Raw genomic sequence first — 144,179 nt, 5'->3', positions numbered from 1 at the left:
CTTAAACTCTATTTTACTCCGTGTATATATTAACTAAGCAACTACGTTTACAATATATACCCTTTCTTCCCGTTTTCCTACCTTCTTTCCTTACGTAATATCTTAATCTTATTAACGTACCCTGCGGGCCAGTGGGCCCAGCAGGCCAGTGGGCCCAGCAGGCCAGCGGGCCACTTCAAAAACTCACCAAAAAATTAGGAAATTGACACCTTAATATCTTAACAACCACTTAATAATAAATTCTAATAATTTAGATTTAGACTTTTATATATACTCTATAGCTTCTATTAAACTTACATAGTAAATGGTTTAGTATTTTTTAAGATATAGTAGTTTAGACTTATTTTAGCCCCTAAAATTTAATATCTTAAAAACTACTAAACCATTTACTATATAACTTTAATAGAAGCTATAGAGTATATATAAAAGTCTAAATCTAAATTATTGGAATTTATTATTAAGTGGTTGTTGAGATATTAAGGTGTCAATTTCCTAATTTTTTGGTGAGTTTTTAAAGTGGCCCACTGGCCCGCAGGGCCCACTGGCCCGCAAGGTACGTTACACAGTTTATATACATAGCTTAATAATATCTACTTTACTATATATTATTGTCGCTTATACGTACTCCGTAACAATAATAGTAAATAAATTTATACTAAAGAGTGGCGTGTATTTAAGGCTTGACAAGTTACTTATACTTAGTTATCCCACCTTAAAAAGGGTTATAAGAAGGTCCGTTTAAAGAAGTAGAAGCTTACTAAGTAAGGTTTAGCTAAGCTTAAGGCTAAGAAGGCTAAAAAGGGTTCCAATTAAGAAAAGGCGGAAATAACTTATATATTAGTAGTAGATCCCTTAGATAACCTAACTTATCTATTACCTTTAACTAATCCCTTTATCTTTAGCTCTTTCTTAATATTACCTAACCCGTTTTCTTTTAATACTCCTATACCTTTCCTATAGCGTTCTTTAAGTTTTATAGTTTCTAGGTAGTCTTATTATAGCCTATCTACTTAACTTTATACTATACTATATTATTAATATCCTTATAACTAATAATCTTTAAAACTTACTATTTATCTTTTTTTATCCTTTATATATATCTGCCTTATAGACTAGTAGCTTTATATCTCTATACGCTGGCTCTAGTATCGCGATATACTATATAGGGTAAATTTTTATTTTAGCTAGTAGGTTTAACTTAAATATAACTAGTATTATATTATGCTCCTATCTAGTAATAGAATCCTTTAACTTTGGTAACTTAATAATAAAGTCCTATAATATTGTTTCCTATAAACGTCCTAGCGTCTTAACTGGTTATAGTCCTCTATATAGCTTATATCTTACTAATTTATTTTTATTAGGTAAAACCTAAGTAAATAGTTATATAGCCGTAAGGTATGGGCGACCCTGGGGCAACCTAGGGGTGACTCGCCCGTAAGGCACGTGCTCTACACATGCCTAGGGAAAACCCTTCCTACCTTACACATAGACTCCTCCTTTTCCCTTAAGGATTCGTCTCTGTCTATACAATATACCCTATTATTCTATTATTAAACTCCTTATCTACATCCTTACCTTATATTTAAATCCTTACTAACTCCCTTAAGAGGATAGCTGGTTTAATTTTTCTATAATCCCTCCGAAAAGAAAACTAACGCCTATACCTAACGGTAATACGCTAGCAATGCGACTGTAAAACGCCTTAGGATCTAGTTTAGACAAAATCGCTAGAAGTATACTAGTAGCATCTAAGCTACCTTCTAAACCTTAAAATGATTAGATATTTACGAACGCTAAAAACTAGTTTAACTTATATACCTAGGCTTAATAGGAGCTTAATAAGGTTACTAGCGTCCTACCTAATACCGCTAATATAAAGGAGCTAGACGAGCTAGGTAAGAAAATAGCTAACTTATAGAGCATTATTAATTTAATAAAGCCCTCCTGTTGCCTCTTTAGTAAAGAGTATAAGTTATATAGCGAACGCATACGCTAATTAAATCTCGACGCCCTAGTTAAGAAGTTACTACCCAATATTAGCGGTACTACTTAACAGCATTTTAACCGGTAGATTACCACAGTTAAGAACCGATTTAAGGTTAATAATGCTAACTACAACTATAAGTAACGTACGCGCTAGGCTATTAAAGGTCTTATAAAAGAAAAGATAATCGCCTAATTAGTTTATTGCCGGTTAGGTACTAAGGATAAGGGTCCTTTACTATAGGCCGAGTTTAAGACTATAGTCTAAGACCAGATTAGGAACCCTATAGTAAGACGCTTTAATAATGCTATAATATACTATATGGCTGTTATAAAGGAGAACTAGAGGTTTAACGTTTTCCTAGCCCGTATATATAGCTTAGAGGACCTCTTCTCTTATACCCCTTTTATTAATCCTAAATAATAGGTAGACTTTTAGTTCTTATATCTTCTAGCCTACCTATAAGCAGAGCTCTTCCGCCAGAACTTCGCCTAATAGGTAAAAACCGCTAAAGACCTCTTTAATAAAATCCGCTGTATAGAGTAATTGCTTAATATTACAAAGCTCGCGGAAGATTGCGTAAGTAGCAGTAGTAAATTATTATATATAAAGCGCGGTCGCAGTATAGGCTCTATAAAGTTAGGCTTAGGGAACAGAACCTAAAAAGGGTAACGCTTTAAGCAAACTCCTAGGGAGATTACCTAAAAGCTAGATAGCTTAGGGGACCCCCTAGACGCTAGTGCTACGCAGGTAAGTTAAAGGACCGTAGGCAGCCACTATAAGGAACACTAGAAGCAGGCTAATAAAGAGAAGTTAGCTTAGGCTTTAGAAAACCTAAAGCCCTAGTAGCGCATCTCTTTTAACTGTAACTAGGGCCTAATATAAAGGGAGAGAAGAAACGCATTATGGTATATATTATAATAAATACACCCTAGGGCGAAGTCCGCCTATATACTTTATACAATAATAGGTGCCAAATTAACCTTGTTAATTGAGATATTGTCCATAGGTTTAACCTACCTATATACTATACGCTATATTTACATAAACCTATTATACATTTCCTTAATAGCAACCAGATAATAATCTAGGATGCTTATAATCTAACAGTTACTACTAGCAACTCCTAGGGTACCCCTTATACTATTAGCCCGCAGACCTTTTAGGGCGGCTTATTTAACAGTTATAATATAGTTCTTAAATAGAATTAGCTCGCGGAAGTAGATCTATTAATTAGCTTCCGTTCTAAATAGTTTATTTAGGGTACTTCGGACCCTAAACGCCTCTAAATAGTTACCCTTAACGCTCTCCTAGCAGATATTAAGGCTATCAAAATAGTCTATTTGCTATAGCTAGAAGACTCCTTCTTTACGCCGGTTATAAACATAATAGAGAACCTGTTGTTACTAGTAGTAAGTACCCGTATAGACCCTTTAGATATAGAGATACTAGTTATAAATATAGTAGAGGACCTGCCGTTACTAGCAGTAAGTACTTATAGAGACCCTCTGGTACCGGCGCAGATCACCTATATATAAGGGGGAGGTGATTAAAACCCTAAAACTATTAAGTATACTGTAGTAGAGCTATATATACTCTTAATGCAAGTATACCTATAAAATGTATATCGGCTATACCCTTTTCTTTACTAGCTCCTAGAAGCATATTACTATATAATAATTGCTTTAACCTCTATGGCCCCTAGCCTACTAGATATATATAAGGAGGAAATTAATATCTTCTTTAATAAGCTAATAAGTATACTATTACAGAACTCTAAGTATAACTATATAATTAACTTAGAAGAAGGCAAAACACTACCGTAAATACCCCTCTATAACCTCTTATAAAAAGAGTTATAGATCTTATAAAAGTACCTAGACAGTGCTTTTAAAAAGGGCTAGATTAGGCCCAATAAGTCGCCTACTAGAGCGCCCATCCTCTTTATACTAAAAGTAGACGGTATAATACGGCTATGCGTTAACTATAGACGCCTAAATAAGATCACGATTAAGAATCGGTACCCCCTACTACTAGTTAGCGAACTCTTTAATAGGCTTAACTATGCAAAGATATTTATAAAGCTAGATCTTTATAATGCGTACTATAAAATTTATATTAAAAAGGGAGACAAATAGAAAACTGTATTTAAGATACGCTATAGTTACTTTAAGTACCTAGTAATGCCCTTTAGTCTTACTAACGCCCCTATAACTTTCTAAAGCTATATTTATAAAGCTCTAGAAACCCTAGTAGATACTATTTATATAGTTTACCTAGATAATATTCTTATCTACTTAAATAACGAGGATAAGTACGTTAAGTATATTAAGTAGGTACTATAATAGCTCCGCGCTTAGGAGCTATACGCTAAACTATTAAAATATATCTTTTATACTGAGAACGTTAAGTTCCTAGGCTTTATTATTACCCCTAGGGGTATTATAATGGACCCTAACCGCGTAAAAGCTATTAAGGAATAGCCTAAGCCTAAGTCCTATAGGGACGTCTAGGTCTTCCTTAGCTTTACTAACTTTTATAGGCGATTTATCTAGAACTACTTAGATACCGTATACCCCTATATATATATCTTATATAGGTATATTGCAATCCAACGTTAAATAGGGAGAAGAAGTAAAAGCGTAAGTTAAAAGGGCCTAGTAAATTGTATTAACCTTAGTCCTAGCCTAATAACGCGTAGTAGGCGCTCTATAAGCTACGTGCTATATTTATATAGGCTCCTCTACTTCGCTACTTTAACCCTAATTTACCCTTAATAATAATTACTAACGCTTTTAACTATACCTATAGCGGTATACTTCTACAGCCTTTAGGGTAGAAAGATTAACTTTACTAGTACCTAATTGCTTATTATAGTTAGAAGCTTACTAGCCTAAAAGTATAGTATAATACTTTAAGACGTGGCGCTATTACCTTAAATACGCCACGTATGTAACGCGCGTGCTCTATAATTATAACAATTTTAGGTACTTTATAACCACTAAAAGCTTATTTACTTACTAGGCCTAGTATGCTAAGGAACTAGCTAAGTTTAATTTTAAGATTAAATATAAGCTAGATAAAGTAAATCCCGCTAATATACTATTTTAGCGCCCGGATTATACTAAAGGCTTTAAAGATAGTAGTAAGAGGATAATCCTTAATACTATACTACTTATATTATAGTAAAAGTTGCGGGTTATAGGCCTTATGGGTAGCCCTAGTGCTACTATACTAAACTAGTAAGTAGTATGCATATAGTATATAAGCAACCCTTATAAACTTAGCGCCGGCGGATTAAAGCGTCCTACTATTTTCTTTAAAACCACTTTAATTAACCTAATAGCGCTTAACCCTAGGGAAGACCCCTTAGCCTAGGCTATAGTCCCCTATAATAACCTAGTGAGTTATCTATATATTATATGTTACTTTACTAGCACTAACTTTACGCAGAGTCTTATACTACGGTAAGAGGTTATTAAATAACTTATATAAAGCTATTCATTAATAAAATGGGTTAATTAATTAATGATCTTAATTGTGCGTGACCTAGGGCCCCTAGGCTTAAACGAAGATATTTATAATACACGTGACCAATACACGTAACTAGTGCATGTCCTACGCTACTAAGAATACAGATTATCTAACATACCCCCTTAGCTTTAACCTAGTCGAGGACGAAGCTAGCTACCTTTTTGTGTCTATCTATGCGTTAATTAAACCGTAATCTTATCTAAATCCTTCCTTCTCGCCCTAACCTTTCTCTACGTAGCCGAAATAAGTGTCGGTTTGGGGCATGTGCGCGCCCCACCCAAACAAAGCCCCCTAAGTATGCCTTACAATTATAACAAACCTCACAACACCACCATTTCGCACCCAAATTCGTTTGCTGTAATTACTAATTATAACCCAAGTTACTAAGGAGCCTGTATCCCGAAAGATGCGGGCAAAATACTTTACCCTACCCCCAGAATTATACTATAACGCTAGGGAAAATAAGCATCTAAAGACTCCTTTATGCACAGGAGTTCTCTACGCCAAAATCTTTGGCTAATTACTGGGTAAGGCTATTCCTCTAGCTATTATATAGTAGGCTACTAGAATTACAGAGCGCTCTTAGTAACGTATTATGGCCTTAAAGTAATATAGAACTATATACAATTCTAGGCTAGAAATAAGAGGGAGAAATTAAGCTCTTATAAAGGAAGACACCTACGCTATTACTGTGTATTTGGACGACCCCAATCTTAATTAAGACTTAAAATTAGCCCTATAGCAGACTATTATTTAAGAGGCCCTAAATTGTAAAGATCTTTTAATGGTTCTAACTTGAAGAATAGGTTGCTAACCTCTTAGAAATAAGCTAATTTAAAGAGCCATAAAAAAGGATAAAGGGTATATTAATGTAAAGATGGAAGAAGAGAAGTGGCTTAACCTAGAGTAGGCAGATAGAAGAAAGAATTAGTGCTATTTATAGCTAGAAGAAAGATCTTATCCCAAGGACTAGAATAATATTGCTTTTTATAATAAATATTACTTTAATTTAGGTGCTAAAGAAACCTATAGAATTAAGAGAAGGAGTAGTAATCTTTACTGCTATTTACTATAGAATGTTTATAGGAAGAAGGGGGTTACTAAAAAGGATAAAAAGGGGAAAGCCTAAGAGAAGAAGCATCTTAAACTGTTTAATATCTTCGTTATTATTGGTAGGACCTAAAAGAAGTTCTTCTTATATAAGGTGGATAACTAGGTAAGTAAGATAAACTTAAAAGCTGATACTAAGTAGGTGTTGCCATGGCTTCTTTTAAAGTTTAATATTAAGGGAATTACTTTATACTAGGATATAGATTTAGCGCATAAATTAAGGGAGTCTTTAGCCTAGGTAAAGGAATAGGACTTAAAGCTTCTAATATTGCCTGGTTTATTACCAGATCTATTAATTATAGAGTCCTTAGCCTATCCTATTAAGAAGAAATTTTATTTAAAGCGCGTGGAAGAGGATATAGCATTAGAGCGTTTTATAGATGTTTGGGAGAACTAAGTAGATTAGAAGAAGATTGCAGAGATATACAGCTAGTACATAAAGCGCCTATATAAGTGCATTAGGGCTGACGGGCAGATGACTCGATATTAAATTGATTTGGCTGTATTGTGGTATTGTGATCGTGAAGTATGATTTTGGTGGGTGCGCACGTGCCCCAAACTGACACTTATTTCGGCTACGTAGAGCCTTCTCCCTTAGGTCCTCTATTTGCTTTTCCTTATTTAGCTGCTCCTTAATATCTACTATTCCAATTATATTAACGAAGCTTTTAAACCTCTACTTGGGCAGGGCCTTTATAAGTCCATCGGCGATTATCTCTTTTATTACTTTCTATTGTAATAGCACTTATCTTATTACGTATTCTTAACGCAACTAGTGTTAATAGATGTTAATATATTGGAGCTTTATAATTAGCTTTACTATATCTTCTATAATTAGTTAAAGTGTCTAAATATTATCGCAGTTAATAATTAAGGGCTCGTTTAGTTGTAATGTTATTACTTTAAATAGCCTACTAATAAAAATAGCTTCCTTTACTGTCTATAATAGGGCTAACAACTTAGCTTCTATACTTAACGTCGTAACAGTACCCTACTTATTTACTCTCTAGGCGATCAGTCCCCTAAATAGCTTTATAATATATCCTTATAAGCTCTTTCTATTAACGGAGTTGTCTGTAAATAATGCGTCGCTAATATAAATAAATAATTGCGCTTTACTTCTACTGTCTCCGTCGTCTCGTCCTTAGTCGCGTATTCCTTTATCTCTCCCTTTACCGTTTATTCCTTCCTTATCTCCTCTATAGTAGATTGCTCTGCTCCTTATACTATATAGGTACTAGATAACTCTATCTACTACTTAATAGTGCTTTTAACTTAGGTCCTAATTAAACCTTACTAGCCGTAATATTGCAAAGGCAATATCCGGACGCGTTATAGTGGCTGTATAGAGTACTAAACCTAGTTTTCTCTAATATAGTATTGTAGAAGCTAGTAGGGATATAGGACGGACTAATAGGTCTATATTAGGGGATAGACGCGTCGGACGGATTATACAGTAATTGGTAGGGAGGAGTTCCGATTCTGCTATAGGAGTATTTAAAAGACGCCCTCTAAGATCTATCTTATACTAGTTAGCTATCTTCTTAATATAGGCTTCCTGGGATAGCCACAGGAGCCTTTAGCTACAATTGTGTAATATATAGATTTTTAGGAACTATTTTAGCTCGCTAAGGGTACTTATCTAGTATTCCTTGCTTAGCTCCTTAATTACTTCTTAAGCTTTCTTCTTATCTATCTTTTGGTAGTAGAAGACAATATTATTAACATAGAAGAAGATAACTATTTTACCTTTTAGCATAATATACGGCTCCTAGGGTACTTCTTTAAAACCTAATTCGTTTAATAAGCTCGTAAGATTCATTTGCTATAATAGTGGTGATTATTATAGTCTATATAGAGCTTTTCTTAAGCGCAGTACTTTGTCTGTCTTTCCTTTATTAAACCCTAGTGGTAGCTTTATATAGATAACCTTGTTAAGATCGCAATGGATAAACGCATTAACTATATCTATCTATGTCGTCTCTAGGTTGAATTTTGTAGTAATCGCTATAAGGGTTTAGAAGGTCGTACTAGCTAATATAGTAGCTCTTATAGGTAGGTCTTCTGGGGCCTATTAATTTCCATAGACTACTAAGCGTGCCTTACATTTCTGGAGAAATCCGTACTTGTCCGTCTTATAGACGAATACCTATATTAAGCTAAGGACCTGCTGTCCCTTTACATACTTCTTATCTATTTCTTAAAACGACCTTATTTAATAATAAGATTAGAGATGGGCTTGTTAAGCCTCTTAGAACTAATCTTGAAAAGGATATATATTAAGGTCCCTAATTAACTAGGGTGGCGGAAGTAGGTTCTTCCTATATAATCTAACATCGCGTATTCTGCCTAATTTTAGCTTGCTATTATTAAGTCGACTATTAAAGTTAAACTTCCTTCCTATTAAGAAGGCGCCGTAATAGGCTAATGTAATCCTTTTAGTAATAAAGTCTTTAAACCTATTATTGCTGGCTTCCTTAAACAAGTCTTTAATTAAGTCGTTGGGCACCCCCTAAGTGTTAAACGCATCTCCTACTTAATAAGCGACGTCTTAATTAGTACCTTATATATCTAACTTTATAGGATACTTAACGTAAAAGGCATATAGAGATTCTTTATCTTCTTTTATTAGAGGTGGTGTATAGTATATATTTTTAAGAGCTCTTACAAGCTTAAGATCTGCTAACTTATTAAAGGTTTAAACTGGCTTATTAACGTCGTTGTTATCTTCCTCTTAAATTAACGGTTTAAATATTTCTTTATTATCTTTCAGAAGGACCTTATTCTTAGTTAAGGTATTAAGGAGTTAAATATTCTTAATTAGCGTGTCTAACTCAGCGTATAGGTCCTTTAAGATATCCGTTTACTTGCCGTTAAAGAACGTCTTCTTATTAAAGATAACGTCCCTAGTAGAGATAATGATACCTTTATATAGGATCTAGATCCTATAGATATTGGTAGAGTTATAGCTAATAAGGTAGCCGATATAGGCTCGCGGATCTAGCTTGCTTAGCCTTTTCTTCTTTAGCTATGCGTCCGACGTTATTATATACGCCCTACAGCCGTAGGCTTTTAGGTACGCTAGTTACGGCTTTCTTAACCTATTAGCTAGAAAGGTATAAAACTTCTTATATAATAATTTCCAACTATTGCTTTTTAGTAGCGTTTAATCTTAAAGGTATACTATGTAGTTAACTATCTCGTTCTATAGGTTGTGTAGTAAATTAGCAGCAATTCTTATTGCTCGTAATCTCTTAATAATTACACCCCCTAAGCGTTTAGCGGTACTATTTTAAGCTTAGGTATATAGCGCCAAAGGCTTAAATATAATTCCTTAAGTCCGTAGCTATTTAAGGGTTCTCCTTTTCCCTAGCTCGTTATTTAATCTAATAGTGTTAACCTTAAAGTTATACCTTAGACAAATCCATTAGGTGAAATCTTTAAGCACTTATAGTGTCTCCTTCTTTTCGCTATACGTCGTTATAAAATACTAGAAGGTTCTTCCTAAGAAGGTATTATAGATAAATATAACTCGTATAAATCCAGCATATACTTCCTTAAGGTTAGTTTAGTTAATATAGAGGTTAAAACAAGGTTTATTAATATTTTGTTTTAAAACCCTTCTTAAGACCTAACGCTTAATTTTAGCGAGACTGTAATATTAATATTCTGTTATCTTTAGGCCTTAAAGATTAACTCCTAAGGCGTTAAGACCTAAATAATAAAGGCTTATAGGTCCTAGATAACCTAGACACAGATACTATAAATATATATCTCCTTTTAAATCTAGATAAGCGTCTCTTAATAATACTCTACGCTTCCGTTAGCGTAGCAGTTAGCTTATATTAAATGCTAATAGACTTCCTAGTTAGACGTATTTAATAGTCTATTATCTATAACGTTCTTCTATTTAATATAGGACTAAGTTATTCTTTTAAACTAGAAGATTATTCTTTTCTTTATTATCCTAGTAGTACTTTCGTTTTTAAAGTAAACGGAACAACACTAGATTTGTATTAAAGTCCGTATAAAAGGCAACGTCCTTAAGACGTAGAATTCCCTTACTCTTGTCTAGTTTTATAACTTAGATAGTAACGTTACTATAGCCTAGTATAGGCACTTCTAAGCTACTGGCGATAATGTATTTAAGTCTTAAAGCTTTCCTAAAGTTATAGAAACGAGAAAGGTTATTAAAGATATAGAGAGTGGTTCCTAAGTTAAGAATAGTCGATAGCTTTAGTAGATGGATTTAACCTATGTAATATAATTCTAGGAATATCGCATTAGCTTCTCCCTTAATCTTAACTTCCTAACTCTTATCCTGTTATTGTTAAGCCTTATCTTCCTATTCTTTAAGTCTAATCTTTATAACTTAGTTAGCGAGATTCTTATTCTTTTCTACGTTCTTTAGTGCCCTATTAATGCGCGTATCTTCTATTATAACTTCTATAGGTCTTTTATCTTTAAATAAATACTAATAGTCCTATAGGGAGTGTCCTCGTATTCCGTATACTAAGTACTTAGGCATTAGCTTCTTATAGGACGTCTCTTTATCTACTAGTGTCCCGGCTCTCTTTAAGCGTCTATTATATACTAAGGCTCTTCCTCTTTATAAACCTTTAGTAGTATTAAAGTAATCCTTAATAGCTTGCTCTGCGAAGTCTACATTAAAGGTACTCCCCCTTATAGTAGTATTAGCTTTCTTTAAGGGTGTTCTAAGTCCTTCTTACAGCTCCTTTACTACTCTACAGTATTTAGAAGATCTTAACTTCTGCGGGTTATTTAACTTAGTAGTATACTTTATATAGTAGGCGTTGCTAAAAGGTTAAATAACTTCTGCTAAATCTTAAAGCTAGATTTTATCGGATATTTAAGGGATCTTATACTTCTCTCTTAGTACTATTACGTATTCCCATTAATTTAACTACTAATTTAATTTTAATAAGTGTTTAAACCCCTTAAGGGCTTCTATATACTAGTGTTATACCTTCTTCCTAATAAATAATAAGGTAAGTTCTGTGTTTTCCTTTAATTGGGATAGCCATTCTTTAACTGTTAAGGAAGGGTTAAGTAGTAGCTTCTTCTAAATTGATACTATGGTCGTAATCTAGGTGCGTATCTGTTATAGATGCTCTTCCTATTTTAGGAAGTACTTTATATCCTAGTTATAGTATTATCTACTATTCTTATACGCTTTCTGTTAATTTGACGAGAGCTATATATATAAGGTTGCATTCTTATTAAAATCTATAACCTTTGGATAAGGTGGTTTTTTAAATAGACCTTCTTAAGGTGCTTTAGTAGCTGGGTTAACGTGGGCCTAAATTTGCTAATTTATAAGGGCTCGGAGTTGCCATAGCCATTGTTCCCAGTCTTCTAGCTTATTAAGGATAATCGTATTCGATAAGGTAGTTAGTAAAGTCATTTAACTAATAGGCAAAGGAGGAATTGAGATGGTATTTTATTGTTAGGATCGTCCTTATTATCAGGATCGTCCTTATTATTAGGATTGTCCTTATCGTCAGGATCGTCCTCTAACGATTAAGGTGGAATCTCATGGAATCTCGTCCTGTGACAATTGAGGTAGGATTTCGATTAGGGTCGTCTTGTGACGATGAGGTGTCAGAGTCTGACGATAAGGTAGAATTTCTTTAAATAATTAAGTGATAGCTGAATATCTTCTTAAGTCGGCGGACTGGGCTCATAACTGTTAGATAACTCATATAGAGCTATTCATTGATGAAATGGGTTGATTGATTGATGATCTTAATCGTGCGTGACCTAGGGCCCCTAGGCTTAGACAAAGATATTTACAATACACGTGACCAATGCACGTGACCAATGCACGTGACCAGTGCACGTCCTACGCCACCGAGAATACAGATTATCTGACAGAGGTAGTAGTAGCTACTTTAGCTAAAACGGCGTTTATGGAATAACCCCTTAAGTTACTAGTTAATTTTATTTATAGAGTATAAAAAAGGGACGCCTTTATATGCTTTATATATAATTAGTTAACCTAAGAACGAGTTCCTACTAGTAATAAGGACTACACCCTTAATAATTAAGGACTTTTAAGGCAAAATAATAAGGCCTAGGTGCTAAATTATATACTATTATAATAGGAGATCCTTAAGCGGAATTATAACGATCCTATAGGCGGCTACTATAGTTTTAACTATACCTTTAAGGTAATTGTATAAAAGTATACTTAGAACAGCCTTTCCTAGGACCTCTATAAATACCTAAATAATTATAATGCCTACCAACGCTCCAAATTACGCCGCTATAAATCCTATAGTAAGCTATAGCCTCTCTAGGTCCCCACCCAAGCCTAGCAGTATTATTTACTTAACTTTATTATAGATCTCCTAGAGTCCAAAACTCTTAAAGGCGTAGAGTATAACTCTATCCTTATCCTTATAGACCGTTTTATAAAACTAGTGCGCTACTATCTAGTATATAAGATAATTAATGCTACGCAACCCGCAAAACTCTTATTTAGAGTCTTTACGTAAATAGGGCCTTTAGATAATATCGTCTCTAATAAGGGTAGTATATTTATAAGTAAGTACTAGAGCACTATATGCTACTATCTCCGCGTTTAACGTAAACTTAGCACTATATTCCACCTATAGATAGATAGTTAGATAGAGCGTTAGAACTAGGAACAATCTAATTAGGCCTCCCTACTTAAAGAAGCAACCTTTACCTATAACTTTAAGGTCCATACTACAATAAAGCGTTCCCCTATTAAGCTCACTTATAGCTAGCTACTAAACGTCCTAAATAGAGTCCTAAATAGCGTCTAAGACGCCTAGTAAGGTAGGGAGGAATCTAAGTTAATAAATATCTAACTTATAAAGACGTATTTATAACGCCTGCACCTTATATATAAGGCAGCGGCGGCGTCAATAATATACGCCTAAAAGCTTTAGGCAAAATACTATAATTGTCACCACCTAGCTAAGCACTTCGCCGTTAGTAAATAAGTCCTACTCTTCTCTAAGAATATCTATATAAAACGTCCCTATAAAAAGCTTAACTATTAGTTTATGGGACCGTTTTAGATCCTAGAGCGTATAGGGCAGTAAGTATATAAGCTAGAGCTTCTATATTTCCCTACTAGAGCCTTATAGGTTACGCCCTAGGTTTTAACCCCTAGTAGTAAAAGAGCTTAAGGAAGGCAGCTAGGAAGTAAAAGTAATTATTGCCTACTAGGATTGTGCTAGATAACTATAGTACCTTATTAAATAGCTAAAATATCTAAATAAGTATAATAAATGGAAATACGAGACAGAACTTAAGAATTGTTAATAACTACTAGATAAGTACCGTAAGCGGGATACCTTAGCCTTATAGCTAAAGCGCAGGCGAAAAGTAAGCGCTGTTATTAAAATATAACCTATATTAAAGCGGAGTAGAGGACGTCCTAAAGGATTAAAAAATAAGTAATAATTGCTATAAGAACTACGGCGTATATATAAGGTGAAGTTTTAATTTATTAATATCCTATATAAGCCACACTCTAACGCAACCCGGCGATGCTAGTGACTTATAAGTAAGGTTATAGCGTATACTAGCAATAAAGCTTAATTTAAAAATCACCTTTCCTAGACTTAGTCTGTTACTCTATACTAGTTAAGCAGAATTATTTATATATTAGAGAATAGGCCCGTTTATAACTAGGGTCTATTTAACTGGGGTTTATAACCTACTAGTAACCCACTAGTGGTAACCTATACTAATAACTTATACTATTCTATGTATATACTATATAAATAACGCATAAGGCTAAAGCATAGGTTAGCGGTGGATTTAATAGGCATATAGCCTTACTGTCCTAAACCTAGCTATATGTAAGTAACCTATAACCTACCTATAAAGTATATACGGTGCGACGCTAGTATAGCATAAGGCTAAAGTAGGGTTAGCGGCGGATTTAATAGGTATATAGCCTTACCGTCTATAAATCTAGCTGTATATAAATAACCTATAACTAACCCGTAAGGTACTAGTAACTTACCTATATAGTAAGCTTTTAGAATATTTCTAGTCTATTAAATTTAGGCAACGGTATTAAGTTTTATTAGCTCTACCTATTAAATAAACTAATTAGGATTTTCTATACTGGGTATATAAAATTACTATTACCTTAGTTAAATGCGGGGGAGTCTTAGCAAGCCAAATCTAACTAATTAGACAACTTTAACCGCTAGTCGAAGTTCCTTAATATCCTTACGCCGCGTATATATACTACCCGTCTCTCTATACATAAAATTAAAACGCTTTTTCCCCTCTAAATTTTTTCCTTACTAAGGTTTTTTATAGGGTTTTTGTAAGGTAGTATTGCTAAGGTATATAGTAGGGAGTAGGCAAGCCGAGTATAAGTCACATAGGGAGTCGATAGAAGAGGACGATATAGTAAAGAGTAGGTAATAGCCTTGTACGGAGACAAACTAATAGGGAAGAAAGAAGGCTATAAGCCCGAGAAGCTTATAAGGGGTAGCTAAGGCCTAGCTAAAGGCTGGCCTTAGCAGCCCCTAAGAGCTTTTAGGATATAGCCGAGTAAGGGACTAAAAGTACCCTTATAGTTTTATTAAGGCTTAAGTATATAAAGGATTAGGAATAACCCTTTTTAAAGGGGGGGGGCATTATTAGGTAAAACTTAAGTAGATAGTTATATAGCTGTAAGGTATAGGCGACCCTAGGGCAACCTAGGGGTGACTTGCCCATAAGGTACGTGCTCTATATATACCTAGGAAAAACCCTTCCTACCTTATACACAAACTCCTCCTTTTCCCTTAAGGATTCGTCTCTATCTATACAATATACCCTATTGTTCTATTATTGAACTCCCTATCCACATCTTCACCTTACAATTTTTTAGTAGTCTAGATATTCCTTTATAGTTTCTCTTACTAAACTTTAAATTCCTTAAATAATGTACTCCTTTTAGAGTCTTAATACTAAGCTTATAGCTCCATTATATCCTTATATTACTCCCTTTTAGAATTTCTTAATAAATTCTTTTATAATACTCCTTAGAATATACGTTACTTCTCTATTTTTATATTACTCTAAATCTAAATCCTTAAGCTGTGCTTTCTAAATATTTTTTATCTACTTACTTTCTAGCAACTTATACTCTTATATTGCTATAATTTTTGGATAATTATATCTAATTAACCTGTTTTTATCTTTTATAATATAGCCCCTAATGGCTTCTTATTGTTTTATAGTTTAGCTTTTCTACTTAGCGCGTTTACTTTTATATTATCAATTCCTTTAGTATACTAAATCTTAAAATAGTATTCTCTAAGTATTTCTGCCTATTTAACTTATCTCTAATTAAGTTCTTTTATTATTAAGAACCCTATTAGGTTCTTATAATCTATTTTAACTATAAATAATTTCTTTATACCTTATAAGAATGCTCTTTATAGAGGTTGCTAATATCTAATTTTGCACCTTCCTAATTAGGAAAATTGATTTACCGCCCTCTGGTAGAATTTATCTGCAGCGTTAACTCCTTACCAGCGCCACCAAAATCGTATAATTATATAAAAGATAGTTTATATAACCCCTTTAAAGCTTCAATATTGTTAAACTAACTATAGTTTGCTATTAGATCGCGACTAGGGCCCAGACCCTAGCTATAAAGGCTATAAAAGCTATCTTAAATCAAATTAAAAAATATTACTAAAATTAAACGCTAATTCCTTTAGTATTTGTTCTTAAAAGCCATTAATCGCGGCTAGAATCCTACTATAAATCCTCTTATAATTGACGGTTACGTTATTAACGCTTCTTATCCTAGCAGAAAAACTAAATATATATGCAAATTTAAGCAGTAAATCCTTAAAGTCACCTCCTAAGGCTCTACTACCCGTTAATCCTCCTCCTACTCCTTAATTAATCTAAAATTGTCCAAATATAAAGGAAAGGAGCTCGACAAAGCTAACGTTTAAAGTCAGCTTTGTGGAGCCGCAAACTAGGCAGTAGCTAGAGCAGCAGCAGTAGTAGTAGTAGCGGCAGCGTAAGTAGCAGGCTTTAAATGGGTATAATAATCAACACTATAGGGCAACGGATATTTAATAGGTTATAATTAACTAATCTATAAAGTAGGCAAAGAAGGATTAAGGCGAGAGCCCTATAAAAGGCTCTATTAAAAGCTCTAAAGGCTCTACAGAAGGCTCTACAGAAGGCTCTACTAGTAGCTCTACTAGAAATCTGCGCTAAGTAGAGCCTCCTTTAGAATACATTTAACACTAAGACTTTATACAAAAGCTTGCCATAAAGGCAGAATTAAGGCCTTAAATCGAGGTCGCAGAGGACTTCGCTTAAGCAGTAAAGGCCTTAGCGGAGTCGCCGCAGGGCAGGAAGCTATGCTTGCTTAGTTGTCGTCGCCTTCTAAATAGCTAGTTCATTAATTAATTAATTAATTACCTATATTGCCTTTTATTTAAAGCTTTAAGAACGAATTTAACGCGTCTAGCGTTAAAAACCATGTTCTGCCGGTAGGCGGTAAGTCAATTTTCCTAATTAGGAAGGTGTAAATTTAGATATTAGCGACCCCCGTATTTCTTAAGTGCTATAACTATATCTAATAACTCCTTATTATAGATGTTATAGTTTAACTCTAATAGTATTATTATTTTTAACTATAATATATTACTAGATGCTATATATTCCTATACTTCTATAGTAAGTATACTCCTAGTATAAAGTCTAATATGTTTATTTCTACAACTATCTCTGGCTTTAGTTAGTAGATTTTAAGGATTAGTTCTTAGGTAAATAACTCCTTAAGTTCCTTAAATAGTTTTTTTTACTTATCTCCCTATACCTATAGTTCCTCTTTCTTTATAAGCCTTATAAATAGTTTAATACTCCTTAACTATTATACTATAAACCTCCTATAGTAGTTATAAACCCCTAAAAATAACCTTAACTATATTATGTTCTTTAGTTCTTGCTAACTTACTATAGCTTCTATTTTATTTAGGTCTATACTAATATAACCTAGTTTAATAATAAATTTAATAAATTTAGTTTTTTTATATAAAGAACTTGTATTTCTTAATTACTACTAGCATTTATTCTTCTTATAGTCTCTTTAAGACCTATTTAACGTATTCTTTATACTCTTCCTTAAACATTAAATAGATAATAATATAATTAAGGTATACTATAATAAACTTATCTAAGTATTCTCCTAATATATTATTTATTTATTTCTAAAACGTTACTAGTATATTTATAAGTCCGAATTATATAACTAATAGTTTATATAATTCTTCCTTTAACCTAAAGGCTGCCTTTTATTTATTGCCTGTTGGTTATATAGGGTGACTCACTAATAACGACTACTCGAGTAGGGTTACAGTGATGTTGGTTAATAAAGCTTATTAATTAGAATGAGGAAGGGCGAGGAGCTTAAGGCTCCTCGCCACGCTAGTGCCGCGGCGACACGTGATGGCAACTTGCCATCACGTGACGGCAGTTTGCCGTACGTGACGGCAAATTGCCTTATTCCCGACACTGGTAACTCTTCTTTTATGGTTGCCCTCTATATATAAATACTGCTTAACTATTGTAATAAATATGGATCCTCCTTACTTACTATTGCCATTATAATATAAGTCTCGCTGTCCTAAAATTTGCCTCTTAGCACGTAGTGCTTTCTTGCTAAGGAGTTGTGGGTAGATATTATGTTAGGGCCGTTAGGGCCGCTAAGGCGCTAGCTATAAGCGAGCTAATAGCGATTTTCTATACCGGGTATAGAAAATCCTAATTGGCTGGTTGAAATTAGGGTCTATAGAGTATTATACTCTTACTCCCTTTTAACCTAACCTTTAACTCATATATATAAAGTATTTGTGTTAATAAACGTTTCTAGAGCCTTATTTAGGTTTGCCTTTGTTATTATATCTACTAGGTTATCTTAACCGTTAATCTATTAAATCTTAAAGAGTTTTCGCCGTTTGTAGGATTAATAAAGTGCTATAATATTGATTATAAGGCGCTTCTCCTTTATAGTATTAAGCTTAACTAAGCACTTATAGAGGGAGTATAAGTTGGTATATACGATTATAGGGATAACAGGAAGTTCGAGTCGATTTATAATTATCTTTAGGGTAGTTCTAATTGTAATTGCTATGTTAACTCCGCTAACTATTTTATATATCTCTAACGCTAGAACGCTTTAAGTAATGCGCTTACTCTTGGTTAAGCTCTAATAGATAAGATTACTATAGATTGTAAAGTTATTCTCTCCGGTAGATTCGTTTATAATAATAATCTTATATTCTAGCTAGGAGCTAAAATCTTTATTATTTATAAATGATCTATTAATAAATATAAAGAGCTTAGTGGTAAGAAGATTAATAGGTACATAGAGTAGTCCCTAGTTAAGATAGTTTATTTGCTAGGAGAGACGCTTATTTAGGGTAAGGATGTTATCCTTAGTTGGTTTCTAGTGTTAAGCGGCAATAGAGAGATTAAATAAAGCCTTAAGTTAATAAATAGAAGCGATATAAGCTCTATAAGCGCGTTGCTCTACATATCCTTATTTTAGAGAATTAATGTTAATAACGTCAATCTTCTTACCTTAACCCTTCTAGTATAAAGCAATGGAATCCTTATTTAGGGAGAGGACATATCTATTAAAGAGTAATGGTGTTATTAAATTAAGCTTTTCCTTTAGCTTTATTATAAGATTTGCCTTTACTAGCTTATCTTCTTTAAGAGCTAAGAATTGGTTATCTTTTAAGATAATTATATTATTGGTTTATATACCGACGATTCTAAATAGAGTTCCCGTAGTTGTAATAAGGAAGCATAGATTAAATATAGAAGTAGTTATTAAAAGCTTCTCTTTATGGTGCTTGCTGTAGGTAGCCCACTAGTGAGTTCCTGCCTCTACAATTCTATATAATGGCTTAAGCACAACTATAATTATATCTTCGGAGTATTGGTAGCAAATTTACTCTGGAAGGTATGCTAATATTAAGCGCTAAAGGTGTATCTCTAATTGGGTGTAGGCCTAAGTAATATCTTATAGATAGACTGCCATTCTATTCTTTATTAGGGAGGGAGCTAGTACAATAATAACTCGCTAACTAGCTCGTTAAATCATAGGAGATTGTGTAAGAATTACCTCCTTATTATTATCGTTGTAGCCTTAGATAATAAGCCTTAATTTCTTAAATGGGGCGTTAGTAGCTTTACCTTTAATCTTATTAACCATTCTTAACTTAAAGATGCGAACTTTATTAAACTTAGTAGGGTCATACTTCTTAAATTTAAAGACCCCTTTTATAATAAAACTATCAATCTCCTGCTTATTGGATGCTTAAAAAGGAGCTCCTAGAGTTATAATACGACCTTCCTTTTAGAGCTATTTTGCGAGTTTAAAGTTAGCCTTCTCCTTAGCTGTTATAAAGGCTATTAATAGCTTAACTCTATTCTCAATGGCGGCAACAAATTACTCTTTAAAATTAATAAGATGTTAGCGATTTTGTGATTCCTTTAGGCGACCTTTACCACATTATAGTTGCGGCGTATTTACTATAATTATATTAGGATTATAGTCGCCTTCTAGAGCACGTTAATTGTAGCTCTCCTTTAGGGCATCTTCTATAGTATCTTATAAAGGCTTAGAACTATTATCTTTATAGTAAGGCTTAATAATAGTTAAATGGAATTAAGTGGGTCTGTAAGGCATCTAAATAGTATAAGTTTAACTATTAATTGTAATAAGTTGATGTGGGCCTAACTATCCTCCCTTTTTACGCTATACGCGTACCTTAAACTAAAGTGGTAGATTAAGTATAATTAAGGTATTTAGGCCATTTCTTATTCCTAGTGCGTTGTTAACCTAGCGTATAGCGTAGAGATATTATACTTTATTTATTACCTTGCGAATAGCCTTAGCTTATTATATAACGGAGGGAGATAGTAGAGAATTGTTAGTTATTTAAGGGTAGGCGCTAAAGACTAGTAACGTAGGTACGAGTCTATCCGGGCTAGCGGAATTGTTAATAGCTTTAACAGCTATTTATAAGGTAAGTTCTTCGCTAGCGTCCTTTAGTTCTAAAGAGATAATCTTATATACGCGGCGTAATGGCGTGTAATATTGTTCTACTTTTTTAATACTATTATATGCCTTAACAGGGACTTCCTTAACCTTAATTGCTATTACCTTTATCTATTATTAAAACTCTACGGATAAGAAGTTCTTTCCTACATTATAGATAATTTAATTAGGGGGTCCTAGGTAGATATTAATCTAATATAATTAAAGGGTATCCTATATATTCCTAGCTAATATATCCTTTAAGAATTATGCGGCTTAGAAGGAGGTTAAGAAGTTAATAACTTAGAGTACTAGCTTGCCGCTAAGATATATAATATTAACAATAATACAGAAGTTAAAATTGTAGTTATTTTTAAGGGTGAACTTAAATCGGCTAGGGGACTTCTAGTTTATTTAGCATTAATAGCAGTACTTTATAAGATACTTAATTGCCTTAACCTTAACTTTATAGCCTACCCACTAAAGAACCCTAAGTAATTGGTGAATGGATAAGTGGCCAAAACGATGGTGTAGTTAATGTAACTCTAACTTAGTTAAATGGCTCTAAGTAACACTCTTTTCTAGTTAATGAAGGAGTAACTAGGGGTAACCCTACTTGTATATAACGGGCACCTAATTATCTCCCTAAATAAGTACATTCTTAAGGTTATTAAGCTTAACGCCTAATTTATCTATATCTCTAATGCAAAATAGAAACGGGGTATTTGTAGGAACGACGTAAAAGGTGATATACCCTAAGGGGGTTTAGACCCTAATTATGCTAATAGAGATCGCAGTACCCTTACCAAAACGAATCGTGTATTGGCCTGCCGTTAAATGGTTAATCTAAACAGAGCTATTAAGCTACTAAAGGGCTTAAACTTAAGGTTCTCCTACTATAGATACTCCTGCGGCTTTAGTATCTGGTATAATACTATAGAAGACGTTCGCCGAGTATCTATTATTAAAGGAGAACGCGGAACTCTCCCTTAGCTTATTAAAGATATCTAACTTCGTGGTAAAATGGAGCGTAGATTGGTTATTAAGAATAGTAACGGTTTATATACTATCTACCTTACTATACTTAGTAAAGTATTAGTCGGGTGAGTACTCCTCAATTTCTATATCCATAAGGAGCTATTTAGCCTTATTAACCTTACCCTTAAGATCTTTTACGCCTTCATATTAAACTAAAAAGCTTTAGAAGTAGGCCGTAGTAACTTTATAATTTCTAACATTTCTTATACTCTGGCGGAACTTATTATATACCTCCTTTCGTTTATTAAGAGAATGCCTAGTTAACTAGTAATTTGGTTTCTTATAAACGTAATACTTCTTCTAGTAATTACTTTAAAATAAACCTCTATAAGGACCTCCACCTTTACCTTATAGTTATTAATTGTACCCTCTACCGTATTACCTACCCTAGCCACTATATATTCAATTAGTTTAGTTATAATTATATTAGTCGGGCGGGTTAATTAAAGTAGGTTAGAGTTAGGCGTTAAATTACTATACTTCTTAAGAGCGTAGAGCGGTGCTAATAGAAGATCTTAATTAAGTATATACTCCTTTATAAGTATTTACAGGATTAAAGAGAGTAAGGTTATATTCTTTAACACCTTAATATACGCTAATAACTTAATCACGTAGGCTAAAGTCCTCTTAATATAATTTGGATAAACTATACTAAATTGTCTAAAGTTAATTAAAGAGCTTTTGAAGATAATTAAGCTAAGGGACACCTGGGTTTGTAGCAATAATCCTTAGAAAGGTAGTCTCTCTCTATTCTGATATATACTGCTACTTATTCTCTTCTGTTTTAAAGTAGTATCTTAACTTATATATTATGCGGTTAAAATCATATCCTTTTCCTGCTAAATAATTATAATAAAAGGTACTAGCTTGGCCCTTAAGTATAACGGAATAGGCGTTATAGTATTAATTAGACTCTATTCCTACCTTCTAGCAACAGTTATAGAAGATATATAGTTTTGAATTAAGAATATCGTATAATTCCCCGCTAAACTTCTTCTCCTAATCCGAATAGAGCTTTGTAAGCTTTATAAGCAATTTTAAACTACCTCCGATTTGAGATTAAGATAGAGGAGGTAGGAGTTACATTGTAGGCTATAGTGGGGACGTAGGTCTGGTCAGTGGAGTCTAAAGGTTAGTAGATTGCGAAGTAAGGGGATCTTATACTTGCTTATGTTAAGAGGTAGTGGTTAAAGTTATAGGTTAAATTAGTAGATTCTAGGAAACTAAAGATAGAGGTAGAGGTAATAGATATAGAACGGAAGAACTTATGCCTAAAGCAATGGAATTAGAACGCGTCTCTTATAGTATATTACTTAGATTCTATTGTAAGTTAAGCTTCCTTATAGTGCGTAGTTAGTGCTTAATCTCTTATACAGTCCATTTGTGCTCTTCTTTTATATTAAGAACCTGCTCCTAAATGTTATCTCTAATAGTACCCCCGTCCTTAGGGATAAATACTTTATTCTCCTAAAGGAAGTTACAGAAGTCCTGTACGATATCCTTATTTATAGGGGCCTATATTTCCTTTGTTTATCTAATAAAGTCCTCCTTTATATATTCCTATAGCGCGGTATTATTATATTTACTGTCCTTATAATATACCATACGGTATAATAAAAATCCATTTAAGTCTTGTTTATTAGCGTTTGCAAGGTTAATTATGGCTTTATTCTATATCTTTGGGTTAATATCTTCCTTATACTTCTTTAGGTAGGTTAACGCTATAGTAGGTATAGAATTAACAGGGTGTCGTATATCGAAGGTAAGTAGGATTTTTGGTTTTATAGGATCTCGTAGGTTTACTGTCAAGAGGTAGGCAATTTAAGATGTTGTTTAACACGTTTTAGACGTTAACTTAGGACCTTAGGTTTAGTAATACTTCTGACCTAAAGTACTTAACCAAATCTTTGTAAACGCGGTTATTCTGCGTAATAGACGCAACTTGGTATCTCCTAGTACTTAGTGATACTTCTATTACTAGTTTTCCGTAAGTTTAAGGTAGTATAGTATTGCCGGGATCTATTCCATATAAGCGCATATAGCACCCCTATATAAGACTATCTCTTCTATTTAAAAACCTAGCTGCTCTATAGTTGACTGTATATTTAACTACTGATCAGTGTTGGTTATATAGGGTGACTCACTAATAATGACTACTTGAGTAGGGTTATAGTGATGTTGGTTAATAAAGCTTATTGATTGGAATGAGGAAGGGCGAGGAGCTTAAGGCTCCTCGCCACGCTAGTGCTGTGGCGACACGTGATAGCAACTTGCTATTACGTGACGGCAGTTTGCCGTACGTGATGGCAAATTGCCTTATTCCTGACATTGCCCTTCTAATCCTAATCCAATAGTATACCTATCTTAGATCTATCTTTATAAAGATTTATATATTACCTATTTAGTTTTAGATTTTGCTAATTAAGGGTAAAGGATACCTATCCTTTCTAGTAATACTATTTAACTATTTATAGTTAATATATAGCCTAAATTTTCTGTTCTTCTTTAGTATAAATAGTACTAGATATCCTACTAATAATTATAATAGTTTAATATATCCCTTTTATAAGTTTTCCTGGATAAACTCTTTAAGTGCTTTTAATTCTTCTTTAATTAACTTATAGATTAAAAAAAACCTTAGACTTATTTCTAGTTCTAATTCTATTTTATAGTTCTATACTATATATTTTAATAGCTTTTTACTTTTTAGGCTCTATAGCTTTTTGCTATACTTATAGTATTTCTTTAATATATAACCTAACCCTTTCTTAGTTTCTTTATAGGTTACTCCTACTTAGTACTATACTAACTTAGTTACTATACGCCTTTATATTAAGTGTCTTTAATATTAATCTAACCTATAATTTAATTAATCTTTAGATTATATTTTTAGTACTATCTTATCCTATCCTAATAGTAGGATATTAAAAGATATCTTAATTTGTTTTCCTTTAATAGTTATCTAAATAGGTCCTATTTTAAGGTTAACAATGCTTCCTCTATAGGCTATTAGATCTCCTAAAATTGTTATTAATAGGTAAGGATGTTCCTTCTATTTATATGGTAGCCCTATTCTTTTTACTATCTATTAGCGCTTTAAAGTATTAATCTTACTAATTAACTTATAAATTTAAGTATTATCCTTAAATTTCTTTAAGGGTCTAAGGGTTTACTACTAGCTCCCTTTAGTTCTATAGGCCTCTACTTTTCCTAACTATTAGCTACTTAATCCTATTATACTTAGCTTACTCTTTAACTAATATTTAGTTTACTTTTTATCCTTAATATACTATAAATATATTCTTTAGGTATTTCTACTACTATTATTTATCTAAGTATTCTTCTATAAAAAATCTTCTTAGTTAAAGTATTAAGTCCCCTAACTCCTAAACTTCTATTAGATACTAGTTATATATATACTTAGTATTCCTTATAAGGGCGCGGAGAGACTTTAGGGAAGATTTAAAGGAATAATATAAATTTTATCTAAATCTAAGGGTATATAGCTCTTGCTAAGAACAAGACGTTATGTAAAGAAGAGAAAGGAATAATAAGAGAATTATATAATAATAATAATTATTATTCATTGCTTAACGTCCGATTTAGATCCCTATTGGGCCTACGCGGACTACTCCTTATATATATGTGGGGAGAAAACTCTATTTAAGAAAACCCCATAATCTATCTTCCTACCTTTTGGGACTTACCTATAAGGCGCCTATAAGGCGCCTATAAGTCACCTATAGTGCTCTACTACCTTACTTTTTAACCTTTTTAGGAACTACTGCTGCCGTAACAAGCCTACGGACGCACTAGTATTGTAAACTTTACTCTACCACTGTAGAGTTATTAGGGGGCGCCCGTTGCTCGCCCCCCCTACCCTTTATTACTATTTCCTTTACAACCCAGAACTAGTTTAGTATATTTTAGCTAATAAGCTACTAGGTAACCGCCTTAAGGCCTTTTTATATTAAGAGCAGTATATTATAGTTCTCTATACTAGCTACTAAGAGCATTACTTTTTAGTTAGTGCGTAAAGGGCATAACAGTATTATATATTTTAGTGTCTGTCTTAGCCAGCTATATTCGTATTTTAGGCTACCTACTAGGACACCTACCTAGTAGAGCCAGTCTTTTAGTCCTATTATTTCTATTCTTAAAAGTGTTACTATTATATTTTCTACCTTTATTAGGCCTTCTCGGAGCCCTAAAGTATTTACCCCCTATAGCGTTAACTATGCTATAGCTTAGGTTCCTCTTGCCTTAGTTAGCCTCTATACCTTTAACTCCTATATACCTCTTTAACGTTGGTCTAACCAGTATTATATTACGGTAGATGGTTTTTTAGCATTCTTTTATACTCTACTTTAGCTCCTTTCTCTCTCTTACTGTTATCTTTATTAGCCTCTTACACGTCTCCCTTCCTCCTCTATATAGGCCTGGGCCCTAAAGTAATACTATTCTTCTTCTACTTTCTTTACCTATTTCTCTAATATATCTTCCCTACTTTAGGGTTATTAGTTTATTCTCCTATAGGGCGCCCTAAAGTCCCTCTATAGTTTATTTAGGCGTGTCTTAATATACTTTATAACATTAGAGTTACGTTTATTTTACGCCCTTTATATTACAGCGGCTTTAATATATAGTTATAGGGGGGGAATATTGGCTTCCTTTTTAAGCAGTGCTATGGCCGTTCGCTTATATCCGCCTATTATACTCTAAAGGTAGGCTGTTTAGACCTTTTAAAGTAGTTTAAAAAGTAATTTAGGGGGGCCTTTCTTAGATTCTCCAATGGCCTAAATACTGGACCTATACGTTATAGTTAGCCGGATAACTGCTATATATAGTAGGCGTAACCTCTAGAAGTATAAACCCTATATAAAATTAACAATCCTGGATAATATAATGTACTATACTTAGCCCTTATAGGCTGCTTATACCGCATATACGCTCCACCAGAGCCTACTATCTATCCATACTCTTAATACCCTTAGGCCCTAAACTGGTTAACCCCTAAAGCCTTAGATATAAATTATATGCTAGAGATCCATAAATTAGTTGCGTTTTCTTATAAAGTGGATTAGCTAGTATTTCTCTAGTAAAAATTGGACTTTATATCGTCTTGCCTATTCTATATAGGTATTATAAGCTTTCTCTAGTATTCTGCAATTCTTTGCGGCTATTAGCCCGTATATAATTAGGTTTATATTATTAATAAAGCCTATCCCCTAGGTCGCCCCTTTCTTAAAGGAGTTAAGCAGGTTACTTATAAAGAAAAGGAAGAGTATAGGCGAGAGGGGTAATTCTTATAGTATTCCTGTTATAACTATAATAGGGGGGCTCTGGTATCCGCTAAAGACTAATAATATTTCTTTCTAACCTATAAACCCTTAAATAAATTATATAATCCATTCTAGGAAGCTTTTTGCCCTAAGGATATATAGGAGACGCTTATAGGGTATGTTATTATAGACGCCGCTAATATCTAGGCTAAGCATTAATACTATAAAGTCCCTTCGCATCGCCTATACGGATTTAATAGTGGCAGCGAGTAGCGTAAGTGCTAATAGTATTAAGCGGTTCTTTCTTGCCCTTATTTAGCTTTGTAGTAGTAGGTTATATTCCTTAGCTATATCTGCTATACGGTCCGCTATTACCTTTTCTAAGATCTTACTAAGGGTGTTTTCTAAGGCAATAAGGCGGTAGCTTCCTAGGATTAAGTAATCTGCTTTACCTTCTTTCCGTAGAATAACCGTCGTTATAGATCTTCTAAGTCGCGAGTAGTAGCTTACGGTAAAGCATGCCCTAGCTATATCTGTAAGCTAGGGTGCTATAAGTAGTCTATAGGTTTTTAAGGCCTTATTTAGAATCCTATTTGGTCCTAGTACTATATTATTTAAAAGGCGGCTAATAGTTCTAGCCATTTCCTCTATTATTATGTCGCTGTTAACCCTTAGGCAAATTACTAGTGTTTTACCCGTAATGTTACTAAGGTCTGCTGGAGCCGGTTAAGGGAACAACCTTTTTATAAATATCTCTACCTTCTTATTATTGTTATTAGTAGCCTATAATTCCCCTACTCTTTATAGGGGTAGTAGGTAAAGATCTTCTGCTAAACGCCCTACCTTTTTCTTTACCTATTTTGCTATAGCCTAAAGGCCCTTATTATAGGGGAGGCTTAGGTTAAAAATATACTCGTTTATAAACCGTCTCTAGTTATTCCTTACTTCTTTCTTTAGGGTATTCTTTAACTAGTTTCTTATATCTTTATATCATCTCTTGTCTTTAGGGTTATAGATACTTATATATTTCCTTCTTACTTATTATTAGCTGGTAATAAGAACTGTGTATTGTGTAGACTATATGTATTGCGTATAGGGGCCCGGTTTTAAGACCGGGTAATACTCTTTTAGCCTATTTTTAATTGCTGCCTGGATCCTTTCTAGTCTTTAGTTAATTTCCTTAGGGGTAGCTAATAAGCCTCGCTCGTTTGGAATTGGGTGGATTTCTTTTAGGTCTTAGAGTTGTTATTTAACTATATTAAGAAAACTGTTTATTTTAAGCTTCCTTATTGCGTATTTTTTATTACTTAGTTATACCTTAATATCTAAATCTAGCTATATTTAGATGGGAATATAGTTTAAGGTAAGTGCCTATTCTTCTTTAGGGTTATACCTTTTAAGTCTCTAGTATAGGCCTTTGTCTATAAATATAAGGTTAATTATACTTCTAGAGGTTCCTTATTACCATATAGTTGCTCCTAAGGGGGTGGCCAACTTAACGCCCTAGGTGTCTATAGCTCTTAGTAGGCACTCTACCTATTAATTAGTAGCAATATAGATACCCCCTACCGCAGGTAGTAGAGGTTTATATCTCCTAGTAAAATAGACTCTATACCTTTGGTTTTTAGTAAGCTTATTACTAATATAATATTCACCGTTTATAGGACCCCTTTAACCCTAGGGTTATATATATTAATAATTTATACCAGTCCCCTATATATCTGGATTGTTATAACTATAATATCTAGGTTAACTACCTGTTATAATTATAAGGATAGGCTGATAGCCTTACTAATTATAAAGCACACGTGTATAGCTGCTTTTAGTTCGTATAGGAGCTAAAATCCTTAAGGGCAGTATATTGATTATATATAGGTATTATAGTACGGCTCTTATATAGTAAGGATATAGTGTTTCTCTAGGTCTAAACTGTCTAGTAAAGGCCTTATAAGACGGTGGTTTATATTACCGCAGTTATACTATATAATAGATAGGTAGCGGACCCCCAGCGAGGGTCCTTCGCCTTTTTTTATTCCTTACTTCTTCTATTTCTACTTTCTCTAGAATATTTAGAACTTCTGTCTCTTATATCTATACCCTAGTTACTACTTATTTTATATAGAGCTTTTTATTCCTATATCTTATATTCCTACTAGCGTTTCTATATCTAAACCTATTATTATCTCCGGTTTCTCCCCTATTCTTACTAGCTGGCTATATACCCTTAGTAGGTGGGCTATAAATAATATATTTACCGCGTTAAATCTAATTCTTAATTATCCTAGTCTTAAGCTTACTATAGCTATCTATAGGGGTCTTCTTACAGGGCGTCCTCTCCCTTATATCCCCTATAACCCTTATATCCCTATATAGTCTAGTAATATTACACAGCGCCGCTTCTAGCCTGTTAAGGCTTAGGATAATTAGCCTAGCCCGCTAGTACTAAAGGTAGGAAACGCTAGGAAGGCACCTACGTCCCCTTAGCTTATTGCCTGTTGTTTCTATTTATATAACCTAGCGTATAGTTATTCCCGTAGCTATTAAGCCCTTACCTTCCGCCTCATATATTTAATACAGTCTTCTCTCTCCTACGCCTTATATATGCTTCGGTGGTAGTTTACACATTTTATTTAGTCTTAATTTAAGTAGTGTCTTGTATTATAGGGGCCTGTATAGTGGCCGTAGCATACCTATACTACGTATATAGATTAGGTGTGTCCCTATTATATATAGCAATAGTATTATTTTAGGCGTAGTCTGTAGTTATAGAGCCTTATGTTATATATAAGGCNATTTATAATTATTCCTTTTTAGATAAGGAGTTTTTGTATTTCTAGTGTATGTGTGCTAATAATAAGGGAGCTATGCGTTCGACCGGCGTCTTCCTAGCAAGTCTCTAGCGACCCTCGTGTCCTCTTATTATTTTTATTATTTACTTAGTTTACATTTTCCTATTAAAGCTATTAGATTTAGGTAATCTTAAAGCCTAGTATAAGGCGTTCTATATATTTTACTATCTCTTATATAGTTACTATATTATCCGCTTGGCGTTCCTTTTCTACCCTAAGGCTTATAGAAACCGCTAGGACTTTAACTAGGTAGTCTTTACGGAGTACTTTTATGCCAATACATTCTCCTAGCCTATCCCCTACCCTTACGGCTTATTTCTTTGCCTATTAGTCCTTTAAGGTAACTCTAATATCTCCGCTCCTAAGGTATTAGACTATAACTACGTTATAAACCTCTTTATAAATCTTTATAAGGACTTCTGTTTCTAATTATCCTCTAAGCCCCTCTACTTTTTCTATATTTGGTTATATTATAATTATATACCCGGTTATTATCTTAAGGGGGGTAGGTTCCCTATACTATAGAAGCGTAGCTACGGCGGCCTAGGTATAGTTTACCGGTAAGAAGGGTTTTTATTTATTTTTAATTTTGCTTAGCCGTTAGAGGATTTAATTAAGGGTTTACTAGAGGGGCGCCTAAGGTTTACTAGACTAGCGGAGCTATTCTACTAGCTATATTAGTTCGTTATAGCTAATAGTTACTCCCCCGCAATTCTAGATACTAGACGCGTCTAGTAGGCTTTATATTTTATTAGATGCCTTCTTAATAGAGGTGTTTCCGCTTTATAGTGTAGTATTCGCCCGTCTTTATTATAGAGGGCCGTTATTAGGCGTGGATCTAGCGGTTACACGTAAGTGCGAGCCACCGTTAGTTAACGTGTGCCTCCCCTACGATGTATATATCTTAGGGGGATTCTTTAGGTGTTTTTTAGGGTAGGTAGTTATATAGTAGAGTTTAGTATACCTACTTATCCAGGCCTCTACCCCAGTTTTCTAGTAGCTTTCCCTTATCTAGGCCTAAGGGCCTAGGGCTTTCTATAGGTAGTTAGCTGCCACTACTACTTATACAGGGAATTTCACCATTCTCTTAGATATCTTATAGTGGGTTATTAACCTAAGTACTAGTCCACCCCCTAGCGGTCCGTATAAGAGTCTCCTTTTAGAGTTAGTATGCTTTTATACGGCTTAGGAGCCTTCTATAGCCTCTAGTTTTACGCCTCTTTTTATTATTTCCGCCGGTATGGGTATAAGCTACTATTTATAGGGGTCGTAACTCCTATTTTACGCGCCTACTGGCGTAATCCTATAAGGGCGTCGTGGCTGTATCCTGCAGTATAGAAGTCTTAGGTACCTTTTACGGTTAAGGCCTAGATAAAACCTCTCCCGCCTAAGTAACTTCTATTTACTCCTTAAGTATATCTTACTAGTAAGCCGCCCTAGAGGCGAACGGTTCCGTCTATTAATATACTAATACGTATATCCGTTTTCTTAAGCCACGTAATAGTCTCTCTAGCTAGGACGTAATCCTACCTACCTATTAGGTGCACTAAGGGTTAGAGCCTAGCTAAGGGGTAAGGTCCTTAGAGCTAGTAGTAGCTACTATATACTACGCCTTATAGGGGGCTAGTAGTAATATAGGGGCGCAACACCCTATATACTTTTAGTTCCCATTTTACGTTACCTATAAGGGTCTCCCTATAATAGGCCGATTGTGTTTTATAAAACGGGGTTATAGACTAGATCCCGCTAGGCAACCTACTCTACCCTATTCTACTAACTAAGCTTATATCCCCCCTTTTATAAGCTGGCCTATATCTCTAACTATTAAGTCCTTATCTAACTGGCCTATGTTTCCCCTATAGCCTCCCCTATATATATATATTAGGTTGCGTATACTACGCCTATTAAGACTCTTCTGTAAGTTGCCTTATATATATATATATTAGGTTACGTATACTACGCCTATTAAGACCCTCCTATAAGTCGCCTATAGGTTAACTATAGGTTAACTATAAGTCAACTGTAAGTTAAGCGCTATAGGGCTATTAAAGCTAGCCTATATTACCGCTGCCTAGAGCTTTACTTATGTTTTTACCTCGTTAAGCCATCTAGTTGCCGTCGCGTCGCCGTTACGTTGCTATCGCGTCGCTGTCAACCAGGTCGCGTGTACTACGCCTATTGAGACCCTCTTCTAAGTCACCTAAGTGTACTAGATACTAAATAGGCCCTTATAAAGGGGCCTTAATAAGTTCTTTAGGCAGGGCCTTAATAAGTTCTTTATAGTGGCCTTAGGGCCTTAATAAGTTTTATATAAAATATCTATAACGCGTTAACCTTAACAAGTTCTTATAATAGGAGGATCCCTACACCCTTATTGCGCTTACTTTGCGATCTTAGAGCTAGTATAAGCCTAAGGGTATCCTATTATACGCCTAGAACGCGTTTATATTAACTAGCTAGATAAGGCCAGTTTCGGGCCTAGCTATAAGCCAGGTAGTTATATATTAGGCAGTTTTTATATCCCAGTTTCCCTTAATAGGCCTCCCTAGATAGTAGAACAGGAGCTTTAAGCGGAGGTAGTAAGGCTCCTGGTGTTATTAAGGGCGATACTTTATACGCGTCGCGAGCTTATTACCACAGAGTCGAACGACAGCGCTGTACGCGCTGCGACGGCTCTCTACCATCGCCTCTAAACTTAGCTATTAAAAGGAATAGGATTCTAGATAATGTTTCTACCCGCGGTAACGTAGACGCGTGCAGTAGGGCTTCGCGGGTAAGAGAATTATATAATTAAATAGTTAGGGGCTTAGTAGTTAATGCGTGCGTATATACGCACGCGGTCCTTAATAGACTTTAGTAAAATTTAATTAATCTAGTAGAATTTGGTTAAAGCGTTAGAATTTATCTATTAAGTATTTTACTAAGATATTCCTACTATAACTAGGCTAATCCCGTTATAGTACCCCCCCTTTTAGCCGAAGGTCCAAATAATTTAATTTTAGTTAAGACTTATAACTTATCGCGTGTCGTGTTTTCGCGTTAAGTGGCGGTATAAAGTTTTGCCAATTCTATCGTTAAATGGGCTAATTAGGATTTTCTATCCCTAGGATAGAAAATTGCTATTGGCTTAGTTAAGGCGGTAAGTAGAACTAATATCTTTATAGTAGGTCTTAGCAAGGCAGATCTAACTAATTAGATAACTTTAACTAATGGTTAAAGTTCCTTAATATCTTGCGTATTATATAATTATATTATAAATATTATAACGTATTTTAAGTTCTTTTTAATTTTAAGCTTCCTGCTATTATATTTTTTGTATTTATATTAAGTGGCAGTTATTTGCCTTTATATTATATCTATTTAGCTAAAGTAGGCTATAAAGGATGGTCTTTATAGAATTTTTTTACTAGGGAAGGCGTGTTAGTTTTAATCTAGTTATAGGTTTCCTAAGTTTATATTTTATATCCTTCCTATTTAATAAGGAGTTTAAATTATTTAGATTGTGTTTTCTATTATATATTATTAATTAAGTTAATAAAGTAAGAACCGTTACCGTTGTTAATAATTATAGAAGGTAGTAGTAGCACTTTACGAGTTATAGGTTTACCCTTTAAGGGTTATAGTAAGTTTATATAAAACGTTAGATATATTTTTATTTTAGTTAGTAGTTTAAGCTTATAAGCGTATAGGCTTAGTTTCTTCTTAATTTAGTATAGGCCCGTAAACTTTTAGTCTAGTTTCTTTAAGGGTTGTTAAGTCTTTAGGTTTTATATATTTAGGTAAACTATATTACCTTCCTTAAAGTCCCACGCGGGAGCTTATTCTTTATTTATATGCTATTTCTATACCGTTTAAGTGTACGCTAATTTACTTTATAATAGTTCCGTTAACTGCTTTATTTAATTAGCGAAGTTATACGTGTTAATTAGTTAAATCCTCTTAATTATAGGGCCTGTTATATTAATTTTAGGTTATAGTTTAAACCTAAATTAAGGGTCTTATCTGTAGGTTATATAGAACGGCGTTACGCCTATTAATTTGTTTCTTATATTATTTACAGTAAACTTAACTAAAGGTAGCTACTTTTCCTAGTTATCTTGCAGGTAGAAGTAGTATATTTATAAGTATTATTCTATAATTACGTTTATAATTTTAGTTTAACTATCTATCTTTGGATAAAATGCGGTTAAGAGTTGTATTTATATACTTAATTGTTTATATAGGGCTTACTAGAAGTCTAAAACGAACTGGCTTTTATAGTTAGATATTATTAAATTAAGAAGTCCGTATAGCTTAAAGACGTACTTAATAAAATATTTAGCTACTAATATTGCATTAATTAAGTCTATAGGAATTATATATTGTATTTTTATAAGACAGTTAATAACTACTATAATATTCGTAAACCTATTACTGTTAGGCAGGTTAACTATAAAGTTAATTAAGATATCTTGCTATCTTTATATTAGAATTGGCAATGGTTAAAGTACTCCTTATTTCTTTATATAAGAGGTCTTCCTATATACGCATATTCTATATACTTAAATGTATTTTTATATATGGTCGTGCATTATAGGCCAGTAATATACTTATTAGATAATCTTATAGGTCTTTATATAGTTAGGATGCCCTACTATAGGGGAATCGTATATAAATTTAAGTATCTTAAATTATAAGGGTTTGGAATTTAGGACTACTATCTTCTATTAATAGTATAACCAATTATTACGGATTTCGTATTTGGCGAGTGTAATATCCTTATATTACTGTTTCCCTATTTAAATCGCTTTTATTATATCTGCTATTTAGGGGTTATTCTTATATTTGTGCTATATTAATTTATTAATTTCTATATCCTACTTATTAATTTCTAATTTATTCCTATTAAGTTCCGCATTTAAAAATATAGGGCGTAGTTTCTTAAAGCGTTTAGGGGGCAGTAGAATTTATAATTAATTTATAATCCGTTTATTAAAGGCGTTTATAGGTAAGTTTTATAATTATTATATTAATAAGTTAGGCTTCTAATTAAGTTTGCTAGGTTAGTATATAATCTTAAAGTTAAATTATAAAAGGTATTTAGCCTAACAAATTTAGCGCTACGTTAATTGCTTTATAGTTATAAAGTACTATAGGTTTTTATAGTCCGTTAATACGCGTATTAGGAATAATAATCCTTTAAGTTTTAGACGCTATTATTTAAAGTATCTAATAATTATAAGCAGTTCCTTATTATATATCTTATAGTTTAATTTAATAGGGGTAAGTTTCTGGGAGAGAAAGGCTACTGGGCGTAGCTCGCCGTCCTTATTATATTATAATAACACTCCTCCTAGTACATAATTAGGTAAGTTTATTTTAATAATATATTTAAGGTCTAGGTTAAAGTAGGTAAGAATTAAAGTAGTTATAAAACAATATTTTAGGTCGTTAAAAGCTTATTCGCATTTAGTAGTCCATTTAAATCTTATATTCTTCCTTATTAAGTTTACTAATAGCTAAATAATTTTTAAGAAGTAATTAATAAATTAATAATAGAAATTTGCGAATCTTAGAAATCCTTAGATGTTTTATATACTACTAGGACTTTCCTAATTTATAATTATAGCGATTTTTTTAGGGTTTATTTTAATTCCGTTACGGGATATAATTAGGCCTAAGTACGTAACTTCGGACGTATAGAACTTATATTTCTTAATGTCGCATTATAAGCCCGCGTCTTATAGGCGTTTAAGGACTATTTAGACGTGCTTCTAATGCTTAGAAAGTAAAAATAAATAGATTAAGATATTATTAATATACGCGGTAATAAATATATTAAGGAATTTGCGAAGTGTATTATTAACGTATTGCTAAAACGTACTAGGACCGTTCTTTACACTAAACGGCATTATTAGGTATTTAAAAAGTCCCTATTATATACAGAAAGCCGTATACTTCTTATCTCCTTCGCGAATACGGATTTAATTAAAGGTAGCGACTACGTTAAGCTTTGTAAAGTATTATACTTTTACTAAGCGGTTAAGTGTTTCTTAAAGTAGAGGAATTAGATATCGGTTTTAAATTATAATTATATTTAGGACTTAATAATTAATATAGAATCTTAAGCCTACTTTAGGTTTCTTAATAAATAGTATAGGCAAGGTAAATAGTAATTAACTAGGGCGAATAAATCCTTTCTCTAGGTGCTCTTTAAGGTATTATTATATTATAAGTAGCTCTTCTCGCGATATACCGTATAACGGGCCAAACTTTAGCGTTATACTAGGTTTAAGTTCTATCTTAAAATTGTGCTTATCTTAATATAGGGGTAGTTAGTTTATAAATTGTTTCTTAAACGTATTAATTAGATTATAATATTCTTTAGATATAAGAGGTTAGGGGTTAATATATTGCTTCGGTTTTAACGCCTTCTTAATATCTTCTAGTATTATAGTAAAGATCTTATAGTCTTGTTTTCTTACTAATAAATAAAAGGGTGCGGCTTGTACTATACAAATTTTAAGGGGTTTTAATATATTATCTTCGCATTCTTTACTATAATTAGCAGTTATAACTTTATTATATTAGTTTAAAGTTTATAGTAAAAGTAATTTGTATTATATTAAATTTAAATAGTTATGTGTATATTTATAGGTGTTTATACCAACTTAATGGTATAAGTGAGTTAGATCTAGGGGCACGAAATATATATAGTATCGTATGCTCTTTTAAATGGTGGTGACTGTCAATTCTATTAAGGTAGACTATATAGTCTATATACTGACGCGTCCTCCCCCCTAATTAGTTATAAGTGAGTGGTTGGTGCACCAAACGCGTAGACATGCGTTTGGTATACCAGCTACTGTAATTATATACTGGCGGCACTTAAAGATAGACCCACTTATATATATAGCCTCCGTAATTGCCTTATCAGACCTATAAAATATAAAAGAAATATATAGAAAATCCTTTCCAAGGTACCTTCTAGGCTGCCTTCTAAACGGTGCTTTAAGCTGGCCGTAAGTCCTACTTACGGCCTGTAAAATAAACCGTATAGCCTTCTAACGGGCCGCAAATGAACCGTACGGCCTTCCGACGGGCCGTAAATAAACCATAAGTGCTCCGTTAGTCTCGTTCCACCCATTTTATAACCTTTAGATTAAGCTTATTTGTGTTAATTAGGGTTTTAAGAGCTTGATATGGCTTTGCCTTAGTTATGGCGTCCGCTAGGTTGTCTTCGCTGCTAATCCATTTGACCTCTATAATCTTACGTTGTTTATAGGCCTAACGTAAACACATTAGGTCGATTATAAGCCTCTTCTCTTATATTGTACCTAGTTTAACTATATAGTTGTAAAGGGACTTTAAATCGGTGTATAGAACTAGGGGTAATTGCTCTAATTATAGGATCTTTTGGATTGTTGGCTTAATTACGGCTCCTATGTTAAAGCTATAGGCTAGTGCGTATAGTTTAGAAGCTAGTATACTGCGGGTTACTTGTTTACATTTAATTAAAGACCAGTATAGTATATTTAAGTCTTAATTATAATCTGTAAGTATAATTATAAAGCCGATTTATAATGAGAGGTCTCTATTATTGGTAAAGGAGGCGTCCGTAAATACTAGTACGCTGAGGGAATTTAGGTCTAGTGGTATAAAAGTAAGTCCTTTTGTTATATTGTCAATTTGCTACTAAATACGCTTATTTAGCTGCTTAATATTTTCCTCTTACGGATCTGTTACCTAGGCTGTAAAGGATAAATTGTAGGCAGATTTGGGTTAACAGACTATGGTAATATAGGCGCCTCTTGCACGCTGTGCAACGTATTAGTCCTTTATATTTACGGTTTTATAAGTCTCTCTATGGGAACTGGTAAGGTTTGTAGGCCTTACTATAATAGGCTTTAAGTTTTAAGCTTAGCGTTCCTAAGTTAGCTAGATTAAGTTGCCCTTTTATATAATTAAGCCTCTATTAAACTTAATTGGAGTCTACTTAGTTAACTACTTTTACGGCTTTGCTAGGAACTTAGCTTCTTATAGTTTAGTTTCTTTAGCGTCCGCAAAAGTTTGGTCCGCTAAGAAGAGGGTATTGTCTATTTAGAGTCTAATAATACTAAGGCCGTTTAATAGGGTGTATAGGAGGCAGGGGTTATAGGTTGACTGCTCTATCCTAAGTTTATGGACGTAATACTGGTAATATGTTTTAAACTAGTGGTTTCTAGCTTCTAGTACTCTGTAAAGTGGTTTTATAACCTATAAAATTGTTTCTAGTTGTAAATTGAGCTTAAGGGGTGGTTGTATAAAGATGTCCCTACTTAGGTAGGTATTAGACTGTACGTAGGCTTATAAGATATCCCATAAGTAAAGGGCTACGGGTTTAGTTTACTGTAGTCCCAGCGTAAGTATAAGTATAATTTATTAACTGACCTATTAAATTATAGGCGATTGCGTAAGGATTAAGTCTTTTTCTTAGTTGTTATAAGCTTATACGATAAGCCTTAATTTTTTAAAGGCTTTATTAGTACTAGGGTGCTTAATTTTATTAATAAAGCGTAAGTTAAATATACGGACGCCTTGCGGAACGTCTCTCTCTATTATAACCGTAAAGACGCCCTTTTTAAGTAGTCTGTTAATCTCTTTACGCCGTAAGTCCATAAAAGGGGTTTCCTGTACTAGAACTAATATATCTATAGGTAGGGGTTGCCTTATGGATATATCTGCGGAGGTTAAGTAATTCTTTATTATGGGGTTCTTAGTTATAGGGTGCTTTTAGGGGCGTCCTTGACTACGCTTTACGGTAGTTTTAGTAGGTTTAGTAAGTTTATAGGGGACTTCCAGGGTAGGTAAAGGTGCTTCTAGTTTGTCTGGTTTAATATTATAGGTGTTTTTAGACCGAAGATAGGGTTTTACAGATGTGCTTCTAAAGCTAGTCGGTCCGCTAGGAAGTTATATACAACACGTCTTATCTTTTACAGCCAGTAGACGGTAAGGTCTAGTTTAATTGCCACTCTTACGCTATATAAGGACTTTAGAATTAAGCGGGAGGTTATAAACTAAGGTTGTATTAGGTCCGTTACGGTAGTATAGGGCGTTATTAACAGTTTGTTTAGCCCGTAGTTTAACTATTTCGGCTATTGCCTTCTATATTATAGCTGCTTAATTTATAACGGACGGGTAGGAGGGTCCAGTTTGCTTATCCTTAGGTAGGCTCTATAAACCAAGAGGGTGGGTACTAGCCTATTAGGGCTAGCGGTGTTATTAACGGCTTTTACGGCTATCTGTAAAGCTAGTTCCTTTTAAATGTCCTTATACTTATCTGTAATAATTTAGTAAGCTCTCTATAGAGCTAGGTAAGCTCGCTTAATAAGCTTAATAGACTAGTGCGCCTTAACTAGGACGGCTTTTGTTAAAATAGCCATGGCTATAGTATACTATTGGAATTCCTTGCTAATAAAGTTCCTACCGGCGTTGTAGGTAATATACTTAGGGGGTTTAATGTATGTGTTAATCTAGTAGGTCCGTAAAATATCCTAAGTGTATTTTACGGATATATTTTGTAACTAATAGGCGGCTTAGTAGTGGGTTGCCTTATTAATTATATATAATACTAGGCTGCCGTTAATATATATAATGTCTATATATACTAAGTGGTTAAAATTAAGATCCTTATAAAGGGTGAACTTAAATTGGCCTAGGGAACGTCCGTATTTCTAGCAAAAGGAGTAGTATTTAGTTAGGTGGTTAATTGCCTTCTTATTAACGTTGTTATGTCTAGAGCGTTTAAGGACTCTATATAGCTTTTCGGCTAATAGGTGGCCGAAACGGCGGTATAGGCGGTAGATTTTAGTACTGGTAAGGTAGTACGGGTTATAGTTAAAAGATTCCTAAATGTAGGTCTGTAAAGTCTCTCCCTATATAAGAAATAGGTGTCTAAATTGTTATATAATTGGTAGGGTAATATATTTGCTTCCTAGGGCAGTTATAGGGCCAATTAAGGTATCCGTAATATTGTTATAGTAAACCTGTAACCTGTCTATATCCGCAAGATAAAGTAGAAAAGGGGTGTCCGCTTTTATAACGTGGAAGTTAATTAGGCTAATTAGGGTCTTAACTGCAACTAATCTAATTAATACGGTTAAGCTAATGCCGAATTGGACGTTTACGGCCCTAGTTTATATAGTATTAATATCCGTATTATTATTTGTAGTGGTCTTATATATAAGGTATTATCCGTAACCTATAGTAGACTTTTTAGAGGCACCTATATCGATTATAACGCTATAGAATTCTTTAGGGGTATAGCGTTCTGTGGTAATATATGCAAATAGGTCCTAATTACGGTTTGTAATGTCCGTAATAGGTCTAATAGGTATACTTATGGGCTAGTTTTTAGGTGTAATTAAGTGTATAAAGGAGCGGTTAGCTAATACGGTCGTAATATTAAAGGCTTAGTTATCCGTAAAAGGTCTAAAAGTAGTTAGGAACGTCTCTAAGGTCTTTTATTCCTAAGTATTTAAGTTAAAGTTAATTATAAGGGCTTCTATTAACTTGTTAAGAGACTCCTCTACTTCCTTTCCTTTATAGTCTAAGATAAACTAGTTAATTTAATTGTTAAATCTCTTCTTAGACTTATTACGTTCTTCCTAGGTATGCCTTATAGACTAATATCCTTCTTTACCGCACATAAAACACTTCTAGCTGGTTTATTTATAGGGGTATACTTTTGTACGGGGGTTGCTATAGGGGTTGCGGGTAGGACTTAGTTGGTATGGGTACTGCTAGCGGTAGCGGCGGTCCGTAAAGTAGGCATCTAAGTTAGTTTACGGGTTTTATAGGTCCATAATGAAGGCTTAAGTACTGCCTAGTGGGTTTAAAACTTTATATGTTGTAATAGAGGACTATAAATTGTTAATAAGGCTAGTTAAGGTGTCTGTAGGCTTGTAATAGGCGTATTTATAGGGTTTTACTTCCTAGCAAGCTATAATAAGCTTATTGTATAGGAAGTCGTCTATTTAAAGCTTAATGTTAAGGCCGTGCTGTAGGTGCCGGAGGTCTTTAATAAGAATTTGCAGGCACTCTGTAATTGATTTTTTAGTATTCTTATTAATTACGGTCCGTAACTTAATTGCATTCCATTGGGTAAGGATATTACGCTTATATTCTAGCCTTTTAAAGTAGTTACGTATAGCCTTATATAGCTTATTAAAAGGGATACTAAGGGGGTTACTCTTAAGGTTGGTGTAATAGTGGTTAAGGGCTAGGCCGCGCAGTATAGTAGAGTAGGCTTAGCTAAATTCCTATTTAGGAATATTAGCCTTCTAATAGAGGTCTGTAAAAATGGTTAGTTTGAAGTTAAAGTTGTCGTTTTTACTGCTATACTTGGATTTGTCGGTATAGAGCTTAGCTAGGTTGGCTAGTTCCTTGCCATAGGTCTTTACTTAGGTAGTTTATAAATCTATAACTTAAATAACGGAAGGGGTTTAGTCCGTAATTTAATTTGTGGGGGTATTATAGTCCGTAATTTAGGTTATGGGGGTATTACGGTCCGTAACTTAAGTACTAGGTATACTTTAGCCCGTAAAATTAATTCTAAAATCGCTTAGGTTTATAGGACGAATTTGGTTAAGTAGGTTAGGTATAAGGCTAGTAATACCATTAAGTTTGGGAGAAGTAAAGAGTTTATTAGTGGATTTAACCTAGTCTAGGATTTCCTCTTTAGTCTATTCCGTTTGGTCCTCTTTATATAATATATTATATAAAGACCATATAATAGTAACTCGTTTATCCTTCTTAACCTATACACCTTAGTAATATAAGAGGGTCCGTAGGTTATAAATAGCTATAAGGTTATAAGCCTTAAAGATAGCTTCTATAAAGTCCGCAAAGTCTTCCTTATATTATTCCCATAGATTGTTATTTAGGAGCTTAAAGTGTCCGTATTTAAGGATTTTAAAATTAATATAGTTGTTAACGCCGTCTGTAGACGTAAGGTCGACTCCCTAACTCCACTTCTTTTAACCTTTGTTAATTTGCTTACTTATATCTGCTATACTAGGTAGTGTAGTGTGGTGCGTAGCGGGTGGTAGCAGCTTATAGTGGGTAGAGGAGGTCTTATAATGGTTTGTAAAAGTAATTAACGGGTCCGTAATAGTTTAAGAGGTTTTGTAATAGTCCGTAACGGTAATTAATAGGTCCGTAATAGTTTATAGAGGGGTAGAGGGTATCTGTAAGGGGTTTAAGGAGGTTAAGAGGTATTAAGGGAGGGTGTAGTGAGGATAGGGGTTTGAGGTTCGAAGGTAGGGGGTTCTATAAAGGTTTGTATTCGCGTCTATTATACTTCTAGTAAACCGTACTAAGACTTAAATAAGTATACAGAGATGGTGATATAGTCCGTAATCCCCAACTTTTGACCTTCTAGGTCGTACTAGGATTTAAATGGGTAGTTACTGTCATATATCGCTCGGGGGAGGTATTAAGTAATTGCTGATCTGTGCGCGCTTACTGATTAGTGGTTGTACCAACTTAATGGTATAAGTGAGTTAGATCCAGGGGCACGAAATACGTATAGTATTGTATGCTCTTTTAGATAGTGGTAACTGTTAATTCTATTAAGGTAGACTATATAGTCTATATGCTGACGCGTCCTCCCCCCTAATTAGTTATAAGCGAGTGGTTGGTGCACTAAACGCGTAGACACGCGTTTGGTATACTAGCTGCTGTAATTATACAATAGGGTAAGTAGTATTTTAAGTAATAACTTCGGCAGTAGGTTATACGGAATTTTAGTATTTCTTTAACCCAGCTAATTAAAGTGTTGTGTTATTTTAGCTATCTATATCTAAGTATTACCTTATAATACTTTAAGGGTGTTATAAATAGGGAAATGTATTTAAGGTGTTTGCCTATCCGCATCTTTATAAAAGTATAGTACGTTAGTTTATTATATATTAAAGGCTTGCTATTAAAGCCTTATAGGCCTTATAGCTTATTAAGTTTCCTTAAATTTAAGCGTTAAGTTTTTACGTAGTTTGTATTAATAAAGCCTATACTAGTGGCTCCGCTATCTATAAGGATTTATACTTCCTTCTATTTTCTAAGTATTTAAATTTTGCTAAGTATATTAAGGGAGTTATATTATATATTAGCGCTAAAAGAGCCTAGATACTTATGCTCTTCTACTTCTTATCTTAAGGTGCGACTTGGCCCTAGGATAATTCGTTTTCCAAATTAACTAAAGGTGAGATACTTTATAGTGACCGAGTATAATCTGTAGAATAAGTGCGACTTAAGGACTAAGAGGAGCTACGGCGGACCTTTTTAAAAGGGTAAGTTTGGCAATCCCTTTAAATATATCCCCTTTTTTTATATCCAAAACATTCTCTATTTGCGGCTTATATTCTTTATTTATTAGTTCCTAAAGGTATATAGGATTAAGTAGCGTTAAGGTTTATAGGGTTATATATAGGGCTTTTAGGTCTTAGAGACAGATCGCGCTTTAGGGTATATACTAGTTTTATAAAGTTTTAAATGTAAGGTATAGTTAGCTTTAGGGAATAAGTCTGCTTATTATATTAAAGGTTCTTATTAATTTGTTAATATATTATAGCAAATTCGGGTAAGTCTTTTAGCAGTTCTCTACCTACTAATTATACTCTAATTTTATCCGAAATAGCTTAACGGAGGGTAGTAACTTTAGCGGCTTTATTCTAATCTAGTTTACTAATAAGGCCTAAAAATTCTAAAAAGAAGCTAGTAAAGTNTNGGTTCNGTTATTATNGGTTTTTAAGTTTAGTAANAGCTATNTNTTNNNNGCTNGNGTTATTATANNTTNNTTNTANTAGAGAGATAAAGATTTTAAAATTAATAAAGGTGCCGTTATAGAAGAATAGGTCTATAGTTCGTGTAGTGTTTTTACTTAAACAAGATATTCTATAGCTAATCTTGCTAGCTTTAGTAGAGTATTAGTTATAGTTTATTAAAAGTTTAAGACGGAGCTTAGTTATAAAGGGACGTAGGTTATTTTAATTTTATTAAATATTAGAGGGTTAGGGAGCTTTTTAGATTTTATAGTAGGTACTAGGTTTATTATAGGTATAGGTTAAGCTGCCGTTACTAGTTTAGGGTTTGTATTTAATAGGTTGGGTTTATATATAGTTATTTTATTTTTATTTATAGGTGTTGCTATTAGGGTCTCCGACGCGAGTACTTTGGCATTATAGAGTTCTTTATATATTGCTTTAATTAATTACTAATACTAAGCTTCTAGTATAGTTTATTACTGGGCTAAGGCATCTATAAAGGACTATTACATTATAGTTATTTGTTCCCTAACTAGGGCTATAATAGTTATTATAGCGGATTTGAGTTTGTTTACTATTTTAAGGGTATTAGTATTAATATAACGTAATATAAGGGCGCGGAGAGACTTTAGGGAAAATTTAAAGGAATAATATAAATTCTATCTAAATCTAAGGGTATATAGCTCTTATTAAGAATAAGATATTACGTAAAAAGGAGAAAGGAATAATAAGAGAATTATATAATTAAATAGTTAGGGGCTTAGTGGTTGATGCGTGTGTATATACGCACGCGGTCTTTAACGGACTTTGGTAGAATTTAATTGATCTAGTAGAATTTAGTTAAAGCGTTAGAATTTATCTATCGAGTGTTTCACTAAGATATTCTTACTATAACTGGGCTAGTTCCGTTATATTCCTATACTATTACTTTTTTAGCGCCTAATATATCCTTATAAGGTACTTTTAATTATTTTCTTTTAGATTCTTATATATATTATATATATTATCTATATATATAATCTATACCAATATCTAGTATACTAGGTACTTTAGGTTAACTTTTAGCTTATCTTTATTTTTAAGTTTAAACCTTTATTATATTAATTTAAATATTATAACTTTATTTACGGGTACTAAGATTTATCTTTTACTTCTCTAGTCCTCTAATTATTCCTCTAGATCCTTTAATTATTCCTCTAGATCCTTTAATATTATAATTAGGGCCCCTTTAATATAATTTATAGCCTTTTTTATAATTGGTTAGTCTTAAATAACTCGTTTATCTAACTATATATAAAAGTCTTCTTACTTATTATTATATCGTTGTATATACTACTTTTAGTATAGCCTTTTAAGTATATATAGCCTATCTATAAGAAAATATCTTCTTACTACTACGTTATAATAGCCTTTTATATATTATTTTTTAAATTTAGTAGGGATTCTTAGATCCTCTTTTTATTCTAATTTATCTAACTATTTCGCTCTTAGCGTCCCTACCTTTAGCCTATTAGTAATTCTTTATATAGGTACTCTATCCTTAGTACGACCTAGTATACTAGTTCTTTATTCTAGCTTTTATTCTTACTATACAAAGATTCTTTATTTAAACTCCTCTATAGTTTCTTTTACTTCTCGCCTTATAAGTAAATCCTTAAAGTTTTCCTACTTCTTAATCTCCTTATTAATTTCTTTAATGGTCCTTATTTATATTATAAAGTCTTAATCCTATAAGATTCTTAAGCCGTGCTTTAGCCTTAGTCTAATTAGGCTTTTATAGTATACTTATCTTATTTTAAGAGTCTTAAATATTACTTATCTTACTTTAGGAATCTTATACCTCTAGAAAACTCTATTTTATACTTATTTATATACTTCTAAACTAAGCTACTGCTCTGCTCTATTAGTTTTTATCTATTATAGGTCCTTAAGCTTATCTTATCCCATTTTAAGAATTTTAAGTATCTCTTATCTTTTCTTAAGAATTTCAAGCTTATGACCTTTTACCTTTATTAAGTGGTAAGCTAGCACTAGTAGTTATCTACTTACTTAATCCTTTTCTATAGATATTTCTCCTTCTATCTTATAATATAATAAATGCCGTATCTAATAGTATTATAACTCCCATTACTAATCCTTACTCTATAGCGGTTTTAGTCTTTACTTTTATTATAACTATTCTAAGGTCTATACGCTCCTAGTAAGCTGCCTTTATTACCTTACTATTAGTAAATGTTTCGCCCTTATTAATTTTATTATCTTTAATATCCGATCTATATAATAGTTTATTAGTTCCTTTAAGATCTAGTATTTTTAGCTCCTATAGCTAATAGCTTACGCTATACTTAGCGTTTTTATAAACTTAGTATGCATTATTATAATAAAACGCGAAATAATTAATTAAACATTCTTTTATTCCTCGTAGTTTTTTATTATCCCTCTATATATATATGCCGTCTACTAGTCTAGTTCCCTTTACTACGTAGTTATGCTAACTACCTCTATAGTCTTTAGCGAAATAACTATATCTTTTATAGTTTATATAAGCTCCTTCCTTAAACTATTTCTCTTATTATAGAGTCTGTCTAAACATTTTCTACTACTAAGCTCTCTAGTTTAGCCTCTACTACTTAAATCTTTAATTACTTAATTCTTATCTTTTAGGTTCCTATAGTTTTTATATTTATCTCTTATAGGTTTCTGTCTGTACGAGTAGGGGTTGTAAATATCGTCACCAGATAAATAGCGTGGAGCGTATGCGGCAGGGCCTGTATGGCGTAGTGTAGATCACCTGACTACCTACGGCCCGATAGATAGCCCGACCTTTACTACCCCTTTCTTTCTCTTTTGGTAGACAAATAAAGATACGAATAAACCAAGAACCAGAACTACCATATTGCAATTACAGTACCCCCCAGGTGATACCGACAGTTTCTTTAGTACTACTTAGGTCCATTAGCTCTGCGCTATACTATAGTTTCTAGTTTTAATTCTGTCGTTATGTACTCTACGCCTTATATAACTATAAAACTTTATCCTACCCCTTTTTAGTCTATTTTCTTTAATAGATCCTATTATTAATCTTAATCGCTTAATTAATTAGTTCTCTTAAAGTATCCACGTCTTTTATTAGAATAATTACGTCCTAGACTTTCACTTTAAGTCCCTATTTATACTATACTATAAGCGCCTTATTATTCCATTTTACCTATATCGCTAATATTGAAAACTATATCGTGTAATTAATTACTAAAGTTCGTTATACTGGGGTTTAAAGCCTTTTCTCTACTATAGTGATTACTTCTAGGTCTTTAAATATTTGTATTAGGCGTTCCGCGAACCCGTTTTAGCTAGCGAACATATATTATACTTCTTAATTAGTAGTTACCATGCCGTTCTCTTATTATAACGGCTCGCATAAATACCTCTAAACCAAAGCTTGTGGATTACTATCTAATAAAGATACTAAGCTAAGGAGAAGGAAAAGGGGGTTGCTAGGGCTAATGTAAACAAATATATAGGGTAAGTCGCTAAGGCGCTAGCTCTGGGCGAGCCAATTATAGGTTAGCAGAATATGGCAGAATTTAGCAGGTAACGTACAATAGCGCCATTACATCACCCTCCTCTTTAAAAGAAAGCCTACCCCTTAGGCTTAATTAGAGATAGGGTAGCACTAGGCTTATAAAACGTAAGATTATAGAATATAAGATAAGGAGAAAAAGGGGATATAAGTGCGTCCGGACTAAGTATAAAAGGTAATTATAGGTTAAGTGGAAGCACTAGGCTAGGAAGAGTAGCCGCTAAAAGTCTTAGCATGGATTTAACTAATTAGACAACTTTAACCGGCGGTTAAAGTTTCTAGATATCTAAAATTTTATAGTACTATCAGAAAACGGTAAAATATAGCAGAATTTAGCAGATAGCTATATTAGGGCTTTAGGGCGTTCTTATCCCTATACTCCTCCGGTAACTTATTGTCTTTATTATACTAGCATTCCATCTACTTATCTAGGTACTTTAGGGGTCTAGGTACGTTAGGGTATTAATTATAAAATTCTTTAAGCTTTTAGGGGCAGCCTATAAAGTTCTACGTAGGGTACTAGATTGGGTCTAGGTTATAGCCCTTCTATTAAATATAGTATTTTAACATTCTCCGTACTATCTTATAGGCCAGTATTTCGTTAACTTCTTATTCGTTATTACTATTTACTTAAATTAGTAGGGGAAGTTTATTCTTTTATCCGGGCAACGGGTTATTTATAGCTTTTTATAGCTTATCTAGTAAGAAAATAGGGTGCACCCTAATTAAATCTGGGAGCTTTACCTTATATAAGTTACCTATCTTCTTAAGGACCTTATACGGCCCTACTATCTAGTAGTCTAACTTATAGCTAGGTCATTTAGTCTTCTAATTTCTTATTATAACCTAGACTATATTACTAAGGGCAAAGTCAAGCTCTTAACGGTGTTTATTTGCCTACTATTCTATTAATCTTTAGGCTTTTCCTAGGTTCTTATAGGCTACTATTTAAGCTTCCTCTAAGCGCTTAGTGTACTATTAGGCCTTACTATAGGATAGCTTTTCTTATATAGTCTAGGGTTCTTTTAGCCTTTTCCAGTTAAAGCTTATATAGGGTAAGTATCCTATTTCTAGCTAAATTGGGGCAAACCCTATAGAGTTATATGGTAGGGTTGCTTGGGCGTAGTCTATTAAGGGTAGTAGTTTAGACTAGTTATCCTAAAAGTAGTTAATAAAGGGCCTAAGCCTCTAGTCTAGGTACTAATTTATAATCTCCGTCTAACCGTCTGTCTGGGGGTAGTAAGCTATAAAAAGCTTTAGCTTAATACCTAAAATCCAGGTAAACTTATTCCAGAATGCTAATATAAACTATAGCCTATAATTGGATATAATAGTATCCAGTAATCCGTAAATTTGGTAAACGTAGTAGACGTATAGCCGGACTGCCTCTTTAGTATTAATTTTCTTATAATAGGGAATTAAGAACGGGCGTTTGCTAAAACGGTTAACTATAACTATAACTATATTATATCCGTTACGGTTTATAGGTAGTTTATAAAAGTCTATAGAGATATACTGCTAAAGGCGCTCTAGTATTGGGAGTAGCTTAAGTAGTCCTAGGGTTTTGTCCCGTAGGGTTATAGCTCTCTAGCAGTCCTCGCAGTTCTATATATATTAATTAATATCTACAACTATTCTCGGCTAGTAGTAGTAGCAGTTAATAATTTTACAGGTCTTATTCTTGCTAAGGTATACTATAGAGACTTAGTAATAAGCTTTACGGATTAGTTCCGTTCGTAGATTATTAATATTAGGGACTATAAGCCGCTCTTAGTATAGGAGTAATCCTTCCTCCATTTTAAAATCGGGGTCTCCTTTTACGGCTTAATCGCGAAGGGCCCTTAGGGCGTTAGCCGTGCGGTTTACAGTTAGAAAGCAGTTAATTAGCCCTATTAGCTTATTTAAGGACTCCTCTATTAGTGCTAGCTCGTTTTACTAGAAGTCTAGCTCTTTAAGGATCTATAGGTTAAGCTGTTTTAGATAGAGAAGGGCGCGCATCTAATATTAGGTCTTTAGCTTATTCTAAGGTCCTACATCTTATTCTCTTTAGGTTAAGGTATTAGCCTTAGAGTTTTACTTACTAGAATAATATATAATTATAAAAAAAAATTAGGAGAGTATTTTAGCCCACTAGGCTTATTATTTAATAAGCTGCTTTATAGTTATAAAGTACTTTAGGGCTTTATAATCTATATATATATCTTAAACTAGGAGTTTATACCTTTAAGCTTTGCGCGCTATTAGAAGAATAATTAAATTATAGCTAGCATTTCTTTATCGTGTACTTTATAGTTATACTTAGCCAGGTCTATTATTTTTAAGAAGAAAGTAATAGGGTACTATTCGCCGTCTAGATATAACTATAATAGGATTCCTACTATAACCCTATTAGAGGCGTCTGTTTCTAGCATTAATTTAAGGTCTAGGTTATAGTAATAAAAAATTAGAAAAGAGATAATCTAATCCTTTATCTCTTTAAAGGCTTCTATATAGCTATTATTAAAGACAAAAAATATGTCCTTCCTAGTTAGTTATACAAGAGGTTTTACTATAATTCCGTAGTTATAGATAAACTAGTAGTATAAGTTATAAAAGCTAAGGAAGAATTAGATTCCTTTTATTATATAAGGGGGCTTCTAGTTATAGATTACCTCTACCTTCTTAGGGTTAACCTTAATTCCTTCTATAGTTATAATGAACCCAAGGTATTTTATACATTTTACCCCAAACTCGCATTTCTTAATATTAACTTATAAGCCCGCGTTTCGTAGTCTCTTTAAAACCTTCTTAATATAAACTTAATACTTAAGTTCGTTATTTAAGTATATAAGAATGTCGTCTTTTTTTTATATATTTTTTTTTATATCCGATTGTATTATACTACGTACAATACTGCGCATGCAGCCTCTGGGCTATGGCGCTATAGTTCTATATACATAAATCCTTTCTAGGCAGCTTAACATGTACTAGTAGCTAAGTGGACACTCTGGCCCGTTTTAAATACTAGGGGGAGCTCCTAGCGAATTGGTGTCTTGTCCTGGTATTTTGCTTACTACTGTCTAGTTTATACCAAAATCGCACTAAAGAAATCCTAGCTCTTTTATCTATTTCTGCCGTATTCTGCCGTTTCTAGAGTAGAAAAAGCGCTCTAAAAGATAGATTTTTTTTCTGTAGTTTTGTATATAAGAATAAGAGAAATAATATAGCTTACTAGCTTAAAAGTAGCTACCAATTACCCCTAAGCGACTTTTTATTCTATACCTATTTTTCCCCTCTTTGCTAAAGAAATAGGTAGGGAATTAGTAATTAATAGCTACTCTCCCTAAAAGTAGGCTATTAATGGTATTTTATAAGGGCGAACCTCGTTACATAAACCCACTCCCATAGGAAAATTTTCATGAGGTTGTCTGTATAGGGTATAAACACCAATTCGCCTATACACCTTATATTTAACGTGCTAATGGTAACACGGGCCGGTCCCTTCCCCTATCCCCTACTATAGCTAACCCTAGCAGTGCATCGTCTGCGGTACGCCTACGGTGCGCCTACGGTACGCCTGCGGTCCTCTATAGTTTGATTGCCTATAGCGCGACAGCCGTAGACCGGTTTGCAGTAGAGGTTGTCTACAGTATAACGGCTGTAGACAGGTTGTAGAGGAGGTCGTCCGCTCTGCAGCAGACAGGTTGTAGAGGAGGTCGTCCGCTCTACAGCAGACAGGTTGTAGAGGAGGTCGTCTGCTCTGCAGCAGACAGGTTGTAGAGGAGGTCGTCCGCTCTACAGCAGACAGGTTGTAGAGGAGGTCGTCTGCTCTGCAGCAGACAGGTTGTAGAGGAGGTCGTCTGCTCTGCAGCAGACAGGTTGTAGAGGAGGTCGTCTGCCCTGCAGCAGACAGCTTGTAGAGGAGGTCGTCTGCCCTGCGGCAGACTGTTTGTAGAGGAGGTCGTCTGCCCTGCGGCAGACTGTTGTAGAGGAGGTCGTCTGCCCTGCGGCAGACTGGTTGTAGAAGAGGTCGTCTGCCCTGCGGCAGACTGGTTGTAGAAGAGGTCGTCTGCCCTGCGGCAGACTGGTTGTAGAAGAGGTCGTCTGCCCTGCGGCAGACTGGTTGTAGAAGAGGTCGTCTGCCCTACGGCAGACTGGTTGTAGAAGAGGTCGTCTGCCCTGCGGCAGACTGGTTGTAGAGGAGGTCGTCTGCTCTGTGGCAGACTAGTTGTGGTGGAATCGTTGGTTGTGGTAGCTAGCGTCGTGGTGACGTGTCTTTAGGGGGTATACAACCGGCGGCGCCCTTGCGACGACGGACGGAGGAGCAAAGGGGAGGCGACGGACGGAGGAAGAATGTCGTCTAGGTATACCGTATAGAATTTATTAAGGTAATTAAAAAGGACGTTATTTATATACCTTTAGTACATAGCCGGTCCGTTTGTTAGTCTAAAAGGAAGAACTTTATATTTATAGGAACTATAATAAGTATAAAACGTTGTTAAATCTTTAGATATAGGGTCTATTCTAATTTAGTAGAAAGCTTAGCGGATATTAAGTTTAGTAAAGATCTTTACCTAGCTTAGATGTGTAAGGGTTTCGTTAATTAAAGAAATAGAATACCGGTCCTTTTAAGTAATAGCGTTTAGTTTTTAATAGTTAATACAAAAATTAAGGCCTCTATTAGGCTTTTTTATAAATAGGATAGGGGAAGTAAAAGGGGCTTAACTTAGCTTAATAAACCCTTTATCTAGGTTATTAATTAAGTACTACTTTATTACTTTTAGCTTATCCGTCAATTATTAGTAGAGGGGGCTATAGCCTAGCGAGTTATTGGCTTCTAATTAAATCTTATAGTTGTATATTTAGTAAAAGGGTAACTTATCTAAGGCCGCTTTTAAGAATATATTCTTATAATCTATATAAATAGTAAAAAGGAGGCGTTTAACTAATTCCCCGTTAGTTTCCTTAACTAGCCTTTCCTCCCTATTATTAATAATTTAGTTAATCTTATATAGGCTTGTTATAAAGACCTTATTATCCTTCTAGTATATATTAAAGTAGAACGCTATAGCGCTAATTACGGCAATATTTACTATAGGGGCGTTATATAATAATAGGGGCGTATATAACCTTAGGGGCTTCTAGGGTACTAGCGTTATTATTACTCCTTTAAGCTCCTATTGCATCTTTTGGAGGTTATCCCTTATATCCTATTAATACGTTCTTTTCTATACTAGTTAGATCTACGTAATTTAGATATCGTTTACGTCACTATCTATCCCACTTCTATATGTAGAGTCCTCTTTAAACGTAGCGCTTTAGGAGAATATCTTTCTTAGTATAGAGTTCTTTCTAGCTTTATAGCGGGCATCTTCTTAGGTAAAGGCTAGGTTACGGGCCCGGACATCCTACTAGTAGGTAGAATTAGCCTTTACAGCTAGTGTCTTATAATTAGTTTAGATTTCCCTAATAAAGGAGGGTAGTTTCGGTTTATCCTCCGGCTAGATAAATTGTCTTTATTATACATTTAGCCAAATATTAAAATAGGACATTTATTTTCGGTTAAGGGTTATATTATAGGAACCTAGATCTAGGATATAAAAAGGGATACTATATTAGCGTTATCCGTTAAAAGCAATATATAACTTTAAAACGTAGGTAACTAGCTAACTAGCTTAGCCGTTATAGCCTTTTATCTAGATAGGCTTCTCTAATTAGGTGGCTTTTATATTTAGAAATTTGGTAATATTATTTATATAGGTAGTATTTATAAAGGCGAAGCTATTTAGTCTAGTATTAATAAGGGCGGTTATATTTACTCTATATCTATTTTAAAATACTATATATAGAACGGTAAAATACTTTCCACCTATTAACTAACTAAGATTAATCTCTTTAAAATTAATAGGGTACCCTAGGGGGGAGTCTTTCCCTAGGGTTTTTCTTTTCCTAACTTATTAGACGTTTCTTCTTTCTCTATCTCCTTAATATCGCCTATATCCTTTAGCTCTAGGTAAGATAAGGCAAAGTAATCCTCCTTATTATAGTTATAGCACGTAGCTAAGGTAGGGTTAATTAGGGTATTGCGATAAGTACTAGTCGAGGGTATAGTACGTAGCTAGTTGGGTAAGGCCCGCTAGTGCGTAGATATAACCGCTTTTAGTATAAGAGCGGTTATAGCTTACCTTCCTACTTTAGCTCCTATAGGTGTAGCTAATAAGTTTTAATTATTCTAGGGTTGCTTCTGCCAATTAGGGCGGGCGTTAATTCACTTTAGTTCTAAATCTAATAATAGGCAATAAGTTATAAGTCTATTATACGTTAAAAGGTCGTCTAAGATTACAGCAATCTTCTCTTATAGCTAAATTATTAGCTTATCATATAGATCTAATTAGTAGTTCTTAAGGGGAACTTAGCCTTCTCCTATAAGGTATAGAAATTAAGTCTAGAACTTAGTAAAGGGTTAGTTTAGTTTTATTATTAGGCTATTATAGTTATACTAGGCGTCCTATACTTTATTTAGGTTAACTTAAATAGCCGCTAGGTGCCATATTATCTTATTAATAGATATAAATTAGATAGGGGAATTATCCTTAAACTTAGCTTAAAGGTACCGTTAGGCGTCCCTAGTAGTTCAACTAAAGAGGTAGAGTATTTTAGCTTTTTTAGAAAGGAAATAGTTGTAGTTAATATAGAGCTTTCCTTATACTTAAATCCTCTAATTTTTAAAGGTAGGGTTTATCCCATTAGATAGTAGTTAGGGGTTTAGGAGCTTAACGGACTTTAATTACTTTATTATTGTATCCGTACTCCCTAGTATATCGTATTTAGTAAAGTAAATAGGTCGGCTAGGGCTTTAAAAAGGGGAAGCTAGGCTATTTTATACGGCTGCGAGGCTTTCTAGGATCTCTTATAGGGTCTCTTATATATTCCTTACCTTAAGACAATTAGCTTTCTAGCTAGCTATAAGGGCGCAAATCTGCTCGCGTATATCTACGACGTTATTATTATTTTTAATTTCTAATCCTAATTAGATCTTAGGTTCCTCTTAGGTAAAGGCAGCTCTCTTAAATAAGCTAGCTTTAGGTGCTATTATTAGCTTCTTAAGGTTTGTCAGTATTATATGCTTTAGTTTTAATTCTAAGGGTATAGGTCTAGTCCTATCTAGCTTATAAAGTGGGATATTATTAAGGCCTTCCTAGGTAATATAGAGTAACTTTAGTGTCTAAGTATAGTGTGTTAACGCGTCGTTGTAGACAAAGGTCTTCTTTTAGGGTGGAATATTATTAAGGCCTTCCCAGGCAATATAGGGAGAGCTTAGTATAATGTAATGGCTCGTATAAATGCCTCTAAACCGAAGCTTGTAGATTACTATCTAATAAAGATACTAAGCTAAGGAGAAGGAAAAGGGGGTTGTTAGAACTGATGTAAATAAATATATAGGGTAAGTCGCTAAGGCGCTAGCTCTGGGCGAGCCAATCATAGGTTGGCAGAATATGGCAGAATTTAGCAGGTAATGTGCGATAGCGCCGTTATACTTATACCTCCGTAAGATAAGGTTTAAACTACTTAAGTACCCTCCCTATTAGAAATAATCCTGTGTAGGCTACTTAGTTTATAGGTATTGCTAGTTTCGCCTCTTCTTATATAACCTTAAAGTATATCTACGTAAGGAATTCTTTAAGTTTTAACTTCTCCTCTAAGAATCGCTTAATAGATAGTAGCTTAATTTTAGCTGCTCTAATCCTATTAATCCTTTCTTTAAGTATCATATTATTGTTTATTAATTAATTAACTATTTCCTATAACTGTCTAACCGTAACTAGCTATAAGTTAGTATTTACTATATTAGTATTATGTTACGGGACAAGGGTAGTGGCTACAGAGCGTATATATTTGAGGAGTCTATAAGACGTTACGCGATCAATTGTAAGGGTCGAGGGCGTAAGGAGGTAATATACCTACGCGTAGCTGATATAAGCTATATATAAGGTGTATATAAGAGCACGGGGTTCTCCTATGGAGGCCCCTATAGTGGGGTTCTATAATACTACCCCCCCTTTTATAAAGGCGGAGCTCTGGCAATGCTGTGATTACTATATATATATAGAAGGGACACTTAAGGTATAGAAAAAAAGAAAGGGGGGTATTACTAAAGGCTTAAAACAACGTTATATAATAAGGCCTAGCATCTAAAAATCCGACTAATTAGATAACTTTAACCGCCGGTTAAAGTTCCTGGATATCTTAACGATATTCTAATTATGTAATCGCACTTTATTGCAATTTAACGGCAATCTAATGGTAATTTGCCCTTACGTGGTAATATATAACGGTTTAACTCTATAAGGGCTCCTATAGAGGATCAGGTATAAAATCTCTGCTTAGGCCCAGTTTCTATAGGTTCGCGTAATAAAAGTCGCTAATTAGATCCTTTATATTTTTAAAGTCTTCCTATAGTTACTATTCTGGCTAATTTATATTAAATCCTATATATATAGCTCTGTAGTAGAGCCGTCGTCCTCTGCCTTTACTAAAGTATTTAGAGTTAATAATTTGTTTAACGGTCCACTCCTTATAGTTTTTATTTTTATTCTCGTCTCAGATTAGTACTAGTAGGGGTTTAGGCTATATCTACCCCAGTAAGGGGTTAGGCTAATAGAGGTATAGTAGCTATAGGTAAAATATAGGCTATATTCCATAAGTGGCTAGAATAGGCGGGAGTTCTAGTTTATATATAGCTCCCCTATTAATAACTTGTTTAATTAGATAGGGGCTAAGGTTCTTATAATTAAGTAACTTTATAGGCCTTTACGTAGAGATATTATGTATATTTAGCTATACCTAGTCACTAACACGTATCTCCAGTAGTGGCGTTCTATAATAGTTAGCGAAGTAGGCCTACTTTACTTAAGCCTAGGCTATTTCTCCCTTATAGTAGTCGAGTAGACTTTTTATACGGTTTATATGCTAGTCGGTAAGTAGCATCTTAAGGCGTTTTCTATATAGTAGTTTCTTATTAATAGGTTCTAGTAGCTCTATACCAGATTAGGGGTAATAACCCTTATTCGCGAAGAACGGGGTAAGTCCTATAGTGGTTAAGATGTAATTATTTACTGCGAATTTACCTAGTGGAAGGTAATCTACCTAGTTATCTTAACTATAGGCGACTACCTATTATAGGTACGCTTTTATACTGGCATTAGCGTTTTCTAGTTACCTAGCAGTTTTATAATAAAAGGATATAAATATCTTAACGGAGATGCTAAGGCGTTAGTAGATTCGTCTCTATATATTAAAATTAAATTATATACCTTAGTCGGACGTAATTGAGTTAGGTAACCTATATAGTTAGTAAACTTTATAAAGAAAGGCGTTAGTAATATTACTAACAGCTACGCCTTTAGTTAGGACGTAGTGGCGCTCTTTTATAAGTCGGTATATTATTATAAGAATGTTCTTATAGGTACGGCCATATCATTTATAGGGTAGTAGGTTAATAACGAAATCTATAGCAATATCTGCCTATTATTATATAGGTACTAGTAGAGGGTATAGTAGTCCTTAGTACTTTATATTAAAGGCCTTAGCGCACTTATAACTATAATAGGTGCCTATAAAGTGTTTAACTAAGTCTATTATTTTTTAGCTAGAAGTAGTATTAGCTAAGGAGCTTATAGGTTCCTTCTCTACCTAGGTAGCCGCTTAATCGGAGGTTATAGGCCATTTATATTAGTTACCGTTGTAAATTTTCTAAATTAGGGATAAATAGGCGGCCTTTATAATAGAGCCTATTCTCTTTTACTTCTAAGGCTGCTATATTAATCTAGCCTAAGCTTTAGAGGTTAGTATGCAGCGTATAGACGCTAGCGGTCTTTACGGTAATAAGTTAATATAGTAATAGGTTAACAGAGGTGTTATATACCGTGGTAATAAGCTTATTAATTTTAGGAGGTAACTTTAATTCTATAGTATAAAGCTAAGGTATAGTTAGCTCTATCGTAGGTAGTATACCTAGGGCTAAATTTCGTACTTTTAGGATTGTTTATTATTGGAACTAATTATAGGGGTTATCTTTAGACTAAGGAAGGTCTTATAAGCGGCGTATTAGGCTATTAGGTTTAGTACCTTATACTCCTAGTCTATATACAATTTTAAAGTTAAAACTAGAGAGGAACTCGTTCTAATATACCTAGTATTAGTTTAGCTACTTTATAGTTATAAAGTACTTAAGGTTATAATAGTCCGTAAGAACTTTAGTTGGCTAGTTAGGCTCTACTAAGGAGATTTCTAGTTAGAATTCTTTAAACGCTTATACGATTATAAGGAGTTCTTTATTATAGATCTTATAGTTATACTTTTATAGTATAAGCTTAGATAAGTANAATANNACTAGGTAAAGNNGACCGTTATTACCTATCTANAAAAGGANGCCTNNNTTAANNTAGTNTAAGGAGTTAGTTTTAAGATAGAGTTATTATCCTAGTATAAAGTAAGCTAGGATAGGTGCTTTAGTAAAGGCATTTTTAAGGTCTTAGAACGCCTTCTTATATTTAGGCGTCTAGGTAAAGCATAGGTACGTTTTTCTTCCTTTTATAAAAAGGCCCTTTATTTATATTATTACTATAAATAGTGCTACTACGCCTAAGAAGTTATATATAAATTTTTAATAAAAGTTAGTAAAACTAAGGAAGGCTTATACGTCCTTAATATAGTTAAGGGCTTACTATTTAGTAATTATGCGTACTTTCTTAAGGTCTATACAGACACCCTTAATAGTAATAATTAGTTTAAGGTATTTTACTTCTATAACTAAGAATTTGCATTTCTTTAAATTAATATAAAGTCCTGCGTCCTTAAGGCGCTATAGGACCTTTTAAATGTGTTTGGTATACTTAAAAGGGTTATTATTATAAATAAGTATATTATCTAGGTACGCAGAGTAGAAGTTATTAAGGTAGTCCTATAAGGCGTTATTAATATAGCTTTAGAAGGTGCCTAGGCCGTTATATACGCTAAAGGGTATAACGGTATATTTAAATTGGCCAAAGCGCAATACAAATGCGGTTTTCCATTTGTTACCTTCCTATATTTAAAAATAGTTAAAGGCGGCGATAATATTAAGCTTAGTATAGATTTTAGCTTAACTAAGCCGCTTAAGGGTCTTACGTATAAACGGTACTAGGTATTAGTTTTTAATTATAATAGTGTTAAGTCCTCTATAGTTAACGTAGAATTAAATACCTCTTCTTAGTTTCTTAGTAAGAAGAATAGGGGCGGCTATTAGTAATATGCTAGGACAAATAAATCCTTTATTAAGGTGCTTATTAATATACTTTTTTATAACTAAAAGTTCGTCTTTTAATATTAGGTAGGGTCTCTTATAAGGTAGCATTTTTCCTTATTTAATATTAATGGTATAGTTATTAGGTTAATATGGGGGGAGTATATCTACGCCCTTTTATAAGTATATATTGGTAAAGTTATAGTACCTTTTAAAAAGGAGCTTGCGGAGTTCTTTATTAGTAAGTCCTTTTTTAAGCTTTATAAACTTTTTAAAGTCTAAAGGTAAAAGTCCGTAGAGTTTTATAGGGGCGTCGTCTTCTAAAAGGTTAACTATATTTATCCTATTACTATAGAGGACGTAGTCTTATTCTTTATTAAGCTTATATAATTATAATTAGAAAGCTACGGCAATAGTATAGCCTTTCTTATATGCTATACAGTAAAAGGCTAGGGCACTTATATAGTAGTAGTTAATTATAGGTAAGATAATAAGGGGTTCTATAGGTTAATATCCTAGGGAGTAAATAGAGGCGGCTAGGCTATACCCTAGGTAAGTCTTTCTACAGTATTTAGAGTTAAAGGTTACTTCTCTCTTCTTCTAATTAATAGTAGGGTTGTGTTATTTAAGCTAGTTTATTCTAAGGATAATAGGGTAGTTAGTAAGTAGTGTAATATAAGCCTAGAGTTTTTCCTAGTGCCTATTTATATCTAGGTAGAGTTATACTATATAGGTAATCTTCTATACGGTATAACTACCGTTAGCAAGTTATAGGGCGCGGGCTTTAGTAAGGGGTAAGGTAGATAGGTTATAAGTACACACAAATTAGGTATCTATAAATTTATTAGTAGCTCCGCAATTAATTATAAAACGGCTTATATATTATTTTTTAGCAGTAGTTCCTATTATAGGTAAAACTATCTATTTCCGTCTATTTATCTTTACTAAGTTATTCATTAAGTAAGCTAATATATAGATCCCTCTATTATTAGGGCGTCCTAACCTATAACTTAGAGCTAAAACTTAGCGTTTTCCGCTTCCATATCTAACTTTACCGCTATTACTATATCTTTATCTTATATAGTAATAGTATATAGTAATATATTTAGTATTTAGGGTATTAGGCTAGGTATTAGGCGGCGGCTACTAAACCTAGCCATTAGGCAGTTTAGGTTATTATAATAGCAGCCTTCTTAACGGTATTTATAGCAGCGTCCTAGTTTCCAGAGTAGCTCGCGCTCTCTATTTAGGAGTTTTTATAGAAAGGTTGGTATAAAGAAATCGATATTAGCTCCGGTAGCACTTAAGGTAATAGGCGTTAGTAGCTTAGTATATATAGGTTTAGTAGGCCCAGATGGCTTCTATAGAGAGGTCTTTAGGTAAAAGTTAGTAGTAGTAATTTAATTTAGTTATTATTTAATCTTCCGTAGAGCTGCTACTATATTATAAATATTATTATAGTTCTAGCTGGCGGCTGCGTAACTAAGGCGATAAGTAACTTTTTTAAGGAGGTCCTTCTAGTCTTTAGTATTGTCTTAGGTAAGGGCTCCGGTATATTCCTAGAATTTAACATAAAATTCGTTAAATAATTCGGTAGGGTTTATCTTTAGGGTATATAATTTAGCTTAGCTAGTGGCCAATAGGTCGTAGTTATAGTATATTAGGTTAAGATTGTTAAGGACTTCTTAGTAAGACTGCCACTTTTAGGGGCTATTAGTCTCCTATTAGGCGAAGAGTCTATTAAATAGTATACCTTTTATTCGCCCAATAATATAACTAATCTTAGTATCTTCTGTAGGAAAAAGGTAGGCGCTCTAGGTTAGTTTCTCGCGGATTTATATCTTCTAGTAGCTGTATTCCTTACGGTCTCCCTAAAAGACTAGGGGATTAGAGTAACGTGCATTAAACCCTATAGTAACAGCTTAGGTTTAATTATTATAGCTTTTATTATTGCTAATTTAGTATGGGTTCCCGTTAGGTAAAGCTGCTTAGCGCTAACCTTTTATTAAGTGTTAAGTAAGTAAAGTTACCGGGGGTATAGAGACTTAGGTAGCGCTATATACAGTAAAGAGGTATCTAGTGTTATTATAAATGTGCTCGTTAAGCTAAGATTATAGGTATTTAATTATACCGTCTTTTTTAGTAACCGTAGTAATAAGTATAATCTTAGCCTTTTTAACTGTTAGACGTCGCGTTTAGATATACAGAGGTTATCTTTAGTTTCTTAGCGTATATTCTTAGCGAGCGCCTTATAAGCTTATAGGTCTTAGATAATATTACAATCTTAGGTAGTACGCATTTTAGCTTATATAAGCTTTAGGTAGTAGTTCTATAGAAGGCGGTAGTATTTATTAGGTTCTCGTGCTACCTTTTTTATAAACGTCTCGGCGTCTCATATTTTAATTTTAATAGGTAGTAGCTCTTCTACTTACTTATCCGTAGTTATATAGTTAATAAAGAATAAGATATTATTAATATCTACCTTATTAAGGTTGTTGTAATCTTTTAAGCCACTAGGCTTCCCCTTAGGGGTTAAGGCTAAGGCTAATAAGTTAAATTCTCCTAGGGTTAATTGGCGGCGTAGGTCAAGTATAGATATTAGATTATTCTTTAGGTTTAATATAGTGGCTAGTAAGGAATATTATCTTACTATTATAGGTTCCTTAGAAGTATAGAGTAGGGTAACTTATAAACACGCTACTTTTAGTAGCGCCTATAGTATTATAAAGACGTAGAATTAGTTATAGGCTAAGTATTAATAGTAAAAAAGGCGTAACGTAATGTTATAGGACGAGGGCAGTGGCTATAGAGTGTATGTATTCAAGGAGTCTATAAGACATTACGCGATCGATCGTAAGGGTTAAGGGCGTAAGGAGGTAATATATCTACGCGTAGCTGACATAAGCTATACGCGAGGTGTATGTAAGAGCACGGGGTTCTCCTATGGAGGCCCCTGCGGTAGGGTTCCGTGACATATTATTACCTAATTTTAAAGTAGTTACTGCTGTTAATAACATTATAACTAGTACTTTTAGTAGTATATTATTGAACTTCTTTTACTATAACCGTAGTAGTAAATATATAACAAAGTCTTGTAGGAAATACTATAATAGACTTATTATTAGGCTAGGTATATAGGTATAGAATAGTTAACAACATAAATATAACTAGTAGAGTAGTTGCCTAATAGATTAACTCTAATTATATTCTAAAATTTACTATAAAGAAGAGAACTATTTAGGTAGAGACTGAGGTCCTTTAAATATATAATACTGCGTCTAAGAAATATACTAAGTATATTGGTATGTTAGTATGTTAGTATATTACATTTCTATATTTTTACGTTCCTACGTTTTAAACCTATAATGTAACTCGCCCTATAACTTAACTACCTCTTATTTTATAGCTTAATTGGTTTTAGCGCCTTTTATACTATTTTAAATAACCTATTTATATCTCTCCTTAGTAGTACTATTATTACTAATATAAGGTCTATAATAAACCGCCTGGTTATACCTAACTATAATAAACTTAAGCTTAAGCTTCTTAAACACGTATATAATTTACTAGTAGCCAGCTACCTAGGCTAAGAAAAGACCTTAAAACTGCTTTAATAAGAATACTATTGGCTGAATATGTATAATATAATAAAAAGGTATATCTCTAGCTACTATACTTACTAATAAGCTAAAGCTTTGCATAAAACATATAACGGCCTCTTAAAACTACTACCTGTTTTAAACTAAAGATAAAAAAATATCTTAATTAACTTTATTATTAATCTCCCTATAAATAAAGGCTATATAAATATTATAGTAGTTATAGACCGACTATCTAAGATAAGATATTTAATCGCCTGCCCTAATATATTAGCACCTACTATTGCCTGGCTGTTTTTGAATTATATATAGAAACTCCATAGACTCCCTAAAATAATTATCTCTAATAAAGGCCGTTAGTTTATATCTATATTTTAAAAAGAACTAACTACCTAGTTCCGCGTTAAGCATTATTATTTATAGCATACTACCTAAAAATAGATGGTTAGATAGAACGTATAAATACTATAATAAAATAGTATATTTAGATATACATATAATATTTATAGGATAACTAGATTAACTAGCTTATATTTACTAAGTTTACTATAAATAATTCCGTCTTAGAAACTATAAAGGTCTCCCTATTCCTAGCTAACTACGGTTAATATCTATAAATAGGTTTTAAACCCTTTAGTAATACTCCTTACCCTACTTATTACGCCTTATAAGTTATAAAAGCAAATTAATTTATAGAAAAGATGGCGGAACTACAATGGTTTCTTACTAACAAAATAATATATGCTTAATCTATATATAAAGCCGTAGTAAATAAGAACTAAACCCTAGCACTAGCCTATTAAATTAGTAATTTTATCTAGCTAGATATAAGAAATCTAAATATAAAATAACCTACTAAGGAGCTTAATTAGAAGAACACTAGCCCTTATAAGGTTAAGAAGGTTATCTTCTCTTGCGCCTACTAATTAAAGCTCCCTAATACGGCTAAAATCTACTCCGTATTCTATATATTAGTCCTTACCCTATTGCCCCCATATTAGACGCCTTGCTTAAATAAATCTAGGACCCCCCTCTACTAGTTAAAATAGATGGTAAGAATAAGTACTTTGTTAAAAGAATTAACGATATTGTAAGCTTTTGCAGTGTATGGAATTGAACAAGCAACTTAATTGTAAATCTATGGAAATCAAGTGGTATATATATATGAAATGGTGGCAAGAAGACTGCGCTTACAGTCGGCAATAGGTAATGGAAATAGGTAGTGAGATATACGATATAAGACATACGAGTTACAAAACGGGTGGTGAGTCACAAGGTAATGCGAACCTCAGTAGTCGGTTACAGATATTAAGTATGATAAAGGAAACGCTTATATATATACCTTATAAAATGGAAAGGCTTTACTAAACCCTTATAGGAACCTATTAACTCTATAGGACTTATAAGAGCCGCAGAAATCTTTTATAAACTCTACCTAAAACTACTATAGCCCTATCTTGCAGAAGCTTAAGTTTAAAGGGGGGGTACTATTATAGGACTCCCCTATAACACCTTATATACATTTACCTATTTCTACTAACTTAGCAACTAAAGACTAACTATAAGACGGCAATCTAATAGCAATTTGCAGTAATTTAATAGTAATCTGCTAGGTTCCACTAAATCCTACTATTGTTAGGAAAAAATTTAGCAGCATTTAGCTAGCATTTCGCAGCATTTCGTAGTATTTAAAAAAGACTATAGGCCTTAAGCAGCATCTAGGCAGCTATAATTATATATTATATATAAATTTTTTATTTTTAGATAGTCAATTAGATATAGTATATTATATAATAATTTTTTTATAATATACTCTATCTAATTAACTATCTAAAAATAATTTTTTTATATATAATATATAAATATAGCTGTCTAGATGCTGCTTAAGGCCTATAGTCTTTTTTAAATACTACGAAATGCTGCGAAATGCTAGCTAAATGCTGCCAAATTTTTTCCTACCGATATTCCGCCAAGTTCTACTAAATCCTACTAAGTTCTGCTAGGACTATTGCCTAAATCCTATTCTGCTTCGTATATATATTAACTAAGCAATTAAGCTAATAATATATACCCTTTCTTCCCGTTTTCTTACCTTCTTTCTTTACGTAACGTTTTAATCTTATTATACAGTTTATATATATAGCTTAATAATATCTACTTTACTATATATTATTGTCGCTTATACTTACTCTATAATATAAGGGATCTACTACTAGTATATAAGTTGTTTCCGCCTCTTCTTAATTAGAATCCTTTTTAGCCTCCTTAGCCTTAAGTTCCGTTAAACCTTACTTAATAAGACGCAACTTCTTTAAATAAACTTTCTTATAACCCTTTTTTTTTTTAAAAAAAAATAGGTTAACTAAGTATAAGTATCTAGCTAAGCCTTTAAAGCTTAAGATACTTTATTAGAGCGCTATTAAACTTTAATAAGGGCTAAAGATAGCTTACTCTCTAGTTATTTAGCCGCTTCCAATATATAAGACCTTATAATAAATTAGATAAGGTACTAAACGACTATAAAGAGTATTAAGATATATATATTTAACGTTAGTGTTAGAATGTATATATTGGAATGTATGGACAGGTTGCGTAGTTGTGTGTCCCTAATTAGTTATCCTTATAGTGACTCATTAACCCCCCCCTATTTAGGCACTGCGATCCTTACGATCCTCTACGAAGGACAGACACGAATGAATTAAGAACCAGTTACCTTATATTGCAATTACAGTACCCCCCCAGGTGATACCGACACTGATTAGTTGATATCATAGATCAGCTAGGTGTTATTACGAAGAGAGACAACACGCGATCGCTCCTACCAAGGCCCGTCGATCTTGTCGCGTTTGCTAAGGAGAACCCTTCCTACCAAGGCCCTGGGAACTTAAAGAACCGACTCCTACCAAGGCTTCGTTCGGTTCGCGTCCATCACGCAAATTAACCACTTGACAAGGAGAACCCTTTCTACTAAGGCCCTGGGAACTCAAAGAACTGGCTCCTACTAAGGCTTCGTCCGGTTCGCGTCTACTACGCAAATTAATACCTAGTATGACCTCTTTACTGAGCGCTAGTACACCATAGCAACCCAGCAGCGTTAGTAGTACCCACCTACCTATAATCCCGACACTGTCTGCTACCTTGCAGATCTGCCACGTCGAAAATCACGTCAACAGCACGCCCTAAACGCTAGCGTATCCCCTTTCTTCCTACAGCCTTTGCAAGCCACGAACACCACAATCTACACTAGTTAATTATATCCGATACAGGAATTCAACGTCTGGACTGGGGCAACGGGATTACCCTAACTAATAAGACTACCGCAAAAGATATCACCAACTATATTAACTTTAAAATTAATGAGTATACTAAGCGTAACTTTAAGGACAAAAGCTTATAGGAATTATACTAAGAGGACTTTAATAATTTCGAGGTATAGATATTTAAGGACGCTTATAGGTCCGTAATTAAGGAACTTAAATAACTACTCTGATATAATAGAGTATGGGTCTTTAATAAAAAGAGTAAGTTAGTACTATAAGCACTATATAATGTCGCCTACGAGGACGACCCTATGGAATGGTTAGATAAAGAAATTAAGCTATATATTAATAATAAAGGACCCTTTAATTTATACGTTATTAACCGCCGTCTTAAATCACGTTTATTAACTCCCTTAACGTCACCTACCTTAACCCCAGCTATCTTAAATAACCTCCCTATGGCCGAGCCCCCCTTACCCATGAACGTCACGGCTCCCCTAACAAACGTCACGGCTCCCCCTATAAACGCCACGGCTCTCTCTACAAATATTACAGCTTCCCCTATAAATGCCGCAGCTCCTTCTATAAAAGTCACAGCCACTATTAACTATGGTAGAGACTTAGTAACCCTGGTAAAGATATATACAGAGGAAAGTAAATATAGTAGAGAGGATAATAACTTTGACCGCAAGCTTATGATTTTCAACAACCTTTATAACAGAGTTGGTATACTATAAGAGGTAAAGATTAAAGGCTTTCCGATAATGCTATGTAGTATTACTTTTAACTTCTACTATAAGAATAAGGCAACCTATACCACCTTTAATAGCATTTGTAATGCTATACGCAACTACTTTAAAGGACTAGAATATAAGCGTGGAGTTCTAATAAAGTGGAACGCTATAACTCTTAAAATAGTAATAATAAAGAGCGAGGGCAAGTCTACAGAGGACTGCCTACAGCTACTGCTTAACGACCTCCGTTATTTACAGCATGGTCTTAACGCTAACCTCTATAATGATGATTTCCTATATAATAAGCTCATCGTTGCTTATTAAGACGTTGCTACTTACTAGGCAGCTTGCTTAAACCTACCTACTATACTTACTGGCCTTATAAACAGCCTACGATTATTAATCGTTACTTATGAGAAGATTAATGGTACTATAGGATAACCTATTAATGTGTTCTTATAGCCTATAGAATAGCCTACGGACGTGTTCTTTACTAACCGTCGCTATTACCGACCGATATCCCAACTAAGTTTATTAAATAATTATTACGGCAATAATACTAGGATGTGCTTTGTGTGTAAGAAAAGAGACTATTAGTTAACTAAGTATACTAAGGAAGAACGTAATAAAGTAAGAGAAGGATTTAAGAGATGTGTCCACCAGTACCTTGTGGATAATGATATTAATAACGACTTTAATAAGGATATAGTTCCAACTATTACTAGCGGTAATTTCTTCTATAACGACTATGGTGTTAAATACTTTATAACTTTAAATGGACTAATACTAATTAAAACCGCTAAGAATATGGTTATGTTTATAAATAATAATGCCTTTGCCTATAGCCTTACTAGTAATACGGAACCTGGTGGTATGGAACCTAATGGTATGAAATCTAAGAACCTTACTCTTGATATTAACTTCCTTGACTATTATTTTAACGACGATGGATAGGACTATAGATACTTAGATACTCCTATAACACCTTCCACAATATTTATAATATCCGCAATATCCGCAATATCCGCAGCGATATCCGTAATATCCGTAACAATATCCGCAATATCCGTAACAATATCCGCAATGCCTATAACACCTAAGATATCCGCGATTCCTGCCCTAAGTACCTATTGACCTATATACTTCTCCTTTATACTTTCTTACCTTCTTTCCCTTTTTGTAAATGTTGCTAGTGTTGGAATGTATATATTGGAATGTATGGACAGGTTACGTAGTTGTGTGTCCCTAATTAGTCATCCTTATGGTGACTCATTAACCCCCCCCTATTTAGGCACTGCGATCCTTACAATCCTCTGCGAAGGATAGACACGAATAAATTAAGAACCAGTTACCTTATATTGCAATTGCAGTACCCCCCCGGGTGATACCGACAGTTAGAAATGGATTAAATATTATAAGATAATTATATATTCGTTTGCGTATCCTTAGTATAGGAAAAAGGTTAGTAACTAAACGGAGCTATAATTATAATATATATTAACTTCTTCTCTATATACTAAGAATAGGACAGTATAACTTTACTAAAAAAAGAATTATAGTTACTAACTAGTTATAATAATTAAATACAGTAAAACCTCTTTAGTACGATACCGTTTTTGCGGCCGAGCATATCGTAATACCAATGGTATTGTTATACTAAATTGTCACGTGACGCGTTAATAAGCAGGAAAAATGAGGCCAACTACCCTAAAAAGGCATAATACACCCACCGTATGGGCTAAATAAGGCTTCTCCCATACAAAATCTTATCTGGTTACAACGATTTTGGTAAAGCCACCTTAACGATATTGTCAAAAGTCAGATTATCGTAATATTACACCAAAAAAGGCTTAATTAAGGGGTGTAGATCGTAATATAGATATATATCGTTATATACCCTATATCGTAATAAGGGGGGTTTACTGTATAAAGGATCTAATAGGAGGTATTAAAAATAATAAAGGTTATTAAATTAAAGATAGGAAGTATTTTTAAAGATGAGGATAATAAGAAGGGGGATAATGTTACGGACCTTATATTAGCAGTAGTAGCACTACTAAAAGAGATATAAATAGGTTAGTTAAGGTAGTATAAAAGGCGCTAAAACTAATTAAGCTATAGAATAAGGGGTAGCTAAGTTATATAGCTAGTTACGTTATAAGTTTATAATATAGGAATATAGAAATATAGAAACGTAACGTACTAATATACTAACGCACTAACGTACTTAGTATATTTCTTAGGCGTAGTATTATATATTTAAAGGACTATTGTTCTCTTCTTTATAGTAAATCTTAAAATATAATTAAAGTTAATTTATTAAGTAACCTGCTTTACTAGTTATATTATTATTTAACTTTCTGTTTACCTATATACCTAGCTTAATAATAAGTCTACTATAGTATTTCCTATAAGACTTTATTATATTAGTAGGTCTTATTTTAACTAGGGTATACTATAGAGACTTAATAGTAGGCTTTGCAGATTAGCTCTATTTATAGGTTATTTACGTCTAGAACTATAAGCCGTTTTTAGTATAATAGCAGTCTTTTTTTTTTCTAAATTAGAGTTACCTTTTATAGCTTAGTTGCGGTAAGCCTTTAGGAAGTTAGCTATACGGTTTGTAGTTAGGATATAGTTAATTAGTCCTACTAGTTTATCTAGGACCTTTTCTTCTACAGGCGCCCACTCGTTCTATTTAGAGTATAGCTACTTAAAGATTTATAGATTAAGCTATTTAGGACGGATAAGTGCCTATATTCGGTACTAAGCCTTTAGCTTATTCTAAGGACTTATATCCTATTCCCTTTAGGTTAGGGTATTAGCCTAAAATTTCTATCTATTAGGACGGTATATAATAATAAAGAAGAATTAGGGGAGAATTTTAGCGTACTAGGCTTATTAACTAGTAAGTTGCTTAATTATTATAAAATACTCTAGGGCTTTATAATCTATATATATCTTAATCTAAAAGTTTATACCTTTAAGCTCTACGCGCCATTAAAATAGTAATTAGATAATAGCTAGCATTTCTTTATTATATATTTTATAGTTATACTTAGCCGGGTCTATTATTATTTTAAAAAAAGCAATAGGGTACTATTTACTATTTAGATACAGCTATAATAGAATCCCCGCTATAACTCTATTAAAAGCGTCTATTTTTAGCATTAATTTAAGGCCTAGGTTATAGTAATAGAGAATTAGAGAAGAGATAAACCGAACTTTTAGCTCTTTAAAGGCTTCTATATAGTTACTATTAAAGATAAAAGGCGTATCTTTCTGGGTAAGTCGTATAAGGGGCTTAGCTATAACTCTATAGTTATAAATAAACTAGTAGTAGAAGTTATAAAAGCTAAAAAAGGACTAGATTCTTTTTATAGTATAAGGGGGTTTCTAATTACAGATTACTTTAACCTTAATTTCTTTTATAGTAACAATAAACATAAAACACTTTATATATTTTACTTTAAATATATATATTTTTTAATATTTACTTATAAGCCTATATTTGATAGCCTCTTTAGGACCTTCTTAATATAAACTTAATACTTAAGTTTATTGTCTAAGTAATAATAATAATAATAATAATTTATTACTTAACGTCCAATTTAGATCCCTATTGGGCCTACGCGGACTACTCCTTATATATATATGGGGAGAAAACTCTATTTAAGAAAACTCTATAATCCATCTCCCTGCCTTTTAGGACTTGCCTATAAGGCGCCTATAAGTCACCTATAGTGCTCCTACTACCTTACTTTTTAACCTCTTTAGGAACTACTACTGCCGTAATAAATCTACGGACGCGCTAGTATTATAAACTTTACTCTACTACTATAGAGTTATTAGGGGGCGCCCGTTGCTCACCCCCCTACTCTTTATTACTATTTCCTTTATAACTTGGAACTGGTTTAGTATATTTTAGCTAATAAGCCACTAGATAACCGCCTTAAGGCCTTTTTATATTAAAAGTAGTGTAGTATAGTTCTCTATGCTAGCTATTAAGAGCATTACTTCTTAGTTAGTGTATAAGGGGCATAACAGTATTACGTATTTTAGTATCTATCTTAGCCAGCTACATTTGCATCTTAGGCTACTTACTAGAACGCCTACCCAGTAGAGCCAGTCTTTTAGTCCTATTATTCCTATTCTTAAGAGTATTACTATTATATTTTCTGCCTTTATTAGGCCTTCTTAGAGCCCTAAAGTATTTACCCCCTATAGCGTTAACTATGCTATAGCTTAAGTTCCTCTTGCCTTAGTTAGCCTCTATACCTTTAACTCCTATACACCTCTCTAGTATTAGTTTAGCTAGTATTATATTACGGTAAATAGTTTCCTAGCGTTCTTTTATACTCTACTTTAGCTCCTTTCTTTTTCTTACTATTATCTTTACTAGCCTTTTATACGTTTTCCTTCCTTCTCTATATAGGCCTGGGCCCTAAAGCAGCACTATTCTTCTTTTACTTTCTTTACCTATTTTTCTAATATGTCTTCCCTACTTTAGGGTTATTAGTTTATTCGTCTATAGGGCGCCCTAGGGTCCCTCTATAGCTTATTTAGGCGTATTTTAATATACTTTATAATATTAGAGTTACATTTATTTTGCGCCCTTTATATTACAACGGCTTTAATATATAGTTATAGGGGGGGAATATTAGCTTCCTTCTTAAGTAGGGCTATGGCCGTTCGCTTATATCCACCTATTATACTTTAGAGGTAGGCTGTTTAGACCTTTTAGAGTAGTTTAAGGAGCGACTTAGGGGGGCCTTTTTTAGATTCTCTAATAGCCCAAATACTAGACCTATACGTTATAGTTGGCCGGACAACTGCTGTATATAGTAGGCGTAACCTCTAAAAGTATAGACCCTATATAAAATTAACAATCCTAGATAATATAATGTACTATACTTAGCCCTTATAGGCCGCTTACGCCGTATATACGCTCTACTAGAGCTTACTGTCTACCTATACTCCTAGTACCATTAGGCCCTAAACTAATTAACCCCTAAAGCCTTAGATGCGAATTATATGCTAAAGATCTATAGATTAGTTGCGTTTTCTTATAAAATGGATTAGCTGGTATTTCTCTAGTAAGAATTGGACTCTATATTATCTTGCCTATTCTATATAGGTATTATAAGCTTTCTTTAGTATTCTGCAATTCTCTGCGGCTGTTAGCCCGTATATAATTAGGTTTATATTATTAACGAAGTCTATTCCCTAGGTCGCCCCTTCTTTAAAGGAATTAAGTGGGTTGCTTATAAAGAAAAGGAAGAGTATAGGCGAGAGGGGTAATCCTTATAGTATTTCTGTTATAACTGTAATAGAGGGACTTTGGTATCCGCTAAAGACTAGTAATATTTCTTTCTAATCTATAAAAACCCTTAAACAAATTATATAATCTATTTTAGGAAGCCTTTTACCCTAAGGATATATAGGAGACGCTTATGGGGTATATTATTGTAGGCGCTACTAATATCTAGGCTAAGCATTAATACTATAAAGTCCCTTCGCATCGCCTATACAGATTTAATAGTGGTAGCGAGAAGTATAAGTACTAATAGTATTAGGCGGCTAATAGTTCTAGCCATTTCCTCTATTATTATATCGCTGTTAACCCGTAGCCGAGTTACTGGTATTTTACCCGTAATGTTACTAAGGTCTACTAAAGCCGGTTAGGGAAAGAACCTTTCTATAAGGATCTTTACCTTCTTATTATTGTTATTAGTAGCCTATAATTCCCCTGCTCTTTATAGGGGCGGTAAGTATAAGTCTTCTACTAAACACCCTACCTTATTCTTTACCCATTTTACTATAGCCTAAAGGCCCTTATTATAGGGGAGGCTTAGGTTAAAAGTATACTTATTTATAAACCATCTCTAGTTATTTCTTACCTCTTTTTTAGGGTATTCTTTAACTAGTTTCTTATGTCTTTGTATTGTCTCTCGTTTTTAGGGTTATAGCTATTTATATATATTTTTTTTACTTATTATTAGCTAGTAACTAGAACTGCGTATTATACGGACCATATATATCGCGCGTAAGGGCCTGGTTTTAAGACCAGGTAGTGCTCTTCTAGCCCATTTTTAATTGCTGCCTAGATCCTTTCTAGTCTTTAGTTAATTTCCTTTAGGGTAGTTAATAAGCCTCGCTTATTTAGTATCGGGTGGATTTCTTCTAGGTTATAAAGTTGTTATTTAACTATATTAAGGAAGCTGTCTATCTTAAGCTTTCTTATTGCATATCTTTTACTATTTAGTTACGCCTTAATATCTAGATCTAGCTACATCTAAATAGGGATATAGTCTAAAGTAAGTACCCCCTTTTTTTAGGGTTATACCTTTTAAGTCTCTAGTATAGGCCTTCGTCTATAAATGTAAGGTTAATTATACTTCTAGCGGTGCCTTATTACCATATAATTACTCCTAGGGGGGTAGCCAGCTTAAGGCCCTAGATGTCTATAGCTCTTAGTAGGCACTCTACCTATTATTTAGCAGTAATATAGATACCCCCCTACCGCGGGTGGTAGAGGTTTATATCTCCTAATAGGATAGACTCTATACCTTTGGTTTCTAGTAAGCTTATTACTAATATAATGTTCTCTATTTATAGGACCCCTTTAACCCTAAGGTTATATACATTAATTATCTATACTAGTCCCCTATATATCTAAATTATTATAACTATAATATTTAGGTTAACTGCCTGCTATAACTATAAGAATAGGCTAATAGCCTTACTAATTATAAAGCATATATATATAGCTGCTTTTAGTTTATATAGGAGCTAGAATCCTTAGGGGCAGTATATTAATTATATATAGGTATTATAGTACGGCTCTTGTATAGTAAGGATATAGTATTTCTCTAGGTTTAAACTATCTAGTAAGGGCCTTATAAGACGGCGGTTTATATTACCGCAGTTATACTATATAATAGATAGGTAGCGGACCCCCAGTAAGGGTCCTTCGCCTCTTCTTTATTTCTTACTTCTTCTATTTCTACTTTCTCTAAAATATTTAGAACTTCTATCTCTTATGTCTATACTTTAGTTACTACTTATTTTATATAGAGCTTTCTATTCCTATGTTTTATATTCCTACTAGCGCTTTTATATTTAAATATATTATTATCTCCGGTTCTTCCCCTATTCTTACTAGTTGGCTATATACTCTTTAAGAGTTAGCTATAAATATTATATTTACCGCATTAAGTCTAATTCTTAATTATCCTGGTCTTAAGCTTGCTATAGCTATTTATAGGGGCCTTCCTATAGGGCGTCCTCTCCCTTATATCCCCTATGGCCCTTATATCCCTATACGGTCTAGTAATATTACGCGGCGTCGCTTCTAGCCCGTTAAGGCTTAGGATGGCTAGCCTAGCCCCCTAGTATTAAAGGTAGGGAACGCTAGAAAGGCACCTGCGCCCCCCTAGCTTATCGCCTATTATTTCTATTTATATAACCTAGTATACAGTTATTCCTATAGCTATTAAGCCCTTACCTTCCGTCTCCTATATTTAATGCAGTCTTCTCTCTCCTACGCCTTATATATACTTTAGTAGCAGTTTATATATTTTATATAGTCTTAATTTAAGCAGTGTCTTATATTATAGGGGCCTATATAGTGGCCGTAGCACACCTATATTGCGCATATAGATTAGGTATATCCCTATTATACATAGCGATAGTATTATTTTAGGCGTAATCTGTGGTTATAGAGCCTTATATTATATATAAGGCCGTTTATAATTATTCCTTTTTAGATAAGGAGTTTTTGCATTCCTAGTATATATATACTAATAATAAGGGAGCCATGCGTTTATTTAGCGTCTCCCTAGCAAGTCTCTAGTAACCCTCGTGTCCTCTTATTATTCTTATTATTTACTTAGTTTATATTTTCCTATTAAAGCTATTAAATTCGGGTGATCTTAAGTTCTAGTATAAGGCGTTCTATTTATCTTACTATCTTCTATATAATTGCTATATTGTCCGCCTAGTGTCCCTTTTTTACCCTAAGGCTTATAGGAACCGCTAGGACTTTAACTAGGTAATCCTCATAGAGTACTTTTATGCCAATACGTTCTCCTAGCCTATCCCCTACCCTTACGGCTTATTTCTTTACCTATTAGTTCTTTAAGGTAACTCTAATATCTCCGCTCCTAAAGTATTAGACTACAATAGTGTTATAAACCTCTTTGCGGATCTCTATAAGGACTTCTATTTCTAATTATCCCCTAAGCCCCTTTGCTTTTTTTATATTTAGTTATATTATAATTATATACCCGGTTATTATCTTAAGGGGGGTACGTTCCCTATACTATAGGAGCGCAGCTACGGCGGCCTAGGTGCGGTTCGCCGGTAAGGGGGGTTTTTATTTATTTTTAATTTTACTTAGCCGTTAGAGGATTTAATAAAGGGTTTGCTAGAAGGGCGCCTAAGGTTCGCTAGACTAGCGGAGCCATTCTACTAGCTACGTTAGATCGTTATAGCTAATAGTTACTCCCCTATAATCCCAGGTACTAGACGCGTCTAGTAGGCTTTATATTTTATTAGATGCCTTCTTAATAAAGGTATTTCCACTTTATGGTGTAGTATTCGCCCGTCTTTATTATAGGGGGCCATTACTAGGCGTAGTTCTGGCGGTCGCGCGTAAGTGCGAACTACCGTTATTTAACGTATGCCTCCCTACAATGCATATATCTTAGGAGGTTTCTCTAGGTGTTTTTTAGGGTTCTTTTAGTTGGTTTTTAGTCTTTTTAGGCCGGGTATAGCAAGAGCTCCTCCTTTAAGCAAGATTACTTAGTGTTGCGTTATATATAAACTATATAACTATATTGTCTAAGTATATAAAAATATTATCTAGGTAGGCTATATAGAATTAATTAAGGTAGTTAAAAATGACGTTATTTATATACTTTTAGTATATAGCTAGCCCGTTTATTAATCTAAAAGAAAGGACTTTATATTTATAGGATCTATAATAGGTATAGAATATTATTAAGTCTTTAGCTATAAGGTTTATATAAATTTAATAAAAAGCTTTATAAAGATCTTCACCTAACTTAGGTATATAAGGGTTTTATTAATTAACGGAATAAGGTACTAGTCCTTTTAAGTAATAGCGTTTAGCTTTTAATAGTTAATATAAAAATACAGGCCATTATTAAGTTTTTTATCAATAGGATAGGGGAAGTAAAAGGGGCTTAGCTTAGCTTAATAAACCCTTTATTAAGGTTATTAATTAGGTATTACTTTATTGCTTTAAGTTTNTCTATAGTTTACTAGTANAGGNGGCTATAGCNTANGAAGTTATTTNCCTNTAATTAGATCTTATAGTTATATGTTTAGTAAGGGGGTAGCTAGTTAAAGGCCGCCTTTAAGTATATATCCTTATATCCCAAGTAGATAGTAGAGAAAAGGCGTTTAACTAGCTCCTTATTAGTTTCTTTAAATAGCCCTCTTTCTCTTTTACTAAAAATCCAGTTAATTTTATATAATCTAATTATAAAGGCCTTATTATCTTTTTAGTATATATTAAAGTAAACCCCTATAGCGCTAATTATAGCAATATTTACTATAGGGGGTCGCGTAGTCCTAGGGGGCTATATAACTTTAAGGTATTAATTATATTATCCCTCCTTCTAGCTTCTATTATATATTTTTAAAGCTATCTCTTATATTCTATTGGTAGGTTCTCTTCTATATTACTATTCATTCTACTTCTATAAGTAGAGTCTTTTTTAGCTATAGCGCTTTAAAAGAGTATCTTCATTAGTATATAGAAGTCTCTTCTAGCTTTTTAAAGGGCGTTTTCTTAGGTAAAGGTTATATCGCGGTCCCTAATATCCTACTAGTAGGTAGGGTTAGCCTTTACAGCTAGCGTCTAGTGGTTAATTTAGATTTCTTTAGTAAAGGAGGGCAACTTTAGTCTATCCTCTAGCTAGATAAACCGTCTTTATTATATATTTAACTAAGGATTATATTATAGGTCTAGAATACAAAAGGGGATATTATATTAGTGTCGTTTATTAAGAGAAATATATAACTTTAAGACGTGGGTAACTAGCTTACTAGCTTAACTACTATAGCCTTTTACTAGGATAGGTTTCTCTAGTTAGGTAGCTTTTATATTTAGGAACTTAGCAATATTTATTATATATATAGTATTTATAAAGGTAAAGTTATTTGCTCTAGTATTAATAAGGGTAATAGTATTAACTTTATATCTATTCTAAGATACTATATATAGGGTTATAAAGTGTTTGCTATATATTAGCTAACTTAGGTTAATCTTTTTAAGATTAATAGGGTACTCTAAAGAGGAGTCTTCCCTTAGGGTTCTTTTTTTCCTAACTTATTAAATACTTTTCCTTTCTCTACTTCCTTAATATTACTTATATCCTTTAGCTCTAGGTAAGACGAGATAGAATAACTTTTTTTAGTATCTATAGTACGTAACCATAATAGGGTTAATTGGGATATTGTAGTTAAGGGCATAGTACGCGGCAGGTTAGGCGAAGCTTATAGGTTTATAGTTATAACTACTTTTAGCATAAAAGTAGTTATAGCTTATCTTCCTACTTTAGCTCCTATAGGTATAGCTAGTAAGTTTTAGTCGCTATAGAGTTGCTTCTACTAATTAGGGCAGGCGTTAATTCGCTTTAGTTCTAAATCTAATAATAAATAGTAAACCGTAAGTCTTTTATAGGTTAGTAGGTTATTTAAGGTTATAGCAATCTTCTCTTATAGTTTAATTATTAGTTTATTATATAGGTCTAATTAGTAGTTTTTAAGGGGAACCTAGCCTTCTCCTATAAGATATAAGAATTAAATCTAGAATTTAGTAAAGGGTTGGTTTAGTTTTATTATTAAGCAATTATAGTTATGCTAGGCATCCCGTACTTTATTTAGGTTAATATAAATAACAGCTAGATATTATAACATTTCGCTAATAGATATAAACTAGGTAATAAAGTTGTCCTTAAACTTAGCTTAAAGGTAATGCTAGGTACTTCTAGTAGTTTAACTAAAAAGGTAAAGTATTTTAGCTTCTGTAAAGAGAAAATGGTTATTATTAATATAGAGCTTTCCTTATACGTAGATCCTCTAATTATTAAAGGTAGGGTCTATTCTATTAGATAGTAGTTAGAGGTTATAGAGCCTAACGGACTTTAATTACTTCGTTATTATATCCGTACTCCCTAGTATATTATATTTAGTAAAGTAAATAGGTTAGTTAGGGCTTTAAGGAGGGGAAGCTAGGCTATTTTATAGGGCTATAAGGCTTTCTAGGATCTCTTATAGGGTCTTTTATATATTTTTTACTTTAAGATAATTGGCTTTTTAGCTAGCCATAAGGGCGCGAATCTACTTACACATATCTATAGTATTATTATTATCTTTAATTTCTAATCCTAACTGGATCTTAGGTTCCTCTTAAGTAGAAGTAGTTCTTTTAAATAAGCTTATTTTAGGTGCTATTATTAGCCTTTTAGGGTTTATTAAAATTATATAATTTGGTTTTAAGTCTAGGGTTCTTTTAGGGGTATAGGTTAAGTATAGTCTGGCCTATAAAGTAGGATATTTTAAAGGGCCTTTTTAGGTAGTATATAAAGAGCTTAGTAAAACCTTCACCGCATATGCAACCTTACCAAAAGGTGGCGCCGCACTTCCAAACTTACGCATACCCATCTTACTATTAAAAACTATCGTTTTCCTAACTCCTAAGACCTAATTCTGCCTACCTAGCGAGCTAGAGGTAGACTTGTTCCCCTCATTATCCCCTTTATTCTGCGATAGAGGCCTTGGCAAAAGGGGTCCTAGCGTATAAGCGAAGCACGGACAAGAACACCAAAACTACTACGGAGGCAGCGTTCAAAAGTTCCTGGCCCCCCCCCTGTTGTAGTGGCGTGTGCTAGCCTTCAGTAGCTTAGTGTGGCGTAAGCAATACTTGGCGCGCATAACTCTCCCCTTAATACTATACTCTATGAGCTTTTAAAATACATCAAATCCTTATTATATCTTACTATTTGTAATAGGTAACTCATACAATATCTGTACAAGGGCTCAGGCCCTTACTATAAAGATTTGTGGCAGCACAAATGCCGACATTTAAGCCGCCACTAGAATAAGCGTCTCCCGTATTAAATCGGTCGTCCAAGAAGCACGGAAACGCGGCTTTAACGAGGCCAAAAGCCGCATAATTCTTAATATCTACCTTAGAGATGCACCTTGATTAGGTCATCCAACTAAACGTACGTCCGGTAAAATTCAAGAAGTTATTAAGAAGGTCCGTTGTAACCGCTATGGCAGAGAAAAGAGTACCGCGCAACTTAGTCTTAATACTAATATTAGCGCTACAACTATATGGCGAATCCTTAAGTCGCAGAACTTCTGTAAAACTAAGCCTACTTATAAGCCCGGCCTTTCAGCGTAGATAAAAAAGGATAGGCTTGAGTTCTGCCTTCGCTATAAGGACTGGACTTTAGAGGATTAGATAAACGTTATCTAGAGTGATAAGACTTTAGTTGTTCTTAGCTATCGCCTTAAAGGCTATTGCGTATAGAGGCAGCCAGAAGAGCGCTTTCTTAGATCTACAATAAGACCTCGGTGGAAGGGCTATTCAGAGTTTATGTTCTGGGGCAGCTTCTTATATTATAGAAAGGGCCCCTGCTATATTTAGACCCCCGAGACAATATAACAACAAGCTACTGCAATAGCTGATCTTATTAGAATTAACGCCGAACTTAAACCTATCGCGAGAGTAGAATGGGAGCTTACTACCGCCATAAGGAGAACGGGAATTCGAAATCGTATAGGTAAGAAACCTATATGGAAATAGAACAAAAGGCACAGTAAGCTGGTAAGAGGTGATGGCAAAGGAGTTAATTGGTATCGCTATATAACGTTTATTCTCACGCCAAAGCTAATTCCGTTTGCTTAAGCTTGCCAAAAGAGTCTTCTAAATACGCTAATTTAAGAAGATAAGGCTCCCTCTTACGTTGCTAAGTATTACGACCTTTTAATAAGCGCTGCAGAAGTTTAACGCCTTACTTAGTGTGGTAATTTGCCCGATATAAATATAATAGAGCCAGCGTAGCCACACCTTAAGAGAGTTACTACTAAGAAGGGCGCCCTTATAGCTTAAACGCCTGCTAAGAAAGCCTGGTATAAAGCATAGAGGGAGCTAGAGTAGTAGCAAATTCAGCGTTGGATTAAGAGGATCCCTCGCTATATATAGGAGATAATAAGGCTTAAGGGAGGTAATAAGTATCGCGAAGGCTCATTAGATAAGCCACGTCGACCAGAGCTACTAGACCACTATGTTCCGCAGTACAATTAGGAGGATATATCTGATATTAAGGAAGAGCCACAGCCAAAGCCAAAGCTAAAGCCACGGCAGCGTGCTCTAAAGAAGGCACCAGCAGCAGCAGCGGCTAAGAGCGCTGCTGGCGCTGCTCTTACTGCTATCTTCGCAATATAAGAAGCTTATAAACCATCTCAAGAACTACCCCAAGAGCCTCTAGAGCCACCTCCTAAATTACCTCTTAAACTACTATAAGCTCCACCTCCAGAGCTACAACGAAACCTACGACGCCGCCTACCAATTAAGCTACTTAATAAGACGTTTATTAAGCCCGAATAAGAGCCACAACAGCAGCAGGAGCTATAGCAGCAGACTAAGTTATCAAAAGAAAAGAAGCCACGGCGAGGTAGTGGACGAGGTGGCGGACAAGGTGGCGGACGAGGTGGTGGACGAGGTGGTAGACGAGGTGGTGGATGAGGTGGTGGACGAGGTGATGGATAAGGTGGTGGATGAGATGGTGGACGAGGTGGTGGGCGAGGTAGTAAGCAGAAGCAGTAATCCTATATATCACCACATTAGGTGGCTATTATGATGTTATATATCTACGCTCTCGTCGTAGAGAGCCAAAATCCATCTTCTATACTAGCCTCCTTCCTAATTTGGAACGCCAAGAAAGCGTTTTTGTGGCGCATTGGTGGCGCATTGGTGGCGCAGGGGGGGCCAGGAACTTTTAAACGCTGCCTCCGTACTACTACCACTACTACTAATACCAAAACTACAAAATATAGACTTTTCCTAGGTTTTTCTTCTATAGAAAGTAAAAGCCTAATAAAATAGGGGGTATAGGTACTTTTCTATATCTCTTTTAGTCAGACTTTCCTTAGTAAGAGGAGGATTGCCTTTAGGGCTTTTCTGCTAGCAAAAGCCTAACAAGTCCTTTTTTTTAGTAGTTTTTTCTACTTCTAAAAGGAAAAGAAAATAACTACGCTAGTCTTTTTTAGCTAGTTTTTCTACTACCTTCTAGCCTAGTCTCCCTCTACGTAGCCGAAATAAGTGTCGGTTTGGGGCACGTGCGCACCCACCAAAATCATACTTCACGATCACAATACCACAATACAGCCAAATTAATTCAATATCGAGTCATCTGCCCGTCAGCCCTAATGCACTTATGTAGGCGCTTCGTGTACCAGCTGTATATCTCTGCAATCTTCTTCTGATCTACTTAGTTCTCCTAAATATCTATAAAACGCTCTAATGCTGTATCCTTTTCCACGCGCTTTAAATAAAATTTCTTCTTAATAGGATAGGCTAAGGACTCCATAATTAATAGATCTGGTAATAGACTAGGCAATATTAGAAGCTTTAAGTCCTATTCCTTTACCTAGGCTAAAGACTCCCTTAATTTATGCGCTAAATCTATATCCTAGCATAAAGTAATTCCCTTAATATTAAACTTTAAAAGAAGCCATGGCAACACCTGCTCGGTATTGGCTTTTAAGTTTATCTTACCTACCTAGTTATCCACCTTATATAAGAAGAACTTCTTTTAGGTCCTACCAATAATAATAAAGATATTAAACAGTTTAAGATGCTTCTTCTCTTAGGCTTTCCCCTTTTTATCCTTTTTAGTAACCCCCTTCTTCCTATAAACATTCTGTGGTAAATAGCGGTAAAGATTACTACTCCTTCTCTTAATTCTATGGGTTTCTTTAGCACCTAAATTAAAGTAATATTTATTATAAAAAGTAATATTATTCTAGTCCTTGGGATGAGGTCTTTCTTCTAGCTATAAATAGCACTAATTCTTTCTTCTATCTGCCTATTCTAGGTTAAGCTACTTCTCTTCTTCCATCTTTGCATTAATATACCCTTTATCCTTTTTTATGGCTCTTTAAATTAGCTTATTTCTAAGAGGTTAGCGACCTATTCTTTAAGTTAGAACCATTAGAAGATCTTTATAATTTAGGGCCTCTTAAATAATAGTCTGCTATAGGGCTGATTTTAAGTCTTAATTAAGATTGGGGTTGTCTAAATACACGGTAATAGCGTGGGTGTCTTCCTTTATAAGAGCTTAATTTCTCCCTCTTATTTTTAGCCTAGAATTGTATATAGTTCTATATTGCTTTAAGGCCATAATACATTACTAAGAGCGCTCTGTAATTCCAGTAGCCTACTATATAATAGCTGGAGGAATAGCCTTACCCAGTAATTGGCCAAAGATTTTGGCGTAGAGAACTCCTATGCGTAGAGGAGTCTTTAGATGCTTATTTTCCCTAGCGTTGTGGTATAATTCTGGGGGTAGGGTAAAGTATTTTGCCCGCATCTTTCGGGATGCAGGCTCCTTGGTAACTCGGGTTATAATTAGTAATTACAGCGAATAAATTTAGGTGCGAAATGGTGGTGTTGTGAGGTTTGTTATGATTGTGAGGCATACTCAGGGGGCTTTGTTTGGGTGGGGCGCGCACGTGCCCCAAACCGACACTTATTTCGGCTACGTAGAGTCTCCCTAGAAATCCTCTAGTAGGATTAGTAAGGAAAAAAGGTAAAAAAGGATAGTAAAAACTAGCAAGGCTTTTTGCCTAGTTTTTCACCTCTAGGACTAGGAGATAAGAGACCTAAGGAGGTTATTATCTACTGAAAAAACTAGGAAACCCCCCTATAAAATGTCAAAGAATCCTTAGGCTACTAAGCCTAAAAAGCCTCCTAAAGACGATAATATAGAGACAAGTAATAACGAATTCACTTTCCCTTTCCCCTCTTACTCTAGCCTATTTAGGATAGGAGAACCTTAGGCTACTAAGCCTTCTAGAGGTAAAGACACTATAGAGACAAGCGAGAACAAACTCTTAGCTACCTTACCTACCTCACCTACCTTACCTACCTTCTCTTCCTCTTCTCTCCCGCCTTCTCCCTACCCATCTAGGGAGGACGTAGAGAAAAAGAATAGAAGGAAAAGAAGGCAATCTTCTTCTAAAAATAGAAAAGAGAACCAAAACTAAGAAGGCTACTAATACCTAAGCCTATTTCGGCTAGTATACCTTCCTCTACCTCTTCTCCAAAACAGCACCTATAAATAGCTCTATATAACCTAAACCAGGCCTATATAGGGCTAAAAGAAGAAGAAAAAGAAAAAGAGTAAGTTAAATTACTAGGGGACTACGTACAGAGTGTCTTAGGAGGAGAAAATCCCTTTACAAAAGAAAAGGAAAGAAAGGAAAGAGATGTCCTAAAAGGACTAGTAGAAGAAGTAAGAGCTCTCCGTAAGGAGGTAGCCCTAAAAACGCAAACCTACGCAGAGAAGCTAAAGAAGGGCCTCTCTTCTTCTACTTTTGCTCCTTCTTCTTCTACTACCTCTTCCTCTACTACCTCTTCCTCTCCCCCTCCCTCCTTATCTCCCCCTACTAGTTCTACTAGCTCTACCTCTACTAAAGGAAAAAAGAAGCAGTTATAAGAAAGGAGACTAGTCCTAGTTACAGACCAAAAGGACCAGCCTCTAGATATCTTCTCTTTATGAAATTAAGTTAATTAACTATTTATATCTAAACTGCAAATAGAGAAGCTAGTAATAGCTACTATAGCTAGAACTAGAGAAAAGTAGAATATTCTCTTTATAACTACAGAAGAATATAATATAGAGTATTTAGTTAAACATAAGGAAATCTGGTCTAACTGCTTCTCTTTTAAAAGGGAATAAAAACTAGAGCCCTGGGCTTAGGTAGTAGCTTACGGCGTCCCTATCTCCCCTTTCCTAGGAGAAGGAGGCTCTAAACTTCTAAAAGAAGAAATAGAGACNTTTAATCCTATTAGAATACAGGGANTACCTAGATNGATCTNATCTAGGGAAAAGAGATATNATCCANNAACTAGGTTCGGCTCTATAGTCTTTGCTATAGAAAATAAGGAGAAAAAACAGGAAATCCTTAAGTAGAAGGAAATCCTAATTGCAGGGGTAGCTGCTAAGGTAGTTAAATACCTAAAAGTCTCTCCTACTACACAGTGTACAAGTTGCCAAAAATTTGGCTATATAGGAGATAGATGCTCTACTAAGGCCTGTCAATTTTGTGCAGCGGTATATTTATCTAAGGACCACTCCTGTTCTACTTATAATATAATAGGAAGACCTTGCGAGCATACTACCCCTCTTTACAGCAATTGTAAAGAAAATTACTTTGCTAATAGTAAAGACTGCAAGTCTCTTAAAGCAGCTAAGCTAGTATATTAATAAGTATAAGCTTAGAAGGTTCTATACAGGAAGAAGAAGAAATCTCTCTAGTTTCTAAAACTAGGGGAGAAATCTCCTTTATACAACACAATGTAGGAAAAAGACAAGAAGTATAGCAAACCCTACTAGAAATAGGATTTAGGAAAAAAATAGATATTATTTTAGTATAAGAGCCTAGTACCTAGAAAGATAGACAAAAAGAATCCTACTTTTTTATTCTATATCCTATATTTAACCTAATCCTCCCTAGTAATCTAGCTATTTAACCTAGAGTAGCTATCTATATAAGGAAAACTATTTCTAGTATTCTATAATATAGAAATAGGGAGGATATCTGCAAAGATACAGATATTATAGTATTAGAAATCTATGGCCAACTTAAAAGATTTCTACTATTTAATATCTATAATNAGAGACAACTNGACAAAAACTCTAGAACCTAAAGAAGTAGTATAACTACTATCTCTAGGGCCATTCTAGAACTGGAAATAGATCTCCCTTTTGTACTAATAGGAGACTATAACCTACACCATAAACGGTAAAACGCGCTAGCTAGGAACCCAACTAGGGAGGCTAAAGAACTAGTAAACTGGCTAGACAAATATAACTACTAACTACTAAATTTAGACGAATAGGAAGGGACCTTCTATAGATCTAATATAAGGGAAAAGTCTATTATAGACTTAGCCTTCTACTTAGGAAACTTCTAAGAAAATACCTGGGATAATTGGACTATAATAGAAGAAACAGGATCTAATTACAAGACTATAGCATTCTCTCTATTTACTAGAGAGATATAAAGATACCTAAACCCTCTTTAAGAAACTCCTTTCTCTATAAAAAAGGCAAACTAGGAGCTTTTCTCTACCTCTTTAAAAGAGTAAGTTCTAGAGCTAGAACTAGAAGCGAAACTTTTAGTACTAGAAGAACTAGTAGGAGAAAACCCCTATATAAAGATAGGAGAAAAAGGTCCCCTAGCCTCTCTAGAAGATTCCTATAGACCTAGGGATAGAAGCTTAAGTATACTAGTAGATAATCTAGTAATAGATCTTACTAGAGGTATAAAGCTAGTAATAGAGAAAGCTATCCCTAGATCTAGAACCTGCGAATTCTCTAAACTATGGTAGAATAAAGAGCTTCTAAAGAAAAGACAAAAAATGGCAAAACTAGGAAGACTTTAAGAAGAACAACTTACTAGAAGTTCTAGACTAGAAGCCTATAAAGAAGCCAAAAATTAATACTTCTATGTAATAAGAGAAGCCAAGACTAGCTGCTAGAATAGCTTCCTAGAAAAAGCATAAGGAAAGGAAGTCTTTACTACCCTAAAATATATAAAGGAGAGAACATTGCGAATAATCCCTAGTCTATAGTATAGTAAAGACGGGACTACTAGACTAGTAGAAAGCTTTAAGGACCAGTGTAAAGCTTTTACAACTACTCTATTCCCTAAACCCCCCCCTTCTACTAGCCCTATAGAGTGGAAGGACTATATAATAGACAATAAATGGGAATGGCCAGAATTAGAGAAAATAGAAGTTAAATAAGCAATTTTCTTTAGCTTTAATAAAAAGGCTCTAGGACCAGATGGGATATCTTTTACAATTCTATAAAAGGCCTACCCTACTATAGAAGATCTTCTATATAGAATCTATAGGATTTTGTTTATCCTAGGCTATCAGCTAAAGGTCTAGAGAGAAGCTTAAGGAGTTATTCTCCCTAAAGTAAATAAGGAGGACTATTCCTTACCAAAGTCCTATAGACCTATCTCCTTACTAAACTACCTAGGAAAGACTTTAGAAAAGATCTTTNCTACTAGATTAGGATATCTAGCTAGTACTACTAGCTTACTTNAAGATTCTCAACTAGGAGGAAGAANANAGCGGTCTNNAATANACGCAGTCTTATTACTNCTAAATAATATCNAATCTAAAAATAGTAGGAAAAAAGCTAGANAAAGGATAGCNACTACGTTATTCCTAGACGTAAGAGGGGCTTTTAACCATATCTCTAAAAACTAGCTTTTATCTATCTGTAAGGAACTAGGACTACCTATAGCGTTTATATAATAGGTAGCTACTTTCCTTAGCAATAGAAAGCTATAGCTCTCCTTTAATGGGTAAATATAAGAAAAAGTAGAACTAGAAACAGGGATACCACAGGGATCGCCTATATCCCCTATTTTATTTCTACTATATATACGCAATATCTGCAGCATATAGATAGAAGGAGCCTACTCTCTTAGCTATATGGACGATTTTGTAATTACGGTTACCTTAAATTTAGCTAAGTCTAATTATAAAAAGCTAGAAAGAATAGCGCTAGAGCTAATATCTAAAGCTAAGGAAGCTGCTATTAGTTTCAACGTTAGCAAAACAGAGCTTATATACTTCTATAGTAAACGCACTACTATAGAAGAAGGGTTAAAGCTAGGAGACGTAGAAATATCTCCTAAACCCCTAGTTAGGTAGTTAGGGGTATTTCTAGACTCTAAGCTTACTTTTAAACAATATATAGAAATATAAATCTCTAAAGCAAAAACAGCCTTCTATTTAATTAGAAGACTAGGTAATACATAAAGAGGTCTATCTTTATAAGCCCTATGACAGCTCTATATAGCTTGCGTTACCACTATAGCAGATTATAGTGTATAATATTAGTGGAAAAGCAAATCTAGAGACTACCTACTAGATAGGTACCAATCTCTATAAAATAAGGCCCTAAAACTAGTTCTAGGAGCGTTTAGAGAATCTCCTAGCTAAGCTATAGAGATTGAAGCCTCTATTCCTCTTTCTAGAATTAGATTTAAAAAGCTTTATAATAACTACGCATTAAGAATCCTAAAATTTAAGGAAAACTATATAATTAAGAAGGTTTATATAGAAGAGATTAATAAAGATAGGGATAAATTAGCAGCTAATTCTAGCTCTAGTTCTAGCCCTAAAAACTCTACTATAAAGTACCTCTTATAGCTAAAGATATAGCTACTATCTTTAGCCTCTAGAGTTTAGCAGCTAATTTAAAACTGGAAAATAGAGAGAATCTCTTTAGAATGGCAAAAACCGTGGTCTCCTTCTATCTCTGCATTCTTTTCTATCTTAAGGGGTAGTAAAGAAGAAGCTGTATAAGAACATCTAAAACTAGTAAAAAGTTTATAAGAATCCCTAGAGTGGGACCTAGTAGATATATACTATATAGATGGCTCTAAAGATAATAAATTAAATATAGCTGCTATATATAAAATAGGGGAGAGAAATAGGATTAAATATGCAACAAACTAGAATCTAGGACCCTATATAGAAATTATAGACGCAGAGCTTTATGCAGTCTATAGGGCCCTAGAACACCTAAAATAATAAAGACTAGAAGAGAAATAAGTCTATATCTTTATAGATAGCTAAGCGGCTATTAAAAGATTATAGCTTAATTCTCTTATAGGGGGGCAAGAACTAGTCTTTAAAATTACGCAAAGCTGTTCCTATTTAGCTAGTAAGGGGATCTCTATTAACTTCTACTGGGTTCCTAGCCATTTAGGAATCTATGGGAACGAAATAGCAGATAAGCTAGTAAAAAAGGGCCTTTTTAGAAGAAAACTATAATTTTTTTATACCTCCTTAGCCTATATAGGGAGAGCGGCAAGAGAAGAGATACTAGAATAGTGGAAAAACAACTGGCAGCAGAATAAGAATAAAGGAAAATACTATACTAGGATCTGTAAAGGAAGCCATTCCTTTTCTCTTAAAGCCCCTAAGGATAAATATCCTAAAAGGCTACAATCGGCTTTCTTCTAGCTAAAGCTAGGAAAAGGCTATTTTAAATCCTTTACTAAAGTAATAGGAGAGGATAAAGAAGGTAGATGCTTTAGGGAATGTAGAGCACTACAAACTCCTAGACATCTACTACTAGACTGCAACCTATATAGGGAAGAAAGAAGAGAAATGCGAAAGAAACTAGGCTCTTCTCTCTCTCTAAAGAAGCTATTTTGTACACAAAAAGGAAGAGAGGCGCTTTTTCTATTTCTAAGTAGGACAGGGATAGCTACTAGAAAGTGGCTAATAACAGCAGGATCTATAGGAGGTAACTCCTACTAGGCTCCTAGAAAAGAGATATTAGTAAGTAAAAGAACAGAAATAAATTACAAAAGAACAGGGAAAGGCGTTAGGATTTCTTATTTCTTATAGTTTTCTACCGTTTTCTTATTCCCTAGTAGTTGCTTGTAACTTAGCATTTTACTAAGGAACTATAAACCCCTAGTTTAGGGGCTTATAAACTACTAGGATATAGTTACTAGTATATATTAAGCTGCCCTAAGGGATTTATGTATATAGGACTATAGCGCCATAGCCTAGAGGCTGCATGCGTAGTATTGTACGTAGTATAATACAATGGATATATAAAAAAAATTAAAAAAAAAGAGCTTAGTATAATATAATAAGCTTATATAAATGTCTCTAAGATAAAGCTTATAGATTGCTACTATACAAAGATACTAAGCTAAAGAAAAGAAGAAGAAGGTTTTTAGGGGTTAATATAAATATAAAGGGGTCGCTAAGGCGCTAGTAATAAGTGAGCTAATAGCGACTTTCTATCCTGTGGATAGAAAATCCTAATTAGTTAGTAGAAGTTAGGGTTAGTAGAACTTAGTAGGTAACGCGCCGTAGCACTGTTATAATAGGCTTTAGTAAAATTAACTAATCTAGTAGACCTTTATAGAAGCCAATTAGGCTAGTAGAATTTGGTAGAATTTGGTTAAAGCGTCGAGTTTTATCTATTAAGTATTTTATTAAGATATTTCTACTATAACTAGGCTAGTCCTATTATTTTACGGAATATCCCCATAATACCTTATATATATCTACCTATTTCCACTAACTTAGTAATTAGAGACCAATTACAGGACTATACCGCCGCAATTTATAGCAATCTGCTATATTCTACTCTATTTTACTAAGTCCGCCAAATCCTACTAAGTTCTGCTAAGACTACTCTCTGAACCCTATTCTGCCCTATATATATATTAACTAAGCAACTAAGTTAATATTATATACCCTTTCTTCCTATTTCCTTACTTTCTTTCTTTATATAATATTTTAACTTTATTATATAGTTTATATATTTAGCTTAATAATATCTACTTCGCTATATATTATTATTGCTCGTACTTACTCTATAATACTATATTACGTTAACTACCTATACTACTATTAAAATGCAAAATATACCTAAAGCTCTTATAATGGCAGCCGACATACTTACTATACTTAAAGAGTAGATAGTAGGTTTATAGATATTCTTTATAAAAGGCCTAATACTATATATTATTCTTAATTAATATTTAACACGGCCTCTATCTAGGTCTATATAAATGAATACTATTAAAGTTAGGTATAAAAAACCTCTAAGGGAGACGTAAGAGGTAATATAGTATATACCCCTCTAGATAATACCTGTACTATATTAATAGGAGGAAAAATACTATTAGATCGCCGCTTTGGGACTCCTATAAGGGAGTGCCCTAATTACCTATCTTGCCCTATCTACCATTTATACTATACTTCTATTTAAATTAAGAATACTATAAAAATTAATATTATCCTGCCCTTGCTCCCATTTAAATGCCCTATATATATACACGCCTACAGTTCTCCTATTTATAGTATAATTTCCACCTTAAAGAAATAGCGAGACAAATTTAAACTATAATAGAATTAGATATCTTGTCCTAGGGCCCTAACCTAAGTCGTCTATATATATCCCTAGCTAAAGATATAGAGAAAGACGAAATACCGCGTAGGCAAGTCTAGGCTACTAAGTAGGATAGGGAATAAAAGGCTTATTATAGGCTTCCCGGGACGTATACGGTTCGATTACTATACCATATATAAGTGCTATATTTAAGTGCCGAATAGTATAAGGGTATACTATATAGGAGAAAGGGGGGACGCTAGATGTAGATGCCGTTAATATAAATAAACTAACGCGTATATAAAAGACGTATATAGCTATGTGTAAGCTTTGCAGTGTATGGGAATTGAACGAGCAACTTAATTGTAAATCTATGGAAATCAAGTGGTATATATACATGAAGACGGCGTAGGAAATAAGATAAAAGGGGAGACTAATACGTAGTTGAAACAGGGTAATATAAGGTATACGAGGTATACGAGGGTAGTGCTGATGCTGCCTGGAAGGCAGCATCCTGGTTTCTCGGCAGGGTACCGTAGTCGGTTACACTATGCCTTAAGCCTTTTTACTATGGCTTACCCTCCTAGCGAAATTTTTTACACCATTACCACGTCGTAACGCCGGTCGCTGCGTAGCCGTATATATATCTCTAAGTTTGCTTTAACAGTCTATTAACACAATCCTAATAAAATACTAATAGTACTCCTAGGTTCCTAGGCTCTACCGCGTGGAGATATAAAAGCCAAGTTTTATAGAGCCCAAGGCCTAATACTAATAATTAATTAATGCCCTCTAAGAAAAAGTCTATAACCTTAAGATGCCTACGCTAGGGCCCTAAAACCAAATACTATCCCTAGAGGCTATTATATGGAACACGACCCCTAAACTAGTAGCAGTTATTTACCCTAAACCAACTACTATACTATAATAATCTAAAAAACCACTAAACCCTTTAGTATTTACTAGTAAATAATAAGAGCTTCGGTTTTTTTTAAGCCGGCTTAAAAATAAGCCAATTAGTGATACTAATCGCTACCCAACTAAAGCTGACTAACTTTACTACGCCTTAAGTTAACTAGAAAAAGAGGTAGCTAACCTTATTAAACCTTTTTAGCTAGACTTAATATAAAGCCTAGTTAGACCTTTTAAAGCTATATACGGTAACGTAAACTACTAAGCTACCGCTTAAAAAAAGATAAACTATATAGCTTAAGAAAAGAAAGGTTTCCTAGTATCTTTTCCTAAATTTAACCATTATATAAAGGAAATAAGAATAACGTATTAAGCTAGGCCTTTACTTTAAATACAGAAGTACGGCTTATATCTTAAGATACTACTCTATCCCTATACCTTAATACAATTATAAACAGCTAATACTAGCAATTATTTACTATATTAATCTTCTAGTTACTATCCCTAATCTTTATCCCTAATCTTTATCTAGTTTTAGCCCTATATTTAATAAGCTACTTATAAGGACAGAGCTATAACTAATATTCTATAGGAACCCCTTCCCGCTTACTACTAAAAGGTATATTTTAGAGTTAAGTTACTCTCTAGGACAGCTATATTATAGGATCTCGTTAAATATATTAGATATTATAACCCCTAACTCTTAAGATTATAGTATAACCATTAACTACTATCTTTAGTAGAAAGGCTAATAGGCTAACGCTTAAGTCCTAATTAATATAGGAGCTAGCAGTATAGTATTTATTAATAAGATTTTCGCGTAAGATAATAGATTTACCCTAGGCTCGACCCGCGCGCTGTATGACGTTTCCGCGTTAGCTCTAGTGAATCCGAAGACCAGTAGGTGTAGGCCAAGTCACCTCGTACAGATGCAGAGTCCGATTTCGACGGCCCTCTATTTAAATATAAAGGCTTTATATTCACGCGTCCGTGCGATTTATAAAGCCATAGACGCGTGTTACATTAGCATTCTTTCTGCTGAACTTTTTAAATCTAATCTAACGCTCTTGCAACCGAACGGCGCCTAATTACATATCGGGTTAATATTCTCGCTTACTGAATTGCTGCGACACACTGAACCGTCTTCATCCTGTAGAAACTTCACCACGAGGCCTCCAGCCGGCCGCTGCACGGGCTCTCCTTACTACTGCCGAACGTAAATTATTTCATATAAGCACAAAGAAGCTACGTTATCCACTCAAATAGTAGCATCACGTCCAGTAATAAAAGCGACGGTAATTTTTTATATCTATTTGTGCTTCGCATAATAGTCAAGTGGTTTCTGGGTAGAGCATTCCCCGTCTAGTTTTATTCATAAGCTTAGCAAATTTCAGGAACATCTAATTTCTCACGCAACAATTCTCATCCCACTCATTTATTCACTTCAAGCTTACCCGCTAAGTTCTTCTTTTCTCAGGTTGGCTCTTTAATAAGGGCCTCTTCATATTCTCCTTTTCCCATTTGATGGTATTTTTGTTTCGCTTAGCGAGCTAGTGAGAATGGAATCGGAGAAAAACTACCAAATCGAACGCAGTTGTAGATGACCGCCGGTAGGCGGGTTTAAGTCACAACTTAATGGGCTCATCCTTTACAGACTTACCATTAGACGAGCAAATAAAGTACAACACTGAATATCGACATTATTTCAAGAGCAAGACTCTTAACCCTAGGTCTTAGAGCCGATTTTCACTAAATTCCAGTGCCATTGAGTAAGAAGTCCTGACCGAATTCTTATTGACTTATTTCTCGGACTTTAGAATATATTGTATTACACAACTCTGCTTTGGGGAATGGAGGCGGTAGATTTGATCCAGAATTCCTGACTTAATCCACTAGATGAAACTCCACAATTACCCCCCCCCCCCCCAACTAGTAGTCCAATGATACCAGCTACAAGAGCGATACAAAACAGGACAAAGTGGGGAATGCCTATATACAGGACATCGGACCTTGGCAATGACTATGTAAGCATTGGACCTATGCGCATGAGGCATATTGCACTGCCTCTTCCTGCTTTCTTCCCTGTCAATATCTGCCTAGATCTTTGCCGAGAGACTGCAGAATGAGGCGGCCATTTTAGTGACAATGGACGAATTATTGGAGATACCGCATCCCGTCAGCCTTGATCTCCAGCACTCGCGATCAACCTCGTGCGTGTCAGGACGTCTTGCTGCCCGACCGTTGATGCGGGAATGTTTTGTGGCGATCATGATTGGTTACCGAGAGAGTTTGTGCAGCCCACCATGCCATAGTGGGTGACTTGCCATTGACCTGGAGGATTGTATTCACACTATAGACAGTGCGCTGTCGTAACGCTACAGAATGCCTTCTATTAGGGGCCTTGAGAACAAGCCGATGCTTTGATCCCGTTCAGCCCTGTGCTACAGAACGTGGCGTGCTTTGGGAGTCGAAACCATTCTCATTGGTATTACTTACACCTATCCCAGCTTTTCTTTTGCGCCCGCAACTCCCCCCCATGTCGAAATCTCCACACTCCGATTTATTTGGTTTAGATCAAGGTGTGTTTAGAAAATAAGGCGACAGGCGACAGCTAGGTATGCTCAAAAGCAGCATAGTGATACACAGCCTTACCCATCGCCTCATCAGATGAACAGAATCTGTCTATACCCGAAATCAACCATTAATTCGGAGGCTCTGCGATATCTGTGGGTTTTTGTTGGTCCCTATCGATGCTCGCAAGTCTAGCTCCGCCTGAGCTGGATATTCCGGTCTACACCCATAGAGAGGTATACATCAAAACAGCCTTGAGCTGCGTGACTGCCTCAAATCTTAGAACACGCTGACCATTTAAGGCTATATTTCATACGAAGTCCCTCGTGTAACCCATAGTGAACTAAAGTTACCAACTCTTACAACGTCGGACACAAGAATGGTATCATCAGGCCAAACTTCTTCACGCTTCCACACTGCGACTCAAAGGAAGTAACTTCACAAACCGCGTCTTCATGGCTAGCCCGCAACAGAGCCAAAGTTCGAAAAGAAGGCCTCAACCTCCGAAACCTGATGTAAGTGGGTTTAAAACACGCCAAATTGGAATTATAGCTAATTCAATGCAGTGGCCTCAGTATGGTGATGTGCCACCAAAAACCTCGGCCCCGTCGACGGTACATTCCCTCAACTCACAGCCCTTTTCTAGAAGCTAAATAGTATCACAAAAGTGGCCTGATGAAAAAGCCATGACCGCGACAAGCAATAATCCCGTGAATGCAAAGTGCCCATTTGGTTCCAGCCAACCTACAGGTGAGAACTTGGGTTTGCTTACAAGACTAAATGGCTATTAACGCCCCTTTCAGTTTATGGACCTTCCATGACCACAGGTAACATTTATGATATTGATCCAACCTCCTCGTACTCATATACAACGCAAAAACCCCCAGAATCGCATTTTCAATTCACGAGAGGAAGCCCACCTTGCACTGATGTTACTCCACGACAATACGGTACACCAGCTGGCAACTACGCGACGGTGGGACAGCCAAAAGCACAGCAGGCAGGCCAGTACTACCCCACATCAAGGGGATCCGCTTCGGAGCGAATATGGTGCCAAAAATACGATAGATATTACAAATTGTCATACGACTCCAAAGGTAAAATCCACTTTCACCTAATCATGCAGAGTCAAAGTATACTCACCAGATATTGCTAAAATAGGTGAGGAAACGGTAGTTTGGCTGTAGAAACGCTACGCCCAGATTCCCCTTAGAAGATCCTCTAATCGTTTTCGTCTTAGCCCCGAGCACAGCGATTACCCCCCCCCTTTATGTACTTGGATCTTACAAAATAAGTTTCTATAGATTTTTCAAGTGTCTATTTCGAAGCGCGGTTTATTGAGTTACAGGATTATTAACTATTTGGAGACTTTCATTCTTCCTTTGATCTTATGGTGAAAAAGAAAATAATGGCATGCTAGTCGAGTGCGTCTGCCGTCCTTGCCAAGACTAGAGCTCGCCTGCAGAATCCATGCCCTTAATGACGCTGCCACGGTTAACCCATTGCTGTGATGACAATTAATTGCCTCTAAGGCTGAATAGTGATTCCTGGTGATATCGCTTTGCTTTTAAAACAAGGTATTGTAACCGTGCCTCCGTGTCCGGCTCCGACTGAAACCCGGGCGTCCATTAGAGAGGCGAGCATGCATATGATTCGCAAGCCCTTCTGCAGTCACCAGCGGAGAAACCGCATCGCTCGCGGGGCTTTGTCTGAAACAACTGTATCTAGAATGTCATATCTTCAGCACAGGGCGTACGCGCACGCACCCCCATGCCATCCCTAGCCTTGCCATTCTATGCAGCTTTCATTCGTCTTTTAAAAAAGGCAAGGGAGGTTCTAAGTTGCCTTGCTGCAAAGCTCTCTTGCGCTGGCCCCATACATGTTAAGCCAACTCTCAATCGTGGAGCGACAACAACGATATTGGTATACGTTAAGCCTCCTGTGTTGATATTTCAGCATACTTCGAGGCCTCCAGTATGTGGAAATCATGTCAAATTATTTCGCGGTTTGCTGACCTCTACGATGACAGTCTCGCGGCGGGCACGAAAAGGTCCCAAAAAGACTCTTCCTACCTACCTACCTATCTACAGAAAGAGGTCAAAGCAAATAGGGGCCATGGTACTGGATGTAGAGTCAGATGATAATGCAACTAGCCAAAATTCTAGCCTCAACACCTCTCCTAGCTCTGCGTCCGCTGGAAGCGTGCCCACACCCGAGCAAGGAAGTACGGACATTCCTTCAAGGTTTTTATTTTATCACAATACTCAAACTCTCAGGGTCAGGCTTAAGCTCAAGTTCTATTCCCTCGCAGTCTTCAAGGGGCTTTAACTTCATGCATTACTTCTCCTTTACTGGATGGTTATTAGACTGGCTACGGAGCCGCGATAGCTGGCCAGACGGCCGGTACGACGGCCTGGAATTCGAGTCAAGTCGGTAATATCATTATCCACCCATCTATATTACGGAAACTTAATAAGTTTTAGTCGATAGCTACGCAGAAGGCTATCCACAGTTCGCAGCGTTCGTAAACAGTGATGATAATTTCCGTGTTTACCGGCGATTCGGAACCTTACGAAATCGAATTCTTCTTCACAGACAGCAGGAGCTAGCGAAATTAGAAGAACGCCTAAATGAGATTGACGGAGTTGACAGTAGAGAGAAGAAACACAGGATACAGTCAATAAGAAAAGATCAGTGGGATCAGGAATCGCACCGGCAAGTATTGATCGATGAGATTGACCGGAGGCTGGAGCATTATGGTGAGCAGCTTGGTAGTACCAATTGGCATGTAGTTACAACAGGCCTGACGATCACAGACAACCTCCTAGAGCGGGAACGTAGATCAATGTCAATGCAAAAACCTACGAAGCGTAACTACAGGAGCATCGTTAACTATCTGTGGAACGAAAAGCCGATTGTGCGGTCTGAAACAGCCTTCCTCAATCCCAAGGACGATTTTATCATCTTAGCTAAGGAACAGGACTCTCCGTTTCACGCGACGCTTGAGAAGATGATATGCAACTCTCCTGTCAAAGGTGTAAAGGTATTTAGATTAACTTGTGCCACAATACTCCTGAGTTTTTGATTTGTTGACTTTACGTAGTCTCTGTTCTCAACTGAAGCGCAAAAAGCGAAAACTCAAGTTCTGAATGTCCGACTTCTCGACAAGCCTAGAGTAACATATCTTGGTCGAATTATTGTGACAGCACTAGCAGTCACGTTGACTGGTATACCCGTCTGTGTCCTCTTTGCTATTCCTTGCAGCAACAAATCCAAGATTGCTCTTGTGGTAACTTTCATTTTTCTATTCCCTGCAGCGATGACATTGACTGCTAGACCAAGGAACCACGAGCTTTTTGCGGCGACCGCAACGTACGTTATTCTCACAAATGAATTCGTATATGGCACTGACATATCTCAGGTATTGTGCGGTCATAGTGGCATTTCTTTCGAATTTCGCTACATTTTCCCTTGGGCAGGCATCCCAACCTGACGGACCTTTACATTTATGACTACAATCCTGAATAAGTGGATATAATGTACGAAAATAAAAGTGTTTTACGTTTGCCAATCAATATTTCTCTACCTTTTTTGGGATTTACAACCCTCTTGTACCTATACATACCCAAAAGCATTCAACTCATGGCCCACCTAATTTTTCCGCTTTTAAGAAAATCTTTATTGACCTCAACGGACAATAGTAGGCCCCTTCAATAATATTTCCCACCATTCGGTTCATAGATCCAGTCCGAGCCGAGGCTTAGCACCCCCCCCTCCCGGTAATCCATGATCGGTCTACGCCTTGTTTCAAGGATCCTAATAACGGGAAAGTGAAACTCGAGGTGTTTCGCTTATGAATGACCTTACGCGGCACACAGTTTAGAGATGCCCCTCTGGTAAACCGCTTCAATGTTGGTGAAACCCCTATCATATACCATTTTTGTAAGAAAGAGAATAATATGATTGCTATGGAGAACAACCTTTTACAACACCGCATGATCTATTCAAAGATTTCCAAATACATCGGCTTCAAACTTGGCTAAGCGTTTCACTAAATACTAAACCTTCCTGCCCGTATCCTACCTCTCACACCGGTTCTTCAATCTCCGCTCCCCATTCTCCCTTCTTAGTAGCTTCGGAGTTTCTTCCGTATGCGCTATTTGGGGCAGCCTTCCGGGGTTCAATCCCTCCTCGAATAGCACTGGCTCCGCTGATGTCAAAGGTTAGGTTAGGTTTTAAAAACAAGACCAAAGCTACTCTAAAATATAATTTTGAAGCTCGAACTGATTACGGAACCGGTTAAACTAGATCAACTAGACAATAGATAGATCTTAATGTAAGGGGGGGTACGTGGACATCTACGGGAGCTTCCTGAGATCACGTAATTGCTTTGCCTGTTGTATATATTCTCATCGTAACTGCTCCACCTTATGGAGTCCTTACACCACCATACACCTGCATCCCCGCGTGACATAATAGATAAAATAGCTAAAAAGGGCCTTTCTAGAAGAAAAATACAATCTTTTTATACTTCTTTATCCTATATAGGGAGACTAGTAAAAGAAAAGATTCTAAAATAGTAGAAAAATAATTAGTAGTAATAAGAATAAAGGAAAATACTATACTAGGATCTATAAAGGAAGCTACTCCTTTTCTCTTAAAGCCTTTAAGGATATAGCCTAGAGGCTGTATACGTAGTATTTTATATAGTATATTATAATAGATATAAAATAAAATAAAAGAGATATTACGGACCTTATATCGGCAGTAGTACGACTACTAAGAAGAGATATAAATGGGTTGGTTGAGATAGTATAGGAGGCGCTAGAACCGATCGAGTTATAGGACAAAGGGTAGCTAAGTCACGTGGCTAGTTACGTTATAAGTTTAGAACGTGGGAACGTAAGAATATAGGGACGTGATATACCGACGTACTAACGTACTAACGTATTTAGTACATTTCTTAGGCGTAGTATTAAATACTTAAAGGACCACAGTCCCTACCTAGATGGTTCTCTTCTTTATAGCAAATCTTAAAATATAATTAGAGTTAATTTATTAGGTAACCTACTCTACTAGTTATATTTACGTTATTAACTTCCTATTTACCTATATACTTAGCCTATTAATAAGTCTACTATAGTATTTCCTATAAGGCTTTATTATAAGAGATACTTATTAACTTTAAAGCAATTATAAGAATTAGTAACTATATATTTAATAAAGCTAAACATTTATTATATTTCGCGCTTATTAGTAATATAGTTAATTTATTAAGGATAAAGTATATATTCTAGTTATAGGAAGTAGAGGCTATTTTAATAAATAAAAGGATTATCAATACTTTATAGGTTTAATTTAATATAGGTTTAATTTAATATAATGTGTAAATATAATCTACTTTTAGCTATAAAGCTTATTAAAGGCTTTACTTAATATAAAATAATTTAGTAATTACGACTTTTTTTACTATAAAGCTACTATACTTACTTTTATATTGCTTAAGCTAAATATCCTAAACTTAGCCTTATATATCGCGATTAGAAAAACGCTTAAAATTACTATAAAGCTAAAACTTCATACTCTTATTACTCTTTATTTACTCTTATTTACTCTTTTATAATATTTCTTATATTTCTCCTATAAGGCGTGCGTAGGCTATTCTATATATAGGAGAAAATTAATCTTATATAGGAAAAGAAACCGTAACTTATTAAAGGGGAAACCTTATAAACTACCTTAATAGAATAAAAAAATCCTTAGTTTAACCACCTCTGCATATAGCTAGTAACCCTTAGGGCTGCCTAATAGCTACATTTAGACTTCTATAGATTTTAGATCTTTATTAGCACTACTACGTCTTAGTTCGGCCTTACTATTAACTATCCCTATTACTACTATTTCTTCTAAACTATTATCCGCTATATGTACTCTAACCTCCCTTACTCCCTAGCCACTTAGAGCTTATCGAAGGCGTAAGGGGAGTTTCTATCTTAACCAGCGCCGTTCTAATATTAAAAGGCGAGCGAGATATATATATACTTTAGGTATCTTTTCCGCTCAGGCCCTAGTTGTTAGGCCCTCTCTTAAGGGGGCCAGTGCGTGAAGAAGAGATAACCCACGTGGTTATTATTTAGGCTACTAGGTAGGATTATACAATACAATTAATGGCGAGTAACCTATTGTTCTCCGCGGGCGCATATAGTCCTAAGGGTTAGAAAGGGTATATTTATTCGTTTTCCCGCTTATCTATCGATTATAAAAGGTCTTAATGCCTTTGATTAAAGGGTTAGGGGACGCTAAATCTAACTCGTGGCTATAAGGATTATATAGGTAGGCTTAGGATAAGAGTATTGTAGTTAATTATTATAAAGGGGTACCGTTTATAGTAGCCTTTAAGATTTTACTCTATATAAAAATATTTTACTACTTATAACGCCTCAATAGCCACTAACTCCTACCCGTACGCTATACAACGTCTTTATATTAGCTCTACTAAATCTAAAAACTAGTAAATTTATAGGCTAAGACATTTAGTATAGATAGAGTCCGATTTTAACGACCCACTCTATATATATAAGGAAATTTTCTTATTATATCTTTAGCCGGTAATGTTAGTAATCTTACAATATTACTATCTATAAAGATTAATTAATTTTAGCTTTAATAGAGCCTTTATAAAAGCCTTTAGCTTAAATTTTAATTTAACTTTATAATAGATAAGAGGCTCTACTTTAGCTATATCTCTAGATTTCTTAGCACGCTTCTATTATTTCTTACTAGAGCTTCTATTAATTTACTTTTAAAAAGTAGTAGGAGCCTTACCTTTTATATAGCTATTAATGCCTCTATATAGTTACTAATTAGTAATTGCAATAAAGCTCTCTATAAAGAAAAGTAAAATTAAAAGGATAATATAATAAAAGTAGTATATAGATAGAGATTTAGATAGTATAATAAGAAGTTATATAAAGGTAGCATAATAAAGAGGCGTTAATTGGATTAAAACGGCTACTTTAACGCATTATACAGATTAAACGATACTATTTTAAAATATATTACTTTTAAATTGCATTTATAAGCCAATATACATATATTTAGAATTTGTAGGTAGTACTTAGCCTTATTAGAGCCTTACTAGATCAAGACCTATAAAGTTTTATTGGTTACTTGGTTACCTGGTTATCACCGAAGCTTTAAAACCGATCCAAATTAAGCCAATTAAATCGTTGAACTAGTTACTATTAAGATTTCGGTTGAACCGAACCAAACCAATGAAGTAACCTAACAACTGTTATCATCTGCTCCGCCGCATCCACAAAATTTTGTTGTGGAACCTCTGAGGATAATATTCTTAGTGGCTGCATCAGGGGCTGCGTTAGGTGCTTCTTTTCGTGTGCCCATTTTCGCTATAGTTTTGGCGCTAGGTTGGTGCTTGGTATGTCAAAGATAAGGCGGGTTTGTGAGAAACTGGGCGGTACAAGGGCACTTCTACTGATTATTTATGAACTTTTGAAGGATTTCATGTTATGCCCGTGGGATTTCATCCTCTTGCGTTCCTTGGTTTCGAACATGCATACGACGGCTGCAGAAAAAACGAAAGGTGAAAATATGATAGGCGTCTACTTATACGCTGCTATTATTATAACAGCGATACTGTTACGCTCATTCTGGCGCTGCGAAGTTTCCTTTATCGTGTGTTATTCCTTTTTCATTGCGGCATAGTGGAGCGGCAGAGGTATTGCAGCGTCGCGCGCGGTACCAGCCATCTCAATATGTGTCGTACTGCATACCACCTCCAGCCCCTTGGTTCATCCGTGATTAGCGTGCAGGAGACTGTCCATGTAACAAGTCCACTCTTGGACCGTAGACTTCTTAATCCAATCAACTGCGTATATCACCCGATCCTGGCTGCATAATGGCTGGTACTAATTAAAAGATGCAAAAAACGGTTGTAGGTATCGGTGCTGTCTAGTTAAATGACTTGCCTGCAAAGCATATTCGCTTGTGATTGGACATTGTTCAGGTGCAGGATGTGACGTTAGGATGAAGCGCTGCAGTGCCACAGCGCGCAGCAGGTGTAAATAGAGGAGATGATGGTCTCACCCGGGATAAAATGCTATCTCCACCAATATCTAAAGTCTTGCATATTTAGTTCCACAAGACACGCGGAATCAATTTGTTTATGTACTTGTATGAAAGCCAATTTAGATTTACTACAGCTGATGCTGTGCATGTATTTAGGTTTTTTGGTTTAATTTACATAGCGGTAGAACTGATACACAATATATCAGAACTCTATGTCCTCCAAATTTTGGAAATTTATCATGGAATAGGGATGTCGTTCAGGTAAAGTTGCTCAGCAGGGGGTAGTCGACCACTTCTCGGCGATCCCGTGCGGCTAAATTCCGCCACATCTGGACAGCCCCACGCTCCTGAAGATCTTAAAGCCGTAGCACTTTTGCAAACTCTTCGAAACTCTTCGTGCCAGTGCAGAAACATACCGGCGTTTAGGCACATGAAACATTAGCCAGATTTTCCGAAAGCACCTGCCAAGAGAGATCTATTGGGTATTTTCCTCTACGAGATATGCTTTTTTTTTTGATAGTCCATATATTGGTAGTGAAACATGTTTCATATGCGTGGATGCGAGCTGTTCAAGATAACCTTTTTCCTTGGCGCTCGTGCCAGAATGGAGACATAGTTAAACTCCAAAGGGATATCTTCCATTTATTTGTGTATTGTTGAAGCACCAAGACGCTGAAAACTGAACTAAGATAGAAGTGCTGCTGTATAAAGGCCATGTTGTGGCCATTATTAAAAATTCCTAATATCTTTAACCTTGCTAACATCTTTCCCAGTCTTTCCTGAATCCGGTGGACAATAGCGTATTTCAGCGCCTCTGGAAGTAATCATCATTCTTAGTAGGACTCTGGGCTTTAACTGATGGTAGACTGTGACTTTTGCACTTCTTGAATTGCGATAGAAAGATAAAACCAGTGAAACTCATCTGTGATAGTGCGGGAGTCAATGAAGAGGGGCTGAAACGGCAAAGTATCAGACTTCTCCGCCTCTAGTGGTTATCAGTCTATGATGAATCATCTACATGACATTCTAGCGCCTTGTATATGTTTTATGAAATTTATCTTTGGTAATTCTATCTCTTCGAGTAACTCACAAGCTCTGGTTTTCCGACCGGGTCGACCATTATCCGACAGGATGTTTGGGAGACAACTGCGGACCTTAACCGGCGGATAACCCATTGTTATTCGAAGTGAAGACTACAAGAACCGCTGCATATCTGCGATAATCAGTATGAGAAGTACCGAGCCTGATTTCGGAAACAGAAAGAGACTTACGCTGCTCCGGAGAGAAAGACATCCAAAGTCTTCGCTTTCGTAATAAAAGAAACTGCGAACACGAATATTCCCGCTGCGATTACAATCGTCACAAACCGACCTATCATTGTAGATAAGCTATTCAACACGATGACCGGAGCGAGCAGCACGAGTGTAGTTAGCCAAGCCATTAAAGCCCGACTTGCGCTTTTTAGTCGGGGACCAAAGAAGAACACGTGCTCGTCAGTTGTCATCATCCGCTTCTTACGTTTTGCGACGCCCCAGAAACGCTAGTAGAGGTAATGAGTAAGTTCGATGCACTGGCCAGATGGGGAAACCTTGGAAGCATTCACCATTCTTACTCTATCATGGAACCATGCCAATATGTCTTCAAGAATCCATTCAACGCGTTCCATGGCGCCATCCTCACAGCTAACAAGCGTTACCAAATCTTCTCGCTTATTTAGGTACGCAGTCTCCTGACGTCCGATGTCGCCAGTTCCGGCAGTCCAGTTCTTTAGACTATTGACGTTCCTTGGTGCTGCCTGTTGAAGAGAGAATGCGTGGTGGGAATGCTCAAATAGAGCATCTATATCAAAAATAAGCGAATAATTCTTTGGTACAAGATTTCGTCTGATCCTAGTCTCACATACCATACTCCGCCATAGCTTTGCTTAAGTCTTTTAGATTCTCCTGACGTTCCTTATTATTATCAATCCGGCTACATCCAAGAAAGACTAAGTTTGGATCTTTATCATCAATGTTGTCCAGGGACTCTTCGAGTCTGCATATCTCGTCCTGCTTGAGCAACAGAAGCCTCTGCCGGGCTCGTGTGAACCGGCGAAATATGTGGTAACCAGGATCTGCACTGAGAAGTGCTGCATAGCGTGGGTAGCCAGGGCGGAAGTCCTCCACTGGTAGCCCGTGGGATGCGTCAGCTATGGCCTGATTGAGATTCCTATGATAGGGCTATTGCTTACGCTGCAATGATTCAACATCGCCGCTTCTGTCTCCAGAATCTGCCATGGTATCCTTTACTGCAAATTGTGCAGGTCTTCTGGGTGCAGTAGGATTAGGATTCCCTGACTGGGCATTACCAATCCCACGACGGAGAGAACTATTTGGCCTACATGTATATGCTGTGCCTTAGGCTTCTGGAGATGCAGGATCCATATCAGCCTGCAGTCATGGGATTACACAATAAGCCCTGTAGCTCACCGCTCCGCAAGGGGTGTCTGCAAGGCTACGGTAGTTGCGCCTTGGTCATTGGATGAAGGCTCGGGCGAAAGAAGACATGTCCAAAGAGGCTCTTCATAACCCAAAGTTCATGGCCCCTATTCGTTGGAGGAAGGAATTAGGCAACTATTTATCTTGGCAGGCAATCGAAATTTAGGGTGGTGTGGGTGTGGAGTTCGCTTATAGGGCGATAAACTGTGAGTTGCATATGCATGATCCGCATTTAGTATCATCGGCTTCCTGGCCGGCCAACTATGGATGTTAAGGTAGATCGTATACATGCATAAAGCGTGGCATCCGGTCGAAAACGTCTAGATCAAGCCTCCGTCAGGCTAGAACAACTGAGTGCGCTCGCAGAAAGTCCTTGCACGCGTGACAAGTTTAAGCTCAAACTCGCTCCTCCCTCAAGATTGGTAATCGTCCTCGTTTTCAAGACAAGCTTTATGAAATCACAGAACATGGACTCTGTACAGTCGTATAATCAAGTTTGTAGTAGTCCTGATACTGAGGCTCAATGGAGACTGATTCGGATTTTTCTGCAGCCAAACAATCATGGAAACAGAAACTATAGTCTTACCAGCCGCCCGATAGTCAAGGAGTACACAAACGTGAGACTTTCGTATGAGGCTCCGGGCCTATACACAGTGCTGATAACCTACAGGGCCGGAAATTCCGCACTGGAGATAGAGTCTTCGTCAGTGTGAATCGGGTTCTGAAAGGGCCCCTTCTTGTTGAGAGGTTTGATTCCAATGACCGTACCTATACATTGCGTGAGGAGGATGGAAATTCGCAGTGGGAAGGCGGCAAAAGAGTGAAAGAGAGCAATATGCAACTGGAAAAGAATTGAATCTTTTGACCTTCCGCGTACCCGGAACCAATCCTGGCACAAGGGTTCTGAACTTTGGCAAGAGCATCCACGCGCTGAGTAGTGATAAAGTTCCGGGATCATGTCAAAATTCATAAACTCCACCTCGTATGAAATTTCTACCGAAAATTTTCGAATCATGTTACATAACTTACAATAAGAAATTTCAACAGGTATAATTAGAACAGTCTAATACTATATGATCGGCTGTATAAACATTAAAAACAAAGGAGGCATGTCTAGCCGAGGTATCCTTGTTGTGGAAAAACCCGAGAAATATTCAATATATATCGTGAACATTCGAGGATTCCAGGTGATTATAGTAGCAGTGTGTGGATCGCCGTCCTGAATTCCGTCTTGTTTTGCTCAATCTAGAATACTGATAGATTTAGCACACCTAGCAAGTATCCGATGCCTGGGGCCTCGCCACATAGTGATGAAATGGAGCGAGCATCATTGTTTGGGGTCGAACGCTGCCTACTTTTGCCAGGCGATTGATCAAGTCTTATGATATTGAGGTAACTCGAAGCATTTACTAGACGGAGACGATGCGGGATCGAACTCGTCAAGAGTACGTGTAAAGGTAATAATGGAAGGCTTTGGTAGCGTAAAGGCTAATCGTGGGTCCACTTTTGTCAATACGTGAGCGGGTATCCAAATAATTCCTACAACAAGGTATAGTGCTCACCTAGAATTGAGCTTCGAATGTTTCTCTCGTAAATAGTGAATATCCAATTCCTCACGTTTTCAAAAGTTTCAGGAAGCCGTATGACGCGAGAAATACAAAAATCAGTAGTCCGGATAGACACGAAAAGATTGCGAGCCCGGTTGGTATCTCAATGATATAGCCTCCATGGACTTGCTGAACCCTAACCTTTTGAATGCCGGGTTTGGTGCTGCTAATACCCTCTGATTCGACAGTTTTTCGTTGCAATTCGCTATTAACTCTTGGACTAGGACCACCTCGCTTCGAAGTACATTCGCCCTGACCTGACCGTGAATTCCCTTGTCGGGCTATTGAGCTGAAATGTGTTGAACTAGAGCGTTGAGCGTTTGTCCTTGATATCTTCCTTGGCTCCTCATCCATCAATTTTACACTTTCGATGAAATCTGGACGGTCCAGCGTTAGATACCGTAGGAGTTGATCATTTTGACCATCAGTAAGGGTATCACGGATCTTAATTTTGATTGTAAACGTATCACTGTCAGATGAATAGTCAGAGTTGGCTTCTTGACTCCCTGATGGATCAACAGGGCCTATACGAATGGTTCCTTCAGTGAAAGGGTGATGGCAGGGCTGGATTTGGAGGCTGGGGTTTTTGGTTTCCTTGATTTCTCGGAATAACTGTGTTTCCGTCAGGCAGTCATTGTGTGTATTATCATCTTCAGGAAAATGGTTTCGTAGTTGCTTGAGAAGAGCATTTGTGAAAGATCCAGGCCCAGGCAATGGCGTTTCTTCATGATGAGAAGCCGCAGCCAAAAGGTGATACGACACCGCAGCGTCGGCTCCAGAATGTGGAGTGAGAGGATTCTGACTTGCTCGCAAAGCGTAGCAGCAATCTAAGAGGAGCAGAAGATCAGATTTAGCGTCTCGAAGGGTCTCCTGAATTTTGAACCAATCCACAGTTGTGCCACCTTTCTCTTGTCTGTGTCAAGTAAGCACAGGCTTAAATTGCACAATGAATTCGTTACCTACTCTGCCCAAACTGATTCCTCATTCTCTCCACCATGGATATCATCATTTCGGTCTCCATGTCCACCATAATGAAGTATGATGAGTGCAGGACACCTCCTCTTCTCCATGATTCCATTGGTTTCAATTATGTTATCTGCGATGAATCTTGAAAGGTGAGAGTATGCATAATCCCGCGGTATTGCAAACTCCTTAACGTTGTGGCCAAGGCGAGACTCCAAATAATTTCCCAGCCTCTTACCCTCCTCTTTGAAACCCTTATCTCCATTCTCCCAATATATTATTAAAGAGCGGACATAGCGATAAGTTTGGTATTCGAGTCCTTGCACGAGTTTTTCCCGCATGCGTGCTTTCTGATCAGGAGTCACCAATGTGTTGTAGGGCGCAGAATTATGCATCCTCCGGGTCGACTCGGAGATGATCTCGAGGCCAACTGGTGCGCCGACTCGATATTGTTCAATACGGCGCTGCCAAAGTGTAGTGGATTGAAATATCAATTTGCGTGTGATTGAAGGGTCTCGTAAGTGGCTTGGTAAGGGAAGGTACGATCAGAATAGAAGCTCAGTGGTAATGAATCGCTCAATTCTATAGGCAAGTCGATCTAGAATATCAGTACACCGAAATTCAATAAGGACTTGTTGCAGAGGGCTTGTGATAAGTAAAGGAGGCGTGCCAGTCGACTGAAATGTTGCGAGATATATTCACCGCACGGAGCTCCTAGAGTTGCCCGAAGTGACTCGCTGAGCAATTAAAAGTAATGGTAGTAGAAGAATGATTGTGTGGCGCCGGTTGTCGTCGATACTAAAGGAGCTTCTTTGAAGTGAGTGGACTCGACTTGCGTTAGGTTCGGGGTTACGTTCTGGCTTGGCAAAACATTAGCGCCGCTGTTGTCTTGATCCATGAAATCTGCTTCAATGAATCTCAATCAACTCCACGACTACGATTGCCCACCAAAGAGTTCAGTATACGGTGCAATATTCCACCAAGTTCGGTCGAGTGATTTCTAGTACGTAGAATTGTTACTTGTCATTGATCGAGACCGCCAAAATGACCAGGAAAACTTGTGGTGGGGCTGTATAATTTTTGATATTCTCAGCGCGTAGCATCTTGCCGCAAGATGATATGGCCGTTAGAAACTTCCGATCCTTTGTATAGCCGAGTTTTGGAAGAAAAGCGGACTAGATATCGAAGGTCAGTGACGGTATCTTTCATAGACCGGTCTTCCCAACTACCAAAGTAAAAGGTCATTTTCACCTTATGCTGTGCTGCCTCGGAAATGCGGTGCGCGCCACCCTCTAATACCAGAGCATCATCTAAGTCGTATCGTGTCTTTCTCTCGCAAAGTGCCGTTCCGTATGCTCCTTTCCCTTGTTTGGTCGACATCGTTTCATGGGATTTCCAAATGTAATTGGATTCTAGATCGTGAGAACCAGTGGAATATTAACGTTTAGCACATTCATGTAGCTGGGTGTCGTGGGATGAGTCTGTGCCTTCGATCATCAGGTTCCATGTTTGGTAGGTACCATCGCCAGTGTTTTCTATATTTATAAGGCATATATTAGCCAAGATGGCGACCTGCTTTGTACAGAGTGTATTGTTCTTACCTTTGGTTTATACATCCACTACTCCTTTTACATCTAGTCATGTTCAACCACAGGTTGCGAGCACTTACCCCCCTTCAACTGTTGCATGTTTCTAAAGGACGAAGTTACTCCGGTGAAAAGAGATCAAATAGTATTCTTCCCTAACCTCCAGTAGCCGCACCGAGCTTATTTTCCCCCTTGGTATCCATGGAATGTATGACAAGGGCCCGGGTGGAGAGGTGTAGAGGAGCTTCCATTAGCGATAATTGCACAATTGGATTGGTAACGATGGAATGTCGAGTCACTGGAATCAGTGATTTGTGGTATATCTTGAGATATGGGGCAGACGGTGTTATCAACGTAAATGGTCCTATTGATTCCGTGAAACAGGAGTGTATGAGTTGTCGAGGATGGGAAAAAGAGTGACGGGCGCAGAACGGAAGAAACGCGCGGAAGGCATGAAACCTTGCCTAGCTAGGTTCAGCCTGAGGCACATACAATTGGCAAGCCTAAAGTCCTTCACATCATTGGCAATGCTGGACTTCCGTTTGTCCTATCAAATTTTGCACAACTGACCAGCCTTCCTAAGCAATGTTTGTGTTACCCCCGAGCAACCCTCAAAGAACAATATCCAAGCCTATTAACCCTAACAAAAAAGAAAAACCTCTCTTGTTACTTACAACTATCTCAAAAATGTGTATTTCCAAGGATTATGGAGAACGGTTGCCTTAGCCGCATGTTCGGGGCTCTGTTTCCATGATCGAGTTTGACCGGTGAGATTGTCAAAAGCTCGCACCTCCTTGCGTCATGATCGAGTTTGACCGGTGAGATTGTCAAAAGCTCGCACCTCCTTGCGTGAGGGTCAAAGCTTTCGGGTGGTTGAGTTGCCTAAGGAAATTCTGTGTCTGCCCAATCAAATATCTTTAAAACCGGAAGTTGACGCATATGTGGTGTGTGTCTCCGCTTCTTGATCAGACTTGTTCTTGAGGTTGGTGGTTCGTCCAATTAAAAACGAAGACGCGGGCCCCACCCTAGTCCATCTCGTCTCAGCCAAATGTGTTATTATTGGATGATACTTATTTTGTCCTCCTTGGCTTACAAGGAGTCCAATCAATTTTCCCGCGCGTGATATTGCGATTGAGGTCTTGCCACCAGTTCAGTCGTGGATATTTTACGAATCTTTCTTAAAAGATATTCATTTGGTGAAGAGTTATCAGATTATTTATTATTTAAATCATCCAAATGTCTCCATCCGTTTCGACCCCTTTTCAGCCAAATTTGAGCTCATGCTCACACGAAGCGTGAGCGGTCTCGAAAGATCGGCCCGCTCAGCCTAGAGGTTCCCAGTCCATTTAGGCGTCTATGTCAGGATTCCGTACGTCCACGAATCGTTAGCGCTCGCTGTGTTCCATGCAGTAGCGGCGGTGGCGGCGGGTAGGCGTGTCCTCGGGTACGAAGTAGGATCATCATAAAACACTCCCCCACCTTCGAGGAATGCCTAAAAGACCGCTCTCTACGGGAGATTCAACCAGCACGATTAATATCTCTCAAGAGCTTATATAGCATAACTAACTCCCCTAACAAAGCCAAATCTGCTATATAATCTAAACAGGCGTAGTGGTACAAAAGCAGTTTCATCTAATTATGTGCAGATATGGATGATTTTTATCTCTCCCGCTCCGCAGCAGCCATGGGGTAAGTAAGCCAAAAGACCGGGCAAATCCACTTTGGTGCGCCACTCAGGTCTCCAAGTTAAAATTTCAGTCCGTGCTCAGGCAAGTAGAACTTACGCCTCGTTCGTGAAACGAATCACTAACCTGCTGTCGTGCCTCTTTCCTAAAGTAGATTTTGAGTTCCTTGGGAAAGGACTATAAGTGCGTCATTCGCTTGCGAACCGATTGACTCCGCACCAACGGAATCGTGTTGAGCTTACTGAGGTAAAGGGGCGCAAGAGACTCGCCAGGGGGGACGCCAGACGAACACATAGTTACAGTCCCCTCGTCAAAAGTCTCCGTGCCAAGCACGTGTTAAAAATGACACTCCCTGCCAAATTACTATGCAACAACTACGCAATAAATTCTAGAGCTTTAAAAAAAATATGAAGCTCCTTGCAGATATACATTCGAGCGAGCGACTTTTTTCAGAGTCTAGTATTTACAGTCCCATGTTAAAAATCTCTTTTGTCGAAGTCCCACTAAAACTCACTATATTTAAATATATTTTCTACCACTAGATATTAAAAATATGGCCGTGGAAATCGGACTCTGCACCTGTACGAGGTGACGGCTACGAACCTACTAGTCTTCGGATTCAGCGGAGCCAACGCAGAGACGCCGCACAGCGTGCGGGTGGTTGTTGAGACGTTAGGGCGGTAGTACAGCCTGTACGAGCTTCGGCTTCCCCCCCCGTGTGCGCGCAGCGGTACACACGCAATTTCGCTAACAATTAGTTAAGTGCACTATCCAGCGTAGACACTGTGCACTTACAAGAGAGGTAAAGTCTCTAATATTTAAGCTTAATCGTAAGAGTTAAACTTGAAGTTCTCTAGTGTGCAAAAAAGCGAAATTGCGTGTGTACCGCTGCGCGCACACGGGGGGGGAAGCCGAAGCTCGTACAGGCTGTAAAAGGGTTTCACACGGGATAGTGAGATCTCAAAAACTACTACTGTTGGTACCCCTTTATAGTAAACAGCTACCACGCTCCTATTCCGAGCCCACCTATATAATCCTTATATACATAAGACGGATCCTAAGGCCCCCTAACCTTTAATTAAAAGCATTAACGGCCTTATATTAATAATTAGGCGAACGAGTAAATAAATAAATAGAACAGAGGTAGAGGGACACCCCCTAATTGATACGCGGACACCCCTAATTGATACTCGGACACCACCCCTAATTGAGTTTAATTCCTTCCTGATTAAGTTAGAATATCACGTGGAATCCGAATTAGTGCGCAACCATGCGCGACCGTCGCGCGCCCATACCTAAAACATTACCTCGCATTTGCCTTACCTATCCTCACCCCAGCCTCTGACTATTGAGCGCCGCCGCGGCCACCCGGCTAGCTCTATTCGCGTTGATACATCGACTCGTCGCAAGCCATTAGCATTTGAACAGAATACTGGGTGGGTGTGGGCGCGGGCGCAGGCTCGGGCGCAGGCGCGAGCACGGGCGTGCTTGCAGAGGCAGTTCGTAGACAGGCAATTCGTAGACATCAAGCAGAGGCAGTAGCACCTAGATAAGTTCACGCGACGCCTCACAGGGTACTGCGCAATCGAGGTGTCACGGTTATGAGAGTTATAATTTGATAATTTGATTTTCGCAAACAACTTAAATTTACGTGATATTCTAACTTAATCAGGAAGGAATTAAACTCAATTAGGGGGGGGTATCCGAGTATTAATTAGGGGGTGTCCGCGTATTAATTAGGGGTTGTCCCTCTACCTCTGTCTAAATAAATATATACCCCTTTTTAACCCTAAAGTAATCTCCTATAGAGTATACGGTTATTTACTAATATTTATATTATAACTACCTAGTAACCTAGATAGCGACTATATAGTTTTTATAAGGTAAGGATATAGATAGGGAGTCCAATTAATAGAATAATAGGGTATATTATATAGATAAACAAATCTTTAGGGGAAAGAAGGAGTCTATATACGAGGTAAGAAAGGGTTTCTTTAGGTATATATAGCGTACATACCTTATAAGCGAGTTACCCCTAAGTTACCCATACCTTATAGCTATATAACTATCTACTTAGGTTTTACCTAACAGTTTTATATTCTTCTCTCTATAGACTAGCCCCCCTTAAAGAGGGCCTAGTAACTAGGGTTTAAGTACGGAGAATTGCGCGAAAAGAGATTTCTCCTTCCTTTTTGGGAAAAGCGTTGTTTTAGTGCCAAGACCCCACCAAAAATCAGCTCAGTCAACTTAATTAAAGCTTTTAATACTAATATATCACCTATATAACGTAGCTGACCGGAAAGCAAGCCACTCTACAAAGCGAGCCATATAAGGAAATACCTACCATTTTTTATTTTATAGCAAATTATACTAAAATTAAAAAGCCTTAGCATATTACATAATGCTAATTTAATCTTTACTCTCTTATAAAGCCGAGACCACTATACAAAATATTATACAGGATCTCTCTTCTGCTGGTAAGCCCTTAATTTATAAGGCTTTTAGTGCCCACGGAGCACCTAAATCTACTATTAGACACTATTTTACTAGCCGTCTCCCACAATATAAAGCTTATCCTAGTTTATTATATCCTTTATAAGAACAGCAAATTATTAAATAGATCTATAAATGTTAATCCTAGGGCCTTCCGTTAAAGGTTTATATACTTATAAAATAGCTTATTCTCTTTTAGGAGAAGGCTAAACTATAGGCAATATTACGGCGCTAGTAGAAGCCAGTGGAAACTAGTAGATTATAGCGGACAGTTGCAGACAGTTTTATATAGTTTTAGATAATTACTGTCACGTAACTAGAGGATTGTATATAACGTCAAGCGGTGCCGCCCTTTATTTCCTTTTCTTTCTCTAGCTTTAGATCCTTGTTTATAGATAACCCAATTATATAGGCTTGTATGCGTCCATCTTACTATATTTATACCTTAATTAACTAAGTCGCTAATATTATCTAAAGCTTAAACCACGCTTTCTTCCTAAGAAGGAACTTAAATATATTTATAGGATTACGAATAAGAATAGAACATAGAAGTAGACCTAAAGACTATTACTAAAACTTAAAGAATAGAAAAGAATAATAAGACCTATAGAATAAGCATAGACTAGAACCCCTGTAGAATCCTATTAAAAGTTACCCTAATAACTATACTACTATGCTAAGAAATATAACAGCCGGTAAAGTAGCTGTAGGACCCTTAAATACCTCTAATGGTAAAATAGCAACTAACTTAAACTCCTAGGAGGAGCTTATAGCAGCTAATGCTAAAATGAAATAACTTTAAGAGCTACTTAAAGCTAAAGAACCCCCTATACCTAGTAAAGAGTTATCGGACACCTAAAGACTTGCTATAGTTTTTAAAACCTTAGCCTAATATATAGTATTAGCATTAGTACAGTCCGCGAAGGCTATAGACCCCTTATTACTTACAGACGGAACTAACCCTATATTTAATAATTGGAAGCTTTAATTATAGAATAAGCTTAAAGTTAATGCGGATTATTTCCCTACTACTTAGGCTAAAATGGCCTACGTCTTTAGCCGTACTAGTAGGGATATATAGACGTACCTACGTCCGTAATACGCATAGGACTTAGCAGATCCCTTCCTCTTTAGAAAAGAGATAATTGTCTACCTATCTTCTATTTATAAGAACCCCTTTAAAGTATAAAACGCCTGACTTAATTATAAAAGCCTAAATATAAAAATGACAGAGACCTTTTTAGCTTTTTAAACCCGCTTTTTGTGCTTAGCTAGCTAGGTTTAAATTTCTTAGAAAGATCTAATGCTAGACTTATTTAATAAGCTTAACCTTATATAGTTTTTCTGCATATTCCGTAACGTAGTAGAAGTATTAGGTAGGCTAGATCTAGCACAGCTGCTAGAACCGACGGCGTTTAGCTAAATAGTTAGTGCGACCCTAGGAAAGGTAGGAGGACTAGTTTTATAAAACCAAACTAGTAGGGGTAATACTAGTGGCGTTAGCCAAGACACTTAAATAACTTAAAATTCTCTATTCGCGAAACCCCGCTTCGCTACAATATATTAGGACCTAGTAATTTCACTAATACCCATTTCTAAACGCCACTACGCATAATGGATATTAGGGCTAATACTACTATAAAGTAGGTGCGGGATATAGTTTAGTATAACCTAAAGCAGTAGTAGCGTTTTCTAGCAAGTATATAGGCCTAGGCTAAGGCGCCTTTTTTAATAAGAATTAGCAGAAATTTATAAATAAGGAAGCTAGAAATATTATTAGCTTAAGGCGCGGCTAAAATAATATAAATTTACCTAAAAGGGAAGAAATTTTAGAACGCGTAAATGAAAAGCTAAGAAAAGATTAGTTAAATAAAGTAAACCAAAAGGTTATAAGCTGGCGTATACTAAAAGCTATTAGAAGCGCTACTGGTTAGTTTAATATAAATATAATAACTAGTATGTTTTTGCTAAGTTATATTTTAGTTCTAAAGAATAAGGAATTCTAAGGGGAATTAACCAATAAACCTATTTAGAAGCTCCTATAGGATTCTATATAAGACAATATATAAAAATAAGTAGCAGGTAGTGCGTATAGGGCGTAGCTATAAGGATTATTAAAGATAGGCGCTTAAATTAAAGCCCAATATAAGTAGTACCTGTCTCACCTTACGAAATTAGCAGCGTATCGTACCCTAATTAACGCAGCTATATCCTATGCAAATTTGTGCCCTATAATACTACTACCTATATAAGCAGTGCCTAAAAATACAGGGTATTTACTCGTCTAGTCGCCGAGTCTCTACCATAAAATTAAGAGTAGAATGTCCTATATAGGCTAACCATTTTAGCGCAATTCTCTAAGCTCTAAGAACTATAAGAGCAGGCCTCACCATTTACTTCTATTTAGCCCTATTGCATTTAAACGCTAAGCCGTTCCCTTAGGATATAATAAGGTATTTAGATATAAGTATAACTAATAATAAACCTTATATACGAACTTCTGTAGTATTTCTAAGTTATTACCATATTTTAATTTAGCTGTAGGCGTATACACTACGCGCTTTAGCTTACGGAGGATTTAGGCAGCCCTATATATAGGAAGCCGCTTAGTACTAGCAGCTCCACTATACTTCCCTTACACAAATACTTACTCAGTATACTCCATTTCTATTTCCTATAAATACTTTCCTTCTATAACCGGTAACGAAAATCTATTAATAACTTCCTATAGTAACTCCGAACTGCTAGGCTATTAGCTCTATAAGTAACTAAAGGCGAATTATACGCACTAGAGACTTATTATTAAATAAAGCTAATAAGAGCACTACTAACTTTTACGTTAATAATATAATAAGCAATATCTAGCCCTATTTTTCTCCTCCCCCTCTAGTAGATATTAACGAGGAATTAATACCTACTAAGCTTAACTCTTTTTACAGCATTAGGGAGACGGTAATTACTATTAACTCTAGTGTTAACGATATAACAACGAGCATTTAGCTCTATCTTTCTCACCCTTTAATAGATATTAACGAAAAATTAATACCTCCTAATAATAATACCCCCTCTATATACTCTGGAGTGGAGGATAGACTTACTTAAGACTACTTTAAGGGGGAACTAAGGGTATCCTTAACCCCTACGCAATTATTACCTCTTAAACCCCTAATAGATAAAGATAATATAACTAGGACATTACCTTGCCTTACTCTAGTAACACCAATTAGGGATTATATTCTTTAGCCGACCGTTTTTAGTTTAGCCGTAGGAGCAATAGTTAGGGATAATATTATTTAGCTAATTGCTTCCAGTTCAGCCAAAGCACTTAAGTATTTAAAAGTTTATATAAGTAACTAGTTTATATTCTTATAGAAGAAAACTAACCGCTATAAGTATTTTATTAATATGTTTCGTATAACGGCAAAATATTATTTTAATAATTATTAAATGTTTAGGCTTAAAGCAGTATTAGGATATAGATATTGTAGTATAAAGATCGTCTACCAGTTATTAGACAATCCTAAACTCCTAAAGTACATTAAAATAATCTATATAGTCTATAGCCCTGCTAGCGAGTAGATACTAACAGGAATTTCTAAGGATAAAAATAGGCCTATATTTACGCTTAACGGAGTAGTAAATAGATCTTATAATAATTCTCTAAAGTACTGGCGTTCTTCTATACGCATAGTATAAACTAGAATAAATAAGGGTAAAGAGAAGATAAGGATAGTCCAGTATCCATTACTATAGGCGGTTATTACGCATGCGTCAGACAAGGCCGAAAGAAATAAGTAGTTACTAAGATGTAGTTTTGCGTTTATTAGTTATATAAAAAATAAGTAGTATAAAGAAGTCCTTAAAGCTATTAAAAATTATATACTAATAAATAGGATATTTATACTAATCTAGCATATTCGTTTCCCTATAGTGGACTTTCTTTAATAACTAGGTACTTAAAAGTTAAAATAGGATAAGCGAAAGGCAGGATATAAAGCTATCCGTGTAAGCCGCTATAGAAGATAAACTAGGATGCCGAAGTGTTCTTAATTAGAGCGGCATTAAGACTCTAGTATAACGTAACTAGGCTAAGTAAGAATGTAGCTTACGCAAGGCGGTAATTAGAGTTTTACGGCCGTATATTATATAGAGTATATAAAGAATTCGAATCTATTAGACTAGTAATTATAAGATATTCCTGCTAAATACGCTAAGGATAAGAATACTAAACTAGAAATAGACCTTTAAGCTAAAAAGAGCACTACTATTTAAGAACAAGGATATCCTAAAACATTACCGCCGTCCCTTACGCACGGCAGCTCTGCCCTTTACTTTCTTAGAGTACGCCTATGGTGATCTAACCTTAGCATACCGGACGCGTCTTTAATAAGACTTAAGGGCATCTCCAGAATTTAAAAGCCCGCTCTTATAAACCTAGGTAAGCTTCCAAACTATCTTATATTTACGCCCTAACTTAGTTATTCTTTCCCCTAGAATATCATCAATCTCCCATTCGTCATCTAAGCTCATTTTATTATTTTTAGTCCTAGTATAACACTTTATAATAGGCTTTAGGTTTAAAACATTGCTCCAGTTATTAATAACGCCACCGCTATTACTATCCTTGTCCTTATTATAAGTATAATTGCTAGCCTTATTATACGGCGGTTTAATGCTATAGAGAAGGGTAGGCTCCTAAAGCAAAGGGCTGGCGGGCCGTGGAGTGGATACTACTTACTAGCTAACTTACGGGTATTAAGAGTTAAGGTTAAGAATAGGAGGGATAGGGGGGCTAGAAGACAAGTTTTCGTAATAGGTAAATAGCCTTTATTACTTCTAGGGACGTAAACTATTACTACCCTTACCGCCCCCACTACTCTCTTTAGTAGGGTTATTAAAATTATAGTTAGTAATATCGTCCTACTTAAGCTTCCGCTTCCTTAGTATAAAGGATAATTTGCCTTCTATATTCCCTATCTTATAATTACCCTCCCCCCTAATAAGCAGATTGTCTATATATTATGGCTATTAGGTTATAATAATAATATTTTTAATATCTATAACTTACTAATATTATCTATATTATTGGCTATTAAGGAGTCTTAGTTAGCTATTACGTAGGCCTCCAACTTCTATATAGCCTAGGGGATAGTCATAATATTAATTCCCTTAGTTAGGCTATCTATTTCATTAACGTCTTCTACTATAGATTTAAGACGGTTATATATAGATGTGCCAAAGAGATCTTCCAGCTCCTCTAAAGAAGGTAACTCCTTATCCTTATCGTCCTTATTACTGCGGTTATTTCCACTACCTAATAATTGTTAAGTAAGGCTATTATATAGGGGGGAAGTATATACCTAACCTATAAGGTGCTAGTTAATCGCCAACTTTATTAGCTTTATTGCCAATATTACTAGCTTTATTACCTTTAGCTTTAGGTTCCAAGTCTAGGTTAGCTATATTATCTTTAATAAATATTAGATTTGCTACAAGCCGTTAAACATATTTATAGTTATTAAGAAAAGAAGAAGGGGATAATTACTAAATTACCTTAATTACTTCCTCTAGCGTTTTAGCTGTTACTTCTATTCTTATAAATATCTTTATACTCATTAAATGCCTTAGGATCTACAGGTGCCTTATTAGGTAGAATATTTAAAAAAGGTAATATAGAATAACTTGCCTAAGCATAACTAGGCCAAATATTTTATAGAATTATCTCTTAAAGGGAAGCGAGGTACTCTCCCCTTTTTCGACCTTTTTTTAGGTATATTACTTACATTTGCCTTAGAAGCAGTAATCGCATAATACTAAGAAGCCTTCGGTTTTTTAGGGGGTGTAGTATAGAAATTAATATTATTAAGTAAAATTTGTAAATTAAAACGAAGGTATTAAGAAGATGCCACTATTGCTACCACTATTGCTACCGCCATTATTATTAAAATTATTATTGCCTTATACCTTTCCAATAGCTCTAAAGAACGGGTTACACTAGGCTTTTAAGTCTACGCTAGTCCCCTCTTTACTACTAGCTTATATCTATAGCATCTATACTAAAATAACCCTACTAGGTTAATAGCGAATTAAAATATATAATCTACGCTCCGTTAGCAATTACCGTTTATAACATATAAAGGTTTATATAGGCTTAAACTCTATTATAAGATTAACGCCTATTAGGAAACTGCGATTAAGACCTAACTAACTAAGCTAGCACATTTAGCCTCTAATAGGGGCATTACACCAAGCCTCCTTATTAAGGAGGTTAGTAGCGAAATACCTTTACCCTTATTTTTTAGAGTTAGGGCTAGCGCTAACGTATCTATTTTCTAACCTAATTATACCAGTAAACTAAATCTTCTGTAGATCCTCTGCGAGACTATAATTCCTAGGGTTAAATAGGTAAAAAGCATGCCGTAATTCTGCTATAAGCATTAAAAGACACTCTAAGTAATAAGGGCATCCTTAAATCTCTCTCCTAGATCTAAGGAACTTTCTTAGTCACACTCTACGGAGCTTATAGCCGCTACTTAACCTCCTAAATATATATAAAAGCCTCGCTTTTACCCTTACCTATAGCTAGATATTACAAACAATATAAGGGGGCAGATAGCGCGGGTAGATTAGGCGATTACGCCCATATCTATCTCACTGCGCCCTTTTAGCTAATACAGCCACCATATAAAGTCCGTCTCCGTTAAGAGATTAAATATACGAATTTTTCTTTAGTATTTGTTAGCTAAGAGCAAGATTATAATACTAGCTCTACTAGAAGCCAGGCTATACTACTAGATAAGCTATTTACCCCTAGATTCCGCCTTATAAGTATTAGGTCTATATAAAAGATATTCCTATATAACCTATACCTCCTTAGCTAAATAAGGGGCTAGATTAGACTAAAGCCTAGTAGCTTCTCTAATTGTAATATAATCCTCTAATTATTAGGGAAGAGTAAGGTCTAGGTCTAAGTTAAAAAGGCGCTAAAAAGGGCGAAGGCTTCTAGCTTCTAGCGGCGCAGCTTTAATTAAGCTAAGTAACTAGTATCAGCCTATAGTTTCGCTAAGGACCTACTTTGGCGTCCGGCTTCGCCTTTATTATAACGCTATAATACAATACTGCCTAATACGTCCTGTAGCTCGCAGTAGCTATAATCTGTATAATCTATTACTAGGCGGTTCTCGGCATAGCCTTATAGCTATTTATAGCTATTCTAATAGGGATTAAGTTATATATTATAGTTACGCCTAAAACACTGCTAGAGGCGGAGGTAAAGAAAAGGATAAATGGAAATGTTATTCCAGTGCACTAATCGGTAGGGAATATAGGTAGGAGGAGAAGAGAGAGAAGAGAGGAGAGAAGAAAGGAGGAATATAATAGGACTAAAGTATGCGTTAACACCAGGAGAGAGTATAAATATACCCTATAGAAAGGGCCGAAGAGTTATAGCGCTAGGTAATCGTTAGTATAAAATATATAGAGATTAGGGAAGGTAGGTAGAGCACCTATATAGACACTAAGGGGATAAAAAATGCCTTATGGCTAACAGCTAAAGTCTAAGGTAGCACGGTAGTAGGAAAGAAAAGAGGAGATAAAGTATAAGGGCAAAAGTAGCGAGGGAGAAGGCCTTTTATAGTTGAGGTTAAGGTTAGGTCTTAGCCAAACTAGGGTATAGAAGCGAGCGCGCCTTACCTATAAAGGAACCTCTATTTCCTAATACATGGTCTCTATCTTATTTTTTACTAAGTAAAAGAATTATAGTTACTAGCTAATTATAATTAGATATAGAGGATTTAATAGGAGGTATTAAAAATAATAAAGGTTATTAAATTAAAAATAGGAATACTATACCTTTAATAAATAACTTAGAAATAGAAGATATCTTTAAGGATAAAGATAAAGAAAAGGGGAATAGTGTTATAGACCTTATATTAGTAGTAGTAGCACTACTAAGAAGAGATATAAATAGGTTAGTTAAGATAGTATATGAGGCGCTAAAACCAATTAAGCTATAAAATAAGGGGTAGCTAAGTTATATAGCTAGTTAGGTTATAAGTTTAGAATATAAAAATATAGGAATATAGGACATATTAACGTACTAACGTACTAATATACTTAGTATATTTCTTAGGCGTAGTCTTATATATTTAAAGGACCTTAGTCTCTACCTAGATAGTTCTCTTTTTTATAGTAAATCCTAGAATATAATTAGAGTTAATCTATTAGGCAACCTACTCTACTAGTTATATTTATTTATTGACTTAACCTATACCTATATACCTAGCCTATTAATAAATCCACCGTAGTATTTCCTATAAGGCTTTATTATACAACCTAGGGGTAATTTAAGGAAAACTCGCCTATAAGGTATATGCGCTATATATACCTAGAGAAACCCCTTCCTTATCTTATATATAGACTCCTCCTTTTCCCTTAAGGATTTGTCTATCTATATAATACACCCTATTATTCTATTAATTAGACTCCTAATTTATAAACTATTAACTTCTAACTAATCTACTAAGAGTTCTATTAATTCTATTAAGTAGTATTACTATTACATTTTATAATACGTTAGTAATATACTATAAAAGAAGAAAAATAACCTATAATAGTATATAAAGTAAGTAATACTTATACCTTCCTAATAATAATTTATATAAGTACTATTAAATAATTTATTATTATTATTATTAAAGGCTTACTAATAGGTACTAAAGATACTAGTATTAGGACTATATTAACTATAATAAGTATTAGGGTTAAATAGAATAAGCTTAAGTATATATTATTAATAGCTAGCTAAGTAATAACTAAGAAAAGCAAGGAGATAGTAAGGGCAGATTATAAGGTTATATTATTATTATTTATTGCTTAACGTCCGATTCGGATCCCTATTAGGCCTACGCGGACTACTCCTTATATACATATGGGGAGAAAACTCTATTTAAGAAAACCCCATGATTTATCTCCCTACCTTTTAGGACTCGCCTATAAGGCGCCTATGAGGCGCCTATAAGTCACCTATGGTGCTCTACTACCTTACTTTTTAACCTTCTTAGGAATTACTACTGCTGTAATAAGCCTATGGACGCGCTAGTATTATAAACTTTACTCTACCACTATAGAGTTATTAGGGGGCGCCCGTTGCTCGCCCCCCCTACCCTCTATTACTATTTCCCTTATAACCCAGAACTGGTTTAGTATATTTTAGCTAATAAGCCACTAGGTAACTACCTTAAGGCCTTTTTATATCGAGAGTAGTATATTATAGTTCTCTATACTAGCTACTAAGAGCATTACTTCTTAGTTAGTGTATAAGGGGCATAACAGTATTACATATTTTAGTGTCTGTCTTAGCCAGCTACATTCGCATCTTAGGCTACCTACTAAGACACCTACCTAGTAGAGCTAGTCTTTTAGTCCTATTATTCCTATTCTTAAAAGTATTACCATTATATTTTCTACCTTCGTTAGGCCTTCTTAGAGCCCTAGAGTATTTACCCCCTATAGCGTTAACCATACTACGGCTTAGGTTCCTCTTACCTTAGTTAGCCTCTGTACCTTTAACTCCTATATACCTCTCTAGCGTTAGTCTAGCCAGTATTATATTATAGTAAATGGTTTCCCGGCGTTCTTTTATACTCTACTTTAGCTCCTTTCTCTCTCTTACTGTTATTTTTACTAGCCTCTTACGCGTCTCCCTTTCTCCTTTATATAGGCCTAGGCCCTAAAGCAGCACTATTTTTCTTCTACTTTCTTTACCTATTTCTCTAATATATCTTCTCTACTTTAGGGTTATTAGTTTATTCTCCTATAGGGCGCCCTAAGGTCCCTCTATAGTTTATTTAGGCGTATCTTAATATACTTTATAATATTAGAGTTACGTTTATTTTACGCCCTTTATATTATAGCGGCTTTAATATATAGTTATAGGGGGGGAATATTAGCTTCCTTTTTAAGCAGTGCTGTAGCCGTTCGCTTATATCCGCCTATTATACTCTAAAGGTAGGCTGTTTAGACCTTTTAAAGTGGCTTAAGGAGCGATTTAGGGGGGCCTTTCTTAGATTCTCTAATGGCCCAAATACTGGACCTATATATTATAGTTAGCCGGATAACTGCTGTATATAGTAGGCGTAACCTCTAGAAGTATAGACCCTATATAGAATTAATAATCCTAGATAATATAATATACTATACTTAGCCCTTACGGGCCGCTTATATTGTATATACGCTCTACCAGAGCTTACTGTCTACCTATACTCTTAATACCCTTAGGCCCTAAACTAGTTAACCCTTAAAGCCTTAGATGTAAATTATATGCTAAAGATCTGCAAATTAGTTGCGTTTTCTTATAAAGTAGATTAGCTAGTATTTCTCTAGTAAGAATTAAACTCTATATTATCTTGCCTATTCTATATAGGTATTATAAGCTTTCTCTAGTATTCTGCAATTCTTTACGGCTATTAGCCCGTATATAATTAGGTTTATATTATTAACAAAGCCTATCCCCTAGGTTACCCCTTCCTTAAAGAAATTAAGCAGGTTGCTTATAAAGAAAAGGAAGAGTATAGGCAAGAGGGGTGATCCTTATAGTATTCCTATTGCAACTATAATAAGGGGGCTTTAGTATCTGCTAAAAACTAGTAATGTTTCTTTCTAACCTATAAACCCTTAAATAAATTATATAATCTATTCTGGGAAGCCTTTTGCCCTAAGAATATATAGGAGACGCTCGTAGGGTATATTATTATAGGCGCCGCTAATATCTAGGCTGAGCATTAATACTATAAAGTCTCTTCACATCGCCCATGCGGATTTAATAGTGGTAGCAAGTAGCGTAAGTGCTAATAGTGTTAAGCGGTTCTTTCTTGCCCCTATTTAGCTTTGTAGTAGTAGGTTATATTTCTTAGCCATATCTACTATGTGGTCCGCTATTACCTTTTCTAAGATCTTACTAAGGGTATTTTCTAAGGTAATAGGGCGGTAGCTTCCTAGGATTAAGTAATCTGCTTTACCTTCTTTCTATAAAATAACCGTCATTATAGATCTTCTAAGTCGTGGGTAGTAGCCTATAGCAAAGTATACCCTAGCTATATCTATAAGCTAGGGTGCTATAAGTAGTCTATAGGTTTTTAAGGCCTTATTTAGAATCCCATCTAGTCCTAGTGCTATATTATTTAAAAGGCGGTTAATAGTTCTAGCCATTTCCTCTATTATTATGTCGCTGTCGACCCTTAGGTAAGTCACCGGTGTTTTACCTATAATGTTGCTAAGGTCTGCCAGAGCCGGTTAGGGGAAGAACCTCTTTATAAGGATCTTTACCTTCTTATTATTATTATTAGTAGCCTATAATTCCCCTACTCTTTATAGGGGTAGTAGGTATAGGTCTTCTACTAGGCGCCCTACCTTTTTTTTTTATACCTATTTTGCTATAGCCTAAAGGCCCTTATTATAGGGGAGGCTCGGGTTAGAAGTATGCTCGTTTATAAACCGTCTCCAGTTATTCCTTACTTCTTTCTTTAGGGTATTCTTTAACTAGTTTCTCGTGTCTTTATATCGTCTCTTATCTTTAGGGTTATAGCTACTTATATATTTCCTTCTTACTTATCGTTAGCTAGTAATAAGAACCGCGTATTATACGGACCATGCGTATCGCGCGTAGGGGCCCGGTTTTAAGACTAGGTAGTACTCTTCTAGCCCATTTTTAATCGCTGCCTAGATCCTTTCTAGTCTTTAGTTAATTTCCTTAGGGGTAGCTAATAAGCCTCGCTTATTTAGAATTAGGTGGATTTCTTCTAAGTCTTAGAATTATTGTTTAACTATATTAAGGAAACTGTCTATTTTAAGCTTTCTTATTACGTATCTTTTACTACTTAGTTACGCCTTAATATCTAAATCTAGCTATATTTAGATGGGGATATAGTCTAAGGCGAGTGCCTATTCTTCTTTAGGGTTATACCTTTTAAGTCTCTAGTATAGGCCTTTGTCTATAAATATAAGGTCAATTATACTTCTAGAGGTTCCTCGTTGCCATATAGTTACTCTTAGGGGGGTAGCTAATTTAAGGCCCTAGGTGTCTATAGCTCTTAGTAGGTATTTTACCTATTAATTAGCAGTAATATAGATACCCCCCTACCGCAGGTAGTAGAGGTTTATATCTCCTAATAGGATAGACTTTATACCTTTAGTTTCTAACAAGCTTATTATTAATATAATATTCTCTATTTATAGGACCCCTTTAACCCTAGGGTTATACACATTAATAATTTATACCAGTCCCCTATATATCTGGATTGTTATAACTATAATATCTGGGTTAACTGCCTGCTATAACTATAAGGATAGGCTAATAGCCTTACTAATTATAAAGCATACGCGTGTGGCTGCTTTTAGTTTATATAGGAGCTAAAATCCTTAGGGGCAGTATATTAATTATATATAGGTATTATAGTACGGCTCTTATATAATAAGGATATAGTGTTTCTCTAGGTCTAGACTATCTAGTAAAGGCCTTATAAGACGGTGGTTTATATTGCCGCAGTTATACTATATAATAGATAGGTAGTAGACCCCCAGCGAGGGTCCTTTGCCTCTTCTTCATTCCTTACTTCTTCTGTTTTTACTTTCTTTAGGATATTTAGAACTTCTATCTCTTGTATTTATACCCTAGTTACTACTTATTTTATATAGAGCTTTCTATTCCCGTGTCTTATATTCCTACTAGCGCTTCTATATCTAAATCTATTATTATCTCCAGTTCCTCCCCTGTTCTTACTAGCTAGCTATACGCCCTTTATAGGTCGGCTATAAATGTTATATTTACCGCGTTAAATCTAATTCTTAATTATCCTGGTCTTAAGCTTACTATAGCTATTTATAGGGGTCTTCCTACTAGGCGTCCTCTCCCTTATATCCCCTATAACCCTTATATCCCTATATAGTCTAGTAATATTACGCGGCGCCGCTTCTAGCCCGTTAAGGCTTGGGATAGCTAGCCTAGCCCCCTAGTACTAAAGGTAGGAAACGCTAGGAAAGCACCTACGTCCCCCTAGCTTATTACCTATTGTTTCTATTTATATAACCTAGCGTATAGTTATTCCCGCAGCTATTAAGCCCTTACCTTCCGCCTTTTATATTTAATATAGTTTTCTCTCTCCTACGCCTTATATATACTTTAGTGGCAGTTTACGCATTTTATTTAGTCTTAATTTAAGTAGTGTCTTGTATTATAGGGGCCTATATAGTAGCCGCAGCACACCTATACTGCGTATATAGATTAGGTATATCCCTATTATATATAGTAGTAGTATTATTTTAGGCGTAGTCTGTAGTTGTAGAGCCTTACGTTATATATAAGGCTATTTATAATTATTCCTTTTTAAATAAGGAGTTTTTGCATTCCTAGTATATATATACTAAATAACATACCTAGGAGCTCTTGCTGCACCCGGCCTAAAAAGACCAAAAACAACCAAAAGAACCCTGAAAAACACCTAGAGAATCCCCCTAAGATATATGCATCGCAGGGGAGATACACGTCGAACGACGGTGGTTCGCACTCGCGCGCGCCCACCAGAACTACGCCTAGCAATGGCCCTCCATAATAAGAACGGGCGAATACTATACTATAAAACGGAAAGACCTCTATTAAGAAGGCATCTGACAAAATATAAAGCCTATTAGACGCGTCTAGTATCCGTAGTTATAGGGGAGCGACCGTTAGCTATAATAAACTAATATAGCTAGTAGAATGGCTCCGCTAATCTAGCGTACCTTAGGCGCCTCTCTAGTAAACTCTTAACTAAATCCTCTAACGGCTAAGTAAAATTAAAAATAAATAAAACCCCTCTTTACCAGCAAACCGCACCTAGGCCGCTATAGCTGTGCCTTTATAGTATAGGGAGTCTACCCCCCTAAAGACAATATCCGGATATATAATTATAATATAACTAAATATAGAGAAAGTAGAGGGGCTTAGGGGACAATTAGAAATAGAAGTCCTTATAGAAATTTATAAAGAGGTTCACAACGCCGTTACAGTCCAACACCTTAGGAGTGGAGATATTAAAGTTACCCTAAGGGACCAACAGGTAAAGGAACGAGCTATAAGGGTAGGGAATAGGCTAGGAGAACGTATTAGCATAAAAGTGCTTTATAAAGATTACCTAGTTAAAGTCCTAGTGGTTCCCCTAAGCCTTAGGGTAGAAAAGGGACGCTAGGTAAATAATACGGCAACTATATATAAGATAGTAAAATAAACGGAACGCCTTATATTAGGACTTAAGATCACCTAAATTTAATGGCTTTAATAGGAAAATGTAAACTAAGTATATAATAAAAATAATAAAAGAATATAAGGGTCGCTGGAGACTTGCTAAGGAGACGCTAGTTAAACGTATGGCTCCCTTATTATTAGTATATATATACTAGGAATGTAAAAACTCCTTATCTAAAAAGGTATCATTATAAATAGCCTTATATACGACGCAAGGCTCTATAACTATAAACTCCGCCTAAAATAATGCTACTATTATATATAATAGGGACACACCTAATCTATATGCGTAGTATAGGTATGCTACGGCCACTATGCAGGCCCCTACAATATAAGAAACTGCTTAAATTAAGACTAAATAAAATGCGTAAACTGCCACTAAAGTACATATAAGGCGTGGGAGAGAGGAAACTGCATTAAATACAGGAGATGGAAGGTAAGGGCTTAATAGCTATGGGAATAACTACACGCTAGGTTATATAAATAGAAACAATAGGCGATAAGCTAGGGGGGCGTAGGTGCTTTTTTAGCATTTCCTACCTTTAATACTAGGGGGCTAGGCTAGCTATCCTAAGCCTTAACGGGCTAGAAGCGTCACCGCGCGATATTACTAGACCGTATAGGGATATAAGGGTTATAGGGGATATAAGGGAGAGGACGCCCTATAGGAAGATTATTATAGATAGCTACAGCAAGCTCAAAACCAGGATAATTAAGAATTAGACTTAATACGGTAAATATAATATTTATAGCCAACTCTTAAAGGGTATATAGCCAACTAGTAAGAATAGGGGAGGAACTAAAGATAATAATAGATTTAGATATAGAAGCGCTACTAGGAATATAAGACACGGAAATAAAAAGCTCTATATAAAATAAGTAGTAACTAGGATATAGATATAAGAGATAGAAGCTCTAAATATCCTAGAGAAAGTGGAAATAGAGGAAGTAAGGAATAAAGGAGAGGCGAAGGACCCCCGCCGGGGGTCCGCCACCTATCTATTATATAGTATAACTGCGGCAATACAAACCACCGTCTTGTAAGGCCCTTGCTAGATAGCTTAGACCTAGAGAAATACTATATCCTTGCTATACAAGAGCCGTATTATAATACCTATATATAATTAATATACTGCCCCTAAGGATTCCAGCTCCTATATAAACCAAAAGCAGCTATACGCGTGTGCTTTATAATTAGTAAGGCTATTAGCCTATCCTTATAGTTATAATAGGCAGTTAACCCAGATATTATAGTTATAATAATCTAGATATATAGGGGACCGGTTTAGATTATTAATATATATAACCCTAGGGTTAAAGGGGTCCTATAAACAGAGAATATTATATTAGTAATAAGCTTACTAGAAACTAAAGATATAGAGTTTATCCTATTAGGAGATATAAACCTCTACTACCTACGGTAGAGGGGTATCTATATTGCTGCCGAACGATAGGTAGAGTGCCTACTAAAAGCTATAGACACCTGGGGCCTTAAGCTAGCTACCCCCCTAGGAGTAATTATATGGTAATAAGGCACCGCTAGAAGCATAATTAACCTTATATTTATAGACGAAGGCCTATATTAGAGACTTAAAAGGTGTAACCCCAAAGAAGAATAGGTACTTGCTTTAGACCATATCCCTATTTAAATATAGCTAGATCTAAATATTAAGGCATAATTAAATAGTAAAAGATACGCAATAAGAAAGCTTAAGATAGACAGCTTCCTTAACATAGTTAAACAATAACTTTAAGACCTAGAAGAAATCCACCTAATACCAAATAAGCGAGGCTTAGTGGCTACCCCTAAGGAAATTAACTAAAGACTAGAAAGGATCTAGGCAGTAATTAAAAATGGGTTAAAAGAGTACTACCCGGTCTTAAAAGCGGGCCCCTATACGCGATACGCATAGTCCGCATAATACGCGGTTCTTATTATTAGCTAATAATAAGCAAGAAGAAAATATATAAGCAGCTATAATCCTAAAGATAAGAGATATTACAAAGATATAAGAAACCAGCTAAAGAATACCCTAAAAAAAGAAGAAAGGAATAGCTAGAGACGGTTTATAAATAAGCATACTACTAACCTAAGCCTCCCCTATAATAAAGGTCTTTAGAAGATGGCGAAATAGGTAAAAAGAAAGGCAGGATATCTAGTAGAAGACCTACACCTTCCGCCCCTGCAAAGACTAGGTAAATTACTAGCTATAAGCAACAATAATAAGAAGGCAAAAATCCTTATAGAAAGATTTTCCCCCTAACCAGCTTTAGTAGACCTTAGTGATATTACGGGCGAAGCACCGGTAACTTGCCTAAGGGTTAACAGTAATATAATAACCAAAGAAATAGCTAGAACTATTAGCCGCCTTTTAAATAATATAGTACTAGGACTAGATAGGATCCTAAATAAAGCCCTAAAGACCTATGGACTACTAATAGCACCTTAGCTTATAGATATAGCTAGAGTATGCTTTATAATAGGCTACTACCTAAGACTTAGAAGAGCTATAACAATATTTATCCTATATAAAGAAGGTAAAGCAGACTACTTATTTCTAGGGAGCTACCGCCCTATTGCCTTAGAGAATACCCTTAGTAAGATCTTAGAAAGGGTAATAGCGGACCATATAGCAGATACGGTAGAGGAACACGCCCTACTACTATAAAGCTAAATAGGGGCAAGAAAGAACCGCTTAACACTATCAGCACTTACGCTACTTGCTACTACTATTAAATTAGTATAGGCAATGCGAAGGGACTTTATAGTATCAATGCTTAGCCTAGATATTAGTGGCGCCTACGATAATATACCCTATAAGCGTCTCCTATACATCCTTAGAGTAAAAGGCTTCCTAAAATAGATTATATAATTTATTTAAGGGTTTATAGGCTAAAAAGAAATATTACTAGTCTTTAGCGGATACTAAAGCCCCCCTATTGCAGTTGCAACAGGAATACCATAAGGATTACCCCTCTCGCCTATACTTTTCCTTTTCTTTATAAGCAACCTACTTAACTCCTTTAAGGAAGGGGCGACCTAGGGGATAGACTTTATTAATAATATAAACCTAATTATATACGGGCTAACAGCCGTAGAGAATTGCAGAACGCTAGAGAAAGCTTATAATACCTATATAGAATAGGTAAGACAATATAGAGTCCAATTCTTACTAGAGAAGTACCAGCTAATCTATTTTATAAGAAAACGTAACCAATCTATAGATCTCTAGTATATAATTCGCATTTAAGGCTTTAAAGGTTAGCTAGTTTAGGGCCTAAAAGTATTAGGAGTATAGGTAGATAGTAAGCTCTAGTAGAGCGTATATGCGGCCTAAGCGGCCTATAAGGGCTAAGTATAGTATATTATATTATCTAAGATCGTCAATTCTATATGGGGCCTATACTTCTAGAGGTCACGCCTACTATATATAGCAGTTATCCGGCCAACCATAACATATAGGTCCAGTATTTAGGCCATTAGAGAATCTAAAAAAGGCCCCCCTAAATCGCTCCTTAAACTACTCTAAAAGGTCTAAACAGCCTACCTCTAGAGTATAATAGGCGGATATAAGCGAACGGCTACAGTACTGCTTAAGAAGGAAGCTAATATTCCCCCCCTATAACTATATATTAAAGCCACTATAATATAAAGGGCGCAAAAGAAATATAACTCTAATATTATAAAGTATATTAAGACACACCTAAATAAACTATAGAGGGACCCTAGGGCGCCTTATAGGAGAACAAACTAATAACCCTAAAGTAGGGAAAATATATTGGAGAAACAGGTAAAGAAAGCAGAAGAAGAATAGTGCTACTTTAGGGCCCAGGCCTATATAAAGGAGGAAGGGAAACGCGTAAGAGGCCAGTAAGGATAATAGTAAGAAAGAGAAAAGAGCTAAAGTAAAGCATAAAAGAACGCTAGGAAACTAACTACCGTAATATAATACTGGCTAAACTAATACTGGAGAGGTATATAGGAGTTAAAGGTATAGAGGTTAACTAAGGTAAAAAGAACCTAAGCCGTAGCATAGTTAACGCTATAGGGGGTAAACACTCTAGGGCTCTAAGAAGGCCTAATAAAGGTAGAAAATATAATAGCAATACTCTTAAAAACAGGAGTAATAGGACTAAAAAACTGGCTCTACTAGGTGGGTGTCCTAGTAGGTAGCCTAAGATATAAATATAGCTGGCTAAGACAGACACTAAAGCATGTAATACTGCTATGCCCCTTACGTACTAACTAAGAAGCAATACTTTTAGTAGCTAGCACAGAGAACTATAAGACACTACTCTTAATATAAAAAGGCCTTAAGGCGGTTACCTAGTGGCTTATTAGCTAAAATATACTAAACCAGTTCTGGGTTATAAAGGAAATAGCAATAGAAGGTAGGGGGGCGAGTAACGGGTGCCCCCTAATGACTCTATAGCAGTAGAGTAAAGTTTACAATACTAGCGCGTCCGTAGGCTTGTTACGGCAGCAGTGGTTCCCAAGGAGGTTAAAAAGTAAGGTAGTAGGAACACTATAGGTAACTCGCAGGCGCCTTGTAGGCGCCTTATAGGCGAGTCCTAAAAGGTAGAGAGATGGATTACGGGGTTTTCTTAAATAGAGTTTTCTCCCTATATGTATATAAGGAGTAGTCCGCGTAGGCCCAATAGGGATCCAAATTGGACGTTAAGTAATGAATTATTATTATATATATACTAACGATAAGGGAGCTATATATTTAACTAGCGTCTCCCTAGTAAGTCTCTAGCGACCCTTATATCCTCTTATTATTTTTATTATTTACTTAGTTTACATTTTCCTATTAAAGCTATTAGATTTAGGTAATCTTAAGGCCTAGTATAAGGCGTTCTATATATTTTACTATCTTCTATATAGTTGCTATATTGTCCGCCTAGCGTCCCTTTTCTACCCTAAGGCTTATAGGAACTACTAGGACTTTAACTAGGTAGTCTTTATAGAGTACTTTTATACTAATACGTTCTCCTAGCCTATCCCCTACCCTTATGACTTATTCCTTTACCTATTAGTCCTTTAGGGTAACTCTAATATCTCCGCTCCTAAGGTATTGGACTATAACTGCGTTATAAACCTCTTTATAAATCTCCATAAGGACTTCTATTTCTAATTATCCCCTAAACCCCTCTACTTTTTCTATATTTAGTTATATTATAATTATATACCCGGTTATTATCTTAAGGGGGGTAGGTTCCCTATACTATAAAAGCGCGGCTATAGCGGCCTAGGTACGGTTTACCGGTAAAGGGGAGTTTTATTTATTTTTAATTTTACTTAGCCATTAGAGGATTTAATTAAGGGTTTACTAAAGGGGCGCCTAAGGTTCGCTAGACTGGCGGAGCCATTTTACTAACTATATTAGTTTGTTATAGCTAATAGTTACTTCCTTATAATTCTAGATACTAGACGCGTTTAATAGGCTTTATATTTTATTAGATGCCTTCTTAATAGAGGTATTTCCGCTTTATAGTGTGGTATTCGCCCATCTTTGTTATAGAGGGCCGTTGTTAAGCATAGATCTGGCGGTTGCGCGCGAGTGCGAGCCACTATCGGTTGACGTATGCCTCCCCTGCGATGTATACATCTTAGGGGGATTCTCTAGGTGTTTTTCAGGGTTCTTTTTGGTTGGTTTTGGTCTTTTTGGGCCGGGTGCAGCAAGAGCTCCTTTTTAGGTAATATATTAAGCCTATATTATAAGGTTATATACCTAGGTTAATACTCTTTAAATTAGTATTAGTAAATTGCTAAAGTAAGTTACTTTAAAGGATACTAATAGTATATAGTCTCTCTAATATTACTTAAACTTTTTTAACTTAGTCTAAGGTATAGAGAGTATTAGACTCTATAAGAGATAATACTATTATTATTAGCCTTAAATACTTAAAGGATATTTAACTTGTATAAGGCTTAGAAGGCTATAGGCGTTATAGTACTAAATATTATAAAAGTAAAGAAAGCTTAGAGAGAAATAAAAGACTAGTAAGAAAGATATAGAAGGTAAAGGAATAATAATAGTAGTAGTTAAAGAGTAGAGTTTGCTAGTTTAAAATTCTAATAAATTTAAAGAAAAGGCTTTTTTTTATACTATAAATTCCTTATTAAGACTTAAATAATACTAGTATAACCTATTAATAAACTTCTATAAGTTAATCTAAGATAGTATAAGATTTTAAAGAAAGTAAACCTAAGAGATCTTATATAGAAATAAGAGCCCCTAATTAGATAGCCTATTAAGCCTTACTACTCTTTAAACTCTATAATAAAGCCCTAATAACTAAATAGTCTTATTTATAAGTAAAGTCTAAATATAGGACCTTATATATACTAATAGGAAATAATAAATAGTAATTAGATCTAAGTATTATAAGTTACTATAGCTAAGTAATAGGAGGAAGTTTAGAAATATTTTATAATACTATACTAAGAATTACTAACTCTAATTGGCTTTTAGGAGAAAGGCGGACTTATAGAGGAGGATATTGTTCTTTTATGTGATTTCCCAAATATATATAGTGTATTATTGGCATAACAAACTTTTATAGCGGCCGAGCCCCATCAATCGACCGACGCTTGGTACTGCAAGGTTTTTCCTAGCGACGACCTTTGAGAGTCTCGTTCCCATCACCATACCTACGTCTTATCGTGACGCAGCCTTCGCCGGGAAGGAATTTAACACTTTTACAGAGTGCACGGATATGACGCTTGGAACAACTTCCCAGAATTAACGTGTTAATTCATCTAGTACGTTACACCATTAAAGGCGGTGGGTAAGTGAGTGCGAAGTACGACAAGAAGTTTCATTACACAGGCACCAAGAACATGGATCATTTAACTAGTCGAGCCATTTCTAGATTCTTATCATCCATCTATCTCTCACCCAACAGCCGTGGGCAGTCTCCATGAGCATCCTCAATCACGTCAGTCGTCCAACCAACCCTCCTCCACCCCTGCCTCTGAAGCCGCCAACTAAATAATATCGCGACTTCCGAAGGCCCTGTCAATCTCAATTTGGAACGGGCCGGGTCCAATGCTTTCTAGAATAAGGTGCACATATCTGATGCAATGCATGCAAAAGACGCCATCCGCCCGCTCCAAAAACGCCGCTGTATAAAAAATCCACAGATTACGCGATCTTTCTGTTCGGTTGCAAGCCGCAAATAACCTAAAAGCCTGGACACTCCTGTTTGCCCCCTGAAAAAAATGCAGAACTGGAATTGCAAGTTTTTAAGGCCCTCATGCATTCGAGAATGTGTGAAAGTGAAAAAAATTGATAGTACAGAGAAAGAAAAGCCGCAGCTACGTGGGCCTAGTTAAAGGTACGTCGTCGGGTATGGTTTTTGATGATTGGGTTTGCGTAAGAGCTTTTGCAAACACGATATTAGCCAAAAAAGAACGCTGATATACAAAGTTATTTTGCCTTACGAGATGATTCTCCTCTTCAGGCACCATGCGTGTCGAGATGAATCATTACTGTTGAGGTGATCTAGGTAACAACATTAGCCTGTAATTAGTACCACCGAATGATACGAGAGCTTACGTAGGAGAGTAGGTCGGCGAAGTAGGAGACCATTTCGGCGACGTTGCAGAATATGGTGCCGGACCTGGCGATGTTGGAGAGAATTTCGGCGAGGTTGGGGAATATGCATTAGCAGCAGGACTTGTTGGACTGTACACCGGGCTAGTTGGGCTATAGCTGGGAGAAGTAGGTGACGTTGGTGATCGTCTGTCACTTCCAGCGCCAAATTGAGGGCTGCTCGGGCTGTACATAGGTGACGTTGGACTATAGGCAGGAGACGTCGGGCTGTAATGGGGTGAGGTGGCGCGGTGAGCTTGCGCTGGTGATGTCGGGCTGTAGCTTGGCGATGTAGGTGAATACGACGGCGATGTGGGGGAGTAGCTTGGGGACGTTGGCGAGTACGACGGTGAAGTAGGTGATATGGAAGCTCCATACGCTGGTGATGTGGGTGAGTACGTTGGAGAAGTCGGCGTGTACTGAGGACTTGTTGCCGAGAAGCCAGGCGATGTGGCGCCAAAACGAGGACTGCTAATGCCTGGCGACGTAGGCGAATACCCTGGGGAAGTCGGAGAGTAGCCTGGTGAAGTTGGACTAGTGCCAAACGGACTTGAAGGAGCGTATCCGGGGCTGCGCCCTCCTCCATATGGGCTGAGTCCGCCGTCTCCAAAGGCCCCAGGACCGCCATATACGCTGAAGCCTCCAATTTCGTCTCCGCCTGCAGCGGCAAGAGGGGAGAAGGATGCACCATAATCAGGTCCAACGACGCCACCCTCATAAGTTGGGGAGCCGAGGTCATATGGAGTAGCCGCTCCACTATCAGCGTAAGTACCAGCCCCAGCGCCAATACCACGCATGTGGGAATTGTCTTCAATCATGGTAAGCAGCATTGCATTATCCATGATCATTTCAAACTCCCCAGTCCCCATTGGAGCGAGTTGGCCAAGCATGATGTTCTCTGAGACACCCTTGCAATCATCAAGTTCACCGCATCCCGCTGCGTCAAGGAGGATTTCAACGGTTTCTTCGAAGGAGCAACGCATCAAGGCACCAGTATCTGCACGATTGATTCCGTGACGAGTGATAGCCATAAGTAGACCACGAGCGGTCATGATGTCGACAAGGAGCGCCAGATGACGATGATTGACATATGAACCATCGAACGACAGAACGGCCTTAAGCTCTTTTAGTAAAGCTGCCCTAGTAGCTTCAATTCCAAAGACTCCAAGAATCTCGACGAATGAGTTGGAATAAGTTCGATAGGGATCGACTCCTTCAACTACGAGAACATCTGCAAGAGCTGTCCCACTGGTATCGAGGATCCACTCCTGGCACATGGGATCGGTCTTGCGTTTGATGATTGATCCATCCTCTTTAACATAAACGCGTTCTTCAGTTCTAATAAAAGCTCTGTCCACACCACGGACGCCACGGAGGCTGACTTCGTCAAGTAGATGCTTTTCGAGTTTTCTCATCCAGCGCTCATCTCGATCATCCTCATCCTCCTCCTCGCCTTTGAGGAATGCATCATAGACGAAACGGACACGAAGCACTTGTTCATCAGCGTTATTATCGCTAAAAATGACCGCAATATTAGGTGCAAATTCCTCTTTGATCTTAGCAGCAACATCCGCAACAGTGATACTCTTATCCAGCAGCTTTCTACGATCAAGAATGATACGGAGAAGCCACTTAGATTGTCTTTCAGTATCCGCATTATCTTCTGGAATGATGAAGTAGGATTCGACCATGTCCACATCGGAATCAATCACTGTTGCCTGGACATCAGGATCGTAGTAAAGTTCGCATGTCTCAGCCAGGGAGCGTAGCGTGGTGTGTTCAATGCGGCTTCGAAGAATCTTGGCTTGCTGCTGTGAAGCATTGGGGTCTGCTTGACAGACGGTCATCGAAGGGGTCTTAATGTTTGTTGCGACATTGAGAATTTCCTTCAGACGCGGGACACCTAGAGTCACGTTCTTGGATGACACACCAGCAAAATGGAAAGTGTTGAGGGTCATTTGAGTGGCCGGCTCACCAATGGATTGGGCTGCGAGGACACCAACCATCTCCCCAGGTGACACTGCTGCTCTGGCGAAGCGATTCTCGAGATCTCCCATGACATTTTCAAAAGCTAATCTGTTGAGCGAGTACTCCGTGACGAGACGTTTGAAAGCTAAGCGGGAACGGAGGTGGCATTTGAAAAGCATGGTAGCGCTCTCTTGTGCTTCTAGAGATAGATGGTCATCACCACGGACAATGACCAGTTTATCAAGGAGAGCTCTGACTTTTTGGATGACTGTGACAGGATGAAGATCGCTCCTTGCACCTTCTTTGATACGGAACTTGGTCTTTGCTGTTTCAATCATCCGAACAATATTGAGAGGAAGGGCAAGTTCCTCTTTATCGTCGTCGATACCATCACGAATAAATGCGCGGTCTTTCAACAGTTGCTCCCATTCTTCATCCAGGTACCGCTGCACGTCGATCTCGCCAGCGATCTCGGGTGCAAGCTCAAGGACATCCGGTGAGAGTGATAGAGAAGGATCCATGACGTCGACGCGGAATCTTTGTTCAAACTTTTGATCTGAGCAGGTGATAATGTCAACGATCTGCTTTTCGATATAAACGCCGTCTAGGCCGTCTTCTCCGTATACGAACTCTACAATGTCACCAAGAGAGTTGCGGACAGTACCATCGTACTTGACCATAACGTCTTCAAGGGCTTTGACCAATCTACGTTGAATGTAACCAGTTTCGGCAGTCTTGACAGCGGTGTCGATGAGACCTTCACGACCAGCCATGGCGTGGAAGAAGAACTCAGTGGGAGTAAGACCTCGCAAATAGGAGTTCTCCACAAAACCTCTGGCCTCAGGGGAGTAGTCGTCTTTAGTAAAATGGGGTAAGGATCGGTATTTGAAGCCGAATGGGATGCGCTTGCCCTCAACTGATTGTTGGCCCACAAGTGCAGTCATTTGCGAAATGTTGATAGCCGAGCCTTTGGACCCAGACAACGCCATCTGAATGGCGTTATTAAGATCTTTCAGACTCTTTTCTGTATCATTACCAGCAGTGTCACGTGCTGTATTCAGAGCTTTCGAGACTTTACTCTCGAATGTCTCGCGCACGTTCATACCAGGCAATGCCTCAAGCTCGTTTTCGGTTGCCGCCTTTGTAATTTCCTCGACCTCCTTCTTTTGGATGGACACAGCCTCCTGGATCTTCTGCGAAGTGGCCTCATCGGGAATGGTATCTCCAATACCAATACTGAAACCGTTGTGTAAGAGCCAGTAGTTCACAATTCGCTGTGCGCCATTAAAGAAGGAAACCGCAGTTTGCCATCCATACTCGTTGAAGATAATGTGAATAACACCGCCAGCGCTTGCACCAACGATCTTCTTATTGAGCAAACCAAACATGAGTTCGCCTCCATGAATCAAGAGACCATCATCTTTCAGAGGACATTTATCACCGTTGTTGTTTAAACGAGCAAGGTTCAAGCCTGACGGGAAAACTAAGCTGATGATTTGTTTTCCAGTCCACCTCGGGCGTGGCTTGATGATGCAAGGCTGAGGGATAACTCCATCCCAATCTGGTACCCACATCATAATGTTCATGACCTGCTCTTTGGTGAGAAAAACGTCGCGACGACAGATTTTGTAAATTCCACAAAGAGTGTCTTGAACGATACCCATGAGTGGACTGTTCCGCTGAGGTGAAACAATATTCAGCGGGACCATGCAAAGATTCATGATCTCAGCACGTGTCTCGTCGCTTTGCGGAACGTGAAGATTCATCTCATCGCCATCGAAATCGGCATTGTAAGGAGAGGTGACGGACAGGTTAAGGCGGAAAGTGGAGTAAGGCATAACCCTGACCCGATGACCCATCATGGATTCCTTATGCAGCGATGGTTGTCGATTGAAGATAATCACATCGTTATCAGCAATGTGTCGTTCAACTTTCCAGCCATACTGTAGTCTGATATCCTCCGGGCGCTTGTTATGCTTCAGGTCGATTCGCGTGCCATCATTCTTAATAACATAGTTTGCGCCGGGGTGGGTGTTTGGGCCAGCTCTCACAAGGGATGTCAGAAGACTAATATTAAACTTTGTGACAATTTCAGGATAGGTCAAGGTTCGAGCAATGCTTCGCGGAACACCAACTTCGTCCAGGGATAGATTAGGGTCGCCCGTAATGACTGTACGAGCCGAGAAATCTACACGCTTGCCCATCAAGTTACCTCGAAGACGGCCTTCTTTTCCTTTTAGACGGCCACGGATTGTTTTCAAAGGTCTGCCGGATTTTTGTAGCGCTTGAGGGACTCCAGCAATATCATTGTCCATGTATGTTGCGACATGATACTGTAATAAACTTTCGAATTCCGTCAATATATGTTGTGGCGATCCTTCGTGGATACACTCTCGTACTCTAGCATTTGCGCGGATGATATCTCCAAGCTTGTAAGTCAGATCATCCTCACCACGCATGCCCTGACCGGTACCGTCAACAGAAATACTAGGCCGAACCGGAGGTGGTGGCACAGGAAGAACTGAAATGATCATCCACTCGGGCCTTGCATAGTCCTTGTTCAGGCCTAAAAGATGTAGTGTGTTATCGGATAGGTTTCGGAAGATGTTCAGTGCGTCCTGGGGAGAGATCGGCTTCTTCTCGTCACCCTTGCCCTCATCTTCATCTCCCTTCTTCGCTTTGTAGATCGCGTAGAGCTTCAGACCTTCTTTCCGAATCATTTCCGGTTGCTTGTTGCCACAACCACCATGTGGGACCTTGATAGAGCTCTTTTTTTCATCATCGGGGATCTCGACTTCACACGTCCTCTTGGTTTTGGAACATCGCCATATAGCATCGAAGCGTTTCTTCGGATCCTTAATTCTGATTGCAGCCTTCCAGTCCGGGTGGTTCTAGAAATAGTGTTAGCGTCATGCAGGCAAACAGTAACATGGTCTTCCCCTAGAGGTAGACTCACGTAATCTGCCAAAATCAGCCCGCAATTGTGGCAGACGGTCTCTAAGAGTTTTTTGATCTTGGTGATGAATCCTACGACAAAGTCAGTGGATGTCGACAGCTTTTGTTCAGTGTAGAATACTCACCAACATGAAAAACTGGCACAGAGAGTTCAATGTGGCCGAAATGACCGGGACACGTCGTAATGTCCTCTTTGCATGTAGAGCAAGTGTACATGCGATCAATTGTGCCGAGCTTGGGATCGTTCAGACCCTTATCACGAGGCTTCTGCTTCTGCTCGTCCTACAAAGAAGTCAGCGATACGGTTCCGACTTATTTCGGCATACAAGGGGACCACAAACCATCGTTTCAGGGTACTCGATGTGTACCACACTCATGGCTTTGATCTCCTCTGGTGAAAGGAGGCCAAACTGGACCTCCTTGATCGTCCGTAAGGGGCATTTGGAAGGAATAGTAGGCCCTGGCGCCATCTTCGCTGTGTTTATCGAGATCTAAGTATCAAACAGTCGCAGAAATGGTCGCGCGGACGGATAGGTATCCGCAAAGAATTCACTTCGAAGCCGGCCGTGCTGGGCACGGCTCCCGCGCAAAGCACCTCCGTCCTAACCCCTCCTATGCCTCCCTTTTATCGTAACGAACCCTCCGTTGATGGAAATATATGGTGTTGAATTCGCGGGTGACGTATGATGCGCTAGGCGCGCTGAAGGGACGGCGACGAGGAATGAAAGGAGGGTCAAAGTATGCGACAGGTTGGGCTGCGCGATCCGGCCGAAACAGGCGGCGGCGGCGGCGTGAGTGCGCTCGTCAGATTCGTCAGAGTGACGAACAAGGCAATCCCAGCGATAGAATGAACGCGCTCACTGATGGAAGTGAGACTTTGGGTGGGTGGTGTTGGGTTGGAGATGGAGAAGATGAAGTTCCTTCACGCAGGCAGGAGGCCAGAGACAAAGGCGAATTGCTGGGGCTCTGCGCTCGAAACAGCACTAGCGCCGCCACCCATTCTTGGCGTTTTATTCACCCGGACTGCCAGAAGACTCATACGCAAACCCAACCAATCACTCCTTCACTGCCAACTTCTTCTTCACCAGCGCGGGACCGGGACTCACTTGAGCGTCTCATATGAAGATGCTTGTTGCGCGGCCGCGCCCTCATCTTCCGCCACTGCATGGTCGAGAACGACCTTGATCAACCCTTCTATCATGAACTTATCCCTCGTCGACCCTTTCGTGCTTGCGCAAGATTGTCCCGAAGCGTTGACTGGTAGACTTCGTACGTGTCCACCATCCCCCAAATCATTCGGGGGCAGTGCACTAACTTAACGGCGCAGGCAGCGGGCATTCGACTTCCATCAGGTTTAGCCATCGCGGTGACTTACTTGCCTCCGGAAGAGTATGCCGTTGATACGTCATAAAATTTTCGTACTGTGGACTAATTTTGGAACATAGCTTGATGGCATTGTGGTTATATTTGACATCGAGACCAATGGAGTTGCGCGAAAACTTCGAGGGCACACTCGTCAGGTTCAGTCACTGAGGTGTGTTCCGTGCAATTATCCTCTCTATTACAGCTTACCGATTTCTCATAGCTGGTCAGCCGATGATCGATACCTTCTAAGCGCTTCTCAGGACTGGAAATGTGTTCTCTGGGATCTAAAAGATGGCTCGAGAGTGCGGACCGTCCGTTTTGAGGCACCAATCTTCATTGCAGAGCTCCACCCGAAGAACCAGTTCGTAGTCCCATTACACATGCCTTACAACTCTAACACTAGGCGTCAGTCTACTCTTTGTTGCTGCCATCTTCGAAGACCAGCCTGTCCTGGTCGACATATCCTCAGAGATACCCGTCAAGCGAACCCTTCCCTCTGCGCCGCGTCGATCTCAAGTAGAACGAGAGAATGCCACAGAAAAACAAGCCGCACAGGATGCTAAGCAGACATCCACGGTTACTGTCTTCACTCCCTCCGGTGAGCATATCCTAGCTGGCACAAACAAGGGATGGATGAACATTATCGACATCGCAACTCGTCAAGTCCAGTATTCCACACGACTTACGAACAACTTGATTATTTTCATAAGAACAACAGCTTCTGGCAGGGACATCGTGGTCAATTCAAGTGATAGGATTATCAGGACACTCCATTTGCCTGATTTGACGGATCCGAAAGTCGATTTCGAGAATATGCGACTGGAGGTGGAACATAAATTCCAGGATGTGGTGAATCGTTTGTCATGGAACCACGTATCATTCAGCTCCACCGGAGAATATGTCACAGCATCTACCTGGATGAATCACGATATCTACGTTTGGGAACGAGGTCATGGGAGTTTAGTCAAGATTCTAGAAGGCCCTAAGGAGGAACTTTCCGTTGTTGAGGTCCGTATGGCACCTACAAATCTGAAGATACCGCAAACCTGACATAGCTAGTAGTGGCATCCCTATCGACCTTTCGTAGCAGCTGTCGGCGTTGACTCTGGGCGCGTATACCTCTGGTCAATTCTCACACCGCAGCGTTGGTCGGCACTCGCGCCTGATTTTGTTGAAGTGGAAGAGAACGTGGAGTACGTGGAACGGGAGGATGAGTTCGATATTCAGCCAATCGAAGAGATCCACAAGCGCAGGTTAGATCTCGAAGACGAGGAAGTGGATGTGTTAACAATTGAGCCCGTGAAGGCAGAATTTGAGCCCGGTGAATTCCGAATGCCAGTTTTACTAGATATCGAAGCTAGTGATAGCGAGGACGAGGTTATTGCTATTGGGGCCGGACAATTTAGGCGGAAGAGCCCAGGTCAAGGAAGGGATTGGATGAATGATAATGAAGCGGTTGCGAGTGGGGATGAGCAGAAGAAGGCCGCGACGAATGGAACTGCAAGAGCGCAGAATGGTACTAAGAGACGCAGAGCAGAGTAGGCTACAGGACTCCTCTAGAGTTTGGACTAGTAGGAAGTCAACGATTCCATGTGGCACATGGAGAGCGAAGAATACCTTGACGTTGACGAAGCTGAAGCTGAATAGGGCGATAAATGCAAGCTTTAGCTCGTCAGCAAGGCTGATAATTCAGAAAATATCAGATATCCAACGTTAGCTTATTCAAAAATTCGATTTTAGATGTGCTCTGGTACTTCCCAAGCAAGCGCTTCGAAACGTCTTATTTCAAGCCCAAAATATCTCTACTACCTGTTTCATTCTCATCTTCATAATTTCTGTTTGAACACTTGGAGTTGGCGATCATCGAACAAAGGATAGCGCAGTGAGCATAATATTTACCGAAGCGAATATCAGTTCTTTGCCTTACTGCATTTTATAAGCAACATACACGTTAAGGAGAACAAAGAATATTGAAGAATGAAAGGAGCACTCACTTAACAAGATCTTTGAATTCAATTACCAAATCTTTCTCTAGCGGCTCACCAAAGGCTCACCAAGTGATCGGACACCAGTGCTGTAATTGGTCTGGTTGGTTACAAATTTGAGCTCTGTAACCAACCAATAGCCCACTTAGAGCTCCGAACCGGTTCAACCAGATGATATTTAATATACTGTAGGCTTGGCATGGTGTTGGGTTACAATTAATCGTCGACAACGATATATTTAACAATGTCTTCCTCGTTACCCTTATCTTCCTCCTGGCTCTTATCGTCCTCATCGCCCTTATCGCCCTTATCGCCCTTATAGCGCTTTTTTCGTTAACTACTAGAGCCCTAGCCGGCGCGCTTTTAAGAGGCGGTGGGAGCCTTGCNCGTAGAACGACTACTACTTNCAAGGCTGCCTCTTCCTCTATGCAACGATCGACTGGTTGAAATAATAAAGCCCTCCATCGAATTGGCGGTGGGTAGAAATAAGGGTAATAAGGATAAGGCAGTAAGGCGACGTAAGGAGGCGACGCGTAGAAACGCGACGCGTAGAAATAGGACGCGTAGAAATGGGCGACGCACAACACCAAGCTCGACCCTTAAATAGTATCCGGAAATAAGGTGGTAGATCTTAACGATTTAGTGGCTTCGGCTCCCTATGTGGCGTGTGCTCTTACCCAAATCATCACCATCAAAAGCCTATCCTAACTCTACTGGTTTAGCTGGTTACCCGGTTAATTAGAGAGCTTCAAAACCAACCAGCTGGAAGCCAATCAAAGCTCCGAACCGGTTGCGATTTTGGAGCTTTTCCAACCAACCAACCAATAGGCGAACCAGACCAGTTACAGCACTGTCGGACACACAATCATTAACCAGCTATCCAACTCATTATCCCGAAAGAAGAACCGGAGACGCGAAGAACAGACTCGTGGAGATATTGCTGTAGAATAGGTTATCAGCGCATTCAAAGTAGGCTTTTTCAAATCAAATCCCTGCATAAATAGGCTAACCAGCGGTGGGCTTCCAGAGCGTCGTACACTATGAGGCATGATAGAGTACAGGCACTATTGGACAGAGAAGCGGGGAGACCGAGTGTTACAAGAGACTGAAGCCAAGGAGGCTGCTGCTAAAGCTAAAAGAGACCAGAAAGGGCTTGCCCAAGCAGGAAGTACCCAGGCAGAAGATCTAGCATCAATAACAGCGCCAGCCGTAGCACAGTCAGCACCACTACCATCATCAATAGATCCAGCACCACTTATATCTCAAGCACCTGCCGGAACACAGGGCGGTGCGGTCCAGTAGCAGACAGAATCCCCGGCTCTAGCGGATATTGAACACCCGGTGGCTCTGCAGAAAATGAACAAGACTGTCCAAACAACGTTCATACAGGCCCAACAGCAAGCTTTGGTGATACTGGGAAATGACCAAGGAATTTGTTGGTTTCATATACTCGCGGTGAATTAAGGGCTATAACGAGTACGGCAAGAAACAACCCGATTTATATGGTGGACAATGCAAACATCTTAGCAAAGGTCACTCCATCCCCTCGCCCCTCGATTCAGTATTCTAGGCCAACTTACAGATCTCCAGATGAGCCTAGAAGAGATTTAGACCATCTCATTAGGAAGGATGGGAAAGGTTATTAACAGAAGACAAGGAACTAATCCGCTAGTTAGCACTACTTCTTCCAGCGCCATACGGTAGAGCGCAGGGTTGAAAGTCCTGCATGGGAATTTTGGTTGAATTTTAAGCAGCTCGGCGAATGTAAGAAGTTCTCTCTTATATTCCACTTAATAGGTTAATATTCCGGAATGCGTAGCCGCGGTAATCGGGCCGGTGGCTAGGACCTTGAGAAATACGTGGAGAATCTTATCCAAGAAGAAAAGTCAGAGTGGCTTAGGAAGGACTCTCCCGTTAACAGGTTGCTCCCAACACAAGATGACTCTAGATATACTTTCCAGCAGCAAAACTGGAGATATATGAAGATATTGGGTCGCGGCGGCTAAGGCATCATAACACTTTATATAGAAATTGTCGACCGTTGAGGTCACTCTTAGGTACTACCTTATGACTCACCACCCTGTTCTTGTATGTCTTACTACTGTCTTGGTTAGCGACTCGGTCAACGACTTGGTTAACGACTTGGTCAACGACACGGTAACCAAATTAGTCTACTACCCTTTTTCTTATGTATTTATAGAGGCTCTAGAGCCACATTTAATAGACAGAGTTCTTCTTAGTGACTTATCCGTTCGACAGTTATAAGCCCGGGCCATCTACTGCATTATCTTTAATTTAAAACCCTAATTACCCTATTGTTAACTAAACAGTA

At 36.4% G+C, this 144,179-nt stretch overlaps 9 protein-coding genes across 9 annotated transcripts; 5 read left to right on the top strand and 4 right to left on the bottom strand.

Moving 5' to 3' along the window:
- Positions 1-78,338: 78,338 nt before the first annotated feature.
- On the top strand, positions 78,339-78,539 carry K441DRAFT_556752 (uncharacterized protein; the record flags this gene model as incomplete). The annotated part of the gene is made up of 1 exon (XM_067643344.1): positions 78,339-78,539. A coding segment is annotated over one exon (201 nt), but the record flags the coding sequence as incomplete, so codon positions are not given.
- A 2,035-nt stretch (positions 78,540-80,574) lies between these two features.
- Positions 80,575-81,787, bottom strand: K441DRAFT_658681 (uncharacterized protein). Its single transcript, XM_067648398.1, has 6 exons — positions 81,612-81,787; positions 81,352-81,539; positions 81,043-81,165; positions 80,967-81,000; positions 80,887-80,918; positions 80,575-80,778 (listed from the first exon to the last, which is right to left on the bottom strand). The coding sequence occupies exons 2-6, from the start codon at positions 81,352-81,354 to the stop codon at positions 80,641-80,643; spliced, it is 330 nt and encodes a 109-aa protein (XP_067504784.1). The 5' UTR covers positions 81,355-81,539; positions 81,612-81,787; the 3' UTR covers positions 80,575-80,640.
- Positions 81,788-93,200: 11,413 nt separating this feature from the next.
- K441DRAFT_717236 (uncharacterized protein) lies at positions 93,201-94,153 on the top strand (the record flags this gene model as incomplete). The annotated part of the gene is made up of 5 exons (XM_067653989.1): positions 93,201-93,311; positions 93,363-93,410; positions 93,465-93,546; positions 93,600-93,893; positions 94,101-94,153. Exons 1-5 carry the CDS (start codon positions 93,252-93,254, stop codon positions 94,151-94,153), a joined length of 537 nt encoding a protein of 178 aa, XP_067504783.1. The 5' UTR covers positions 93,201-93,251.
- Positions 94,154-94,505: 352 nt separating this feature from the next.
- K441DRAFT_658679 (uncharacterized protein) lies at positions 94,506-96,447 on the top strand. Its single transcript, XM_067648397.1, has 7 exons — positions 94,506-94,770; positions 94,826-95,020; positions 95,079-95,225; positions 95,280-95,555; positions 95,613-95,839; positions 95,900-96,168; positions 96,218-96,447. The coding sequence occupies exons 2-7, from the start codon at positions 94,912-94,914 to the stop codon at positions 96,306-96,308; spliced, it is 1,119 nt and encodes a 372-aa protein (XP_067504782.1). The 5' UTR covers positions 94,506-94,770; positions 94,826-94,911; the 3' UTR covers positions 96,309-96,447.
- A 5,591-nt stretch (positions 96,448-102,038) lies between these two features.
- Positions 102,039-103,160, bottom strand: K441DRAFT_705113 (uncharacterized protein; the record flags this gene model as incomplete). Its single annotated transcript, XM_067653570.1, has 5 exons — positions 102,039-102,097; positions 102,156-102,424; positions 102,488-102,723; positions 102,788-103,072; positions 103,115-103,160. 5 exons carry the CDS (start codon positions 103,158-103,160, stop codon positions 102,040-102,042), a joined length of 894 nt encoding a protein of 297 aa, XP_067504781.1.
- A 1,485-nt stretch (positions 103,161-104,645) lies between these two features.
- On the bottom strand, positions 104,646-106,400 carry K441DRAFT_78066 (uncharacterized protein). The gene is made up of 3 exons (XM_067654446.1): positions 105,928-106,400; positions 104,924-105,881; positions 104,646-104,864 (listed from the first exon to the last, which is right to left on the bottom strand). The coding sequence occupies exons 1-2, from the start codon at positions 106,044-106,046 to the stop codon at positions 104,975-104,977; spliced, it is 1,026 nt and encodes a 341-aa protein (XP_067504780.1). The 5' UTR covers positions 106,047-106,400; the 3' UTR covers positions 104,646-104,864; positions 104,924-104,974.
- Positions 106,401-107,182: 782 nt separating this feature from the next.
- Positions 107,183-107,978, top strand: K441DRAFT_78094 (uncharacterized protein). The gene is made up of 2 exons (XM_067654447.1): positions 107,183-107,443; positions 107,687-107,978. The coding sequence occupies exons 1-2, from the start codon at positions 107,407-107,409 to the stop codon at positions 107,935-107,937; spliced, it is 288 nt and encodes a 95-aa protein (XP_067504779.1). The 5' UTR covers positions 107,183-107,406; the 3' UTR covers positions 107,938-107,978.
- Positions 107,979-133,534: 25,556 nt separating this feature from the next.
- K441DRAFT_556407 (DNA-directed RNA polymerase II subunit RPB1) lies at positions 133,535-138,967 on the bottom strand (the record flags this gene model as incomplete). The annotated part of the gene is made up of 4 exons (XM_067643322.1): positions 133,535-138,433; positions 138,499-138,569; positions 138,623-138,779; positions 138,839-138,967. 4 exons carry the CDS (start codon positions 138,965-138,967, stop codon positions 133,535-133,537), a joined length of 5,256 nt encoding a protein of 1,751 aa, XP_067504778.1.
- A 579-nt stretch (positions 138,968-139,546) lies between these two features.
- K441DRAFT_658675 (WD40 repeat-like protein) lies at positions 139,547-141,899 on the top strand. Its single transcript, XM_067648396.1, has 6 exons — positions 139,547-139,766; positions 139,825-139,886; positions 139,943-140,031; positions 140,083-140,223; positions 140,273-140,870; positions 140,925-141,899. Exons 1-6 carry the CDS (start codon positions 139,697-139,699, stop codon positions 141,402-141,404), a joined length of 1,440 nt encoding a protein of 479 aa, XP_067504777.1. The 5' UTR covers positions 139,547-139,696; the 3' UTR covers positions 141,405-141,899.
- Positions 141,900-144,179: the final 2,280 nt, after the last annotated feature.

This window comes from Cenococcum geophilum (genome assembly GCF_001692895.1).
Source record: "Cenococcum geophilum 1.58 unplaced genomic scaffold K441scaffold_17, whole genome shotgun sequence".
NCBI lineage: Eukaryota > Fungi > Ascomycota > Dothideomycetes > Gloniales > Gloniaceae > Cenococcum > Cenococcum geophilum.
This window is presented reverse-complemented; position numbering and strand designations above follow the sequence as displayed.

Excerpts from the sequence above, each read along its gene's own strand:
- K441DRAFT_658681 (XM_067648398.1), bottom strand. Across the intron at positions 81,001-81,042 it reads ATGTTTATAGGAAGAAGGGG|CATCTTAAACTGTTTAATAT; the intron begins GTTACTAAAAAG and ends TAAGAGAAGAAG. Across the intron at positions 80,779-80,886 it reads TAAAAGCCAATACCGAGCAG|GACTTAAAGCTTCTAATATT; the intron begins GTGTTGCCATGG and ends GTAAAGGAATAG.
- K441DRAFT_658679 (XM_067648397.1), top strand. The coding sequence starts at position 94,912 with ATGGTACTGGATGTAGAGTCAGATGATAATGCAACTAGCCAAAATTCT. Across the intron at positions 95,021-95,078 it reads GCCCACACCCGAGCAAGGAA|GCTTAAGCTCAAGTTCTATT; the intron begins GTACGGACATTC and ends TCTCAGGGTCAG. Across the intron at positions 95,226-95,279 it reads CGGCCTGGAATTCGAGTCAA|TCGATAGCTACGCAGAAGGC; the intron begins GTCGGTAATATC and ends AATAAGTTTTAG.
- K441DRAFT_78066 (XM_067654446.1), bottom strand. The coding sequence starts at position 106,046 with ATGGAATCATGGAGAAGAGGAGGTGTCCTGCACTCATCATACTTCATT. Across the intron at positions 105,882-105,927 it reads AATCAGTTTGGGCAGAGTAG|ACAAGAGAAAGGTGGCACAA; the intron begins GTAACGAATTCA and ends TACTTGACACAG.
- K441DRAFT_78094 (XM_067654447.1), top strand. The coding sequence starts at position 107,407 with ATGAGTCTGTGCCTTCGATCATCAGGTTCCATGTTTG. Across the intron at positions 107,444-107,686 it reads ATCATCAGGTTCCATGTTTG|CCGCACCGAGCTTATTTTCC; the intron begins GTAGGTACCATC and ends AACCTCCAGTAG.
- K441DRAFT_658675 (XM_067648396.1), top strand. The coding sequence starts at position 139,697 with ATGAACTTATCCCTCGTCGACCCTTTCGTGCTTGCGCAAGATTGTCCC. Across the intron at positions 139,887-139,942 it reads ACTTACTTGCCTCCGGAAGA|CTTGATGGCATTGTGGTTAT; the intron begins GTATGCCGTTGA and ends TTTGGAACATAG. Across the intron at positions 140,871-140,924 it reads AGGAACTTTCCGTTGTTGAG|TGGCATCCCTATCGACCTTT; the intron begins GTCCGTATGGCA and ends CATAGCTAGTAG.